Source organism: Anas platyrhynchos, chromosome 10 (genome assembly GCF_047663525.1).
Source record: "Anas platyrhynchos isolate ZD024472 breed Pekin duck chromosome 10, IASCAAS_PekinDuck_T2T, whole genome shotgun sequence".
In the NCBI taxonomy this organism is placed as follows: Eukaryota; Metazoa; Chordata; class Aves; order Anseriformes; family Anatidae; genus Anas; species Anas platyrhynchos.
This window is the reverse complement of record NC_092596.1, coordinates 12896774-13018669: the sequence shown is the minus strand read 5'-3', so window position 1 is coordinate 13018669 and position 121896 is coordinate 12896774. Positions and strand designations below refer to the sequence as shown.

General features: G+C 37.2%; 1 protein-coding gene and 2 long non-coding RNA genes across 6 annotated transcripts; 2 read left to right on the top strand and 1 right to left on the bottom strand.

The window, feature by feature from the left end:
• The first annotated feature begins 12823 nt into the window (after positions 1 to 12823).
• LOC140003294 (uncharacterized) lies at positions 12824 to 61893 on the top strand. The gene is made up of 3 exons (XR_011811671.1): positions 12824 to 13338; positions 48660 to 48744; positions 61772 to 61893. It is a non-coding gene; the product is annotated as an uncharacterized lncRNA (long non-coding RNA).
• SLITRK4 (SLIT and NTRK like family member 4) lies at positions 58189 to 67625 on the bottom strand. Of its 4 annotated transcripts, none has more exons than XM_027465201.3 (2): positions 67492 to 67625; positions 58189 to 64802 (listed from the first exon to the last, which is right to left on the bottom strand). In XM_027465201.3, the coding sequence occupies exon 2, from the start codon at positions 64750 to 64752 to the stop codon at positions 62239 to 62241; it is 2514 nt and encodes an 837-aa protein (XP_027321002.1). In that variant the 5' UTR covers positions 64753 to 64802; positions 67492 to 67625; the 3' UTR covers positions 58189 to 62238. The 4 variants fall into 4 exon arrangements, with proteins under 4 accessions (XP_027321002.1, XP_071899028.1, XP_027321001.1 ...); XM_072042927.1 differs by lacking the exon at positions 67492 to 67625 and adding an exon at positions 67403 to 67481; XM_027465200.3 differs by lacking the exon at positions 67492 to 67625 and adding an exon at positions 67064 to 67223.
• On the top strand, positions 66343 to 77983 carry LOC113844732 (uncharacterized). Its single transcript, XR_003499516.3, has 3 exons — positions 66343 to 66619; positions 71646 to 71743; positions 72012 to 77983. It is a non-coding gene; the product is annotated as an uncharacterized lncRNA (long non-coding RNA).
• Positions 77984 to 121896: the final 43913 nt, after the last annotated feature.

The window sequence follows — 121896 nt, the reverse complement described above, 5'->3', positions numbered from 1 at the left end:
ATGTTTTGTGCACTTATTTTGTCTCTACTTATCTTGGTCCCAGTCAGATCCAGAAGAATAAAAGGTAAAAAAATGTAATTGAATTTAAATTCAGTTAGAACTTAGTTGTCTAAAGATTGGTTTATGTTTTACTTTAACATATTTGCTTACAGACTATTTATAATGTCCTTCAAAAAAACAAATAAAACAGTCTATCACAGCATTATGTTACTTAGAACTTCACATATACAGCCACCTTCTAGAGGAGAAGCATCCATTCACACTGCCACACTCTCCTTCATACACCGAGAAGTACATTAAAATTTTCTGTCTTTCATATTCTTCATTAGTGATCTGTAAAGCAGAGAGACATTAGGTTAGATTGACAACAGGAGCTGCCTTGGATATATGTACCAGGAGAGACTTATCCTGTCTTCCCTTTGAAGTAAATTTAAGGGTTATTGTAAAGAAGATTGAGAAGATCAGCAAATGAGATCTTCTATGCACCAGCACAGCTGTGTTCATAAATGACCTTTCTAGGCTGTGCAACCTCTGGAAAGGCTATGTCAATGCTAAGAGTTTACAGGTTAAATTTCTCACCTGAGATGTGGAAAATGTTGATTAGATGGTTGTTATCCTGCTGATAAAGAGCAAGGGTTTAAATTCAGGATTCCCAGCTTTTAGAGGATGTCTGAACATGACATTATGGGATTTTAAGGGATGGAGTTATCCGTCTTTCCTGTAAAAATTGCTGTTCTGCTTTGAATACAATGCATAAATATTCACCGGATGAGAGAGAATAAAAATAATTCTTTGGCCTCCTGTTTTGGTAGACTAAAATTTTAAGTCCTAAAACAAAGAATGTACTATTTTATGCTGAAAGGCCAATTTCAACAGGAGAGAAATTGAGAAATATCCATCCCAGGAAATTTAATAGCTGAAGATTTAGGGCATTATTTTGATAGCTGAAGGAAGGAGAAGGACGCAACATTGCCCTGGCCCACACCAAGTGTATAGGTGCTCAGACTACTGGACCAGAAAACTTACAGGAAAAACACGTGCCTCTTCTTGAAGAAACGTGTTTGAACCTGGAGTTAAGCATGAAACAAATCAGGGGTCCGGACCTATAGAAAACACTAGAGGGGGAAGTAATTATATTGTGCTTCCCACTGGTGCTTACAAGTAAGGTAGAATGAAAACTTTCCAGCATCATTAGGGTTTAAAAAAATCCAGACTTTTGCAATTGCTGAAATGTAGACCCTATGGGATTTTACAGAGTAAGCCACAGGTGCCAGAAGAGTAGGAGTAACAAAGAAGGACCCACATGGGAGTCAAGAAGGATATGTGGATCTTCTAAGTGGAGGAGACTTGTTTTTTTCAAGGAGAGGGCTGTCTAGAAGGGAGTATGGATATGAGGTTAGGAGATGTGGAAAAATGAGCAGGCATGGCTGAAAACAGAGCAAATAAAAAAAAAAAAAAAAAAAAAAAAGGTGGGACAGTAATGAATTGTTTAACCAAAAAGGATCAAGATAAGGTGATTAATGATCAGTCTCCTTTCAGCCTGCCTATGGTGCCAAGACCACATTAAATCTTTAACAGTACTATTCAAGGTTTAATGTTGTACATCACCATTACGGGATTTTCCAAATGCCACCCAAGTCTAGCAAGTGCATGAGTCTCTCCTCTAGTCTACAAGCAACAAATCACTTGAACCTTTGTGTTTCTATTTATGCTCTTTGACCCCAGGGTCTTTGCCAATAGGCCCTAGCTTAGTACAGCATTCCAGCAAATGCTTATCTCTGATCAAAATCAATTTGATGTAATTTGCTACATTTCTTATTACTGTTTTAGCACTAGACTCAACCTTACTTCCAGCTAGATATATGTACTAATGAGCATGGGGTTGGAGTCAGTGACATTCCTTGCAGCATCTCTGGAAGTTTTTCACATTTCCTAGCTTCCCTGTAAGTACTGTATATAATGCTCCCAGCTTGCCTTGCTCTGGGAACATGTTCTGCTGACTATTGCAGAATAGCAAGATGTTTAAGAAGGTAGCCATGTGGACAGATCTGATAACTCTTTCTTCATAATTAACTGATTTATTCTTTAGCCATAATAGCAACTCATTTCAAGCACTTTCCGTTCATTGAGAAAGCTACATCACTCATGTGTGGTGCATAGATTTTAAATTTTCTCCTATAAGTGCTATATGACGCTTGTCAATTATCACTTTGGACTAAAGCTTTAGGAATTAGATCAGCCACATTAGTTAAAATAGAGCAAAGTAATTTCAAAGTAAACTCTGAAAACTATGTGCTGAGCAACTAAAAACGATATGATAATCTAGAATAGCTGTTTTCATACTGATAGAGTCAGACAGGCTTTGTTTCCTTGAAAAGTTATGTAATGAAATTCCATTCAGATTTTTATAGACATAACCACTACACTTGAGAGTAAGAGCGAACTGGCACTTGCAGCTGTTACAGGTAGCAGAGTGTTTCACTTCAGAGTCTGACCTTGACATGTGCCTCTAGCTTTGCATTCCAGCTCCCAAATATTCCTACATTTGACAGTACGTACGGCTTGATCTCTTTTTTAATGCCGCATATTACTGGGCATATGTGAAAGCCCATGGGGGCAAAAAGAACTTTATTTTAAATGTGAATAGTGTTAGAGTTATATTATAATGGTTTGCTGAATGAAGATGGATTTAACTGTTGCTTAAATATTTTCCTGAGTCAGTGATTTGGTTTGGTCCATTACAATATAAGGCCATCTGTGAGTTTTAGATGTAAATCTGAAGTCTGGGAGCCTTTGGAACAGAAGAACTGTGTGTTGTGGTTTTTAAGATTCAATGTGAAAACTTTAGAATAATGTTGTTAACATTGTTTGCAAAATAACTTGAGTAGCTATATATTCTGTCTAGTCCAGATGGATAAAATCTCCAAGGGACATTTGTGTTTATGGCCTCTAGCTTATTATTTTAACGCCTAACTTTTATGAGGCAAACTCTCATTATTTTTAGCAGTCTTTTACTGTCTCTTAAATGCAGTGAAAGGCAAAAGAGGACCACAAATCTGTTATATGTAAAGCTACTGTACTAAATTTCAACAGTTGCTAGACTATATTTCTTAAATAAAATAAAAATGAGGGTAACAGTCTGTTGACCAACATTTTTTTCCCTCTCAGAATAAAATGCAGTCATTGTATCAAGGATTTGCCTGTACTATTGACTCAATGCTGTTTGATGATAACATTCTATCAGGCTGTGTTGAAGTCAGTGTAATTTGGCTTAGTGTTCAGCTCAATACATGTGATGTATAATAAGTAGTCTGTATTTTAGAGTTGTAAAAAAAATAAGAAAAATCTGGTGAAGGGCACATATCCACAAGAATAGGAATGACCTCAAGAGGTCACTGATTTCCTTTAGATTCAGCTTTATCTAAATAATATTTAACAGCCATTTTTCTAACCTGTTTTGAAAATACCCTGAATGATGTAGAATCCCCAGCTTCTCTGAATAGTTGTGTTTTAGCACTTAACTGTCTTGCCATTCAGCATTATGTTAAATCTCCACTGTGGGAACTTAAATTCATTACTTGTCCTGGAGAATACATAAATACTTTCCTCTCTTTGCCAGCATTTTGTTGATGTCAGCTATCATTTGAAGTCTGGAGTCATTTTTCCTTTCTCCTCTTGGTCTTTTCTCATCTAAATAAAGCCAGTACTTTTCAGCTTTCATCACAGGTTTTGCTGGAAATATCTTAGTGCTTCTTGCTCTTTTCTGGACTTTCTTCAGTTGATCCAGCTTTAATGTTGTGGCCAAATCTAATGTAGTAGTCCATCTGAGTCACACCAATTTTACAGAGTCTTCAGGTGTCTGTAGGCACCTACACACAAGTTGCAGTACTTTAAAGCACTGTGGATGTGTGCTTCATGTTTGGTCCATTAACTCTGCAATCATTGTCAGGAGAATCATTTCTATTATTGTCCTTCTCTGTCTTGTAGCTATGCGTCACTTTGTATTTAACACCACTGAATTAGTTATTATTTTGCTGATTTCTCCACATCACTTCAAATTTCATTCTTGTCCTTTAAAGTAGCTGTCATCCCTCCTGTCTTGTTATCATCTTCAAATTAAAAGTGCTTTCCATTCTGTCATCTAAATCATCAATAATGAATCTAACGGCTAAAGTACAGGACATACACGTAGATTTGGGATGGCAGTGTTCTGTTAATGGCATACTTGAACAAGTTCTCCTTGGCATCCAGTTTCCTTCCAAAATGATTTGCTCATTCTACTTTTACCTTTATCATTTATTTGTGGAGTAGCAGTGCTCACAGTTCTGAGAACTGGCACTCTCATGCCACATGGGAAGAGAAGAAGGAATCATTTTGAGCTGACTGGAGTTTAAAGATTACTATTTATAATTAGTGCTATTTTTTAATTAAAGACCAATACTGAGTGAAGAAATAGATACTACTGAACAAAAGTGACATGGTTTCTTTTTTCTTTTAATGTTAGATAGACATGCAAATCATTTGTGAACAAATTCTGTTGTGGCTTAAACCAATCCACAGCTCCACTTGCAGGGTGCCTCCTTACACATGCTACTCAGACATTATTTCATATGTTCTTAGTGCTTTTAAAAACATATTTGTAATCCTTTCACATTTTTTATTTCACATCTTGGTACCATGACCCTAAGCACAAGTGTAACCCTACAGGAATTCTTGGGTAACTGAATGATTTTTTTGTTTGTTTGTTTGTTTAATGAGTAATGTACATAATTTCACTAAAATGTAGTTTCAAAAACAAATTCATAGCACTTTGGGCTAAAAATTATCAAGAAGCTTTTGTGTGTGTGTGTGTAATTTTTAAAAATTTGTCCCCAAAGAATTTCATTTTCATTTTGACCAAAATTTAAAATATAGGCTTTGGGGGATTTGAATCTTATTGTCTAAATCAAATTTCTCACGTTTGCCTGCCATAAAAATATTCCTGTTAGTGTGTAATAAAAATGAAAAACAACCATGTTTAATCAGATTTTATCTGCTAAAGGGAATGATAATATTCACATTTTTTTATACGACTATTTATTTTATTAGCCTTTTATAGCAAAAGAGTGAAAGACTACATATGCATGTATTTTATACTCTTACGGAAATTATACAAGCCAGGACTTTTACAGCCTTCTAAATTGTCTAGACTATCATAATATCACCAAAGAACACAGAAAATATTTATGTTTCTGTAAACCTCTAGAACAGTAATGTTCCTGACAAAGTTTTATTGAAACTGAGAGGAGTCCTTTAATCATTTCCTCACAAAGGTTCACTACTAAGTACTGAGCACTACTGAACTACTGAACATGTATCAACATTTTTTATTTATTTTTATTTTTTTTGTAAAACAGCATTACATGTGAAAGCAAGGCCAACATAAACCTATGAAATCCTCCTATGGAAATTTTGAGTGGCAAAAAAAATATTTTTGATAAATGTACTTTATTATTCCAAACAAATTGCCTGGTTTTACATCATGTGTAGTCCAATATAATTAGATCCTGAGTAATGTGTAACCGATTCTATCTGAAGAGCAAACAGACCCCAACTGTGATACTGTAGATCAGAATATTGATGAGTTCAGATGAAAAAACAGATTAGAGACACTGATGGCATAAACGACCATGCTGACACAACACCTTTCTGAAGCTCTGCAACGCACTAGGGTTATAACCCTAGGCTTTGTAACTGCTAAAAGGTGACCAATATGTGACACTAGGTTTCTGTTAATTATTGGAAGGTACAAAGGCACCCATAAAGCAGACAGCCCATAGCCTATGTAGATACCAGGAAAAAAAAAAAAAAAGCAAAAACATTAGCTTTTTCATTCCTTGATGTCAGCACTGCGCTTGCTCTTTCCTGAGGAAAGCACTGTGCAGAGATGCTACTGTTGATTCCATAGCAGTTCTGAGCCATTTAATGCTTAATCTCTGGGTTAACAAATTCTGTCATAAATTCTCAAAATGCAGAATAAATGTCAGGTTTTACATTTGCATTGTTGTGAAAATGTGTTCTCTGTGTACTAATCTTAGATGTTGACATGAAATGTTCCTTAACACACATCCAGACTGAATCCTCTTGACAGCTGGATCATAAAAGAAATAAAATCTAGATGCTTTGTTATGTAAACATGCTGATGGACTTTTGCTGATCGGTCTCAGATTAATTTTGTATACCAGCCCACCTCTGTGTACTGTGCTGGACAAGTCCCTTGTAAAAAAATGTAACAATGAAAAGGAAGGATTTTTCAGACAACATTTGCAGGTTCATTTTTATTTTCAGTGTTACTGAATAAAGTGCAACCAATTAACAACATGAATGTATTAAAGAACATCTGTGATCATATTTACTTAAGTAGGTATCACTCACTGGTCTGATGCATTGTGAATTTGTAAGGCTGTTAAAGAAGAGGTTAAAGATGCAATGGATTTTTATTTTAGGAAGAGATAAAGGAAATAAATACAGTGTAAATTTAATTATGTGAACAGGATGATGCATTTTAAAAATGGTTTTGGCGAAGTGCAGAGGAATGGGAAATTAACTGAGTTATGTAAGCACAAAATTGATGGGCCTGTTCTGAGATTATATTAAGAAGGTGTCCTTTGGAGGCATATTTAGTTCTTCAGGGAATGAAAAAGACAATTAGAAAATATTTGAAGATGTAGAGTGGGATAGGCATGGTGATCATTTAGGCTCATTGAGACATACTTAGAATGAACTTTTTGTAAAGTATAAAAGGTTAGTTATCAGTAGCAGTTATTTAACTGTAAGATTGGACAGCTTTCCCAAAGGATCATTTTCACAAACATGATCCTCAAATCTATTTTATAAAACCATAGAGGAAGCTACCTTTTGGGACTTGGGGCTTAAAATCCAAAAAAAGAAATTCAAGTGAAGATAAATACATAAGGAGATATAATTACTTATTGGAGTTATTGGCATTTGTATCACTAGCTGAATTCTCTATCACATACTGTCTTCCATCCACTCCACCTACCATTCTAGGGGAAGGCTACAGTTCAATCTGAGATTCCAAACCTGGTTTGTACAATAGGGAAGATAAACTGATTTTGTATTCAGGCTCTATTCTTGTATTTAAGATCTCTCTAAAAACATTTTTTTAACTACTTCTATTAAAAAGATAGCAGAGAGACACTAATCTAATCATTTATCTTTTTTGTTGTCTGTACAGTAACAACACTATAGATGGCATAATTCAGGGTCAAACAACAACAGAAAACCAGCTATGAGCACTTGACCTTATATTATGCCATATTAAAATATATATGTGATAATACTTAATTGTATGTCATTCTCTTGCCTTTCCAATGAGTACTCATTGAAGAGCTGGTTCATGCATACAGAATCTTAAGATTATTAATCTTAAGGGTATTTTGGAAAAACAGTCTGTGCCCTGTTGGACCGAAATTCTCTGATGGAGCTCCAGAAATGGGTCTGTCCCATTTTCTGGGAATTGTAAAATCACACTCAACCTGGAAGTTGAATTTATTTTTCATATATCTTTTATCTCCAAGTTGACCAAAGTGTCAGACCAACACTCAGAGAAAAAAAAAAAAGATACAGTCCCAGTTTAAAAATTATTACTCATAAACCTTCTCTTTGAAGACACAATTTAAAGTTTAGATATGAAGGCATCTCTGTAAGAGCACACAATTTCAATTGAAAACGTGGATTCAAAAATGCTGCTCAGCCTTACTGTAAGTAATTGCATAGCAAGTATTTTACAGCAGTCTGTGTGATAAATTAATTCCAGCTGCTGTATTTTATTTATTATTTTATTTTATTTTATTTTATTTTATTTTATTTTATTTTATTTTATATTTTATTTTATTTTATTATTCTTTTTTTTCCTTGTGGAAGGCAGTGAAGAGAAGTGCATCCCCTTTTTATAGAGATGGGTGATACAAGGAACAATACACAAGTACATCTCACCTAATAATTGTTTAAAGGGGCTTTAAGTTCTCTTCACACAAGCAGGATGGGTTTATGTGTACACCAATATGTGCTGTGACATGTGGGGGAGAAAAAAAAAACACATGAAAATTGTTGGGAGTAAAACAGAGCACAATATGAATGCAAATGAGGGAAAAGGTGAAACTTGCTCAGATTTGCCTGGTGGCATTTCATTTTTCAGAATGCTTTGAGGCTATAGAAAATGCCTGGCTATTGATCTGTTCATTAGCTGGCCTTAAGCAGGTTATATATCAATTACTTAGTAATTCCTACTTTCTTTTGTATTTCTAGGACTATGTATCTGGAAGAAAAGCTTGGTCTCCATTTCTATAATGAAGTGATAAGTAATTGAGAGTATTTTGGGGAATGGAATTATTCTGGAATAACTTAATTTAAGCAAATTGCATCCTTATATCCTTAATTTCTTTCTTCCGACAGAACAAAAAAAAAAGCTGAAATAACTGTCTAGAAAGGCTGCTAGGAAAGGTAACAGACTACAAAATGGGGGGTGTTTAAGAAAAGATTAAGTATCTTACTTAGGGATGTGGTTTAGTGGGTAATATTGGTTGGGGGGGGGGAGGGGAGGGACAGTTGAACCAGGTAATCTTGGAAGTCTTTTCCAACCTTAATGATTCTAAAACCTAGCCCACATTATGCCAAACTATACGGATAACTAGACCTGCGTGAATCCATTGTGGCCTTAGGAAAAATACAATCTGCTTTTTTAGCAGAATTTTTCTGTGAATACTTAAGAAGTACAAAAGGCTTTGATGAACAGTCAAAGACAAATTATTATGTACAAATCACCGGTAGAAACAATATCTTTGTTTTATAGAAACACAATTGCAAACCTGGTTGGCTATATTTACCACCACTCTGTTTTAGAATTAAAGCCTCATCTGTAGCCACAATGACTTCAGTGCCCATCACCAAGTTTAACTTTAAAAATATACAAAAAGCTTCTTCTAAGATATACTCAAGGAAACCAGGATAACTCATGTGCAGCTACCTCTAATCTCTTCCATTCTCTACTATGGAAATGTGGCCATTTAGTTGTGAAATTTAGTAAGTTCTGTTTCCTCAGGCAAACATGCTAATGCTATTAGGGACAACGGTCCTTCCATATCTGCAGATACATTTCTGAAATCTATCTACACCGGTTCTTCACTGTTTCTCAACATTACTGTTTCTCCTCTGAATCCCATTATGATGTTTATACCAGGTTTTCCCAAGTGAAAAATGCTTTAGAATCAGAAGTAATATATTACACAGCAAGCTTCCATGTTAGCTGAGATTTGGGGTCTTAACTGGTATATTGTTTGCTTGCTGGTTTAATGGTTTTTCGATTTTTTTTTCTTCCTGCCAATTCAAAGTTGCTCAATTTTAAGCCCATTAAAAAAAAAAAAAAATCAGGTTTGAAACTCATACCAAGTATTTGCTTTTTAGTTTTTTTTTCTCCCCCAAAAGGAGAAAGAAAGAGAGAAAGAGAGAAAGAAAGAGAGAAAGAGAGAGAGAGAGAGAGAAAGGAAGAAAGAAAGAAAGAAAGGAAAAAGAAAGAAAGAAAGAAAATGTGTGGGATTTTTGTGTGAATTTCATTCTTTTGGGGGTGGGGGTATTTTTTATTTTTCATTTTTAATTAAATACTTTTCATATTTTATTTTATTTTATTTTATTTTATTTTATTTTATTTTATTTTATTTTATTTTATTTTATTTTATTCTCCAACAGGTCTAAAAGTTGTGTGTACATAATATTGTTCATGTTAGACTGGAGTATCTAGTGGTCCAATCTGGCCTTAATCTTTGTGAATGTAGCAAAGACAACTCTCTTTCTTTTACACTGCTTGGAGAGAAGGATGTGCATCTTTGCCTTGAGGGCTGAAAGCAGCAAGCCTAGCCTAAATAAAGAGATGCGACCATGGGAAGGTTATTCTCCGGTTATATTTTCCTGGCCTTTATGAAGGTAATCTTTATAAGGAGAATAATAGCAGTAGTAGTTATTGAGTATTAGTTGAATGCTATGCTAATAGTTATGTTAACATAACCTATTGGAACAATAGTGAATTCCACAGTGGTAGACTTTATACAAATATGTAAAGTTTTACACAAACAAAAACAGCATAAGTATAAAGTAGAACTAAAAGTGTTTTTTCACTCAGAAAGGATTTAAAATGAAAAATACAGATGAGTACAGAGGGACTGATGGAGCAAGACAAGAACCAATAAGGTGATACCAGTCTTCGTGCTCAATAGTATTTCTGTGTGCCAGCAGCATACCCACAATCAGGTTTGTTTACACATCATGTTCAAGCATGTTTCTGAGAAAACTTCTGAAAGAAAGCAATAAGTTAGTTGTACAGGTATCTGTAATGTTTTTCTCCCAAGCAAGAAGGAAAACACAGGAGCAAGCAGAGTTTCTATCAGAAATGTTAAAATGGAGTTAGCTATTGTTAGTTATTGTATGTAAGTTCATGCAATCCAACAACTTCAAAGAGTTTAGCTTAAAAATGAATCTTTTTGCATACGCAAAGCATTTATTCTTCAAGCTAGCTCATTCCTGAAGTAGATAAGATAAAATAAAGCAAAGTTTATCCTAAACTGCAGGAGAATTATTCTCATGGAGAGGTATTTCCTGGTGCAGGAAATTTCTACAATCCATAATTTTGGCAATGATCTTATATGAGTTATTTTTCACCTGTTCTTCATCAGTGCTGTAATTTCTTGGAGCTTTTTTGAACTCTGTGTGTTGCACAGAACTTCTAAAGTTAAGGTGTCCTCAGAGTAAATTGTTGGAAGCCAGTTCAAAGAATAGCATGTAGGGTGGCATTTCCTGTGTTGCATCTCATTTAATGAATGCCTGCAAGAGCAGTCAGAAAGACAGCTGAAATTAAATTTCATAATTGGGCCCAGAACCTGAAATCAACTTACTTCCACAGAAACCAACAATTCTGTAACCACAGTAGTACAGAGCCTGGGAGTGGGTGAAAATGTGTAGGCAGAAACAGAACATAATTTTATTCTGCTTTCTTGGTGCTGGTAATGTCATAAACATCCTGCCATTCTGATATTATTGTGTTAATGTTAAAATATTTGGTTGATGCAAATAGGAGTCGAGATGTAGTATTCTTTATATGGCACTGCCCGGAGCAAAGTAAGAAAACCATGACAACAAGTAGCCTGCAAGCTGTCATGTTATTTGTGTTCAACTTGCAGAACAGCTTATAAAAAGGCATCAGCTGACAGGCATCCTGAACATCAATAGTAATTGAGAAAGAATAGAAGAACAGCAAATGGTGAACATGAAAAAAAAAAAAAAAAAGGTACAATAATACACCCTAGGAACAATGCTTTTCCAAACACTTTAAGATTTCTTAAATGGCAGTCATTTATTAAAAAAACTACAATTTCTCAAATAAAACCCTTGAATGTAACCACTTTAGCCTTCAGACATCGCCATCCCCCCATAGAGAACTTTACTAATCAAAGGTGACAGCACACAAGACACACTTCTAAATTATTCTGCTGAACAAAACTATCAAGCAATTATAAAATTGACAAGTCTACAGGAGCCTGAAGAAATTTCTTTTAAAAATATAAGCGGTATATATGTTACAGAGAATAATATAGCCAAAGAAAAACAAACTATGTGAACGCTAATGCCATGTTTAAGACTATTGGCCATACAGTTTATATACCTCTTAAGATTAAGCACCACAGCAGTTATTCATGTATATTTTTTTATACTAAAATCATCACTCATTGTTTAGGATTTTGGACTGGTTTATTACTGTATTGCCACATACAGAAGTACTAAATGACTATGAAGCAATGCACCTTTTGTATCAGTGAACATGATCACACAGATCACTGCTCTGCAGAAATTCAGTTCTAGGAAACAAACATCAAGCAAGAGACCAGATATTTCTCAACTGGCATATTTTCAATTGGAATATTTGTGAGAGGATCTGATACTTTAACTATTATTTCTTTTGATTTTCAAAGGATATGAGGAATTACGTAGCTGAATATGTTTTAAAATCTGAGTTTTTACATATAGCATCCCACCAAGCCGCCAAGTCACTAGAACTTTATGTTGTCCCCCAACAAATAGACTATTCTAGATTGTGTGTTTGTGTGTGTGGGGGTGGCGGGGGGAGACTTTATGTAAATCTAAAAACAATTACTGATTGGCTCCTGGGTTTTTCTGTATCTCTTGACATCTAACATTGGCATATGTCAGGAAATACAGAGATGCACTACTACTCTTGGAGTTGCAAAGCAGCATTTTAGAACTTATTCACCTGTGGAAAAATAAAATTTGTCAGAAATAATGCAAAGAACCATTAACATACGCTACTGGAGAAGGATGATTTTTTCGATGTCACAGATTCAGCATAACTGGTTTCCATGAATGACACATGGGATCTAATAAATTACTCTTATAGTATACAGCTCCACTTATATAATACCAGGGAGCTGAAATCGCAAGCTTGTATTTGGCTTCATTAATGGTGTACCCTCCTAGAAGTATGAACAATTCGGATGACAGACCATCTGTTTGCTGTCAGCTAGGAATGGATGGCGTGGCCCTCAACTACATCATCTGCAGAGGAACTTCTTGAAGAATTCAGTGAGCAATCCCTAGAAAGTAAACTGCTTAATTGTGCTTGTCTTAGCTGCCACTGTAAGAAATTAACATCTCCATTTTTCTCTGGATGTTAAGAGAAAGGGAAAAAAACACATGAAATTTAAAGATACATTATTCATGCCAGGGAAAGAGAGAGGCAGTGATGGAGAAAGTAAGCAAACAGACTGTAAAGGATAAGTTTGAGGGGTTTGGACCTAATAAATATACTTCTGAAGTTCACAGTGCTACTTCTTCCAAAATACAAATTGTCGATCATCTTAGGAAGCACTGCTTTGAAATCGTGAGACTATTGATGCAATTACAATTCACCAAGTAAAAGTAAAGTTGTATTACTTCAGTACATATTTTTTTGTCATGAGTGTAAAAGAGGTTTAACAGAAGTTAATGACCAGATTTTCTTTGGTATCAAGGGATTTTAAAATAATGTACATTATGTTTAAAAAGAGGTAGAAGCGGGTCCCATGTTGCAGGGTTTCAGATAATTGCTCTAACCTTCAGGTTAGACATATAGAGGTTACTGTCCTGTCATGAAGTTTGTTCTTGATTTTAGAAAGAAGACAAGGCTTCTCTTCCAAGATGATGTTCTAACTGCAGTACTCTGTGGGTGATCATTTACTGAGACTCCAAGTGACTTCTCACACCAGAAGAGTAGCAAAAACCCTTATTATCTGGGTAAGTCAGTCTACTTCTTTAGATCTGTTTTGAGGTGACAATAATTTTGTCGTATAGGTACTGCTTCCACCCTACCCCAGTAATTAGATTACACTACAAAACCCAGATAACTTCAGTTGGGTGTGGTAGCATTCCTGTCCCTATTTGGATTCACAGCCCTGATGAGCTATGCAGTGCCGGTAACAGACCAAGGGCCAGAAATGGGGACTTCATCATCCTGGGTGAGAATTCTAAGCACTGAGCCATTATACATGTATTGCAGCACTGAGCTTATCCACACCACAGCCATAAACTGAAACTGTCATTGCATGTCTGGCCAACTCACAACATGACAGAGGAAATGTCATTTGGGCCAGCAGCACTGGGATCTCTAACTTCTGTGAAAGACAGCAGATTTCTTTCTGCTATCACCCTAAAATCTCACCTGAAATAAAATTAGTTTATTAGAATATAATTTATGTGCTTCAGAACCATAAACAGCTGAGTCAAACCTGCTGGCATTTCCAGCAGGAATGTTGATCCAATTATTGAAATTGTCAGCTGCTAGCACCTAGCTGTAATAATAAAATAACATCGATTTACCCAGGGCTTTTTGAGAGCACCTTTCATTCCAAGCCATCCCCAAATGTGCTGTGAACTCATGCACAAGCTATATATAGGAAGAACTTCACCCACCCGTGACAGGCAGCCACCTACGGGATGAATCACTGAGCCTTCTCACGGCTCTCATCATCAGGACGCAGCAGAATGGAACGCGGAGCAAACATGGATGGTACAGGGCTGATCCTCAGCTCCCTCACACTTGTTTTTCTGCACAGTTATTCAGGCCCTCCACTAACGGAAAGCAAAGCAGTTTGTAACATTTTTTTGTTTCATTATGTAACGACCAGACTAGTATGTGTTCATTTATTATTAAAACCCCTCTTCTTGCAAATAAAAAAAAACAAATAGAACATCCCTTGATCATACTTGGTCACATTGTAAAGTTAAAATTGCCCTAAAATTGCAAATGTGATCTATTCACGTATATTAACATATACCTCAATATATCTCATAGCTATTAACGTTTTGTTATTATATTTATATAGAAGAAATATTTTCCAACACAGACAAAAAAAAAAAAAAACAAACACCTGAAACAAAAACCAACACTCAAAACCAACAACAAAACAACAAAAAGGCACCTTTCTTTTAGCAGCACTATCTCCAGAACTGTTCCATCGATTTCTCCCATCTCACTCCACTTAGCCTGTGAAATGTTAACACTGACACACTGTGGGGTTTGTCAGCCCTGAGAAGGTACTTCTCCATTGCCATTACACTTGTTTCTCAAAGAAATAATGTAAACATCCAAGCCACCATCAGCTGTAAGAATCAAGAAAAGCTCTGCTCACACTGTGCTGCTACTGGCTTGGTACTGAAGTGATACTGTTGAGTCTGCTGAGCCCCAGCACATCCCCAATACCTCCTGATTGTCTTCACTCAGCAGGAACCAGAGACACATAGCTTTCCATCCTGCACTAACCATGAAGGAGTCCTACTAAAAGCCAGAGGCATCACCGTCAAGAGATTTATATTTTTCTAAACCTGAAACAAGAATATATTTCTTGTGGGACCTGCGAAAGCCTAGTGGAAGCAGCATAGCCTTAATTTTCAAAATCTAATGTTTTACCAAAGAAATCTTTTAAACCTTGCAGAATATGATTTTTACAAGCTAATGCATATTTTTTTGGCTTTTAAGCACCGAGAAAGAGTCTCTTACATTTTTTAATAGTGAAAGAAACTGAGAGCAGGCTGAAAGTATATGCCGAACTCTGAAAACAGCTGAAATTCAACCCATTTTTTGGCATATGCTAACTCAAAGAAAGCTCATAATTTTCAAACTGTTTTCTCAGAGGAAACAGTGTTGCTGTTTGATTCAAAAGACAGTGTTATTCAAAATTTATTTGTTTGGGGATCTTTCACTCATTCTGAAATTCAGCCTAATTTTCTCTCACTGAAAATGCCACATTGGGAAAAAAAAAAAAAAAAAAAAGATGCAGATCAGATGCTGAACACTTTCTATTCCTTTCATCTAGCACTGTCACATCTTGCAAACTATTCTTATGTCATTATTTGCATTCAATTAGTAGTCTGACTGAGTCAAGGAAGCACAGCGTGTGCTGTGTCTGCTAGATTATCAACACTCAGGGTTAGAGTTTTAGACTCAGGTTTTATTTGGGCACCTTCAGAGTGCAGGATTTTAGATGTGCAAACTTCATCATTTTGCTGAAGCACCAATAAGAGTCCATATAGAAAACCTGATAGGTCTTTTGGTCACAAGATGTTGGTTGTAAAAATTTCTTGCCCATCCTATAAAAAGGAGGAACACAAAGTTTGCATGCTTCCATGATGAATATAATTCATGAATTTACTTTAACTGGTGATTTTCCTACATGGATTATTATTTTGAAGAAACAGCACAACTTACTCCTCATTGAGATTCATGAACCTAGGGACCTGTACTGAGAAAATGTTGCCTTATGTAGTGAGTCCCATGCCAACCCTTGCTCACAGTAACATCTATGAGAAAGCTGAGGCACACCCAGAAAAATGACAGCTGATGTTGTATAGGGTGCCTCAGTTGGAAAACCATGATAAAATTTCAGATTTAACGTGACAGGGTGTAAAATAACAGGGCATGGCTTAATGGCTCACTTCTGCCAGCTTTTTTGGGTGTGTTCAGATTCAATTTCTTCTGTGGTTTGCAGTAAAATATTGCAGTTTGTTTTAGGTAAGATCATTCCTAAATTAGCAATCACTGCACCAATCAAATAAGACAGCATAAATTCTTATAAAAATAACCTTAATGATTTGGAATAAGGTAGAGTTTTTTTTCCACGATTTCATGATTACTAAAACATTTTTATGATGCTGTACAATAACTTTATTCTTTTTTTTGTTTGTTTTTGTACAGACATTTTCAAAGTGCTGTTAATACACGATGGAATAGGAGACTCATTCTGAGTTTAATATTCTATCAACAGTTATATTCAGATTTAATCAAATTCTGTGATTTCTGGTTAATGCTTGTTCACCACCTATATTTTAATACCTGCTTTGGGGCTCTGCTAGAAATATAGAGAAACAAATGTGCATTTTGTATTATATATCCTTAATAGAGTATAAATATTTCGTAGAGTTATACAACAATATGATAAGCCATAATGATTTCTCAGAAAACTAAAAAAAAAACCAATCACAAACAAACAAACAAACAAACAAAAAACCACATTAAACTACACCTTTACAGAGCTTAAGTATGCATTTATTATTCTTGTCATAGCAAGTACTATTTAATTATAATGTTTAGCAAATGTATTTATGTTGCATTTTGGTATTCTAAACCAAGAAAAACTAGTAGACAGGATGCCTTTTGACAAGAAGTAGTATATATTCTGCATTCATAGACAAATACCATTAAGCTGCTGATTCAACTACAACTTTCATTTTGAGCTTTTGGACAGATAAATATGTGGTCTACTACAAGTGTAGCTAAGACTAAAATATTGATCTTCAAACATGCTGCTTGTCATCTCACTCTGGAGCCATATAATTTCTCCATGCACAAGACAGTCCTAAAAGTGCATCTAACCCACTCGGTTGCAAAGTCACTCTCTCTCTTAGGCCCTATGATCAAATGATTATTTTAGTGATTTACAGAAAGTGGAACAACTTTGGAAGTGAGTGAGGAGAAGTGTATTGAAGATACCTCCTACCTCAATGTACTGGCACAATCAATCAGGACTACTTTCCTAAATTTTCTGTTTGAAGATATGGAGCTAAGTAAGTTTCCTGACTTGAAAATAAAAGCATTTTTATGTGAATCCTGAATGGAGGGATGCATCATCCTCCAGTACAAATTACAGGCTTTTCTTCTCAAGTAGTTTGCCATAATTTCCTGATTGTACTCAGCCCCTGACTTTCCAAGGCTAAGTGTTGCAAAGATGAATTTACATCTTGGCAAAGTCTTCTCTTTTTGTCTCCGTTTTAAAAATGAGAAGACTGCTTCTTTGTTTTATGGCAAATAAACATAGCATTGGGAGGACATTCTCAGATGTAGGCCCACAGGACTGCACTTATAGGAGGGTCTTAGTTGTCTAGGCCCATTGTAATGAGGCACTGCTCCTCAAAGCACTGGTAAACCATGTTTATGACTTTGTCTCCAGCACCTTAACTCACTGTACCTCATGAAATTCATGGGAATTTCCTTGGTTGTTCTGAAACTCCTGGAAACTCTGGGAAACTGGTACTCATGCAGTATTGATTTGTTTCCATCTGACCAAATTCTGTTCTGTTTCTCAAATATGACTAATGTAAAAAATTGTTGTTGTTGATTTTGCTTCCATGGGAAGTTTAGACAACTCTACTTTCATCTCCATACTGAAATAAAAACTTGGTCAAAATATCCTAAATTCCCATGAAGCAAAACTGAATTTCAGCCAGCTTTGATCTAAGCAGTAAAGCCTTATCCAGCATTAGAGTCTAATTTAATCTTTTAAGGAGCTATTAAAATACTGAAGCCTTGTTGTGATAAATCTCAGCCTGTAGAGGGAATTTTAGTGAAAAAATTATAATCTCATGAAAATGCCGTCAAGGTCATAATAATACTACTATAAAAAGAAATGTGAACAGTTCACCTCAGTTTTCACTTGTTTCAGGATACCTATGGGCTCTTGTGCCAAGCAGCCTCATAGTAACTAATGCTTGATTTTGTGAAATTACTTTAAAATCAAGGCAAAATGGAATGACTTCAAACACTCATGAACTGATATAAGGCACAGTATACGTCTGCATAGTATGGATATCTTATTCCTGATTACAATGCCTCACTTCATTTATAATAAAAAAGAACACTGAAGGTAAGTTAATAAAATACATATTTCTATTTACAACCTTGACCATGGAGGTTGACTTGGCCATTCTAAAGACTCCCTTTCTCCTTCTAACAGCCATTTGATCTGGAGTTATTAGACCTACTCGGATTACCTATTCCTTCAGGATATAATCCAGAAGAGTACTTAGGCACCTAAATTGTAATGTATGTAGGGAGGGTATGTTAAAAGAGAGAAAGAATTTTACTTGTACTGAAAAGGTGAAAACTTCCTCTGATTCTCAGTGTTATACTGCTGTGCATTTCTGTAAGTGCTGCCTTGGTACTCAGTTTCCACATGTGGTCACTTGGAAGGAAACATCATATAATAGGTATCCCTCTGACTACAGATACTCAGTCTTAAGTAGGGGTCAAAGCAAACCATGCTTACATTAATTTGTCTTCTAAGCTTTCTCCCCAGGTGTAAAGTGAGAACTACTTAAAGTCCGTGCCTTAGGACTGTGGCTTTACTCATATCCAAAAACAGTTAAAGAAATAAACAAAGCCTCTAGGCTGGGGTATGGATAAGGGACAAATAAAAATAAATGACAAAATATATTCTCTGTTTTCAGAACAACTACCCTAAACCCAGCAGGAAACTCAAATCTTTCTTTGGATGTGGTTGGGTGGTGGGATTCAGAACACTGACCAGCTTTGCTATCAAAGATACCTGCTGGGAGAAAGACAATGGGCTGAAATCATCTGGAGGCTGTGAAGCACTTAATTGTGCAACAGAAATGAATACTCAGAGACCCCTTAGCGAAACAATTACTAATGTGCATTTCAGAAGAAAATGGTATAACCTTCATGCTCTTTCGTGTTTCTATTCCTCGTGTATCCTTAAGTTGCACTTTTTTTTTTCCACTCCTCTAACAAGGAGATGATAAATTAATGCCTGAGCATTTTCCAGTCTTCTTCAAAATGCCTTCTGGTTCTCTTTGTCCACCCATGTGTGTAAGAAATGAATCTGGCTCTTTGTGCCTCTGTCAAATTTGCACTAAGTAAATAAAAACTGAGTTCATAATTTAGAGCTGGTGGCAATAGGAACTGAGTCAAAAATCAAAACTAAATTATATCAGGCAGATATAATAACAGAAAGTACTTGGCAAGTATCTCAGGCAAAGGAAGTCCAACAGCTTCCTCTTGACATGTATAATATGCTCCATGCAAGACCTGCAATATTTCTTCTGTGCAGGATATCTCCGTGATTGCTCAATGTGGAAAGAAAGTATCAGTGTAAAAAGAGAGGCAACTGCAACTCAACAGGGGATGTCATGAATATTTTTAATATAGTGTGTGGGGGAAGGAGGTTCCATTTAATTGCCTCTTATGGAACAGGAGATAATATTCAGTAGATTTTTTTCTTTACTTTTTAAAGTATGGAGGTGGGTGTAGATCCTCCATGGGGCTGATATGGTAGGAATCACTGTGATATTGGGAACTATAAACTTCTAAGGCTCTGTTTGAAGAAATCTAATCTTAGAGGGTGGGTGCTTCATCAAAACCTTGTTTGTAACTAATTGTTTAGCTGTGTAGGTTGGCAGTATAAGCACAGCACTGAACTGATATCTTTGGGAAGAGGGATATTTACATGGACATAGTGCAAAGATATTCGTCCTTTCCCACTTGGAAAATGAATGGACTTTGAAACTTAAAGGTCATTGCATAAACTTGTCTGGTAGTTCAAAGCTATTGCTAATATTTAAAACAATGCCTTGAAGGATGTGCAGAAAAGAATTTTTGGTGTATGTGCCCAACTGCATATTTGTGTATGCACCCTGTTTCTAGTATTGCAGACTGTTATATTGAATATGTCATAATGCCCTACGTAGACTTCTGTGCCAATTGTCACTGTTCCCTGGTGGCATAAATGCATATATTTAAGGATATTTAACTTCTGAAATTTATCCCATTAATTTCTTTATTTTTATTTATTTACATTGGATCTGAATGTGTATATAAATAATTATCCTTTTAATTATGGCAGCTTTGTAAGGCACTACGTATTAAACAGTTGTTCAGTCAAAAGGCAAGGGAGACATTCTGGGTTTACATTGTATGTAGAGCCTTCTGGCCCTGAGTATTAAATTCCAGTATAATGAGGACCTTGTGCTTGCTGTATACTAGACGGGGATTCAGCTTATACTGCCAAAGATCTGGCACCGATGAAAGACAGAGCAGCAACTGCCAAAAATTACTCGATATTGTGTAAGCCCTTGTGCTATACAGTCTGATAGTTGAAAGGGTTCATGTGCAAAAGCAGAATCTGCAGATGAAATGTATACAGTAAAGCAACATTTGTAATAACCATCTGTTATGTATCCCCTCCTCTTCTTTTATGCACACACACATATACACACAAATTGCATAGCTATAAAACACTATGTGGCCATATTAGCGCTTTGGGATAAATAATATGGTGAAAAAATTCAGTATTTCCCTACACAATCTTTTTGTTTGTGGAGAGGAAGAAAAGTTATTTGAGCCTCAAGGAAGTGGAAGCTGAGATTAAGCCCTGCAAAAATGATAAATTTACAGTGGAACATCTCTGTTAAATTTTTTTAAGTTTGCAAAGTGGACCTCAAAGTTTTGAGAGCAAAAGTAGGTTTGGGGAAGCCAGGAGAAAGGAGTGGTTTAAATTTTAGAATACAATCAATTTCCTTTCTAGAATAAAAGTAATGAAAGAGCTTTGGCAAATTACACCAAAGATCATCCAAATATTCTTGAACCGGTGAAAAATTTCCATTAATTTTTAAGCCAAAAAATACTGAAAACTTCTCCTATGTAACTCCTGCTGTCTTAAGTGGTTCTAATTAGCTGCTCTTAGAGAAGTACTTGACAAAATTAGTACTTGTGTACCCTGCTTATTTATCCAACCTTTCTCCAGAAACTGAGGCATAGATCATTTTAACGTAGCTGTATAATATTATGATTTTAACCTCTTTGCAGTGTACACTATGAGATCCTGGAATTTTTTGAACACAGAAGCACAATCTTGATTTATTCTGTATTTACATTTCAACATAGTTAGCCTGATTACAGGAAAGCCTAAAAAAAAAAAAAAAAAAAAAAAAAAAAAGATAGCCTTTTAAAATTAAGTTTAAATAATTCTTTCACCCTGACAGTTCTTCTGTCCTTGGAGCATCTCAAAGAGGATGAGATGGAGGGTGACAGTATTGAAGGAAATTAAACAGATGAAGACTATTTGTAGACAAATTGCAGACATACTAATCTTGGTAATTTACATTAAAGCCTAACACTTATCCAGACCTCTGTCATGTCAAAAAGAAACAAAAGAGAAAATTTCTAATTTCTCTAGTGCACTTCAGTTTAAATTATGTTCTGCTACATCCACTGAGGAATCATATTAATATATGTTTGTAATTGCAATCCTGAAGTCAATTTTGGATATATATATATATATATATATATATTTTATTTTTTTTTTCTGGTGATATTAGATCATTGTTTTAGTGTGTTTGCTTCCTCTTCTTCCCATTCTCTGCCAATTGCTTTCTTTTTCCCAAATGTTACCGATATGATAATCACCATCATTATACAAATTATGCAGAAGGACTCTGTGCTTGTATAATCTTATTCCTACCATACTCTGTCACATTAGAGGAAAATGATATAGTCAAAACAACTTTGACTCATTGTTGTCTGATAAGTACATACAATCTAAACTAATTCTTGTAAGCCATGCTGGTGACAAGAATTTGCATGTCATTTGTATAGAATGTATCTCACCTAACTTTGGCTATCCAAAATTAAATATCTTGTCATATTTCATCATCTGGACTCCGTGTAAATCGAACAGTCTAGAACCTACAGAATATGGTTCTTCTCAGTGATTCTGGATATCTGCATTAGGTTGAGATTTACCAGCCACACGTCCTGGGTTCACAGGAAGCCCAAACACAGATGTTTCAGCCATTTCAAAGTTAGGCATCTAGTCGAAGTTAGGAAAGATTAAATCTCACACTTAGAATTACTGGTTGGTGAAGGTGGTGGAAAAACAAGTTTCCCAGCCTGATCTTCTTTCTTGGAGCCACAATGGCACACATTTTGTGTGATTTTGAAGGTCTAATCCAAGCTCTTGGTGTTGCATACATAAGAATGAATGAATTAGCATTTGGTCTACCAGCCTACTCACACCAACAAGGGTCCATTTTGTTAGGATCCAGACACGGCAGTTGGGTGAACTTAGAGAGATCTGGGACTCCCTAGGGGACCCCCCAGGGCTGCGACACAGGACATTCTTTTAATGTAATCAGTGTACAAACTGTAGCACAGGTTGCTACAAAGAAAAGTTAGGCATCCCCATTCAGTGACTGCATATTTTTCATGTGTTTCTATTTACTAAGGACAGCAGATGTACATTTTTAGCCTTTAGTAAATGCAGAAAAATTATATACTACCTGACTGATCCATTAAGATAGTTTCTCCAATACCAAACAAAGGTCAAACCAAGATAAATGTTTCCCGCTTACTTATGGAGGTAGTACAGAGCTGCAGTAAAATTTTTGGCATTGGTAATTCCCAAACACTTATCATACAGTGTCTAAGGAAAAAAGATTTGTCATTTTCTTTTAATGAACATTCTGAGTTTTTGCTAGCTACCGGTAGAATTACTTTAACAGGCTGATGGAACAGAGGGGGAGAAATGGACTGCAATTCTGTAGGAAATCATTAATTGTTCAGACCACATCTTTCTGTAGATTTCTACAGGTAATATGAAACTATTTTTAAGCAGTGACTTGGAATAAGTATCACTGTGAAGAAAAGAACTGTTTTACACAATTTCCTACATCATCTGAAGTACAGTTACAGCATTTTAGAAGAATGACAAATGAATAAACATATATTTGAATCACTATGAATTGGTGAAGTGGATTAACATTAAGTAAATTTGAAATGAAGACTAACAAATATAAACCTCCTTAAAGCCAGAACAGAAATGTAATGTAGCCATTCTCAAATAAGTCTGAGGATTAAATGATGAAATATTTGTCAGAAGCTAATGAGCCATCATCACAAGCAATAGGGTATTAAAATGGAAAAAGGGAGTTGCTATGAAACACATTTTTTCTGATTAATTTTTAGATTTTTCTAAGCACATTTTTTCCCACATGCATATGAATTCCAAATTGCAGCTTTCTTGCCAATTTGGAGTTGAAACTAATGGCTTGTGACCGTATAATGAGTTGTAATATTTAACTTGGATTCTGTGATCCCAAATGTACTTGAAAGTTTTGATATTTTTGTTCTACATGTGGCAGTGCAGGGAAAATGTCTTCCTAGTCATCTGGAGTTACACAAACATTCATTATTATGAGATACAAAATTTATACCTTCATCCTTTCTCTTCTCCTACCCTAGCAATGAGAAAACAGAGACTGCATTCACAGACTTCTCACAAGCACTGTGGTTTCAGTTCTCAGCAGGTGAATGAAACATCTTAAAACTTCCCCACAAAGGCAATGTGGAGTGGTTGTTGGAAAAGGTGACTCAAGTGACCTGCCTGTTTCAGCTTATGTCTTACCATGACATGTTGGCTGAAGTCACTTAGGAAAAGCTTTTCAAAGTCCACCAGCCTTGATTTCTCTCTCCTGCTGCTGAGGTCAATGAGAGAGTTGGTGTTCTCTTGGTTCTCACTCATAAATATCGATGTGAAAACTCTCATGAACTTCAGCAGAAGTGAGGACAGCAATGTTAGATGCTTTTGAAAATCTCATCTGCTGTGCTGCTGTTTAATGCTCCATAAAAAGGAGCAATGACTGTACTGAATTATGTGCAATGAAGGTTCAAGTACTGGTATTTGAAAGAGCATTGAATTAGTTGAGATAGGTAATAGGTAAGTACCAATTATTATTAAAATTTCATCCCCTGTAAAAACATATGTGATTTTTTTTCTCAACTGGCAGGTGTAAAGCATACATGCAGTGGCCTTGTTTGGATATAATTGTTTTTCATTTGAAGAGAAGTCAGAAGACAATGGGTAAATAATTGCTACAATAATTTTGAACCACAAACTTCCTTCTATCAAAGTTATCTATGTCATTCCCTTATTTTGAAATAAGTTCCTGATAACAGGTCATAGCATCTAAAAATGATTATTATCAGAAAATCAACTTTCAGATTGTTACACTGCAAAAGAATAACCTTTCTACCACGTTTTTTTTTTGCCTATGGTTGGAAACCGTTTTCAGTAGTGTCCTTGATACAGCACACAGCTAGCAGCTAGCACAGTTGTTGTTGCATTGTGAAAAGGCAGACTATTTCTTTGCCTGATTTTTTATCACTTCAAGACAGTTTTTCTTGTCTTTGTTTGTTCCTAAAACCTGGCAGTCTCACCCTTGGAATGTTGTATTCTCTAAAGAAGTCATTCTCCTCTCAGGCTAAGTGATCTCACACCTCTTACTTCCACCATCATGTCATCGTGGTTACACCAAACCTCTCTGAATGTGTAGTGCTTAAAAAATCTGAGATCTGTCTTTCTGCACCCAACTGAAGTTCATTCTCTCTAGGCCTCCAGGCATGGTTACTGTCCTAGATATTTAGTTTTAATGCTTCTAACTCCTAAGACGCTAGTTTGTGTGCAGCCTAAGAACTGAAAATACTCTTGTTGGGCTAAAGATTCATAGTCTTAGTGTAAAACTGCTGCTTATGGAATATTTGGTCTTGTTTACAGTATCAACAAACACATCAGTGCTTGGATTACTATATATCTAAAATGTTCCCTTTAAGATGTAGTCAAAAAAACAGTGCTAGACTGTACTGTGATATAATGTGGGAAAATCTCAGCCACACGTGGTAGTGCTGAAGACATTTACCCAGGTCTAATCCACCAAGCCTCCTGAGGACTGCATTCATTTTTTAAAAGATTGCAACAATCAATAGAAAATTAAAGAACACATCTATAAATTATTCATGACAATAAATCTCAATAATTGAAGTATGCCACATGATGCACAGCATTAAAAATTTGCATTGCTTGTCATTTCCAGATCAATATTAAAGGGATTGTTGAATTGAAATCAAGGGAAAACAGCAAACATGGAAAAAAATCAAAAGTGAACCACAATGTAAAATCCATAAATCACTCAGTCATAAATAATTAAGAACAACCCTTTTTTTTTTTTTTTTTCCCTCCCTCTCTCTCCAATATACAACACAGGGATCAGCACTTCTTTTGGTGACATTTCAAACTGTACACTATGCAACTCTCTTGGTTTTACTTTATGTTTGTTAGCAGCATTAGTTGTCCATTCATTGCTATTTAAACGAAAACTGAGAACCACATTTTTAGCTGATTTAACCTTATTTAACTCTATTAAAGCTGCTGCAATTCTTACCCAGAATTTGATGTATTATACTACCCTAAAATTTAGCTAGTACATTTGGTTAGACTTTAAGAAGTAAACACTTAAATGATATTCAGACCTACCCCCCAATCTGCTGAAACTGATGAAAAGCCTTCCACTGGTTTTGGACAAGGCCTGTTATTATCATTTAATTCTCAGATCTAGCAGTTCTGTGATCATTCATCTACTAGTAAGGATAGAGAACAATATGTCATGAACTTTCCTCTCCCTGCCCTTAAAATATTTGACGTGATAGGCCAGATGAATTATCACGGGACTTCTTTAACTGGTGTGGTGTTTATGGTGTTCTATATCCCCAAATAATGGCATCTAATTGCTCCTCAATGTTACCTTCATGCCTTCAGTCACTGATATCCTGGACATACTTTGGCAATAACAGGTCCAGATTCTTCCAGAAAGGCATGAAAAATGCAACTGTAGCTGTGACACATGCAGATCTGTTTATATGTCTTCCTTCTCATAGCTGAGGTAGTTCCATGTCCTCTCACATTACATCCTGAGATACAAGTGCTGGGTTGGGTCACATCACCAAGCAGAGGCTATGATGCTATGCTGAGGCTGACGTGCATCAGATGGTATCAACGGTCAGCTACAATTCTCTAGATGATCACAGTTGGGTAAAAAAGCAAGATACTGCATAACATCACCCTGGGAAAAAGCTCTTGAAGAGCCAGTATACCAAAAGCACTTGTTTAACAAAAAAATAATAATAATAATAAAAAAAGCTTGACCTAAGTATTGTCACATGGTATTCACTTCTAGAGAAGCAAAAAGAGATTATTTGCAGATAAAGAATTCTGCCTATGAAATTACTCTAGAATTTAGAATTAGAGCCAAGGTAAAAGTATGTTTGTAAATATAATACACACTGGATTTGAATTAAGCAATAGATAACATTTTCTAGCATAGCAAGTACTGAGAATTCACATTGTATTTTCTGCAACAACCTCTGAACTGACAGAAATGGACACCTAATTCCTTCTGAAATGAATGAACATGTGGTCTGCAGCACCCAGAGGCAGACTTTGAGAATCTTAGCCTTGATCATTTTTGATTCAGTGGCTTCTGTTCTAGTCACGAGTACTAAAAGCTGAATGGAAAGTTGTGTTTCTCTTGCTTTCTGAGAACCATGTTTAAACTATTTCTGTCAATGCAGAGTGACCAAATGTACCAGTCTTTTCCAGTACATACTGTTTCCTTTTTCCACTTTTGTCCAACCTGGTCTAGCTTCTGGTTAAATACACAGCTTAATAATAGACTGCATTACATGTTAAAAAAAAAAAAAAAAAAAGCATTCACACGTGTGACGTACTAATACTATTTTCTAATGTGGTACAAGCCTCAGATGTATTATAACAAGCATCTCTGTACTACTTAATGTACACAACTATTTTCTAATCTCAGCTTCAGGACAGAAAAAGTAAATTTTTCAGCAGTGTACTATAAAGATACCCAAGGGAAATACTTTCAAAGGAAAGCCTTTTTGGTTCTGGTTATAAATACCAAAACCTTTGGTTGCACATGAAGCTCTACTTGAATTTCTTTGACGACATTGTGTATTTGGGGTTTCTGTTTAGAAGAGGGTCTTTCCTGTTTGTTCCATTTATTTCATCTGTTTTTTTACATGCTAATCGGTGACACCATAACAGATAAAAGCAGACTGTGACCAAGCCAATGGCTTATGCCTTTCAGTAGACTCTCCAACTGGAACATTTCCAGATTCATTTTACAAACAACATGTGTTGCTTTAAATGAAAGTATGCGAGCATCATATAAGCATGTTTTTTTACACTAGCACACAAACTGACTAGTGTAACACCCAGTGCCATCAGCAGAGACTTGACTATTTATGCCATGGACAAACTCAGATTCTTCTCCTTTCTACTCAAAGTCTCACGCTTTTTGTGTTTAGTTGAGTGAGGTTTCAAAGCACTCAAGAAATTCTCAGAACCAGAATGAGCCCATTATCATCAAGGATCTGCAGAAAACAAACTGCAGGCTGGAGCTGCACAAAAGATTTTAATGAAGTCAAAGTCTGCAGCAAATGTAGTATACAAGGCAGCTTACAAATGTTAGATTATGAAATGTTTGATTATGAAATAGTAAGGTGGGTTGTACTATGTTGTGCTTAGGAAACTTCCCTTGAGAAAAGGGGAAAATATTGAATGAGATAGGGAACTTCCATAAACATCATCATCAACATTATGACCACATCTGCAAAGCAGGCATTTGTTTAGCTTTTTGTTTGTTTGCTTGCTTGTTTTATTAGCATCATTTCCCTCTATTCTTTCTGTTGGCAGAGCCATACCTTCCAAACGTATAATCTTAGTGGGGATTTCAGACAGCAATGGTGACAAAGAGCTCCTTGTGAGGTGTGGATCCATCAGGAAGCGGAAAGCTATCTCTTCAAGGAAGATGGCTGATGACAAGGAGCAGTAACACAGATGTCAAAAAAGAAAATTGTTCTCAGACTTTCTGATGAATATGGAAGACATTCCATTTGTGAAGAATACAGGGGGAGCAATGTGTTGCCTGTTCCAAGCAATGTGCTTTGCTAACAGATGATGGATTGCCAAATGCATGGGCCACTTCAGCTGGCAGAAAGCCCTGGTTAAATCATAATTTGGCAGCAGTGAATTTCTAATGAACTGCTTTCCTAATTTCATAGAGAATGGCCAGTGTGCCGCAATGGGAATATTGCAGAAACGATGGTGTCAAAAACACACCTAGAGCATGAAAAAGCAACACTGATGTATGTGGCTTTTTAGGATCAATATCGTTGTCCCAAGTGTTGACCTTCAGCAAGACCACAAAGGAGAAACTGGTTAAGTTAATCATCCCCTCTGCTATTTTGGACTCTGGCAGACTTCTCAGCATTGCCATTCAGCAATGAAACAGCGATACTTTCAGTTTTGACCCTTGTATAGCTACCTTGTATAGGTAGCTTTCTCCCTTATATACAAAGGAAAATGGCAAGTGATGGTGGGCAATCTATGAGGTTTATTGCACAGTGTGTGGGCTGAGCAAGCCTAGATGATTCAAAAGCAAGGACAGTCGGGCCTGGTGGCTACCTCTATAAAGTCAGGTCTGGGAATTTGTATTCACTATGTGAGAGTACAGACCATACTGCTTGTGGCAGTTTCTCTTTGCTGTGGTGTAGTTTATTATGACAGAAACCAGGGTTAGTGTTATCTTGCCCAGCTGTTGAGACAATGATTATGTGCTTTTCCTTGATACAGTGCTGTCTCTCCCTTTAAGAGAATTGGTGTTTGCAGGGTTTCTTTGTTTCTGTAGGAATTTTGCCAGCATCTGGCAGATAAGCCCTGCAATATGCACCTCTGCAGCAAGAATAAAGCCAGCCACAGAACCAACCTGGGGCAACCAGAAAGATCACAGGTGAGACCAGTCCTTCTTTTCCTGGAAAAAAATACCATGTCCCCTGCTAGAAACAGTAATATAAAACCAAACCAAGACAAAAAAAAACAAAACAAAACAAAAACAAAACTGTACTATTTCAGAACTAACACAAGAGAGAATGAATCTTTGAGAGGGTTATCCCTTCCCTTGTTTCTGCCTTGTTGATGCAGGATAATAAAGTTCTGGTAAATCATCGTTTTGTCCCCTCCTGTCCAGGTAAGAGAGGTGATAGGAGAGAGGCACAGACCAGAGGCACAGAGAGTGCTAGTGAGTAGCCTCTGCTCCTGGATCTCATGTAGCTCAGTGCTTGTTCTTTCTACCTGTTATTCAGTTATGCAGCCTTATCAATCACAGTCTTACTGTGAGTGAAATATCATGACGTGATTCTAGCGAGATATATAGAATCTGAATGGAAGGTTGGTTCATTCTTTATTTACTTTTACATAAAGATTCTTGTCATTTTACTAAAATTAACCTTACTAAGAAACACACCACAGTTCTCTTAAAGCTACAGCTTCTGTGCAAACAGAATTCATTATGCCCCCAGCCAACCATGCACAGAAAAACAAGCTCTGCTTTTCTCTTTCTTCACTGTTTCTGGAGATTAACGAACAAGTTGAAACCCAAAGCACGAATGGAGCACTGTCCCAGTGATGCGACAATGTTACAATAAGAAACTGAGAAATGAATGTGAACTTCAGATTTCCAGGAAAATAAAGAGGCAAGTCTACACTAAGACAGCTCAGGGAATTTAAGTAAAGAACACATTCTAAGAGAGTTTTCTATTACTGTCAACTAAATTGCCTTATGAGTTCCTAAAAATTCTAATTTAAGATTTTGATCTTTATTTGCAAATATTTAGTGACATAAATGCATGCAAGTTTACTTTTTAAAAGAAATTAAGATGTATAATGGTTACATATTGGAGGAAGACAAAGAACATCTGTGGCATCACAGTGCTTTTTACACATAAGAAGATTGTTTGGGGGATTGGTTGCTTACAGACACCTGCTTAGCAATGATGCCAAAGCCAGCCTGCTTCATTAGCTCTGACAGATGACTGATACCACCTAATAGCCTTGATTCTGACAGACAGATCAGTTGCTTTAGCCATATAAAATCTATATAAATAATTGATAAAAATTGACATATTAAAAAAATAAATAAATTGAAACAGGCTTTTGAATATTGAAACTTCAAAAAAATTTTATATTATTAAATTTGGCATGGAACAATGATCAAAATTTAGACTTGTACAAAATAAATCCCCTGGCTTACTCTGCTGTTCTTTGGGCATAATCAGATAATCTTTTGCATTATAGTTGGAATGGCTGAAATAATGACCACCTAGGTATTTCTTATTGCCTCAGTGCTGAAAAAAGAAGGAATCCCAATATGTAGGCATCTTTGTGTAATTTGTTGGAGTTGCTTAATTTTGTCATTACTTTTTGTTTTTGTCTTGTAAATATGAAGTATATATTTATCAAGAAGCAACTATGTTTAATTTGATTTCTCTTCACATTAAAAGGTCATCCTTAAAATATATTATTGAAAAACATTTATAAATGTTTCTGCTACATCCGAATAATGCACTGTTCCCCAGAAATAAAAGTATCATGGAACTATGAATTACAATTAATTGTGGTTAGACTGCTTTTTTATTTCTCCCTTTCTAAAATACTTCTGCACTAGTGCCCATGTTTTATTCAAAGGTGTGAATTCTCTTTTGCTGGTGCATTTACATATTTTTCTTCATGTTTAATGATTTAATCTTTTTTTTTTTTTTTTTCACTTTAAGTGAGTAACTGAAGTTTGTTCAATATTTACATTTCATTGCTGTAGACCTCAAATCATTTTACTGGTATTCAGTTTAATGATGTAATGTTATGGAAGTTCCTCACTTTCATGAATATTAATAGAAATGGAAAATGCATCAAATTATTTACCAGTTTTCAAAAATTAAATATTTGGAGAAAAAAACTCATAATGAAGGCTGTATTTGCCTTGAAGTGCCTGCTTTTGGGAAGAAATTGATATTACTGCCAAAAGTAGATGCCAAGCGTGAAACTACACTTTGAATTATACCCATCAACTAAGTACACATCAGGTTCACAAAGCTAATTCTTAGTATTGCTTCTACAACTTTATATTCAATTTGTAATGTCTGTTTTTCCTCTGCCGTAGGGTAACCATGCAAGCCACAACCTCAGCTGCTGTAAATCAGTGTAGGTTCACTGACATCTGTAAATGTAATAGTTTCCAACAGTGAATGACCAAACCCAGTTTTCTAGAGGATGCTGTGGTGTATCAACATCTACTTTAACTATACAGCCCTAGGCACTATCTTACACAAACCCAAGAAATCTATGTCTTGTATGCGCTACTAAAGTTTTCTAACAATCCTGTTGTAGTCACGGGCACTGAATGTTCCTGCCAAACTGATGAACTCCACCAGCACTGCTAAAGAGTGAAAAGATTAGCAGAAGTAGACTTCCCACCTCCCAGGTTTTGCTTTGGAGGTGGCCTAAGCTGATCTAAAAGTTGTGGTCATCTGAAAGATGTTTCATCTGAAAAGAAGTGCTAGCTGCAAATCAGGCATTACTTTAACTATTTATCCTCTCCCATGGCCTTTGTGTAGCTACCTTTCTAACCATTAAAAAAATTCACCACATACTACGATTGTATTCACAGTTTTGAGATGAGCACTGTAAGCACAAAGGATGGACAGGTCTAGAGGACAAGCATTCTTCTCATTCCCAAAACAATCTTATTACAAAACCCAGAGTACAGCAAACCTCTTTAGATACATAAAAAATGAAGAATCAGTCCCCTTAATTCCAATGGCTCTAGTCTCATGTGTAAAAGCAGGCAGATGCCTGGGGTTTTACCACATTATGGACGTGACAGGGATAGGGAGTGCTCCCAACACAGCAATGCTAGCGCTGCTGCTAATGTAGCACTTTTCCGGTGAATAAATTGAAGATTCTGCTCTTAGGGAAGGTTAATCTAGCACCTTTCATGGGCATGGTACTCATTAATATGTATCTTGAATTTCTAAAACCCTGGCTTCAGCTAAAAAAAACCCTCTTACGCACAGTTATTCATATTGCCTTCTCATAACTTCCTGGGGTCTTAACCATGAAGAAAATTACTGCATTGCATTAGTACATTCATAAATGGCAACGAGCCTTTTTAAATGTAAACACCACTGTGGATTTACATATCCTTTGAGAGCAAATAAGATGGGAGAACTTTGGAACCCAGCGTATTTTTATATTGGTTTGTATAAACTTACCATTTAGTTTTAATACTCTGTTCTTGTCATTATGGTAATTTGGATCCCAGTCCAACAAGGTGCTGAAGCTCAGGCCTAACTTTAAACCTGTGTCTAATCCTGCTGCCTTCACTGGGACTTGGCAAGAACCTAGGCAGTGCACAGAATTGGAGTCTGAAGGATGAGGAAAGCTTAGGAATTGCATATAAAGAACTTGCAGTGGCATCTGTCTTAAGCAAGATACCTGGAGGTCAGCATAAATCATGTTGCTACAGAAACTGGTCTCAGATATAAGGCAAACAAATCTGCACTGAGTACATTTGATATTTTAAAGTTAACTCATAGGATGGAGGTTTGCCTATTAGGGATTGCTGTTATTGCAGATTTTACAGCTGAAACCTACGTTTAGTATATGAAGACTTTTGCATTAGTATAGCAGTTCTTGATCTCAGGTAGAGAAGCAGGAAAGGGAGGGTTGTCTCCCACCATCTTCGTGTTAACATTCCTGACGACTGCACTAAAGACACTGGAAAAGCACCATACTGCTAATGCTGCCATCTGAGCAATAAAACATGCCAAATTCTAAAAAACACCTCCCTGAGGGGAGCAACTGAATGATGTATATAATAGACCAGAAATTCCTGTCTGAGATTTATCAATGACTGTCACAGGTGAGAAGTGTTTACTAACAAAGCCAGAACAAGTGACAAAGAAGGTGATGATTCCTTCAAGATGCTCAGTCTTTGGTATAACTCATCTTTAGCAAGCCTTAGTAAGTCCCTAACTGGAGCTTTCAGCAGGCCAGCTTGTGCACAACAAAAGCACTACCCTCCCTGGGCAGATTTAATCTAGCCAAACTGTAACTGCGGCTGTCCTGAGGCAGCAGGGAAAATGGATCAAAGTAGACCTAATTCTTACCTCAATGAATGTACTGCATAGCTTCATTTCCCTACATTTGATTAGCTTGAAATCTTGGCTGATGGTCAGACCTTCAGACAGATATTAATCTTAGCAACTGAGTACTGTACACACATCCTTAGCTGAGGCAGGGGAAGTTTAGGCTTGACATCAGGAGGGGGTTCTTCACAGAGAGAGTGGTTGCACACTGGAACAGGCTCCCCAGGGAAGTGGTCACTGCACCGAGCCTGACTGAATTTAAGAAGAGATTGGACTGTGCACTTAGTCACATAGTCTGAACTTTTGGGTAGACCTGTGCGGTGTCAAGAGTTGGACTTGATGATCCTTAAGGGTCCCTTCCAACTCAGGATATTCTATGATTCTATGATTCTATGATCCTTTTTTCTCCCATGTATTTTTATAATTTCTTTAGCAGTATGAATCGCATGTATCTGGAGAGAAAGGAGGCTGAGCTCAACAGTTTCAGAAGCAAAGGTTACTGTCCTGAACTATTGCTCTAACACACATAGCCCCAAGTTACTATCATTCTTGGACAATGCATCAGGGACTTGCTCACAAGATCAGTAGCTTCATCCATATTTTTCTTGTCTATATATATGCCAAATTCACAGAATCATAGAATCATTAAAGTTGGAAAATACCTCCAGGAGCAGCTGGTCCAACAATCACCCTACCACCACTATCACCCATTAGACCATGTCCCTCAGCACCGTGTCCAACCTTTCTTTAAACACCCCCAGGGACAGTGATACCACCACCTCCCTGGGCAACCAGTTCCAATGCCTGACTGCTCTTCCTGAGAAGAAATGTCTCCTCATATCCAAAGTAAACCTCCCCTCATACAACTTGATGCCATTCCCTTTAGTCCTATTGCTGGTTATCTGTGAGAAGAGGCTGACCCCCAGCTCCCCTCACCTTCCTTTCAGGTAGCTGTAGAGAGCAATAAGGTCTCCCCTGAGCTTCCTCTTCTCCAGACCAAACAACCCCATCTGGGCACACTGCCAGCTCATGTTCAGCATCAATCAGCACCCCCGGATGCTTTTCCTCTGCACAACTTTTGAGCCATTCTCCCTCAAGCCTGTAGCACTGCATGGGGTTGTGGCCAAAGTGTAGGACCTGGCACTTGGCCCTATCAAACTTCATCCCATTGGCCTCTGTCCATCAACCCATCCTGTCCTGCAGGGCCTTCCTACCCTCCAGCAGATCAGTGCTTCCCCCCAGCTTGGTGTCATCTGAGAACTTACTGAGGGGTGCTCTCAATTCCCTCATCCAAATCATCAATAAAGATACTAAAGAGGATTAGCCCCAACACTGAACTGTGGGGAGCACCACTGGTGTCTGGTTGCCAGCTGCCTTTCACTCCGTTCACCACCACTCTCTGGGCCTGGCCATGCAGCCAGTTTTTAACCCAGCAAAGAGTGTACCTCTCCAAGCCATGGGCTGCCAGCTTCTCCGGAAGAATTCTATGGTAGAACATGTCAAAGGCCTTGATGAAGTCTAGGCAGACTATGCCAACAGCTTTTCCCTCCTCCACCAGGTGGGTCACCCAGTCAAAGAAAGAGATGAGGTTGGTCAGGCAGGAAAGAAATCTAAAAAAATAAAATAATAATAATATAAAAAAAAAAACTACAGCAACATGCAGTCACACACTCAGGGCAACTAAATCAATGTTTTTGGATAATTTTCCGTATTCCAAAGTTTCACCTTCACATAAGCGTATGCAAAGGTCATTGGATAAGAACTAGCTTTGATTCAGAAAGAACAGAGATCAGACAGCAAAGATGCCCCCTTGACCAAATATAGTGAGGTGAGGAGAGGGAAAATAGATAGCAGCAAGCATACAGTAACTTAGCCCATCCATAAGAAGTAGTTCTTAGGCTAACAGAGCATTAGGAAATTCTTGGAAACTGCTTTCAATAACTGCATGAGGAAAATGGAAGCTTTGCCTAGCTGAGGACTGACCATGTACTGTGTCAACTGTATCAGAATAAACTGAAATATTGTCCTATTCTGCTCTCAAAGTTCATACATGTGTATTGAACTCTAGGAACTCAGAGGAAGTTGCAGCTGGCAACTAAAAAAGAAAAGTGGGGAGTTCCTGAAAGAAGCCAGGACTTTTTTGTTAGATAGCTCATTTATGTTAAATTTTGATTGTTCAAGCAGCTGCTCTTTAAAAAGAAAATAAATAGAACTTTAATTCCAGGTTTTCTGCAGTGCCTCACAAATTTTTGAGCTTCCAGACACTGCTTCTTTCAACTTTAGAAAGCGTCTTTCAAGCCTTGACAACTATCTTCCAGGAAACTTGACTTCAAGTGCACTTTTCTCTTCTCAAATAAAACACCAACTGCCATTTACAAGCAGATTCCTTTAGAGAAGACCAAAACCAGCAAACAAGCGTGCATTGCCACGCAGATCTCAGCCCTTCACTTCTTTAGGAGTCCAGTTGCAAGTAACCCATGCCATTTGTATAAGACCTATCACATATTTGCCTCATTCTCAATACAATATAATCTTGCTTCCTCACCACACAAACACACACTGCTTGTTACAGTCATTAAAACGAGGGGAAGAGCACTACACAAGGATGTATATCTTTGCTGTTCTGTGGCCCATATTAAGTTTTCCTATTAAATGCCTGTTATAAAATAAATATTTTTCAACATTAGTTGAAAGGAAAATAATACAAGGAAAATAGAATGTGACTAATACAAAAGGTGCTTCTAAAGAAACTGTATTTCTTCATATACTTTTTTTATTATTATTTTTTTAATTCTTGAGATCATCATTAAGCTTCTGCTTCTAGTGGAGCTTCCCTGGTGACCTAGACTGCAGAGCCTTAGCAAATGCTGCTAAAAACCCATCCTTTTTCCCAGAATGACTCCCCTGTTTTGATTGGAAACTCTTTGGGAAACAGATGACCTTTACTGCATAGCTTTAGAATGAAACAAAATTGAGCTCTAATCTTGGTTGCTGTTTATGTGCTGTATCTTATGTAGTGCTAGATGAATAAAAGTTACCCATGTTTTTACATCAGTATCTTTACAGTGTAGTTATACAGAAGTTGCCCAGCAACACGTGCATTTAGAAGCTTAAAACAAAGTTCCGTTGGAACTCCTCTAGGTATCTTGAGGTTACAATACACTCTGATAACCAGCAGTTTGCAAATGGTAGCCTGCAGCCATAACAAAAAGCTTGCTTGATTTCTCTATTCAAGAGATGGAAGAGTAAAGCAATAAATATGCATTGCGCTTTTCTCTGTAAAAAAAAAAAACAAACAACCAAACAAACAAAAACAAACAAACAGGAACAGACAACACCATGTGGAAAAAATGCTACTAAAATAGAGATATGTTGCAGCCTTAGGGCACTAACCTGTTTTCCCTTCTACTGTGTAGAAATGTTGCCTACAGGATTCCCATTCTGCTGAACTATTTAGCATCCATTGATCAATGGATGGACCACATCACACCAGATGAACCTTTACACTTTCTTTCATCTTATCATCATCTCCCTGCACCATAAATGAAACCAATTTCCATTACTTGGCCTGGATAAAGTTACCATTTCATCCACAAACTGCTTGTGCTGACCTACATTCTAGGTGTTTTTTTGTTGTTGTGTTGTGGTTTTTTTTTTCTTTTTATTTATTTATTTCCTTTGCTTGCTTTCCTTCTTTCCTTCTTTCTTTCCTTCATCTTAGGTTTTGAAGAGTTTTAAAAGGGAAGAGGGAAAGGAATAAAGACATCTAAAATAGCCATAATGAAATGGAGTGACAGCTATTAAAAAAAAAAAAAAGCAGTTGCATGAATTAGGCAAGATTCATGGCTACTGAAACAGAATATGACTTCACTGACATCAACAACCTAAGAAATGCATACATATATATGTTTCCCTTATTGCTATATATAGCATCAGCATTACCAAAGGAATCCCGTTGACTTTCCACTAACACTATTCCTCTCATACTACCAAATACATTTATATCTAAATCACATAATTTATTACTTTATATTTCACTTTCTGACACACATTCATGGCTGATTCTCAGGGTTACTTCTTCTCTAAGCAAAAAAACTACGCATATCCCCCCAAGTGAATATCTAGAGAATTTATTGTAAGAGGAAATGGCTGGACAAATACAAACCTCACAGCAATTTAATCTATGTATCAAAACAGTTGCCATACTGAATAAATTGAAAATGGAAAGCCTGATGCAGATCTCAATTTGAAGTAGAACCAAAGAAAGTCACTGAAGTAGTTCTGCTCTCCCAAATTGAAGTACATTTGATTTCTAAATTCAAAGCTATGAAAAATTCCTTTCCTGTGGGCACTGCAGATAAGTATGTTTTTTGTTTCTTTTTAATGACAATGGACAGCATGAGCCTGGACTTCTATAAAACCAGATTATTTTTTTTGTCTTTTTGTTATTTTTTTTCAACTAAATTACAAATTGTATGCACTATAGGGAAGATGATATGTTATAGCTTCAGTGAAGCAGCAGGATATATTCTAAAATCTTACTTCAGAAGTGGAATGAAGTATTGATATCAACAACCCTAAAACAATATATAGAATCATAGAATCATAGAATATCCTGAGTTGGAAGGGACCCTTAAGGATCATCAAGTCCAACTCTTGACACCGCACAGGTCTACCCAAAAGTTCAGACCATGTGACTAAGTGCACAGTCCAATCTCTTCTTAAACTCAGTCAGGCTCGGTGCAGTGACCACTTCCCTGGGGAGCCTGTTCCAGTGTGCAACCACTCTCTCTGTGAAGAACCCCCTCCTGATGTCAAGCCTAAACTTCCCCTGCCTCAGCTTAACCCCGTTCCCGCGGGTCCTGCCGCTGGTGTTAATGGAGAAAAGGTCTCCTGCCTCTCGACACCCCCTTACGAGGAAGTTGTAGACTGCGATGAGGTCTCCCCTCAGCCTCTTCTTCTCCAGGCTGAACAGGCCCAGTGCCCTTAGAGGAATATTTATTTCAGAAATGCTTAAAATTTCCAGTCTATTACAGAATCTAAAGTATAATCTGGCAAGATTGAGTTTAGTATATAAATGAGGAAAAATACATTAATACAAGGTTTTCAACTTTAAGTATTTGTAGCTGTAGGTGTTTTCTATATATAAAAACAAATGGCAAAACAACACAAGCACAAGGCAGCTGAATGGTTGTATGTTGCTACTTTCAGAGAGACTTCTTTTGCTCCACTAACAGCAGCTTTTTTTTTTTTTCTTTTTTTTTTTTTTTCCTAATGAATTAGAAATTGTCTTTCCTATAGCCTGAGGCAGCGTTTACTGCTCTGCTGGGTCATACAACAGTGTTATCAGTAGATACTTCAGCACCCAAATGCCATGTCATCTAGTAGAGGAGAGATCAGGACTGTGGAGCTTGCCTTTATTTTTAATTTTACAAATTAGTTTATTTTGCGCATATGCACATCCTGAACCAGGGAGTCTTACAGCAGGCAAGTAATTCAGTCTCGCAGAAATCCCAGCTCAGCACAAAAACCTGGTAACAGTGGAGTTAGTCCACCTCACACCCATGCTTTAATCAGTGACTAAGAGAAAAAGCAACTTCTCCTGCTGTTTGCACAGCTTTGTCCCCATTGCTGCGGCTCAGAACCTGAACCATTAAAATACCTCAGTTGCAGCATCAGCACACAGCACCTAGGGACAGAGATGCCTAGTGGCGGCTGCAACATAAGGCAGGCTGCAGCAATGGTGCTTGGGAACTACAGACTTACAAGAGCCTACAGTACAGACCTGTCCATTTAAGAGAAAACCGATATCCATGGCTTCTAGATGTTATAAAAGAGCAAATTAATGTTAACTGTAAGGATTAGATAATGTTGCCCTATTTTCAAAAGTGTGCTGGCCATGATCTTTAAATATAGCTGCTTGGTAGTTGCAAGTACTTAAAGCACTTTGACGGTTTGAGACTTGCTGTAAATACATGCAGCTTATTTGAAAAATGTTCAAACTGTCACTGTGCTCTCTGGATGCCCAATGAGACACGAATTCTTTCAAAAATCTGATCCCAGCTGAAAAACTAGTTTTGCCTGTAAGAAAACTCTATTAGCAAGCAAAAGAAAAAATGTAAAAGGTACAAGCGAAGTACAAGCACATCCTCTTGTCTGTCTCCCTAGTCACTTTAAGAAAGCCTGAGCAATTTGGGATGACCAGATTTCTGCATGTTTTGAGGTAGCACAGTCTTGTCTCAATTCAGGATTGTGAACACAACAGAGATATGCATTCTGGCCATATACTAGTACAGTACTTTCTGGTTTTTAGCTTGTGAAGAAACTGTTCAACCATAAACTGAAAGCAGCAGTTGATTGCATGTTGTCCTTTTTTTTTTTCAGGATACAGCATATTTGCAAAACATCTTGAATTCTTAAGAGGTTTGTCCCCTTCCACTAGAGCCTTATGGCTTGATTTTGATTTGATTTTGATCGTTATTGTGTGTTTCTTTTTTATTTTTTTAATTTTTTTTTTTATTATTTTTAATTGATAGAAGTACAAAAAAAAATGATGGCTACAATCCATATTCTATTACTCTTACATCGATTCTTCAGCTTTTACATCCTTATACATCTGAATTGTTAGATGGGTATGAGTGTTTTTACTGATGACAACAGTATTCGACATTTGGCTTATAGTGAAACATTTTTTGATGAAGAGTTTCCCATACAGTAACAGCACATATTTCGTAGTGCTGCTGAACCTGTGTAATGTTGGCAGAATCTATTGTGGCACTGCCCCTGCTGAGGATACTTGGGCAAGTTGAGAAGGGCTGTATCTGAGGGTGCAGCAGTACATACTATGGACTAAATACCAGGTGATTTATGCTGCTACTTACAAGCAAGAATCTAGTGAACTCTCATTACTATGAAATCATATTATAGCCTGAACACTTGAGCTATCCTCAAACACAGCATCCAATCTCCAATTGTTTTATTCCCTATGATTTTTAATGTTTCCACATCTGCATATGCTTGTGTGTCAAGGAGATACGTTGTTCTAGAAAGGTGCTATATAAGCCAGACTCACTATTGATACTCTTAAAAAGTGTAAGCTGTAATTTCTTTCCTGAGGGGACTTTAACGTACAAGAAAAGTACAATTTTCCTGTATGTGGCTTGACAATTTATAAGGACCGACAAGCTTTAGTCCATGTATCCTTACATTTACAACAATGTGATCCGTTGCTCAGTACGATTAGCACGTACCAGATCTACAGCCCTGACAGGGCTTCTTTGTTCATTTCTTAAAGGACACAAACCATCACTAACATGTGACTTATCATTCTTTATCTGAGTCCATTTCTGTGAAGTTGGACTAATAGTTATCCTGTATAAGATGCATCTAGATATACATATACACAGGCTTTTAAAGTCTCCTATGGTGCTTCATCTGACAATCTAGAGGATGAAGAAAAATAAAAAACAAAATATTGATCTATTTCTGTCCTTACTTTTATACAACCCTGGGGGAGAAGGGGAGGTATTGGTTATTTCTTGGGAATATTTAAACCAGAATCATTACTTTTGTATGCAGAGTTGTTAGTAGTCATAACTCAAATGAGAAAGCAAAATCCACTCCCATTTCATTTAATAGATGATAAAATTGTATTGAATTATGTCAATTCCTCTCCTCTGCCTTTATTTCAAATAACAGGTTCTATTTTAACAGGACCAAAAATGGTCAAACAGACACAATTAGTACCCACTGCTAGGCCAATAGAGAGCAACTCTGTATGCATGGTTAACTCTGTGGGGAAGAGTGGGGTAGAGGTTTCAGCAGTTGTCCTACTTCTCAGCAATTATATAAACAGGCTTTTGAGCATGCTTGTACTGGAAGGTGGCTGTTCTTTATGGGAATATAAACCTGCCAAAGAAAATACAAATGTGTAAATAAAAACATGCAAATTCCCCAGTTATGCACGGAGCACACCCAAAAAGTATGCATTCCTAGCAACAGTCATACTAAAAAGGTCCTACTTACCTAGTTTAAGTTCAGAAAAAATGCCATCTGATGATAAAGCACATTACTGTCCATCAGCTAGAAGGGTAGAATTCATTCTCACACTTTCTCAGTTAACAACCATGACTAAGAAATAGATCTGCAGAAAATCAAAGTCTGTACAGATGGGGTTCAGAGCCAATTTTATTAGTAAGAGTAGTTATAAGTTAATTCATTATGTTCAGCAATCTACAAAAAAGCATTAGCTTTTTTTTTCTTTTTTTTTTTTCTTTTTTTCCCAACCACATTATTCAGCATATCTCCTAAGTCTTGCAATAAAAATCTCACCTTAGTGTGTAAGAACTTTTTGCTCATGGCTGTACTTTTTGACCAGCAATCAAGAAGGTTGAGCTACACTACAAATAAAGCCTCTAGGTTATGGATTTTTAATTACTCTCAATTAGTGATTCTTTTCTTTGATCCCTTCCTGCTTGTTTTTGCCAAACAGGATCCCAGTTCAACAGCCATTCAAGTCAGTGGGAGTCATCCATTAATGATGTTTTGATCTGTACAGCTTTTTTCAGTTGCCTTACAGATGCCCAGGATCAAATCATAGCCAAACGATGTGGTAAAACAATTTATCTCAATAGCAGCAGAAATGAAAAAGTCTGGCTTCCAGATAACTCCTGCCCTATTACTCCCCCACAAATATGTCTTTCCACAGCTCTACCACAGTGGCTCTGCCCTGCAGATTTCCAGACCCGTACTATAACTGTCCTCTCCGACAGCAGCTCCTTCATCCCCAGGGCCTTCCCCTGCTATAACCTATCCCAAGCTCTGCCTTGTGCTACACTAGCAGCAGTTGGCTGAAGGCTGACTGGTTGCATGGCTGCTCTAAACTGAACCAAGAGCAATGGAGTTTTCACCGTTTTTCTCTCACTAAAGGCTCTTTCCCATGTACCCAGCTTCCAATTTTAACAGAATGTGTAGGAACTTAACATCTTACAGATCTCTCTGTGCTATCAGATTAGTTGATATTTGCAATTCTGGTTGCAGTTTGCCAAGAAAATCAAATGCTAGCAAGTAACTGACTCAGATAGATGGACAACGTCATCACATAAGTTGTGTTTCCTTAGCAAGCCAGACAAAAATGTTCCCAGAAGAAGGTTCCAGTCTTATAAAATCAGAGACCAGATATGAATTATAGTTTGCTGGCAGCCAAATAATTCATTTTCGAAAATGGGGTCATAAAAGAAGAGTTAATTTGCTCATGAGAAATAATTCTAATGCACATTTGCAGGAGAGTGCATAAAGCTCTCAAGGTTACTCAATGTGCTGTGGGGAAGGCTTGTTTCCAGCTCTCCGACTGCAGGTCATTGCAAACCCAAGCCAGTAATCACAGTTAAATAGCTAATCCTGTTTATTCTAGAGTTTAGCTTGAAATAGAACAGAAAATCTCAACTCCCTTGGATTTTGTATCTGGAAACTGAGCTGAACATTAGCTTGTAGGTTTACGTCTTTGCAAGACTGAATTGCATTCTGAAATCTGAGGCACTCAGTTTTAGGGGAATTCTTTTCATTTTATTTCATCATCTCCAAAGTCTACTTCCCACTTGTGCTTTTTTACAAGGAGAAGAAAGTAAGCTTTGCTTATCAAGAGAGCTCATGCAGAATGTCAAACTGTTGTCCTCCAGCTATACATTCAACAGATGTTTACATCTGCAAGTTCCACTGGAAAAATAAACACACTGAGCACAATATTGCCATCAGTTCACAAGACAGACCGTGCATAGCTAAATATCAAAATATGTTCCCAGTACTCTTATTACTATGATATGACCAAATAGTCTTCACATTTTAATGATGTTAGCTTCTAGACTGATGATGATAATTTCATCTGCTTCAGTGGAGACAATAAAACAGCTTGTACTTTTACACATCTCCCTGCTGTCAATACTGGAATTTTTCCACATTTTTCCTTATTCTATTCTAAAATGATCTGACTTTTTTTATAAGACCAAGTCACCACCTTACTAAATACAAATAGTAACTAGTGAGCTGAGATAACCCCAACTAAAAATGATTATTTTAAGATCCCTGCATCTCTCTTCCCTGTCCTTCAAACAGAAATAACTCTTAAAAGTTAACAAAGTGAATTCTCTCTTGGACATACACAGAAACGCCAAACAATGCTTGAAACAGTGCCCACATCTGTGAAACTATATCTAATCAAATTCACGCCTGCTTCGGTTGCCTGGGTAACAATCAGACAGTCGCTCATACAAACAAACTGCAAATAGCAGAAGAAAATGTGCATTAAGTGGAAGCATCTACTTCTCAGAGCTTAAGCCTTTTTAATTTAAGAAATAATCGTATAATAGTATCTTATTCTCCCTCTATTCATCCATTACCTTGTGTATATTATATACTGATTGGCTCATTCACAAGGATAAGAAGGACATGGGAAAGGTTGCGAGCAACTGAATTTAAAAGCCCAGTTCCATTTTTATTATTCTTTCCTTTTCTTCTCCCTAAGAAGCACAGCATGGCATTTGGATGTAACTATATGTCACTGCATAAAAGGGTGATTCATTACTTTCTTTTAAGCACACAATTTAAGTTACTGTCTATGTCTTCCCCTCATAGCACAGAAGCTTAATTGATCAGCTTCGTTTTAGACGTCTCCTAATGACATACAGAAGAGATGGCTCTTCTGAACGTATAGAGATGCAGGAGGCTCTGCAGACAAAGGCCCTTGTTTCCACAGCAACGGGGACCATGCGGAAGCTCTGAGTCAAACTTCATCTTCACCCCATCCCTCCCCCCTTACTCCTGACCACACAGGTTTCCTTCTTCACACTTATCGCAGATGCTTCCGGCTACATTTGGATGGGTGAACGTCCCTCGTACACTTAAATGTAGGACTTGGATAGACCAGCATCGCCTTCCAGGCTTACATGACTTTCAAACCATTCTAGGCTGTTAACCTCAAGCATTTGAAAATTAGGTTTTAAAAATTATTTACTTTTTAAAAGTCTTCAGACACGAATAATGAATTTCTCCACACGCAATTTAATTTGGCTTCTGGGTTATGAGACTTACAAGCCTCTTTCCACCCTGAGGTTGGCTTGAAAGCTAGAGGGGTGCTTGCTGGTGTTGTTGCTTTAAAATAATAAAATGTAAGCTTCTTACAAAACAAGCTAGAACCAGGACATGGAGGATATAATATAAACAATCATTATCATAGTATTTTTAGTAACATGCTGTAAAACGGCAAATTGCAGTTCTGCTGCAACATTGGTTTAAAAGGAAAAAAAAAAAAAAAAAAAAAAGCATGTTCAAAGGGATGCTCCTTATCGAAGCCTGAATCACTTGCCTGCTAAAAGTAAGCCCTGCAGAGCACACGTTTTTTGCTGCAGCTTCTCCACACAGCTACGTACAGTGTAAAGCCCTTAAACACTGCCTTGCATCATGGGTTTTCAGGCTGGTGGGCGTAACTGTAAAAATGAAATCATCAGTGAAAATCAAATATAATAATGCTGTTTAGAAGCTAAGCTGACATCCTAGTCAAGGTAGCAGAGCTAACAGTTGCACTGAAAAACAAAACTAATGTGGGAAAGCTACATCAGCAGTATGGTTCCTCACTGCGTCTTTGAACAAGCCAGTTGCACTAGCAAGGATCAAATGCTGACTTTTCTTTACGGTCAGTTCTCCCACTAAGTTCATAAATCTGTATATTTTGGGGAAGTTGCTTTGCTCTGAAGGAAGCAGTAGCAACACTACATTACATCCATAATGCAGTGTTTATATGGCACAGACCAACAAAAGCCAACTGAGAAGTAAATACTTTCTTCACAAACCTTTGCACTTATCATGTTTGTATGGTAAAGAGAAGATTTTGTAAAACCAGCAAACAAACAAAAAAAAACACAATAACAACAATATAAGAAAAGCTTCACCTCTGTGCATGGGTTTGCACAGACATTGCCACTTCCTACTGGCTACAATAAGGGCCCAAATTGCCTTAGACCCTGCTGCAATTCCAAGTCAAAGAGAGTTCTTGATCATATGATGTTTAAGTTTAACCCTTGTTGAAAACAGAGGGGCTTTTGGAAAGGCCAGTAAAGCTAAGGGAAATCTTTTTTTTTCTCCATCAAGACCTCTGTATCCAGACTCTGGCTGTGTTATGGGGGAAGAGGGGAATTTCAACCTCCTGGTGCTTTAGGATAAAATATTTCAAAGTAGTTGTCTTTTGTGGCTGCTAGTTCATGTGCTTTTACATGTTGAATTAAATACAGAGTATTTAATACAGGGTATGGCAAAGTTGTGAACATGAACAAGCAAATAAGGAATATGTCACAAATACAAGAATAGGCCTGAAGTTATTAAAGTTAGGGCTTCTACCATATGTCTCTGCTGATCTTACCTGGACAATCACGCAAGGTGGGATGAGAAAACTATTATCTGTACTCACTGAAACCAATGACATACAGAAGTTTGTTGGAATTTATCAGGATTACTTCTTTTTTTCTTCAAACTCTGGAAAGATCTGGAAAATCTTCCATTTCAAAAATAAATAAATAAATGAAAAATCCCAATAGGCTTTAGCATCAACCTCAATCAGATTACATTATTTTCAGCAATGAAAGATGAGATTTTTTTCAGTGGCTTAGCAATTAACACTTTAAAAAAAAAAAAAGATTTTGTTGCAAAGCAGCACATTTTAAGTGTTTTTTTTTGTTTGTTTGTTTTTTTCCCCTGAGCTTTTTTTTTTTTTTTTTTTTTTTTTTTTTAATCACCTCTATGTTCCCCTGCTATGATTTGTTAAGCTACACTGAAAAACAACAGGTCATGCTGATACTGATGAATGGCTGGGAAAGCATCAGAAGAAAGAAAGGGTCTGTTTCTTTGGGTGACTTTATCCTGAAAGGTTTGGGTTCTTTTGTTTGTGTATGAGTTGCTAGAGCCATTTATAGACTTAGCTGGGCATCCTTTCTAAGTCTAGCATAAAACTAGAATGACTAAATTGCATGAATGAATGAATGAATGAAGAAGACATTAACCTGGGAAGTAGAAACTGAAGCAACAGGATGTTGTACTATGAAGTAGTGCAGAAAGAAACAGATGGCAATTGTTGATCCTAGAACAATTCATTTTGTCTAAGGAAAAGAAAAAAAAAACTCTCAAAAAATAGATTAAAAAATAAATGAAAGATGCCCTTAGTAGACTGCCTTATGTGGGGATTTATGTTAAAACATAACAGGCATAAGGAGAGAAAACATAATGCAAACATAACAGGCATGATGTGTATGCACTTACATTTTGTTTTAGAAATCGTATTTTTGTAGGACAGTATGACTTATTTGCACTTGAAATGAGGAATCCTGGGGAATTTATATTTCAGAGCTGTTTTTTAACCAATGAACTGTAGTTGCTTGATGCAATAGCCTCTACAAAGTTACCTCTTTGTCAGCAATTTGCTGCCCCCCCACCTAACATTAAATATGAAATTGAGCCATCAAAGTCTACCTTGCCATCACAATCTGCTGTAGTCAGAGAACAACTGAAAGTAGAACACACAACGGAACATTCTTTCATAAGCACAAAAGAATAGCATTATTTTTCCTTTTCATCTCCGGCACATATGTCCCAGGGAGAACTCACAATCTGTGCTTCCCATTTCTGGAAATAATTCACTAAACTTTGTAAACACTAGTCTTTTGCACCATTTAGGTATCCGTGGTTACACAGTTGTAAAGAACTTATGAATTACATCCTGCTCCTTTGCTAGTTTCTCTGCCAGCAAGAGTTGCTGCAGCAGCAAATACCATGGGTCTGAACTAGAGTCCACCATCGTTGACAAGGAGGTAACATTAAATTACAAAACTGATTATCTGAATAAATTAGGCACCTGGTCTCTGTTTATCTGCAGAGTAAGCAAGAAAAGCAGAGAGGAACAAGCTTTAGTTAGTATAAGTCATTTTCTCGGCCCCCATCTTACCATGGTATCCGCTGGAAAAAATAGCGGTTGTTCTTCCACACATTACCCTTCCAGGAGCACTGCTGTGACACTGCTGAGCCTATAGCAGTAGCTAACAGTCATCCTTGGGTCACTGGAGCCCTCCTGGCTGACTCCAGCAGATACAGGGGATGCCACACCAAACGGTTTCCATCCTCCCTGCTACAGAGGGTCAAGCCTACCTTTTCCATGCTCAGAGTGAAGGCAAGGCTGAGAACATCCTCAGCTCTTTGGCAGTGAGCAGTGGGCTCCTGGGTGACATGGCTGCCTGGAGGCTGTCCTGCAGGTTGTAAGATACAAGCACACTTACTACCAACATCAGCAAGGAGCAGGCCTGCTTGCCCCAAGCACCTGGTTCTGTAAGATTAACACAGATAGTACGGCTCTCTGTCCCTTCCACTTAAATGTCTGTATGAACTCAAGGCAAAAAATTCTTTCTTGGATATATTCTGTACCTTCCACTAGACATTTCAGACTAGATTTTCCTAAGAAGCCAAACTCAGCATTTCCTAAGCTCAACAAATTGACTAAAAAGTGATTCTTTTTTCCTGTTGCACCCCTTCCCTTCCCAAGTACATATCTACTGACATTAAGAAACACATCCACTGATGCCCTCTAAGTGGTTACAAAAATTAGGGTAGGTGAGTAGGAAGTCCATATACACCCTTTGCTTCTCACTGTATTAAACCAAGAGACTTCACTATTCACATATCAGAGTTAATTATCAAAGAAAAGAAAGTGCTGTGAGTGAGGCTGAAATTCACTGCTTTTGCAGAGGCTAAAATATGCAGTGGCTCATTCCAGCCTATGGTGTACTGAAAACGAAGGTGATTTCTGTTCTGCCGCCCAATTCTGCAAATTGCTGTTTAGTCTTGGATCAGAGAAGAGCTTGACAACACCTTGCTGTAAAAATAAAATGATAGATTTGGGTCTGCATTTTACAGTCCCACAATACAAGTCTTTGATATTTCTTAAGAAAACTTTCTGTTTGAGGTTTGGAGGTGGTTTTATTGTTTTTTCTTTCTTAGCAAAGATTTATTGCTCATATCCAACCTCTGAAATCTCTTGCGCACTCCCTGTAATGCTTTCTTTTTGTTTGTTTGATTTTTGTTTTTAAAGAGCATTTGATCTTGCAGAATAAATAGTGTAAATAATTCAGGAGAAAGACATTTTAAAGACCGATACCACCCTTCATTTCTTCCTGTACTTTTTTATTTGGCATTAAAACTATTATAAAAACGCACATTTTGGTAACAAGTAGACTCCTGTGAATAGTAGGAGGGCCATTGGTTACAGGAACCAAACCGTACCCACAAAACAGTCTTACATAAAACATTAGAACAATAAGGAATGCCAATGTAGTATTGATTTAGGCTGTTCTTGAATTATGTTACGACTTTTAATTCCGTGCTCACTTTTGCTTTTCCTTAGGACTGTATTTCGTTATCATATACCTTCTTGAGACCTCATACTACAGCGAGGGCATCTGAAAACAAAACACCAGCAACCTTTTCAGGTTTGTGAATAACATTATTCACTTCTTCTAAACACAGGGCTCCACTAATCTGTCCTTATAAGCTAACAAGAGTTTTTGTTGTTGTTGTTTTGTAATGTTACACAGCACATTATTTAATAGTTATTTAAAGTACATGACATATTTCAAAAGATTAAATTTATCTCATTGTTTCTTGAATGGTGGGCACTTGTCAATATTCTATACAAGTTCCAATGTATTAACATCAGCCTCCAAAATCTTTCAATCCCAAAGCACGGCAAATTATATTAGCTGCTCCTTAGTAAAAGGGAGCAGCTTTAAGAACCCATCAAGAATTTGTTCTACTTCCAGACCATTACAATTGTCATTAAAAGAGGAGCAAGATTCATTTTCAAACATGCTACAACAGAGGCTGGATGAAACAGCAGAATGAAAAGTCCTGCCCACTGTGTTCAGCCCAGCCATGGCTGTTTCTTGGTGACAAACAGGGGAAGACTGCTGTTCCCTGGCTCTGTTCCTTGTAGATACTAGGGAGCCTCACAGGCTGGATGACACTTGCTTGCAGAGAAGGTGACATTCTTCCCTGGAAGAGGAGCAATAAGGAGGGCGAGCATGATCCCCAAATCTGTAGCTTCCCAGGGAACTCAGAACCATCTCACGGCCTGGAATTGCTCAGCTCTGCCTCTCCCTTGCTTTGGAGTACACCTTTCATCAAGACTGCTGCTCTTACAGCTCTCCTGAAGGCTCACAGAACATCAGGGTAAATTAGCCCATCTGTTTTCATTTGGCAGGGATTCAGCAAAACACAGTTTAGCAAAGTACTTAAACAAATGCTTAACCTTAAGCTTGCTATTAAAGACCTAAGAAAGCTCTTTGCTGGATTAAGAGCAAAAACTACTGGAAGAGGAAGAGGGAGGAGTTTACGGTCTGCCACACATCAGGAGGCTTGAAAAGCTGGGAGGGAGACTGCTTTCAAGATATGCCAGGATTTGTGCGTGGGACGTAGGGGGTGAAGATGGTGGCCATGTGTGACCACAAAACAGGAGACAGAATGTGGCCAGATCTTACACATGACATTGTCATAAAAAAGGAAGGGAAAGAGGTTGCACAACACTACGTGTTGATAATGTTTCATCTCTACTGTCTTGGGCTGCTAGGTAATAGTAGCCCGTCCCAAGAGCATGGGCACCATAGCAGCAAAGGCCTCAGTTCCCAAGGGTTCACAGACTTAACTGCACTGCCGTTGGTCTGGGAGCACAAGCATGAAGAAACTGTGTAGCTTCTGTGTCTTCCTTGCACTAGGGCCTGAGCTAGTATCTTAAGTCCTCACAAAATCACTGCTCTGTCAACTGTGGGAAGCAGAGGCAATCACTCTAACCTTCGAGTGATGATGAGGATGGTGGAGATTGAGGTGGCAGTTTCACTACAGTTTCATAATGACTACCCCTTTGCTATACAAATACTGCTGGTGCTGACCCCTGTATCTGTTTCTAAACAGATACAACACATTTGCACATGACTAATCACTTTTTAATACATTTTACCATCTGCAAATTGGACATAAATAAAATTATTTTTCAAAGGAAGTAGAGATCTGCCAGATCTTTATATACAGATTCTTGTAGACAACACAATCCATCACCTTTCCATTAAAGAACTATACAAAATGAAATATTTAATAAGTGATAAATTAAACATTAATGGCCAATGCATCATAGAGATCTCTGAAAGTTTACATGAGTATATAAGTTGGAGTGCACATTTCTATAGCAGCTCAGCCTTCTTCCACATAATTCACTGATTTGCTTGCTAAGTGCTTCACAAGCGACTAAGCAATCCCATGGTCCCAAAGTCACCTCTAGCAAAAATTCCAGCACTGGATCTCCAAAACAAGGAGGAAATGCTTCATTTCCTCCCTCAGTGCCTCTCAAATATCTCCTTACCTTACCATGAACTTCTTGCCTCATTTGTGTCTGTATCCGTCATCTGCATTTTACTTTAGTGCATTTGGAGGCTGTGGCAGAAGGATGCTGGCACAAAGAGAAAAGATTAACCCCTGATTATCATTCAAACCTGAGCAAAACCAGTTCTCAATCCTCTTATGCAGAGGGAATTGCCAAGTTCTTGTAGGAAGCATTGAGCAGGCAGAGAAAGGAAATGTAAAGAAGATTCAGAGCAAAGGCAGTTGGAGAATGCCATGTGCAAAGGGGAGCTCCCTGCCGGGATAATTAAAGAGCTACTACCAGATTTATTCGAAGATCAAGGCCCTCAACATATTTAGTTATTTAACTCCCAGACCTTTGAAGAGCTGCACACAAAGGACATCTGAAATGCCTGTTGTGTAGGAGAAAGAAAAAAAAAGACTTAAAGCCCTGGCTCCAACAGAACTTGCTGCTGAGCTCCTGAGCCCTGTACCTAAGGTGATGCTGAAGAGCTGAGGCTCAGCAGCTCAGCTTTCAGCCAGGGCCCAAGGATGGTCCCAATGCTGGTTTCCACTGTCGTGCTGACTTGTAACACAGCCAGATTCACTTTGCCAGCCACACATTTTTGTGTCTACTTCGTTGTGACTCCACTAGAAATGCTTCACGTAACACCTCTCCCCATGCCCCACATGACTGTCATCCTTCCCACCGCAGAACACAAGCTAAGGCTGTCTGAGGAGGCAAACACTGCTTGTTAATCGATCAGAGGAATCTGTGCCAAGCAAAGTAAATGTTGTTTTCCCTCCCTCCCAGCATACCAGGCCTAAGGCTGCTGCTTCTCAGAAAATAAATAAATAAATAAATAAATAAAAATCCCTGATGGAAGAAGGAGCAAGCATGCCAGCCTGATCAAATAGACCAAAGAAAGGGAAGCTCCACGGCTGTGGGGCCAGGCCCTTCAACTAGAAATGACACCTCAGTCTTTTGCACAGGTTTCCCTGAAGTCACGCAATATCTGGCTGGTTTTGCATCACCTTGACACAGAAACAAGTCAAGCACCCCTCAAAGAGCCTAAACCCTTCTCTTTCTGCAGCCCAGTATGTAAGTACATAACATGGGGGGTTTGAAACCCTCACCTCCTCCCATTATGGCTTGCTGACAGAGAGTATTAGATCATTTGGGACATCAGCTGTCTATTATGGAAATCAGTGGGTTTTTAAATCCTGCAATTTTTCTCAACACCAGGGGGAAAAAAAAGGAAGAAAAAAAAAAAGCACTGTAGTGGCAGTTCACACAAACAGTTCCACCGATTTCAAATCCTAAGAAGGATACAAGTTTTCCAATTTTAATCCCCTCCAAAATTTCTTAGGCATACATGATGGAAGTAGCTGTGAGAAATAATTGCTGCACAGGGGCCCAATTACTCACACACTTCAAAACAAACCAAAACTCCCACCTGACATGAGTGAAAGGTTTAAAAGGTATGGATAAAGAAATGGATAAAGAGATTATTTTAGACCTATAGAACTGTCAGTTTAAATCTCTTTGTTTTTCTTTATTCTTGCTACAAATTGACTCTTACCTATCACTGTCATTCTTTGTATGTGTGCACTTTTTATTTATTTATTTATTTTAAACTGGAAGGTGGTATTTCACATGCATAAAATCTTCCAAAATCTACAGGAAACTGAATTTTGGAAAGTTTATATAATAAAACCACTAACCATGAGGCCCTGCCCTGTGACCTACTATGTCTTTAGAGACTTGCTTAGAGACTTTATGATTTAATGTAGTCCTTAAAAGTTACGGATAAGGAAAAGTGGAAGGGATATCCTTTGTTATCTTTTCTGTTTCTCCTTAATTAAACAAACAAACAAAAACTTTCAACAATGATCAACTATAAACTATTCCATGTAGTTTGGGATGGGTTGGAATCTCCTTGCAGATAAGTCCAAGTAATTGAAACATTTCTGCAGCCTTAATTACAGTAGCAGTGTCAGGTGGTGCTGCATGAAAACGGACCTTTTGCCTCATGTTAGGTGAGCTAAATAAATAAAAAATCATAAATTCCTAGCAACAAACACAAACATATCTTATCATTCACTGTGTGAAGTTGTTACTACAGTGCCATCTTCAGTGCATTACATAAAGTGGAGTTTCCCTGTAGAGGATTTTTCATTGTTCCTTATGGGTTGGAAACGGACTAAAGGAATTTCAGCTGCACAGAGGGATGAGGAAACAAGGAGAAAACCTTTGTTAACAAGAAACAGTGTTGTGATAATCATTTATTCATTTTTTGAATATTTATAGGGCACAAGACTCAGAGTCTGGCCACTGGTCTGGTTTTGGGGTTGAAAAAAAGAAAAAAAAGATTGTGTCTACTGTCAGTGTTACTTAGCAATAATGAATGGAAATGACAATTTTGTATGTGGACATGCATTATGGCTGGTACATTACAGAATCATTGAGCATTATTAATGCAAGTTTGACTGTACACTATATACATAGAGGGGAAAAATACATCTACAAATTTGACACAGGTTCTGGTTTAGCTGTATTGTGGAGGACAAGTATGGTCAGTCAAGCTTTTCCATACTGGTACCGAACTTTAGATTTAGAACTTTAGATTGGACCCAGAAAGGAAGACTGTTTTTCCTGGTGTAAAACAGGGACCCACACATTTATTGTAGTAGCAGGCAAAAAATCTTATACAGAGCTGGTCTGCTATTCTTCTCCTGTTCCTTTGCTTCCCTGCAATGTCAGAACAAAGGAGTTACAGAGCCCTGCTACAACTCTGTTGCCTGTCCCATGCCCAGGACATTCTGGGCCATGCCAAAGAATTTTCCTTCAGAGGGTATAGAAGAAAACACTTCAGCAAAACGCATCCCCATGCTTTTGTTGCCCCTGGATGCATCTTGTTTGAGAAGCCCATGGAAAATACCTGCATTACTTTCACTACATTCATTACCAATGAATACACATTGGTTCATTTGACCCCATATGACCCTAAGTGACACTAGGAAAACTAACCTCATGCATATATAATGTCAAAGGAAACATTTGTGTGGGTAAAGGAAGTAGGAACTGACTCCAATTCCACATCTCAGTCCCATAACTAGCCAGCATAAGCTGGAATTACCACAGGTCCCAGTCTTGTAATCTTGAAAAAAAAAAAAAAAAGTTATTTTATTTTTATACTGAAGATATTCTCTTTGGAGGGAACTTATTTGCTTATCTTTTTTTGGCTTATAAATTTTCTCGTGTATGGTTGAAAGCTGTATTGCTCTGTATAGAGAAAATGGGTCTATTCAATGGTTGAAGGAGAAAAGTAAACAGAAAGGAAAACCCAGCTTATTCATTTTCAGTGATATTTTTCAACCTGAACAATAGAACACTATGAACACTACAATGGTATTCCCCTTTTGAAATGGGTTGTATGCTGATAATACTCATGGTTTGCATACTGCTTTCATTTTGAAAGCACATTACAAATGTAAGGAAATCCTTACCAACATGCTTTAAAATATGTAATCCTTACTATTTTTTCTGTTGAATACTGAAGTGGTGGAAACGTTATACTTTACATGACAAAACTACAGAGAGAGTGTATAACATTGCTGTTCTTGTTGGCTATTGCTTCTAGTTGCTGACCATGCATGTTATCATTTGCAACAAAATCACATTCATGGCACTGCTCCAATACCTAAAATAAAAGTTCAAATTCTACTTAAAAGATAAAACCACTTAGTTAAGGAGAAAAAATTTTCCATTGAACAAAAAGAAATCTTAAATATGGGTTATTCATGATGCTGTTGTTCTTTATTTACATCTTGGAAAAAAACGTGCGAATTATTTATTTTTTTTTGCTGGACACTTAGACACCATCTATTGATCACATCTGGAAACCTGCTGATTTATTGAATCAATCCCAAAAGTAAAGATCTTCACTAGGATCTGTGCAACTGCATGGCAGAATTTAAGAAACTATAAAAATACCAGTTATTTCAAAGCATTAACCCCATCCAACGACATCAACCCTTGTATGACATTTGCACTACTGTTGCCAACTTCAAATTATAGAGACACCTCTAGCTGCAAGAGAGGAGTTTGAAGACCAGTCCTGAAGAGCAATGACTGATCTAACTCCTTTTAAAGCAGAGAGGGGAACGTTCCATAGCTTACATTTTATTTCTACCACACAACAAGCAGCAAGACAGTTAAGATAACTCATGCCCTGAGCTGCACATGTGAGTTCCTTGTCTTTCAAGGCATATACTAACCCAATAGTGGAACACGTTGAAAAGCTGCATGCCAAAAATATGAAACCAACTACATGCTTTCTGTCCTCTTTACTAAAATACTTTATGAATACAGAAATATTATCCAACAATGTGACCAATCTTTAAAATTGGTCAATCTTTAAAATCGGTATTTTTATTTTTCTATCCTGGAGAAAAAAAAAAAAAAAAAAAAAAAAAAAGATTCACCCCCCACTCTTCTCCTCAAAATTTATTTTTGGGTATAAGCAAACACAGACTGCACATATACCAGACTGGTGATCTGGTATCTTATTTGTAGTGTGTAGACAAGAAGAATACCCTGCTGAGAAGGACTCACAGAGCCTCTGAAATCCTGCCGGGGAGCAAGAGAATCTGCTGTATGGTACATTGTTTCCTGCAGTTTCTTGCAGTGAAGAGCTCAAAATCTGTCAAAACATTCTGCCCTTTGTGACTTTGCTCATTGAGATGTACTTACTGTGCAGTGGCTCATATTCAGATGTGAGCACTAATGTATCTCATGAAGAAAGTCTCTACCCAAAAAATTGTTCAACAAATACTAGATATGCAGAGTACTCCCTACTGAAACAGCAAACAATGTACACACAAATGTCTCCATATCCCACTTAAAAGCCTCACTATTTTAGTCTAAGTAATTTGCCCAAGACTCCAGTGAATGGTAACACCAAAACCTACCTCTGGTAAATGGGTGCAGATGTCTGCATGATTTAACCTGCAGTCAGGATTCAATTAACTGAATGACATTTCCTTTACGCTCTACACCTTACAGTCATGAAAAGCCATGATTGTCTAACTTCAAAAGCCCAGAATGAATCTTCCTAACAGAAGCTTAAACCATTTCTTATTCCTCTCTGTTCTGGATCACATACATCATCTGACATGACTCAGAAACCATCCGTTGCATTTTTTATTATTTTTTAAATAAATTGAAAAATCCTGTTCATCTGCCTCTTTAGAAACAGCTATTAACCACTGCTGCCTAAACAAACATTCTGCTGTAAAAGACTTGGCACACTGAAGATGAAGTGACAGCATGAAGTCCAGTCATAGTGCATGGTGCACACACTTCAGGAAATGGTATGAAATGAAATCAAGAAATGAAATGCTTGTGGATGAGGGAAACTGACTGAGGACAACTTCTTTGGTATTGTACATACGCCAAATGGCTATAAAACCATATAGAGATCACCTTTTTGTTTCTGATGAGACAAAGACCAAAGCGACAATAATGTAACACTCATAGACCCATTTTATGTCTTTGCACATACACATATAGATGCATATTTATACATTCATATACACACATACATAAAATTCAGATTTATTACTGATTAGTTTTTGTTGTTGTTTGTTTGTTTTTATCCAGATTGTTACTTGTGGCTTTAAGAAATTATTTAGTGTGAAATGACTACAAAACTTCCTAGCAAGAGAATGAAAAATCAATATAATAGAGCATCAGTCTGTGACTAATGACTGATATTTTGGAAATAACAGACTGCTCAAAATGTTTTCCAGCAATGAATAAATTATATGAAGTATTACTAATAACCATGAATAAAATTAAAAGTAAAATAAATATACTTGCAATAATGTCCCTATTTGATGAGTAATAGGAGCAGGGGGTGTTCCACTAAAGGGAGAAAATAACATGTATTATTACGATAGCATTTTTTTTTTATCTGATATATATTCCAAGTCTAAGTATTAAAATAACAAATTTAAATAGTTTTGCATCTATACTAAATCAACAGGATGCCCACAGCTCTTGAATCAGAATAGATTTCCACTAATATCAAACAGGCATAGGACTATACCTCTTTATATTCTGTCCTGCTGTTATTTGAAATTAAGAACAGCTCTACAACACATATTAATAGAGCAAAAAGCAAAATTACATTTTCTTTCAAGTTAAAAAAAGAAGAGAGATAAAAAAGTTTATTTCTGATTCCACTGACAGAAAGATCAGATAAGATCCTCACATAACAGGGTAAATTTCTGTTTTTGTGTTCACCATGGTAAAGATGATTTTATTCCATTGAAGTCTGATGAATTACTCTGGATTTACGTTAGTATGTATACATAGGTATATTCAGCATATACTAATATACAAACTAATGTATATCTACATAGTATGTTATTGAGAGGAGTTTGTTTATGAGAATTAACATTCCTACTTTTATTTTTCAACACAGCACCAGTCAGCATACATAAGGATGAATGAGTTGTAATAGAATTAAAGACAAAATAATGGAGAAAATATACTAAAGGAAACTGCCACGTTCTTCTGCACTCAGGAAAATGATGCATACACAGTATTTTCAAACCAAAACAAAAAGAAAAACCTTACTCATACTCCTAAAGTTTTTGTTTAGAAAGAACTCCTATGGAATATATACATAGGCCTTCACTATTCTGATTAATGTGATGGGTTTGCTCCTAACATTATATTGATAGCAGAAAAGCATCAATAGATGCAGAAAGCTGATAGCAGGAAAAAAATCTACACGAAGTCCTGATCTGCTAGTCTGTCCCATATTCTGATTCTCCTTCATCACCATATAATGCATGTTAAACCTTGCACAGCGGGGACATAATCTGCACAATCTAGACATAATTTTGTTCTTGATCTTCTGTCTTCCAATGAAGTTTATTATTAGGATTTGCAACTTTTTTTTTTAAAAAAAAAAAACAAAAACTTTTTCTTTTTAAGAAAAGGGGGAAAGATTGAGAAAAATCCCAGTCTTATGGGATTGTCTCTCTAACCTTTCCTGTGTTTAAGATCTCAGAACCCAAATAAAAATTAAATTCTGCTCATGTTATTAATACAAAAAAAACCACTGATTTCTGAGGGACAATTTGTACAACAAAGGCAACCAGGAGTTTGTTAGATAACAGAAAATATGGTAAGCTATCATAAAAAAATATAAACTGCCTAAAGTGATTAAAAAACATTAATGTTTAACTACATTATAGATTCTCTTTGTCCTCTATAAAACTGTTCTGAAAGAGAATATTACAGGCGTTTAACAAAGTCTAGTTTCAGAAATATTATTGTACCAAACAATTTTATTTATACTTCATACAAACTTTAAGTCAACACTGGCTAATATTTTGACGTTGCCAAAGGTAAACAGATGTCATAAACAATAGTTTTCTATCATTTTACATTGGATTGGACTTTATAAATAACTTCTTTAATTATAAACTAATCTAGAATAGTAATGATTGAAGCAGGGTAAAACCAATACACTTTGTCTTCTTTATTTCAAAATAGAGTGATTATAAATACATTCTTCTTGTATTTCCTGCCTAACTCTTTGGATGCAACCAAAAAGAAAACAAACACAAACCAAACCCCCCCAAAAACAGCCACAAAAAAAAAAAAAAAGCAAACAAACAAAAAAAAATCCAAACCTCTCAGTGTGCTCATTTCATACATCAATGTACAAAACATGCAAAAGATATAATATATATTATACTATCATCAAGTTCTGGATGTCTTTTGTTGATTCAGAAACATTTGTTAACATTTTTCACTAGGCTATACCTTTTATAATTTATAATGTCATTATGGCTTTTTTCAAATAAAAATTATTTTTTAAAAGATGTTTTTATATTACATTTCTATATCGTTGTCAATCTTGAACACTAAATGCAAAATGTAGCTCATTTAATGGCCTTGCGTTCTTGTACCACAGTAGTTGCTTTCTGATAAAATTACACAATTGTGTTTTTTTTTTTTTATTTTTTCAAGGAAATGATTACACTTTATTAATTGCATTTAAAAATGGAAACTTCTTCATAATACAGTGAACACAACAGGTTATGTTAACACCATCGTTGATTTAGTTTATGTCTATGGGTCTTAACAGCCATTTTGCAACCATGCCCACTCAAACCAATATAACAAACAGACAGATCCGTAAAGCCACATCCAAAGAGTCACTTTCCCAGACAGACTGACTGTAGATTTGAATGGACATTACACTAAAACTGCTGTACAGACACATGCTGTTTTCAAAACATGGAGGAAATAAACTGACATTAAGGTTGCCATTCAAAGTAACAATATCACAGAAATATAGTGTTTTGCCAACTTTGCAATCTTTACTCACACTATTATGCCTATATAATGCACCATGTATGTAAAATACTCAGGAACAATTTCTACAGGAAGGTCCAGACTGTGCAATTTTTATTGATGCTGGTGAACCTACACTCAACTGCATAATCCCAAAAGAGCTACTGGACAACTCATGGGAGAAAAGCAACCAAAAGTTCATGGTTAGACAACTGGGCTCCATGTATTACACACAATACTTCTGTGCCTGCTCTTTTGGAAGTCAACAACAAAAATCCATCTAAGCCTCATTCTTGAGCAGGTATTTCATTATTAGATCAATAATAATAACTCCATACATGATTTAAGTTAAATTTAAATGCTTTACTGAATTGGGACCTCCATGAGGAGGAAAATCTGCCCCAGTGTAATGGTACAGTATAATAGCTCAGTTCTTCCTGTCTTAATTGGAAAAGCAAATACCGCAGACCAAGAAAAAAAAAAAAAAAAAAGGAAAAAAATAGAAAGAAACTAACTTAATTTATTTAGCTGGGGAATTTGGAATATGTTGAGTTAATTTGTCATTAACTCGGGGCAACACTTGCCATGAACATATAATTTTTTTTAACATCACTTAAATCTATTAGCTTATTTGCTATTTTTTCACATTTTAACACATTCCTCTAAGCAGAAAAGTATGGGACATGACAGTCTCTGACAGTGCACTGAAGCGTCAGAAGCCTTATGCTTTGGCAAATCCCTGTGAACCTTGACATATCCTCAAAGCCATGCAGGACTGTGCAGAGCAGTCACAGCGACCCATTATTCTCAGCCTGCTGATGGAACCATTAAGGTCTATCATGTCAATGCATCTTTAACACTCCTTAATCCATAGACTCTTGACACAATGAGCTCAAATATTTTCTTTCAGGTCTTGGCCATGTATTGTGTTACTGGCCAACTAAGAACATTTTATGTCAGAAATGCATATGTGCATAGTATCCATCTCCTGAATATCCCTGTGACAGCTTGAATGAAGTAAATTATTGTGCATAGATAGCAGCAGCTTTTTGAAAGAAATTCAGCCATTATATTAATAATTTTATTATCTGAAGTAATTTATATACTTCAGATTACAGAGAAAATAATAAAACAACCCTCTTTCTAAGTTACAAGAGCATAAACAAATGTCTGAAGGTAGAAAAATCTCTTTGTTTTCCTTTCTCTGGAATAAAGAAGCAGTGTGGGTTTTTTCTTTTATTTCTTTTAATCTTTGTAAAAATATACTGCAGGCTGTTTGCCAAGTATTGTTCCAGAATAAAAATTTTACAGCAGTGTCATAAAGCACTGAAATTAGCAGTTTATAATGGAAATAGCTGACACAGGCTTTTCCATAGTAGTATTGTTGGGTCTTGCTGTAATATTCACTAGTTCTGAATTCATGACAAAGATTAGTATTTACATCCTACTAATCTTGATTGATTTATGTATTGATTATAAAAGGTGAATGAGGGGAAAAAAGGGCTTTGGAAGCAAAGGAGTTAGAGGGTCTTATCCAAAGGTCAGTGAAGTGCATGGAAAAATTCCTGTTCATGTCAAGAAACTTTTGTTAATCTCATAGTATAGATTTTCTGTACGATGCTTTACCAACATATCTCCATTCTCATCTCAAGGTACTAGTGAGATAACGTGGGGATTTTCCATTCTCCTGACTACTTTCTTTTTTTCCTAGCTATTCAGATTCAGCTTTCATAAAAGCAAGTTTTTACTCTAGATAGGAAATACACAGTACTCTGAACTGAGACCACTATATTCATTTTACACTGTTGGTTTAAACAGAAGTCATTTGCCATATTGTTTTCTGTTCTGATCAGTTTTTCTGACTGACAGCAGACAGACGGATAATAAGAACAGAAAACTTATGCATATACAATTAAAATATTACCCTTACCATGAATTCCTGTAAATACATGTAGTGAAAAATATATAGATTAAGCTATAGAACCCTGAAAAGCAAGACAACTGATGGCAAATAATTGCCTGAGACACGATACTAAAAAACTAATGAATCTATTTCAAAATGCACCATTGGTAACAAATCTGAAATAAGATAGTATGCTAATTTCACAAGAATAGTACAGAACAATTTTATTATTATTATACCTGATCACTTAATTCTGGATAATTCTATACACCACATCCCCCGGCTTCTGTTTGGTATATTGTTCTGGTTTTATTTATATTGAATGATTAATGCATTGCGATCAGGAAAACAAGTCAGGCATATTAAATACATATTAAGGAGTATATATTTTCCTATTTAGTATACAAAGTATTTCATAAATATGAATTATATTACAAAAATAATTTCTGCTACGCTCACACAGTAAGCACTTTGACAATTTCGGACAACCCGTTAGAGTTGCAAGTGTTTCACATAACTGAGAAGGAACTCGAGTTTTAATTGGAGATGAGTCTTACAGCAGATTCTGCATAAACATCAAATATTTTCTTCAGATGCCACAAATACTGCAGAAGTCAGGTTGAACTGTTTTCTTACCTTTTTTTTTTTTTTAATTTTATGTATAGACATGTATGTTTCAAGTGGTCAAATTTATTTCATATGTATGTAATTCATGGTATATTTTAAACAAATATTTTCACAATTTAACATTATAATTCCAGTGGTTTCAAGATGCAGGCCATAAATGTAACCAATTTACACATACTATCGAATGTTCTCTCTTTGCATGCTTGTTACTTTTCAGATAATCTTTAAACAGTGCCATTACAACACCACAAAAGGATTACTCCAGTTCCACCAACTTAAATCCACGTGCAGGATGAAGGACCCAGCTGAGGTATGAACACCAGTACCAGGTTTCTTGTGTTTGCTCTAACAAATCACAAGGAGACGATGGTTTTGCATTTAAGGTACAAAACGTATATGCCTCTTGAGGTTAAATTCAGTGTAATGTGTATAAAGCATCCCTTTGGCAATAGAGTTTGCAGTATCCCTATAGGATTCCACAGGGTATGAGCTTTATGTAGTAAAATCTATTAAGGAGATTCTCCTCTACTTCACAAGTCATATGCAGCTACAGTTAATCAGACAACCCTGGATACACCTGCCTCTATGCCTATCAATATAATATAGTATTTGGAAGTTAAAAGTCAACAAAAGGCACTTTCATCATTAAATAAATGTCCTCTGTAGGCAATAAGATTGCATGATCTATATTTTATTCAAAGCTGTTTGTTCTTCAAGGACTTGAAGGTAGTCAGGTGAACCTTGAAGTTTAGCTTTTAGTTCAAAATATTCACTTTTCCTTTGTTCTACTACAATTTTACTATGATTACCACCTATTAGAGATTTCTTGTTTTTTTTGTCTTGTTGTTTCTCTGGGTAACGTATTTCAAAGCCACTGACCCCTATGCTGTTGTATTCTTTTTTACTTTCAAGGAAATTTTGAATAAATACATTGGAATCCCTCCCAGGGAATAACTCGTCCAGTTCATCGATTGTGCTAAGTCTTTTTCTTGTGTCCACATGCAATAAATCCTTCTCCTTGTCATTAATATTTCTCAGAATGACTTTTTGCCCTGGTGGATCAGCAAACGTGAAGCCCGTTTCAGACTCCTTTAAGCCACAAGTATGGCTTTTACTCATCTGCTCAATGGTTTGAGGAATGAAGGCCTCTGCGCCTAGTCCGTCTTTTTTGTTTGACTTGTGATCATGCTTTCTTAGCTGCAGTTGCATAGAACTGCATTCTTGATTTCCAATCCCTTCATGCTTTACAGTTGGTTTTTTGTTGCGACGAAGCACAAAAACAAGAAGACAAAAAGCAACAAACACTGTTAAAATAAGCACAACTAATATGCTTAAGATTAGGATGGACAATGGAACTGGGCCACCAGGAGGACTCCGAACCGGTCCCAGTGGTGTAGTAAAAGAGACAGCGGGCATGGGACTAGTGAACAGAGCAGATGGCTTGTTTAAAAGTTTAGGACAGAGGATCTCATTTTTCAGAGACTTAAGTTCAATGTTAGCAAACTGTACAGGTGTTTCACATTTTAATTCCTTCACCACAATACCTTCATTTAGTTTTTCAAGCCACAGTTTTAAAGCAACTAAATCACAAGTGCAGTCCCACGGATTACCTTCCAAATCAATTTGTGTAAGAGATTTTAGCTGATCAAGAACACCACTTACAGGTAAGTACATGAAATGATTGTTCCTCAGATTCAGCCTGGCAAGCGGTGCCCCAGCAAAAATGTATGCTGGCAAGCTGCGCAGAAGATTGTTGTTCAGGTAGAGCAACTGCAAATTTGGCATCAAGTCAAAGGTGCCTGCTAAGATTTCTTTGATGACATTGTATTCCAAATACAGATACTGCAAGTTGTGGAGGCCAGCAAACATTTCTGGGCTCAGACGCTCAATCTGATTGCCATTGAGATACAATCTCCGTAAATTTGTAAGGTTGCGGAAAACTTCTCCTTTGATCGCTGAAATCCGATTGCTGCCTAGATGTAGTAAATCCAGCCCCTCAAATTCAATGAAATCTGTAGTGTCCACATCCTTAATATAGTTGCCATTTACATGCAATTTCTTGGCATTTAAAGGTTTTGGTAGGAGTTCAGCCATTGACTCTATATTTCTTTCTTGGCAATTTACACTTAATCCCAAGTCTGAAGGATGTGTTTTGCAAATGCAGGGGACTGGGCAAGGAGTTAAAGGAGGCACCCTGGTCTGATAAGATACAATTTGACTGAGATTACGATTAGACAGTGCTTTGCCTGCTACTATCCCCGAGATCTTTGAAGGATTTGTAGTCTTCGGCGGCTTTGTGACTAATCTGTGCACTGATGTTTGAGTGGTGTGGCCATTTGGTGTGCTGTAACCAGGCTCCAGCTGCGAGGGAGGTAGAACACGCACATCAAAATCACTCCCTGTCCCCATGGAGCACAGCTCTTGCTTGTTGGTTTCTTTCAGCAACCTTCCATACAAGTCACTGGGAGTTTCACAGATAGCTTCTCCAATGTAGATATTATAGGGCATGTTCTCCAGCCATGCTTTCAAGGGCAACAAATCACAAGTACAATTCCAGGGGTTGTCTTCCAGCTGTAATTCGACAATTCGCCCAATGTGTTCCAGGACTCCAATGTATGGAAGCTTCTGTATTCGATTCCCTCGTATATCCAGATGGGTTAGAGAAGCAAATCGAAAAATATTATCGGGAAGGAATGAAATCAGATTGTCATTAAGGATAAGGACTTTCAGCTTGTGAAGCTTATTAAAGGCTCCCCGTTCAATAAACTTGATTAAATTGTAGTCAGCTTGGAGATACTCCAAGTTCTCTATGCCCAGGAAAGTGTCAGCTCGGAGAATCTTTAATTCATTGTTGTTCAAGTGCAACTGTTTTAATGCACTAAGACCCATAAAGGCCCCTCCCTCAATGTTCTGTAACTTATTATTACCCAATTGCAAGGACACTGCATGTGTGAAATTAAGAAAGGTATTTGGATATAGAATAATAAGCAGGTTGTTTTGAAAATTTAGGTGGTAAAAATTAGACCATGGTGGTTTAAGCTGATTTGGTCTGTAGACTGCAACCTTCTCACAGTTGACATAAAGTACATTCTCAACTGACACACAGGAGCAAACATTGCAAATTTCCACAGATATATCAGCATCTGCAGTTGTAGAAGAAACTGGAGATGACAGAACCAGAAAGAGCCACAGAAACATCTTCTTGTGATCAGCAAGCAACCTTAGGCTCCTGAACAAAGATAAAGAATCTAAAGAAGAAAGAAGGAAAGAAAAAAGAAAACGTTTTTCAGTTGTCATTGTTCCAAAAAGTCATTTGGGTTAAAAATTGTATTCCACTGAGCTACTGTACCTGCCAAGGATTATAGATAAACTACAAGCATTGAATTTAAAATAACATGAAAGATTTTAACAACCAAACAAATACACAGGAGCTAGAATTTCAAATACAGAATGTAAATCTCTGTAAACAAACACAAATAACTTTAAGGTCTGTCAAATATATTTCTATCTGTTGTACATGACAAACATGCATAGCTAACAAAGTAAAATAACCAAAGGAGATTCCAATTTTATGCATATTTACTCTCCTCAGCCCTGCACTGCTCATATGTTGCTGTGCGTTTCAGGGATATTAAACATAAATGCTGATGTTATGCATGCCCAAGCATCTAGGTTGGGAAAGCACCATATAGAAAGGATGAAGATGCAGGCACAGAAGAGAATGTCAATACTGAATGTAGGTATCTATAGCGTTGACGCATACAGGTTATCACTACAGTAAGAGTGAAATTCACTCAAGGGATACACAGGCATGCACAAATATAGTTTCTGTCTCTTGTTATACCCAGTTTAAAAGAATTGGTGGTACATTGATCACAGAAATACAATGAGTTATCCACAAAATGAGATCAGCTCCGGGTGACCAATGCAAGCACACAGATATGGAAGAAGCATGCACAGGCATACAGCCCCATCCCCCGGAATAACAATACCCTGACTTGCAGGGTATTCAGCCACAGTTTGCCAGTTTGACACTACTGAAACCTGCCTGAGAGGAACTTTTTTTTTTTAAAAAAAAAAACACAAACAAACAAACAAACAAAAAAACTTATGCAATTTGCTCTGATCCCTGCACTGATACAGCAGTGGCTTTCAAGAACCCTCCACATATTGTCAGGCCAGCTGAGCTGCCATTTTTCACGCAGAACTGGAGCCACAGCATTTCCTCTGAGTTAGAAGCTGGATTTCCCCCCCGTCCCCCTTTTAAAAAAATCAGTCAATAATCGATGCATTACTCCCCCTCTCATCCCACTCCCCCATCCCTCCCCCACCCCCAGCTTTCCCATTGCCCCATTTCCCAACTTGTTGTCCCTCTCAATTCCCGCTGTGGGAAGCCACCGAGTTGAAAGGAGGGAGCCAGGATGGAAGTGGAAAAAGCAGGAGCCAGCTGGAGGGAGGAGAATCGGGCTGGAGGGAGCCGCAGGGAGGAGAGGATGCGCCGGGGGACCTGGAAGGAAGGGAGGACAGAAGGACACGAGGGAGGGGGAAAGCGGAGGGAGCAAGGAAGGGAAAGGGAAAGGGATGGCTGAAGGGGTCAGGGAGGCCCCGGAGAGGGGCCAGAGGGAGCAGAGGGTGCGGAGCAGCAGCTGCTGATCCCCGCGGGCTGCCGGCCCTGCCCGCGGCGAGAGTGCCCGGGGGCAGCCCCGCGCCCCCTGCCCCAGCTCCCCCCGCCGTATCCCTGCCTCGCCCACGCTCGGGTCCCCTCCTCTTCCTCAGCCCCGGGGCCCCGGCCGGTGCCGAGCGGGGACGCGGCGCGGCGCTGGGGCGGCGAGCCCGGCCAGGAGCGCAGGCACTACCGCAATTTTTTGCCGCAACACGGTGGCCGGAGCCGGCTTGCCTGGTGCCGGCTCCCCCGTGCCGTGGGCGCCCCGTCGCCCTCTGCCTCCCGGCGAGGGAAAGCAGGCGGGGCGCGGGCGCACACGCTCCGCGCACACCCGGCGGCTGGGAGCGGGCACAGCGCGGCGATGCAGCCCGGCATCCATCCCTTCCACCCCTCCGCAACAAGGTACAGCCGTGTGCCCCCCCCGCTCCCCCCCCTCCGCCTCTTCCCGCACCTTTGCAAAGTCCAGCCCGCAGGGCATCCATCCTCACGCCCTCTCCCCCAGCCCCGCCGCACGGATCCTGCCCTCCCGTCCCTCCCGCGGCTCATGCAGCCCCGCCGGGGCTCCGGGAGGCGGCCGGCTGCCGGGGAGAGGCGAGCGCGATGGAGAGGGCTCCGGCAGGAAGCCACCGTCTCCTCAGCTTTGCACACCCCCCCCATCCCCCTTTTAAAACAGCAATAATCATTACAGTAGTAGCAACAAAACCTTCGGAATAATTCCGAGCAATTAAAACGCCACCGCAAACGCCGCGGCCCCCTCCCCGCCCGCACTCGCACGCCCGGCGGGGCGGCCGGCCGCCCCCGGGGACTGGGGGGGATGCTCGGCGGCCGGCTCGGCACCCTCCCTACCTCGGCGGCCGGGGGTCGTCGCGGCCCCGCCGCGCTCCGCTGCTCTCCCCTCGAAGTCTCCCCGCCGGCAGCTCCGCGGAGCCCCCCTCCCCCGGGGCTAGCACCCCCCGGCGGCGCCGGGTGCGGAGCGGAGGCGCTGCCCGGCGCTGCGGTAGCCCGGCGAGCTCCGCCGCATGCAGCAAGCGCCCCGCCGAGCCCTGCCCCGCCACCGCGGTCCTCCGCACACATGCGGGGAGAGGATCCCTCTGCACACGGGCGCCCGCTCCCATCGCACTGCTCTCGCCCACCCCTTGCACGCAGCAGAGAGCCCCCTCCCCTTCGCCTCGCACACAGACGCACACACGCTCGGAGAGGGAAGGAGACGCCGCTCCGGGGAGGCAAGCCCAGCACATCGCAGCCTCCAAAGCCTCTCCCGCACACGCCGTTACCTTTCCCGGAGAGATGCCGGGCTGCGCCCCCGGGGAGCTCGGGCGGCTGCGGCGGGGCGGGCGGCGCCCCCCGGGGCGGTGAGAGCGGCGGGGCCCCGCTGCTGCTGCCATGGGCGGCCGCAGCCACAAGTGCAGCCCGCGGCACAGCCGGGACGGGGCCAGCCCGCCCCCGGCCGCCCAGCACCGCGGTGCTGGGAAAGGCAGAGAGGGGGAAGGAGAGGAAAGAAAGGACCCCCCCTCCTCTCCTCGGGTTTTCTGACAATTCCCCCCTCCCCCGCCTTGAAACAAAAGTAGAGGTGGAAACTGAGTGGGCAGGACGGTAACATTTGCTGCATTCAATGTGAATCGCAATTATGGAACAAAATCACTGTGAGGAGACGTAACCAACCCGTTCTTAAGACAACGCGGCTATTTGTGCATCTTATTCTTTGTGGTTAGGTGAAATTCCTCCTCTGCTTAGGTAACAGCTGCAGTCTGATGAAAAAAAAATCCTCCAATGTTAGGCACTTGTGCAAAACAGATTCTGCTAATTTAGAACTCCTATTTACTCTCCATTTCATAATATGAGTTTAAAAGGTAACGAGTACCCCTGAACAAGGTGACATCTCTTTCCCAGGCAGAAGAGTCAGTTAACCAAATGAAATCTTGCAAGGGGAGTTCAACTGTTTGTCCTTTACTGTGAACGCTAACATAATTTCACACAGAAAACTGGTCATGTATTGCACCCATACCAGTGGTAGTTTGGGGTAGTAAACATCAAGGAATGGAAAAACAGCAACTGCTTTCTTCATTTACAGATATGAAATAAATAGCTTGCTCTGAAAGCTGTCTGCATCTAATTGAAATAATTGCAGAATGTTATTTTGCATTATGCGGATAGACTGATACCTGAAAACAAATGCAGCTGAGACATCAATAATTTGCATATCACAACAGAACTGAAAGTGATCTATGATTAATATTCAGCCAATTAAAAACTGAAGTCTTTAAAATGTAAACTCCCTTAATTATTGAACCATTAACAAAGTACTATTCACATAAAAGGGAATGCATGTATAAAAAGGGCCCTGTTTAGAAGGATTTGCTTATAGTTTAAGCTGTTTTTCTCTATTGCTTTATTTAAATAAACTTCTAGAATAGAGAGAATAGGTTTATAATAAAATTAATTTAGAAAAATATCTGGCTTATAAGTATATTTTAACAGGCACAGAAATGCAGGTGTACAGATGAAGGTGCCAGTTTTGTTTAACCAGCTATATTAAGCCGGATGTTAAAAACTTCCTTGCTCATTTAGTAGGTGAAACACCATAAAGATGATATCAAAGACAGATCCCTACTCCCACCACCATTCCTTGCTTAGAGACTGAATCAAAAGTCAACCAAGGAGCATAACAAAAGATCATATTTTGACCAAGTAAACCAAGAAATGAAGAAGCATTGAAGAGAACTGCAATTGCGCTATAACTAAATAATTCTTGATGTTTGTATTACAAGTGGCTATTGACAATGACATATGTTCATGATGCTGTAGAACTTATCTGACAATGAAACTTAGTTATGCAACACAATTTAATTGTTCAGATTTTAGTATGCTGTATAGTTTTTTTTTATTATTTCTGATTTGCAGTCATGAAAAATAACTCCTCCTCCAAATCTTATTTAAGTGGTTCTAAGCCACTTGTCCTAACCCACAACATGTCAGACTCACTAAGATTTAGGCTGATACATCAGGACAACAAACCAAACCAAACTGAGGATAAAGTATAATATAAGCATGAGCTTAAAGTCAAGATTGTGATCTAAGATGATTGCATGCTTAAGGAATAATTCAGTTTAAGGGGTTACATCCTAGAATCCTAGGGGTTGTACCCCCTTGAGATCTAGACTAAACTTCTGTCATCAACAGTAGAAATTTTCTAGGTAGCCTGGTGGTAGATAGTAACTGGAAGACAGAAGAGACAGAAAGGGCAAGTCAGACTATCTAGTCTGGTTTCCTGAAGTTTCCAAGATTACTTCAGGCTACACACCATGCCCATTATTGACATCTCTCACCTTTTCTTAAATGTCTAGTTGTGATGGAACCTCATTTATTCCTCTTGATATTTTTTTTTCTCTGGCCTGTCTGTTGTTTGCTACAGGAACATGTATTTTTCTTCAGTTTAGAAAAAGGAGAGCAAAAACTATCAAGCAGATAGATTAGTAACATGGTATTTTGCAAAGAGACGTATCAGGAAGAAGTGGAAAGGTGAGATACACCACTCCCCACTGAAGGAGACATGCACGAGTGGCATTCAGTAATAGTACAGTTAGCTTATAAATCATGTCATTACTGCATCTAAGAGAAGTTAATGGCAGAGCAAGGTAATTTTTACTTTTGGCTACTGAAATTCATCATGTAATCTGCTCAGAAACTATATTTAAACTTATTTATATTTTGCTGCCTTTCACATTTCTGTGAGAGCTTCTATATAACATTTTCCTTCTAAATACACAGACATGCTTGGTCACCTACCTCTCCCAAGTTACTTCTGGGCTGTTGCAAGAACCTTAAACTAAAACTGCATTTGATGTCTGTCAGGAGAAAAATCTTCAGCAACACAATCATCAAAATGCAGAGGCCAGTTGAAATGCTGAATGTCCTGCCCACAGCCCAAAACTTTGGAGAGCATTTTCCGTAAGCTGCTAATTACACAGGAACATAGGATTTCAGCTTAAGTTAAGGGAAGTACTTTTCAATGAATTACTTTTTTATTTTGACCACAGTAATTTTATGAAAAATGAACTGACAGGAAATGAGAGCTAAAAATCCTAAGCATTCTTTGGGAGATTTACCTGCACATTTTAAGTTTGCAGATGACACCAAGTTAGGTGCATGTGTCAATCTGCTTGAAGGTAGGAAGGCTCTGCAGGAGGCTCTGGATAGCCTGGACTGATGGGCTGAGGCTAACTGCATGAAGATTATTATCTGAACTGAGGCTGCATTTGTACATATGTGTGGGGTTGTTTAACACAATTGCTTACGTCTCATAAATGCTTATGTCCTGCTTATGGCTGCAAGAGCATCCTAAATGATTGTTCCCCATGTACTGAATTGCATGTTTCTGCTCTCTCCCCAGTTTGTCTGTTGCAATCCTGAAATTTAAAAAAGGGTTAGTACCCTCTAGTTTGAACTAACAAGAGATACTGATTGCCCACACACCTGTGGTTCTTGAAATCTGAAGACAAAGACTAGAAATTGCAATTACCATGACCAGCTGGGGAGCAGGCCTTAGTTGTTCATGCATTGACTTATGTGCTGGCCAGCTGTGAGCAAGCCTGGTGTACCCTGCTGCCAAAATCATACCTGGGAGAGAAGCAGTGTGCACACAGTTATGTTTGGGTTGCTCTGTTTGAAAAGGTTCATGCCAGAAGACGAAACTCTCATAAAAGTCACCACAAATTACAGGGAATTACTATGAATTGGACTCTAATTTATAATTATTATGTTAACACCACACATTATGCCTTCCTTCTCAAAAAGAATGATAAAGACAGACCAACAGTTAATGTTGTGATACTTTGCACAGGGCCCAGGTAGCAAAGAAACTATTTCATTTAAACACATGGGAAGCTGGTTAACAATGCTTTGAATAAAAAGTAAAGGCTCATGTGGGCTTTGTCTGCTTCTGGAGTTTCCATGGTTAAACAATTTCTGTTTAACAAGTCTACAGCATGTTTCTGCTCACAGATAAATCAGTAACAACTGCCATACTCAGCAAACAACAACCAACACAGCAAAATACAACAATGACTACAGAGAAGCATCTTATAATAGGGCTTCAACTGATAGGACATAGCCTTTTGAGGAGGAAAAAAAAAAAAAAAGGCAATAACTCTACTCATTGTCCTCGTCTCCTGTGTATTTAGCCAGACTGTCTGTCAGAAAAGGGGGAGGGAGAGCATCCTTGAAAACTCTGTATGTACTGGAGTGAGTCTCTGCATGTGCATCCTTTTAAAGGTACAGTGTGATAGGAAACAGTGTGAGTCTGAAATACACTGAAGGCAGAACCACTGTGAAAGAGTACTGTGCTAAATAAGGTGGAAGAAATGCTGTCAAATACACGTCTCTGCATGGCTCCATATTATTTCTACCTAACTTACTCCATTTTATCTAGGAGCCCTCTTCAATGTGCAACAAATAACCTATCACCTGCTCCAGGAAAACATCACCCAAGAAAACACTGACATATATGCATCCCTTCAACGAGGATTGGTAGGGGTTTTTCATTCCATTTTTTCCCAGTCATTTGCAATGAGTCAATTTCTTGAAAGTTTGATAAAGTAGGCATGCTGCTGGTATTGGGTCTGCTGACTTTGTAAACTCAGCCTGGGCGGATGTGCAGCCCCATAACAGTACTCTTGCCAGATATAATGGTCAGGGCACAGTGGGCAGGCATTTAAATTCATTAAATTGCAATATGCCAGTGCAGTGCCATCAGTACATGTTTACTTACTTTCTTTCTCTATGCTTGTTTACCCAGGGATTGTTTAATCTCTAGCTCACTGTTAGAAGCTCAAGCCAAGCTTGGCCTATCCTGCTGTCCACTGAGACAACGAAGAGTGTGAAATAAGAAGACAAAGAAAAACAACAACAACAACAAAGCAAACAAATAAACAAACCAAACAAAAACTAGTGGATGCAGAACTTATCTGAAATATTGCTAAGTAAGACTGCATGATCTAAGGTCAAATGTGAAACATAGAAGCAACTGCTGTTATCCTGCCTAACACTCTTGTAAACTGATTTCTTAGGAAAAGGCATATATTTACAGTAAGGATTCCATGCCACAAAACTCTGATATTATCAAATATTTCTGAATTAGGAAATAATACTATATCCTCCCTGAGTGAATGGCCTATGAAAATAATATAACAATGGTGATGTATTGCAGAGGAATACCAAGTTTAAGAAAATTTGACCCAGGTTGGAAATGATGGAGGACAGAAAGAGGTGCTCTATGAAGGAGAAAAAAATTATCATATGACAAGGCTTGTTTCTTTGGTTGCTTCTAGTAACATATCTTGTCTACTACAATGGAGCAGTTGTAGCTCTCTTTCATGGCATGAATGCCACAGCTGTTAGGCTTCAACCTGGTCAGGTTTGATAGGTTGAGGTCACATAACATTAACAGAATGTGAATAACTTATTTAGAATACTCTAATATAAATTCTCACTGCCTCAAGTTTTTCTCACATGTGAGACTATCCCTTATCACCTTCCAGAACTCCAGAAATAAACTTGTTACATGGATGAAGATGGAAGGTATAACCCTCTTATCAAGCTACCTGGAAGCAGAAAAGTCTCTTACTTTATTTCTTAGACAGTTCACGAATAAAGCTTCATGACAAAAGAGAATAAAGTGATTTTCATCCAGACTAAGTGTGGAAAAAAAAAACACACCTTGCTTTCATAAAAGCTTAAGCTGGTTCTGGATCTTGGATGAAGAGCCTCAAGCTGTGACTTTATGGAACAGGGAATGAGTACAGAGCAACTTGTTAGCTAACTACTGTGTCTCCCAGTATGCTGGGAGGGCCACCTCCCAAATACTGACATTCCTTTGCTCATCAGCTGAAAGATAATTGTGGCAGAATGAACAGACATCTACAGAAGAAGCCAGGTGCATTACATTTGGTGCTTGGTTTAGGGAATGACTTACATGAGGGAGGAAATATCTAAACCAAAATTAAGATATTGCATGAGTTTGCTTGCTGCTCTACTTTAATCTTCTTTTGCTTCTGGGGTTTCTTTTGTAGCTGCCCTAATTTCCTCTAAGTTTACATGTCCTATTAATTTCAGTGAAGACCTCCATGAAGCCTGAAGGCTCATAAACTGACAGACTTTCCATTACTGTTTTTAAAAAATAAGGCATACTCTAGCTTTCCTATTACCTGTAGCTTTTCACAAAGGAAGGTTGGACCACGGTCTTTCAAGAGAGCAGAAATCACAGCTACTTCATTAACTGAGTGGTGACATGTTCTTAAACCTAATGATTATAGACCACTGCTTATCTGATATAAACAGGCTTCAGGGAACAAATGCTGAAAAAGTAATCAAAGAAGAGATGTTTGCTTTGAACAACAAATATTTTGATGCCAAATCAGAATGTTCAAGGAAGAAACTGAGATTTATATGGACATCTCATCTTTTTCAAGAATGTCAGCCCTGCCTGGGTGGAAGGGGTTTTCTCATTAGCTGGCCGCTTCATATAGCTCTCTCCAAGGCCTAAACAACCAACTCAGAAAGTTACAATCCAGGTAAAATGAAATCTTAACAAAGGTTTAAGCACAGTAATATGTAGAGACAGCTCTGCTGTGTTCTCCACTGGATAGATGCACCAGGGAAAGGAAGCTGAATGATGAAAAAGAAGACGGAAAAACACAGAAATATCTGTAAAAAATTAAAGGTAGGTTTTGAGGTGAGTAAAGTGATTACTTGGGGCAGTGAAGACTTTCAAATGACTTGAGAAGACTTTTTTTTTTTTTTTTTTTCCTTTCTTTAACTCCCTACAGCTTACAAACTACTTCAAAAGAAAGAGAATTCTGATGATATAATAGTGCCTTGTAGTGCCTTGTAGTCATGGCACTGCTAAGGGTGTCCTAGCTTTTGACAACATGGTATGTCTGGCATCTACAGATAAAAGTGAGACAGGTGCCTAGAAAAAAATGACAGAAAAGTAGGTGTGTCAGTAGGAAAGGTCAAGCTCCATTCATGTTTCTATTTACAGGGCAGTTTCATGAAAGAGGCAAGATACCACAGACTGTCCTCACTATTCCTCCTTTTCATGTCCCTACCAGCCAAAGGGGCTAGTCATAGTCCTCCCTTGTGCCATCTCTGTCATTTACTAGAGACTCCTTGAACCACTCATTAACCTCAAAATATTTTTATTTTTTCCTTCTCATGGTTAGGTTAGTTTTCAGCCAGATTAGGGAATGGGATTGGTTTATAATGAGGTCCAGTAGGTGTCAAAGCCTAGCTCCTTACAAGGTGGGAGAGACATGGAAGGATGAACTGAACTGAACACTAGCAACAACACATATTATATCATTTTTACAATGTCCTTTGCAACTTCACAGTCATATAAATACAGGGGAATTCAATTTTAATCAAAGTTTATATAAAAAACAAAAGAAGGAAAGTAAACTCTAGAAGAGTTTGTTCCACTAGAACAAGGTCCAGATTTTCTCACCCTTGGGCCCTTTAACATTTAAAAAGGGAAGATACCTTTTCTCCCCACGTGTCCATGATATCTAATTTTCAGAAGAAACATTTATGCATATTAACAAAATAGTGAAAGATCAAGAGAGATTTATGTGAAAAGTCTAAATCAATGCCTGCATGATGGAAACATCACGGTATAAAGGAGAATTCTAACCTTATTTGAATCCTCTTATGATGAGAGGAGGATATGCCTGTAGAAACATTCTGTATAAGCAAAGAAATCAAATACAATGTCTTTGCTTAATCTCAAGATCTGTGACCTGAATGCTCTTCTGACATACAACATTTCAGGTCTTTTCAAAGATGTGAAGTTATAACCTGCCAGACAAATCGAAAGCCAGCAAGCTCTGAACATAAGGGGAGATGTATTTAATGAAACAAATGATAAAATGCATTAGCACATGTTGCCGACGGAAGGAAGACCCAGCACATCAATATGAGTGAACAGTGAACTTCAACTTTAATGGATAGCTCAGTCGCCTTTTATCTAGTTTGAACATAATGAACTCATACATATTGCAGAAACTAAGCTCAGGATTGGTTAACACTTCCCGGGCTTTTTCGTCTGGTCCTCCTTCTTTTGGCTACCTGTCCCACCTTAGGGACTTTCCCGATGGCCCAAGGGCATCGTGTCCTTGAGCCTGATTGGCCCTCAGCCAGCTGCATACGTGCCAAGGCTCATGTGAGTTGAGTACGGTGCTTCACCAGCCCATTGTCTCCCAACTGCTCAACATTCACATGTCCTGCCTCACTTAACGATTCCTCCACAAGCACATCCATAAAATAAGTAAGAAGCATTGCAAAAGGATTAAGAAGAAAAAAACCTTGACGTATCTTAACAAGAAGACCCTAGCAGGGATCACATAAAACAACTGAAGAACAGACGAGCAGCTGGAAAGAGCAGCAGAGGGGAAAGTTTTAAGAAGCGTGTACAGAATTTAGGAGGTTGGCTAGGAGTGTATGAATAATATTCAGATAGACCTTTATCCACTAATGGAACTGACGGCAGCTGACAATTATAACAACAGTAATGAACCTATCTTATCCATTTTAAGACACCTTGTATGAGGAATTCAGACAGGGGAAAAAAAAAAAAAAAGATTATTCTTTGGTTAGTTAAAATATCATAACTTCAAGGGATTCCCCTTCTGTTCACTCTAAATGGAAAATATACAAAAGCATGATAATTGCAGAACATTTAAATAGGTCATTTAAAATAGATTCTACAGAGTGAGAAGGGAAAAAAAAGCCCTCCCTACTTTAAAGTCATTTTTGAACAAAAAAGGAAGAGGATTACTTTCTATTATCTTCCATGCTTTAGAAGACCAAGAAAGCCTGTAGGTTTACTTTAGAAAGCCTGTAGATTACTTTATATGGCTGCTTTGCCTTAAGATTAGCTGAAATGTGATGTCTTCTTGATGTTTACAGATGCCAAGAGATCTAAGACATCTAATTTTCCCCCTGTTCAGTTTGTTCTGAATACATACTGTCTTGACTTCATGCCTTTTTCTTACCCTATTTTGTGCCATTTTCTCTATCCCAAGACTGTTGTCATTCCGGTGTTTACTGAAAGAAGCTTTCATTGATGTTGCAATGGATATCACTAGATTATAACTTCCCTTGTCAGCATTCCCATTAATAACTGTAGCTTTCATGGGGGTCCTTGAAGTAATTTTTGGACAAAGTCAAGGTGTAATGCATCTTTCACTGAAGCCAATGAAGTCACGTTTCATTTCGTTTAAAATGAGGGTTTCTGATGTTTTCTTATTTTAGTTAAAAGATACACGGCGTAATGTCTGTTTGAAAATAAACTTCCATTTCCTATGCAAATCAGGATTTGTTCGTACTGTAAGTATATAAATTGGTAAACTAATAGCATAAAATTCTGTTCAAATATTGCTTACATCCTCAAGTCTCAGCTTGTTAGTTCTGACTGGTGCACAATATCATAAAACATTCTGAAAAGGTTTGTATCTCCATCTCTTTGGACCTTTAAATCTGCTGTATAGATGGAAGGTCAATATGGATACATGCATACAGTGGTCCAAGTTTCAGCTGAGGTCACTGGTGAGTGGGGGTGAAGCTGTCCTTTAAGTTTCAACTTGGCATCTGATTTTTTGAGACCAGCATTTAGTAACATTTCTCCACCTGCACCCACATCTAACCGGGCATTGAAAAGTGCAATTTAGGAGCCAGAGTACAAAACAATGAAGTCAGATAAACTCAGAATGCTCAGTCAGACTGTTATCCAATTTTTGGAAGTAGTTATCTATCCTGCATTATTGTTCTGTTTAGTTCAGGCCTAATATCTCACTAACATCTTATCTTGTTTTTATTCATGTATTTGTTTTCTAAATCATGGAAGAAGACTATCTCAATTCCAGAGATTTACTGAATGGTTGTTAGAATATAGATATTTTTTAGTCTACCAAAGCCATGGTATTTGAGAATCAGTATTTCCTAAATGCATCATAGAGCCTAAGAGCTGAATTTTATGGCCTTTGTTCTGTCAACAATCACCTTTGGATTTATTTCAGATGATGTGACATCTCTATCATACGAAAAATCCCTACCCAACATTTAATCATTTTGTTGTATTTCCCTTATGAGTTATACTGTAATTAATTAGGTATATTAAAAGGAAATATTTTCAATAAAAACTAATTTTCAGCAGTACTTAATACTAAGCAGAACTGGTATCCCTGAGGTAGAGATGTCAGATACAAAGTACAGGAGATCAGAGTGGGGAAACCTACTCCAGAACATTTATCCTGGGACTCTTACGTGGCATCACTACACAGTTCTTTCACAAAGTGTCATTAGGTTCTGAGCTCCTTTCCCCAGATGAAAGAAGTACAGAGCTAACATGTATGTTGGCTTTGTATATTTTACAAACTTTCTGCATCTGAAAAGAATTCAGGAAGAAAATAAACAAACATTTGGAACAAGCAAGCAAAACAGATCAGAAAACACACTGACAGTTCAGTTCAAATCACTTGAAACTTTACCAATGTTTATAGCTAAAATTTAAAATTTAGAAAACATTTTCATTTTCTCTGACAATAAATATTACAAACTATAATATTCATCTCAGCTGATAATGTTCTTTACGGCACATTTTATAAATCAACACAGTTCTCTGTTTTTAACTCCTTATCACTGAGTCTCAGAGGAGAATGAGAAGAACAGGGCTTGAGCCCATTTTTTTAAAACCAGGTGTAAGAAAACTCTTGATGCAATGGCAGGCTTTTGATGCAGGCTTTAGAACAGATTCCGATCTGCAAGTGTCTCTAGTTGCCTAAGTCACCTAACTCTTATTCAGATGTGTAATTTCATTAAAATTTATGAGAATTAGGTATGTTTTTTTGTCTTACTTGCCTTTTGGGGGAGGGGAGAGAGGGGAAGACAAACATTGGGTATGGTGGTATAATCTGATCAAGGATTTCAGTTTTCAAATTCCCTACTATTAATTCTTTGTTCAAGTCACAGTTTCCTCAGCAGGGCTGCACACATCTGCCTTTATGCTGGTCTGTCTGACTAGAAAATCACATCACTTTTCTTTGTGAACTACTTTGAAGGTTTCAAGTGACAAATAACAGGGACTTTAATCCTCTCTTTTTCCAAACAATTTGTAAATCAGAACCATCCAAACACATGTGCAGTGAGAGAGTACGGCCTGTGGTTTGAAGAACGTTATGGTTCACTGCATCTCTCTGAAGTACTTTGAGCTCACATTTCTTAGATTTCATTTCAACAACTCTCTTGTATTCTCTCCAGCCTGCTTTTCTGAAGAGTGGAGCAGCAAACACAGATACACAGAACAACACTTGATAAGACCATTTGTTAAGTAAAATTCTCATCATTACATTCTTGCAGCTTCCTATGATTATGTATAGGTTAATCAAAGACAATTACAGAGCCCTAGTGAAGCTGCCAAAAATCTATTTGGACACACAGAGGAAGACCATATTAATATATACAAAGGCAAGTGTTACATTCTTTGAAATCATTATTTTCACTGCAATGAACAGTAACAAAACTAGGTTTTGAGAAAGGGCAAGCAGTGATTTCTTTGGTGAGTTACTGTTCATTTAATGGCTCCTTAAAAATGATAAGTTTTTCACACTACAGAAAATTGCCTTCCCTTGTATCTGTGAGATAGCATTCTAGCAGTCTGGAAAATGCCCTGGGGGATTGCATTTGTGTTGAAAACACAGTGGGTATCTGCATATCACCGCACCAGGGTGGCCCTGAGACTCTCCCTGTGACCCAAATTAGGTAATAAGCAGACAGCAAGTGGATGTGCTGAGGCATTCATTGTCAGTGTATGGAGCTGGCATGTGCATGATATACAGCCCATGTGCAAGGCACCCAGGTGGGTAGGAGGTGATGGTGAGAGCAAGAATGTTTTGCTCCTGGTATAGGCAGAACTGCTCCAGTTTTGCATCTGCTACCTCATTCCTTAACCTGACACTTGAGTGCCACAAGAGAAGAACCTAACCTGCACTCTTAGTTCTGAGAAAACAAAAGCTCTACCTGTGCTTCTAGATAGCAGATTTTGCTCCCCATTGTGGTACAGGATCAATCAATGTAGATTCACGGCCCAAAATTGTACCTTACTGTGACTTAAGCTCCTCTTGATGTCAAGAGGTGCTTAATATTGGCAACCCATTTCCCACCCACCTTCTAGCCCCACTTTGAATCATTATCATTACGTGGTGTTTTTTATTTTTATTTTTTTTTTTTTTTTTGTCGGTTTGTTTAAAGGGTAGAAGAGGTAAACTATATGTACAACAGCAAATCTAAGATGAAAAAAGCTCTTAGATAAAATTGGACTGCCAAAGTCAGGGGAAGGAAATTATCTGCAAGTACTTTACCCTGTCACCTCTGCGAAATGGAGGAATTGTGCTGGGAGTCAGCTGAAGCAACTGAAAGTATCTTGCATTTCCAGCTGAAGGGAAAGAACTGGAAAGGACAGATATTCCAGACCTGCTCCAGATTTGCTTATTAACCTAGTGCCACCATTTCATGTCTTCCAGAGAAACTGGAGTTGGAGGCCTGGAAAATCTCTGGCAGTGAAGTTGTGCATTTGGGTCACTGAAAAGATTGGAGTCAGTAGCTGAGCACACTGCTGTCACATTTGATGTGACTGAATCTGCCAACATTCCTGTTTAGGAATCTAGGCCTAGGCCCTTCTATAGTAGCAGACAATCCACACTTCCTGCAGGGCCATTTTTCTCACCTTGAGCAGTAGGGCAAGACTCATAGGCCATTGGACTCAAACTCTGAGCAAGTCAGAGACCATAGCTCATAAAGCCTTGTTTGGAGTCTAAGAACAGGCTAATCTGCCTGAGTAGATATATGAAAACTATTGAAAGGCATTAACAATCTCTAAACCAAAACTCTTTGGTGAGACTTTAACTCCTAAAAGTATCTGTTTTGGAAGTGTAACTTTAATGCTTTGGGGAATGTTACTGTCTCTCCAACTTGTGTGTTAATGCCTATGAATGTCTACTACACTATCTACCATTGCCAGACCCTGTGCAGTGGCACCCCCTGTCCCCACCCAACTCCCCCCATTTTTATTGTTCAGCATGCTGTCATACAGTATGGGTCTTCCCCTTGGCCAGTCTGGGACAGATGTCCTGGCTCTCTCCCCTCCTAGGTTCTTGTGCAACCCCAAACTCCTCCCTGGCAAGGCAGCATGAGAAGCTGAAAAGTCTTTGGCTTAGTGTAAGCACTGCTCAGCAACAACTACATCAGCATTATTCACATCCTAAATCCAAAACAGCACCATACCAGCTACTAGGAAGAAAATTAACTCTATCCCAGCTGAAAACAGGACAATTATCAAAACAAATGACTGCTAAGATAGCTAGCATGACTTCTAAGCTGTTCCATGGGGTAAAAAATGAAGAACTTTTCAAATAGCAATCATTGTTAATTATATAGGAACTTGTAAAAAGGCAGCAATGAAATTAAAATAGGAACTCGATTTAATATACTTGAAAGTCCAGGCATTAATATCTAATTGGGAGGAGCTTTGAATTACACAGAAGCAAGTTCCAGAACTGGTTTCTTATTATTCAGCAAGCAACTTATTTGCAATATTTAACAAATCAGGCATTTGATGAATAATTGTTGACAGATCTTGTCTGCTTCACTGCTTTTCACAGAACTGCAACAAGAAAGCTAGACACAGCATATGTCTAGGAGGTCCCACAAACTTTCTTATGTTTTTTTACACTTGATTTTTGAAATCCACCAAGGAACTATTAATATCGTCACTTATACAGAATTGCCTGTTAATAGCTCTAGAAACTAGAAACCTGCTAAACAGTTCTCTGGTACTGTTGCAAGGAACTGTTTGAAGGGCTCTGTGTCCTATAGGACTATATGTTGACCCAAATCCTGCCTTCAGTTAACACATTAATATACAACATCTGTACACAACTTGCCACCCACATTATGTAAATGAAAGTAGAGTTTTCCCCCTAATAATAAGAAGGTAGAAAAGCTACTCTTTGCAACTTACACTATTTGTAATGTTTCATTCATGAACAAAATTATTCACAGTATATTTTTTAAGTGTTCAGCCCTTAGATAATATTTAGTATTTGGTAACTTCTTGTGGTTTCATCTGATAAGAATCTACTTCAATTTGCTCAGATCTTGCAGAGTGTCCTCAGTCAAGATTTGGGCTCTGAAGAATAAGGAGAATAACATCATGCTGTCACTGAGTGGTGGCCCTGCAGCTAGTCTACTATGAATTGCAGAGACCTACAGAGCTGAAAGGTGACTAGGCATGGGGAGGAGGATGAAGGACCACCTATCAAACTAGTTACAAACCAAACAGCATCTGGGGGCTGGCCACAAACAACAGGGGAAAAAAAACTTCACTGAAGTCAGTTTTTAATCAGTAGTCAGCTAGTTCTGCGTGCCTAAACCAAGCTTCCTCTAGCTGTACAAGAGCTTGTTGTGATCTAGAAACTCACCCTTGAAAGATCTTTGAGACCTGGCACAGGGATTTTATTTTGTATGTTCTCCTCTATGGAAGAGGAGAACATAAAAATTATTCCACTCTCCCTATAAGAACAGAAACAAAACTCCCCAAGACCAGGCAGCCAAGGCTACCCTTGGCACTAGAAGAGAAGAGCTGGCCTGAGTGAATACAACATTTCATTACTCAGTGAATCAGCTGAATGTTTTGCAGAAAGTCATGGAAAATGCATAAAACATCAAGCTGCATGGTACCTTTCCATTTTTCACTTGATATCTCTATATTAGGAGCAAAACATCTGGATCATTTTAGTAAGCTAACCTACTCGACTTTGTTTACACTGCATTTCGTACTGTACCCACATGAATTTGTTAAAGGTTTCAGAAAGAACCTGAAAATTTCAGTGGGCTGAACTGCCGTGCCATTATTTCTGACAAGCCAGTCTGTTCATCCCTTACTCAACAACAGTTTAAGTCAAAAGAAGCCTAGATGACTTCAGTGTGCCTACTGGGCATCTCAGAGTGCAGTTAGACAACATTTCTGGGCCAGCAGATCTCAAAATGAGCAATTTCCTTACCCTCCCCACTCCAGGTTGGAGTGTGTGTTCGTGTGCATGCATGCATGCACAAACACACACACAAACCCAGGCACACACAGAACAATCAAGATGTTTAGCAGCTTGGTTTACTACGCAAGAACAGACAACTGACAGAGGTGCAAAAGGACAGAAGTGAGTGATGAGCAAATGTGATGCTTAAAACAGGTCCCAGAGGATGTGTTTGTGAAATGGCAAATTAAGATGCTTCCTGGGCCATGGTCTGACAGTACATCCTCCCAGCTTCCAGTACCAGATCAAAAACAGTGCAGTCACAGGATGCAAAGTGCTGTTCCCACTTAGTAAAGCATTAAGCTCACTTTGGTGGTTCAAGTTAGTTCAGGACATTTCTGTTAGACTAAATCTCATGCTGACTGTTCAGGCACTAACCACTTTAGCTTTGTGTTTTATCAGATGTGGCTTGTCTTCTCACAGCCAGTAGGAACCCAGAATGAAAACTCAGAGCTGTCACAAACCCTTTATCATACACTGTAATTTAACAGGAACTCATACAAGTTTATGTGTGCACCTAATTTGCAGTGTTTTTGTACCGTTTGGTAATCTGACAGGGAACCAATACAATACTAATAATGCTATAATGACAAACAAAAGCTAAGCAGAGGATCTGAGTTTATTTTATAGTTATTTATTGGAGACAGCTGAGATTCAGAGTGAACAGAGAAATAACAGAAATTTGTGTGTATGATTCTACAGATAGAGTGTGCTGGATGGTATGATGCGGCAAGTCATCTTTATTTATTTATTTATTTATTTATTTTTACTAATTTATGGACAGATTGCACAGAACATGCAATTTGTTAAAATTTGTTATTGGCTATTAATAGATAAGCATTACTGACTTTGTCTCTATTCCAAAACTGGATTGAAACATAAGCTGAGGGAATGTTCTTAATCATTTAGACTCTCTAAATATAAGTTGTGAATGATCTTTACTGGCATCCAAAATATTAAAATTAACATACTGTGATAAAAATGGTACATTTTCCACTACAGGAAACCATTCCCTACTAAGAAACCATCCAAGTTAATATCTGCTACATGTTATCCCCTGTAATATTCAAAATAATATGCTCCAGGGAAATGCATGTTTGGATTCTACCTGCCTTCTGATACACTCCCAGTAAGGTTGTTGCTGTTTATCGGAGGGGAAGGAGTATCAAAGTGCCTGCAGCTTATAGTACTAGGTCATTTTTATGCACTGGTAGTGATTCCACTCAAACAGGTGGAGAAAAGCTAAATCTGTATTATTGTAAGTACAGGTCGTCTTTGTCCACGAGATGGCACCCTGTTTGCCAATTCTGTGCTAGACAGGACTGATTACAGGTGAAGTATAGCAGGCAGAAATGAATCCAGCCATACTATGCAGAAAAATAATGCTTATCTTCATTCTTAATTTATTCAGAGAAAAAGGAAATCCTCATAATTTTTATAGCTGGATATTTCAGCTGTATCAAACTCACCTTATCAAGGAATAAATGGACGTTTTTCTTCAATGTCAATGTAGATATTTCTTTTTTTTTTTGCCCACAGCTGTGCATGCATTCACATTCATTGTTGATTGGGAACAATTTCCACATAAACACACAAATGTTACAGGCTGACTTAGAAGTTGCTGAACATTCACAAGCCTTTTAGCATATTAAACTGGCAACGTGCACAGTTTAATAACAATGATTTCATTATATATTTTTTATTTTAGGGTTTTTTTAAAATATAAAATATTAAAAAAGCCTTCAAAGGAAACACAGCAAAGGAAATGTCATAAAATGACTCAAAGACCCTGGTGGCATCATGCCCCAGTTGAACTAAATACAACACAAGACAAACTTACAGGCATCTCTATCACATTCATCTTTAAAGCAATAGCACAATCTCTGATAGATCACATTAATTGATAATCTCCATGTAAACCTAATGGTTGCAACAAGGAAAGAAATAGCCTTGTTAAAGAGTAGCTAATGTTGTTCACGTTATTATGTATAAAATAAAGTATTGTATGCTGCACTTGGGACAATTAACACAAAAGACCACCTACCACAGAATTGATATCACACTCGTAATACACCATTAAAAATGGTGAGTTCTAAGCAAGGGGGTTTGTTCTTGCCAGAGTACAGCGACCCACTGTGACTACAGAGCAGGCATTGCATGGAGATCAGCAGTGGTGCCAGGTACTGCAGGGACAGTTCTGCATGCAACATGCAGAGGAGAGAGGTTTATATAACAGATGTTCCCAAAGGGAATATATGGGGAATGATAATGCTGAGGTAAAGTGTCACACAATTACTTTTATTGAGGAAGGTACCTCACATACAGTCATTCACAGCATAGCCTGCACCCTTTGAAAAGTGAGCCCAGAGCCCCAGCAGCATGTCCATGGCAGAGCAGCTCAGCTGGGTAAACTTAGCTGAATATTGTCAGCCTGGTGATGAGGGTCTGATGGCTGCTGCCGCAGGATGGGGTTGATGGTCTGGGTGGGTTTCTGAAGTGGGAGTTCCAGAACCATTTCTGGAACCACCACATACAGCCATCCCCTGGCACGTCCAGACCCTTCCTTTCTGCTGCTGACAGCAGCAGCTACCAAGGCATCTTTCCAAGCTCTAACATAGCCAAGAAGTATAAGCTAATTGATAGATATCTTGCACCCTCTGTGCATGCCTGAGTCCTGGTATCCTTGCTACCACAGCTAACCATTTCTAGAGCCGCGATGCAGTAGTGATGGGGCCCAAGTTTTCCTGTACCTGTGGTCTCTGTGGCAGAGAACAATCAAAGAGAAGGGTCCCTTTCCTTGACCATATAGAAGAGTAGGGAGCATGTATAGGATGTGCAATATGCCCTGAATATCAGAGTTCCAAAAGGGTCTTCTTCCTTTTAGCAGAGCCATGCTAGAGCTATATCAGTATCTGTGGTATGATATGGAGGAGACAGTCACTCATTGCAATGCTAAATATCCATGGAAGTTTTCTCAATCTTCTTGTACTTATTTTAACCTTTAATGTATTTTTGGTGTCTGTGTGTTTGGAGGTTACACAGAATGCTTAAACACAAAGAGGGCAGGGAGATGTTAGAAGCCTGTGTAAAGACAATGAAGAAAGAAGTATTCTTAGTTTTGGGGGAATCAAACTATGTATTTCTTCTCAATTGTTTCTGTATCTATTTAACTGACTACTGATACACATGAAATTCTTCAGCAGATGGAAAGAGGATGGTTACAGCTGAAGAGGAGGATACGGGAGCAAGCAGAGAAGTAATGTGGAGGGGCAGACACAGGTGTGGGATACTGAAGCAAGAGCTGCCAAGCCTCAAATCAAAGCACTATACAAAGGCATGAGACAGGTGCATAAATGCAATAGTTTTTTGGGGTAGGGGTTGTTCTTTCTTTTCTTATTCTTTTTTTTCTTTTCTTGAGCTGCTCTTAAGAGGTGCTTTAACCGTTGGCAAACTCCTGCCAAATAGTGGTAATATAGCACAGTAGATACAAAGCAGGATGATTTCTCACACTGGTATTGAGCAGTGGGAACTGGGGAGAAAATCACTCTGTGTTTATGTACTTCTGAAGTCATCTGAGTTACAGTTGAGTTTGAGTACAAGGTAAATTCTGACAAAGAAGAACAAGCAGTTTTCTCCCCATAGTGACAGAGAGGCCCTGTCTGCTCATACAGGTACCATACAGGAGCTACTGTGCTCATGCAAAGCTCTGTGCAACCAATTAATCCAGTCAATGAGAACTGCAGCATCAATATAAACTAGGTTATGGAGCTTGCATAAACTAAGTACACAACAACTTTCAGAACTATGCTGGTGTAATTCGTTTTTGATATGATTGCTGTGTAGGCAGGAAACCCACACATTTAACATCTTCTGTTGTACCCTAACCTCCCCCTGCATTGCTCCCCTTATGTTCTGAAGAAAAGCCCTGACTCGTCTAATTTTGCTGAGTAACAATTTTCTCATCTACAGACCAGATCTATTTGGACTCTAAACTTTTTAGCTTACGTGTGCAGTTTATTTATTTATTTTTTTTTCAGTAAAAAGCTGTTTTCTTTCAAGAATTGCTTTGACATATGGTTTAACCAAATCCCACCAATCAAACATTTAAATGTCTGAAAGTAGGCACAAATAGCAGTTTACTTTTATGGAGGTTCCAATCCCTCTTTTTTATTTTTTTTTAACATTTTTTTCCCTCCTCCTTCCCCCCCTAATTTTGACTTCTGCATCTAAACTCATACTGGGCTCTGTTTTTTTTGCTTGTTGCAAGGGATATTTTTGTATTTTTTTTTCTCCTTTTCCTTCTAAAAGAAATCCAATACAAGGACCATTACAAGAAAGAGTATGACCAGATGACTTTGGCTGTCTGTGGAAACTTGAAATCACTCAACATGCTTGTTATATTTTTTTCTACCTTTTTTTTTTTTTTTTCTCCATCCTAGTCTTCATAGGAACCAATAGAGTATCCTGTAAGAGCTCCTGTAATCCCAAGCCTACCTATTCTTCCAAAAGGATAAAAAAGATAAATTATTCTCTTTGTATACAGTAACTTACATTCTGCTCCTTCCCTGGAGTTACTGTTGAAGTTTGCACTGAAGTGCAATATTTTGCATCTATGTTTTTCTCCATATATTTCTGCTCTGCTTCCAATACAATTGGTATGAGAAAATTTCTCTAAAATTGTTGATCAAAAATATTCAGTGTCTTGAACTCTGACTTTGCTCTATGATGAAAACAGAACATTTGTTTTTGTTTTCTTCTTGCTCTACAGAATTACTGCTGCAATTCTAGTGGACTGGTTGTCAGAAGCTTATACATCGTTTGATATTTTAATTCTAATGAGGGTCTCAAAATTAGAACAAGCCCTTTATAGTGACAGTGAATGATGACTCACCATATAAAAGAGTCTCCTAGACAGATAATTATTTAGGCATGTATTTCAGGGGATCATCCATTAGGTGTCTCAGAGGAAGAGATTATTTTTTTATCAACAGGGAAGACAAGACAGTGAGTTAAATTACCTTGAAGGCAATTCTGACTCATGAGGAGTAATAGGAAGTGATTTGAGAGATACAAATATGTCCTGGCTAAATCTGGCTTTTATTGTTTGGTATGTGGCACTCAAAGCTTGCTAATTGTCAAGACTTTCTTACGCATATATCTATTTGAGACAATCCACTAGGTCTGGCTTAGGATTTGTTGCTAAAGAGATGAATAGTCTTAGTAGTGATTGCAGTTTGACACTGTCACCCCAGGCCCAGCCCTGGGAAGAATTATGGTTACAAGCTCTACATGGGATAACATGGTCCAAGCTTCTTTCAGTGATGATTTCTATGGTTAGAAGCTGTGGTTACAAACTGTGCTAGCAGAGCAGCCAAAATAGCCATTGGTTGTATGTATGTTCAGTTTCATTCATCCTGAAAGAAATCATCACAGGCTGAAGGAAATTCATGACACTTTTGAGGTGTTTGAAGATGGACTTCAAACAGTTGGCTGGAGAATTGTTGTCTGAATGATTTGACCATCATGGTGACCTTATTACATTTAGGTGAATTCATTATAATACTAACAGGGGACTTCGTATGGAATCAAGCTTTATCTTCTGTAGTAGCTCTGGTACTCACTGCAGTTGTACTCAGGGGTGTTTAGCCTGGAGGAATTGTGGAGGCTGCCTAGGCTGCCTATTTACAATATTTTGAGCTGGCCTGGCAGGGTATACTGGAAAGTGCAAGGAAGTGAAAATGGATGCAACATAGTGATTTCTGATATGAGGCAAACATTATGCATTTTTCAAATCCCTAATGAATATTTCCTCTTTCTGTATGATGTGGATGAATATAAGGTATTTTTTCCAATGAATCTTGTATCCATATGATCTTACTTTTGTAGCTTTTTCCAACATTAATCTTACTACAGCAATGTGTAGGTCAGCTATCATATCACAACTTAACTTTCAAATATTTACAATTACTGCTGCATCAAGTTGCCATCAAGTTACTTCCCCTTGCCCCTGAAATTGTGCTCTTTCACTCTTTTGCATTTCCCTAGTGACCAGTCTCATATAAATACTCTTTTAGAACAGCCATAGGATGCAGCAGGGGGGAAAAAGTGCTTTTTTTTAAACAAACAAACAAACAAAACAAACAAAAAAATAACCTTGGTACTGATTAGCTACACTGAAGAACAATTGTGGTTGTTGTGACATGAAGGCAATGGGTGGCCTTTGGGTTATGACTTTCTATAGCATTCTGGGCAAATTAGAACTTTAGGGCTGAAAAATCCCTATATATCCTCAAAACACCTCATCCCTGGAGCTTCTTAGTTCATTTCAATCTTTATATTAACAAAGGTAAGAACACTCTTAATGTAAAAATATAAACATAAGACAAGGCTCTTCGTATTTTGATAAATAAGTCTACACTTAAAAAAAAAAAAAGAAAAGAAAAGAAAAGAAAAGAAAGGAGAACTTTTTACAAAAGTGAAAGTTAATGTCATTCTTTTATGCAGTCTTTGATAGTGACTCACTTTGGGTTAATTTGTCTTAATTTTAAGTGCTTGCATGGTTCCATATTTTCACTTTCTTTATCTACTCACTGTTCAAGCATTTTCTCCACATTTTTTTTTCTTTTAAAGCAAGAAATCTTGCTTATGCTAGAGTAGCTTCATAAAATAGCTCACACTTGAAAATAAAAACATATTTCTTTTCAAAGAACATGCCAATAATTGCAACAATAATGTAACGGACAATGCTGGCATTTGTAGGCAGCTATCACAGATCAAATTCAGGAGCTTCACTGCAGAATAATCACTTGCTCTGTGAGACAGAAGCAACCCATATTGGCATTAGAAATGGAATGGAAAGAGAGGAAAGAACAAAGCTGTATGTACCAGTGAAGTTCCTAAATATAGTCACTAAGTACAAATCTGTGATACTGTTTTGTGTACACAGAAATGCAGTTTATATATTAGATCCAAGTATATTTAGTATTAAACTGATGGATAAAACCTTGCATTATAATCTGATACTACTACTTCTACTGGAGCTCTAAAAGAACGCTCTAAAGTAGGCTGAACAGGTCCCACCTCAACATGTTTATTTGGCTGTCACCGTTGAGATAACCTGAACTGAAGTGCTGCTAAAATCATTACCAATACCAAACACAACCATTGCCAGCCATTCTAAGCAAATAACTATTTTCCTGTCTTTCCTGTCCAGCCCTTTCTATGCTATAATGTGCTACTTCTCTCACATGAATTGAGAGCTACCTAGCTATGTACATGCTTGATTAAAACAAAACTGTTTTCATGGAAACCGCCCTCTTCAATTACTTTAAAAAATATGATATTACTTTTGTTGTTGTTACTGTATTTATTGTGAAATTTCAATACTTATTTCTATCAATCCCTTCTCATTGCACATATTCTGGATTTAATTTCTGTTGAAAGTAGTTTCCATTTTCCTTCATTTATGCAATCAGTAGTTTTAGTCAATGTGCACAGCCATGAAACTGTGGTAGCTATGATTAAAACCAGCAAAGCACATTAGCATTTTCCCATCTTTGTGTTGGGGAAATAAATGTAAACAGTCCTTTCCCCTACAGAATTAAGCAATCAAAAAGTTGCTATTCAAAATAAATAGCAATCAAAAGAATTGCTATTAAAACATATCCAGAATGAAAGTAGCAGCAATAAATAGTATTTTCCAAATGTAATGATTTCCATACCCCCTTCAAAAGTGCTTGAAAACCCATAGAGTTTGTCCATGTATAGATGATATGTGATATAGTTTTAGTGCTTGATCCAGACTGCTGACTGTTTGTCACTCATGCTTCAGAAAGGAAAGACACCATGATCTGCTTGCCTAAAATGAGATCCATAATTTGGATGTTCCAAATTTTAGCACACCTAAAGAAAAAAACCCTGAAAAGAATCTGCAAAGTCAATTAAGAGAGAGAAATAGATTATGCAGAGTAAAAACACCACAAAATACAAAACCAAAATATTTTTACCAAAAGCAAAAGCTGAAATAAAAAATGGCTAGTCTACATTTTCCAGATTCTGAAATTTGGAAATACAGAAACTGAATTTTCATGAGTGAATAAAAAATGGAATTGCTGTTCTCTTTATCATCTTTTCTAGATTAATCTTGAGTTAGTGGATAGTTATAAATTTGACAATTTTTCATCAAAAGTAGAGAGCAGAATATTCATAAATTAAAAAAAAAAAAAAAAGATAATAAATCCAGCTAGAAAACGGTCATCACAAAAATCTTAAAACCATAATGAATTTTGTTTAACCCTGATGAAATAAACAATACTACAGAAAATCATGAATCAAGAGGAGAAGCAATCTGAAACATATCTAATGGCAATGGCTTTTGGACTGAGCAATGATTAGGAAAGAGAAACTATGAGCCTGAAACTATGTGTATCTCACTGAATGTGTTTAGAAGTAGGGCATATACTCTATGGATTAAAACCATATCAGCACCTTATAAAACTATATTTCTTGGCATCTCTGTATTACAGGGAAACTAAAATATACATTTGAAATAGCAATCTATCTACATCCACATAACCACAAACAAATGAAATTAATCACCAAAGAGAAGACAAATAATAAATGTGAAAACTTTCTGGTCTATAACCACCGTGGAATAGTATGATTTGTTTGGGTTTGTACACAATAATTATAAAAAATGCAAATAAGTTGTAGGCACACACCAGACAATCAAGAAAAACTTGAGAGCTGTTAGACTGTGGAATTAGGGAACATATTATTGGCTGTAATAAATCTTTAATTCAACCAAAGAAAAATCACAGGTAAATATTATAACTCAACAATAGAACTGAATCTAACAGATCATTTAAACTTGGCAAGAGAATTTATTGTAATAGATTCTTCAAACTCATTTCTATATCTTGTTTGTGTCTTGTATTTATGATGTAGGTTACTGTACAGGGAATGCAAAACTGCTGGAAAATTAGAAAAAGAAGATAAAAATAATTCAGTATGGCACCTGAAAAACCGCTAGAGTTGTTTGCATCATTTTAATTCAGCTATTCTGTAATATTCCTGACAACATTTGCATCTTAATACTTAACTGGATGACCGCAAAGCCAAAGCTGAACAATTCATTAACTTGTATTTCTTTCCATTTAACTTCATTGAAACTTCACTTATCCTTGCAAAAACATACACTGAAACACTGCCAGAAATGGAATAGGAAAATGCCAAAGTAATCAGCCACCAGAAAGGCATTTGAATGCAGTGAGAAAATGTCCTTGAGCCTGAATAGAAGGCAAACACATAAATAAGTGTGCGTATAACAACAGATACAGAAGCTGGTGAATACTGTACTACCTGCCTTTTAAGATAGATAGCCAAAGGGGGGAAAAAAAAAAAAAGAAAGAAAAAAAAAAAAAAAAAAAAAGAGGGAATACCAAGAAAGACATATTACACGTTTCAAGAAATCAAGAAATATCAACCATTATTTGTGATCTTTATTATGCTACCAGGTACTGTGAAGGCATCTTTGCTGAAATACTTATAAGTAATCAAAATGCTGTGGGAGGGGCATATGTCCTGTCAGAACCACAAAACATTTCACAGAAATTCAAATTGGGAACGAAGGAAGTTTAAATCTCACAGTAGTTCTTAGGCACATGAAACAATACTCTGTGAGATTCAACTGTCTGTTCTAACACATCAAGGCCTTGCTCCTACTGCCTGGGAAGTCATTCAAATCAAGTCCAGTGAAATCCAGGCTCAGAGTCCTCATATATATAAGGAAACAGATACTGAATTTGATAAACATCTCCTTGCTGGAAACTTCACATATACAGTTCTCATGTGTTCACTCAGACTTTGATTTAACATTCTGGTAGTGAATTGTTTTGTACTAATCTGATGATAATTTTAATAGAATGCAATATATAATTTCATAAATGAGAAAAAAGTCTTCAGCAATCCCATAAAACTCATAAAAATTCCACTCCGATTTGTTTTGTTGATAGCCCTGTATATTAATGCACGTTACAAGGAAATGCACTACTAGTGCAAGAATGAAAAAATAAAAACTAACACAATGACTGTCCTATTTTATCAATGTTCCTTGTATACAGTAATGCAGCTTTGTGTAATAATGCTGATTTCGGGAAAATGTATTTTCAAAAAGCCATATCCTAAAATGTTGTGCAAATTTTCTATAAATTCCCAGATGAGCTCTTATCTGTACATCTGGTGAAACTTGTTTAATAAAAAATAATAATAAAAAAAACAACCAACCAAACAACAACAACAAAAAAAAACAACCTTTGATTTATGGGAAAACATCAGTAATGTTTTTAAACAACTGGAGGGAAATGTTTTTATATGGTAACACTATCTTGTAAATGTATGACTAAAGAAAAAAAAAAACTATTAGTTAGTTCAACTGGTTCCTAGTTGAACTGGGATTTCCAGTAGTGGTTCCTAAAGAAGCCTGTCCATGCCCTCACACCAGTCAACATTTCATTAATGACTTTGATGATAGGATAAGCAATATTTAGAGACTGTGTCAAGTACTTACTAATTTCTCCTCATTTTCAGCAAAAATGGTTTATGTTTTATATACAGAAAAAAACCTCCATCAGATGATTAGTGAACCACTGAAAGAGGTTATCAAGGTACTTTATCAAATCTATTAGACTACAGCTTTTAAAATAAACCTTAGACAAATAGCATGAGTGTACTTATACCTCATGCCAGGGAGATGGATGAGATGACATCTGACAAGATAGTATCTCTCAGCACTTCAATTCTGTGAGGCCTCCTAGGACTCCTATTCCTCACATCAAAAGTACACAGAACATGGTGTGTTTCTAAAATACAACTGAATTTTTTGGATATTTTGGATATGAAGTAGTGCTGAAGATTTGATGCAATAAAGTGGGGAAAATCAATAGGATGATTTTAAAAGACAGTGTATTGGCAAAATAATGTGGAACATATTTAAAAAATTTACTACCGAGCACAGTTTGTGCAATTTGCACAAATCCATAAATTTTAATATGGTTCTTAGTTTGGAGATTTTAGTGAAATTTATGTTAAAATGAACAACGTACATTAATTATTGTTAATTTTGGGGTTTGAACAGTTTTTAATTACTGTTGTTTTATACTCCAGAACTACCTTTAACTTAGCAAGATTTGTTTCTTTAGTGAGTTGGTCTGAAGCAGTAGAAATAAGACAGATCTCATAATGACTGGCATTCTTTTGGCATCCTAAGGAAGATAAAATTTTTGACATGATACTAGAGTAGACAGAAGTCACTATCATCTTGAGTAGCATATACTTGTTTTCTTGCACTTGGAATGAACCATGAATCTGGAAGCCTAACTGAAATTGTGGGGTACAGAGAGGGCATCAGACAAATCGTGTCTTGGGGTCTGCACAAGGCAGAAATAACAGAAAAATGCAGTTACTGAACTCTGTGCATTCATGAGAGAAGTAGAGTTATTCACAGCACATGAGTAAGTGAAATAAAATATCATTTGCTGTGACAACATATCTTATTGTGTATAAAACATGACATTCTGTATACCAAGAGTAACAGTGTTTACAAGACTGAATTTATAATCTTTCTCTCTGATTTTCAAAATAATTGAAAAAGCTTCAATTTCATGATAGATTTTCAGAGATCCATCATAGATTTTTTATTAATTTTTCTTTTTAAAGATTGAAACAATGAATGAAATTGAAATGGTTGGGACACTCTCCAAAACCAGCCTGATGCATCTTTGCATTAAACAAGTCTTTTTAGTGAATGACAGATTTTCTCTGTAGAAAGTTATGACAGTTGCTAGATTCTGAAAAATAATTTCAACTAGCATGAGCAAAAAGACCTAATAAAAAGCACTGGTTTGATCTGATTAATAAATATTTCCAGTGCTGCGGCTTCCTTTGTATTGAGTCTCAACTTCAAAGTAAACACAGGGGATGTAAAATCTTTTCAAATGAAATTAAATGAGTTTCAACCCTCCTCAGACAAATATTGCCAAAATGTGGAGAGATGCTTGTATTTGTTTCTCATTCAAGCTCTTTGGGGAGGTCTGTTCTCTAGAACGAGAAATCAGATTAAGTTTTCATCCACATAACGTAAGACAAAATCCTTCTTTGGTATAAATTATTTTCAGATCATAAAATATTAGTGTGGACTCTATTCAAATAAGTCATATATTTATAGTTATCAACAATTTCATGCTTTTTCAATGGCTTTTTTTTGTTTGTTTTTATTTTCAGTTGATACATTTAGTATTGCAATTTATCTCATTAGATAGAATTATTAATAATGTACAACTTAATGCAAACTGACACCGAGTAAGCATCCTTTCATGTGGGTGAATCTTTGTTACTCCCATTAACTTCAGCTATCAAATTTCCTGCTTTATCTCATTGTGTCTTAATTAGTGGCATACAGCTGCTCAGTGACTAAATCATAGATTCATGGAACGGAGATTAAAAGAAGTTTAAATGAAGATTCCAACAGTAAAATTAAACAAATTTAACCTGTAGGATGGCTCAACAGGGCCTGTCAGAACTTGGCTGAAGTGATAATATGCCTGACATTTTTGCACAGAAACTTGCAAAAAAAAAAAAAAAAAAAATTTAATCATTGCAACAGTAACAAAGAATAGGCTGTGTGATTTCTTTTTTTTTTTTTTCCTTTAGTGTATGACAGAGTTTAAAAGGCAAATATGGACTGCTGTTGTGGATCTGTATTTAATGAAATATACACAGTGTGTCCTGTTCAGCTTTCTTAATTCTAAAATGATTGCAAGATGAGAAAGAAAGAACTTGTTAACTCAACATATAGAGACTTCATATATGTATAAGGTTGTTGACTGCCACCTGCATTAAAGAGAGAAAATATTTCAAATGTGCAGCCTTCAGAGTCACAGAAATTCCAGTGATCACCTAGGGTTAACCAAACAAAACTTCTTGGTTTTGGAGAATAGTTTTTGAAACCTGATTGGAGAGGTTCCTTTTCCTATGACTTTCCTGCAATTCCATGTCTACACCACACTTCTATGGAGAATCAGAAGTCTGATTCTTGTTTTTAAAGACAGTCAAAGCCTGAGGACATTTTAAGAACTGTTTCCTAAGCAAGTAAGGTTCACACTTGCAAGATGTCCATTTGCACACCAGTCTGTCAGTCCCTTCACTGGAAGCTGGAAGATCGCTGCTTTATAACGATAAGGGAAAGTGGAAGACTGTTTATGTGAACCAGTAAGAAATCAAATTTCATTAATATTCTGAGCAGCTTGCCTACTTCCATAAACTGATTTACTCTATGAAGCTCACTGTGAACTTCAACAACAGTGAGAGACATGTATGTATCTCATAGGAAAATGCATGTATTGAACCTCTTGGAATTTTCACGCCACTCTAAACCTTGAGTAAATGTATCAGTAGAAATGCATGAATCAGACCCCATCTCTCACAGGTTTCAGGGTTTGCTCCGGCACAGGCCTTTTTTATTCCTTATCTGAGTGTATGACCACTAGCTTCACATACTTCACAGACCAAAGTCATGACATCTCTTCTTTGCATAGTGTCCTACCACAGGTTGTTAGAGAATCTGGAATCTGTTTGTCTGTTCTCTATTTCTCCCTTTCTTCAACCTCATGTAATGAAACTGGTAGTTCATCAGTGTTTGGGGACTCTATAGCATCTGAAACTAGGAAGATTTCTCCTTAAATAAGTGTATTTGGAGCATTCAGTTACTCTACTTACTAGCTATTCAAATTACCTGTGGGAACCTAAGGTATTTCAAACAACTTCTCATCTGCTACACCATAGATTCAGACACTGCTGAACTGCTGTTATGCCTAATTCTTTCAGCGTTGTGCTGAGGAATTTGCTTGCATTGATAATGTAATCATTAGCCTATGGGGATTTCTGGATTTTTTAAAAATAATTTGTATATTTAATAATCAACCACAGTGAAAAATGCTTGATATTATTGTACAAACATAAAATAAGACCTCAAATTTGCATTTCACTTCTGTGATCTCTTATCTTTAAAGGAGGATTAAAAGCTAAGCCTCTTTACTGAAATCACTGAACATATTCATTATACACAATATAAATAATTTAATTGCATACAGAGAACAGACTTTTCAAAAGTTTCATACATACTTCTCTTTATATCATGGAAATTACTGTGAAACTAAAGCAAAATTTCTCTTAATACTTTCCATGCTGAAAATCTCCCCTGCTTAACTGTTCAGTTGTAATATGATAATACATAACAAAAATTGCTAATGCTCTCAACGTGTAGTAACAGGAAAGTCCATTAAAGACCCAGAATAGCAAGGAGGTTATAACACTCATTTGCCTCTTGATGATACATAAGGTCAGACGTTCAGCTGTTTAACTCTGTCTGACTCTACTGAAGTCAGTGAAGCCTCACCCATATACCAGAACTGAGACTTTTTTCCAGTTTTAGTGGAGTCACCGTGAAACCCTTCACAAGAAAAACTTAGCATAGTGACTTGCCCCCTGTAACTCTTGCTGTGCACCCATTTAGAACTCAAAAATAGAGTAACTACCAGCATATCCCCATTCTCTGGATAAATGCATCAAACATATCAGAGTGAGTAGGAGATGGAGAAAACATTATGACCTTAATGCTTTAAAGTGATAATGTATCTAGTGTAAACAGTAGCCTTCAGTTCCCCTTAAATCACATGGAAATGATTGTACTCATCAGCTGTTTTATAGAAATATGATATTTGCCAAAGTAAGCTGCTCAGAATTACTCTTCTTAAACTATACATTTTACATAAATGATTATAACTTCATCATGTTTTTATTCTCTCACGTCTAACTTCTGATTTTAACCTTTAAAAAAGTAATTTGCTAGAGCCAGTTTGCTTGTATTCTCTGTCAGAACATGATTTCTGATTTTTATTTTTGCAGATTAGAATCAGTTCAATTTGAAAGATAAGTTCTCCAACAGTTCTTCTGAATATTCCTTTAAAATTGTAAAAACTAAGAATACTGTATCAAACTCCTTTTATGAACATGCTGGTTTTGTTGCTGAAAAAGTACTAAAGACACCAAAAGGCATATTATTCTGTGGTGTTCCCGTTGACAATAATGGGCAACCTCCATAGAAACAGAAGAGAAACATATCAGTGCACATTCATGTAAGTAAATTAATAAAAAGACTGTATTCCATTGTTGTAGCTGTATGTCATCTTGACTGAGACATACAGACACAGTTTGACCCTTTTGATGCCACAAAACAATTTTCTGAGTTTTTAATGAACTGAAGTTAGAATTCTGCTGTCCATATTCAGTCTCATATTTTCATATTTTGATCAACTAAACACATTTGTCAGATCCAGTGAAAGCATTTATTTCCTGCCCATAGTACAATAACATTGCTGTGTAGTATTGAACAGCTGTTGAGCTTTATAAAAAAATGGATGATAGCTGTGTATCTAAATACGTCTCTTTCTTTCACTGTTTGCTGAAAAAACAAAGAAAGTGGGATATAAACATGAGATGTGGTTTACTGAAAACATAATTTCCCAATTTTTATTATTCCATTCTTTCCTGTGCCCCTGTCATGAATGTGGAAATCACCAAGCCTTTTCCCCAAGCTCAACACAAAATTATAATAAAAAAGAACTTTTCCTCAGAGCAGAGTTGCTAAAAATCATTTGAACATTTTCATATGATCACCAGAAAAATGAGGTGCTCAAAATGCAAAGATAATAAACCTTTCCATTTACAAGACGTTTGTAAAGGATGTATTCCTATTGTCATTTTTACAAGTATAACTATCAGTCTCTTCAAGGTTCTCCAATGATCATACAATTATTTTCCTTCATGTTATTTTGAATGATTTCCTATCTGGTTTATTGTTAATGCCTTCCCAGAAGTATGAAGTATAGACTTATGATTTTTCTCTATAAAAATGTAATAGATTCTCTCTTTAGTAACAATTCTCTCCAGTAAATGGCTTAGTGTAGCTGCTGTTTTACTAGAAGACTTTACAGTCTTAAAGCCAAACATACTTGATTTTGAATGATAATGTTTTTCTAGATGGATGAATTAATAAACATAAGTCTGATCATTATACAATATAATCAGACAGGATGTAACCCAAATCAAGAAACTTCAGAAGGCATGAGATCAAAGTTCTTATCTTACTCCTTCAGACACTTTATGCAGTTTCTTACTAGGTACATATGAATTAAAAAGCTATTTCCTTCATAGTAAGCAGAGTATCTATCAAGTCAAACAACACCCTATAATTCTAAATAGCTTTGTGGGTAGCATTTATTTTTCTAACTCATCCTTTGCAAAAATGATATAATTCTAGTTTTTGTATCACTGTGATTTTAAAGAATGATTTGAAAATTATGTTGCCCATTTACTGGTGAGTCATTTTACTAATATTAGTGTCATGTGCCTATAGCACTTTGTAGAATAAATAAAAGGACAGGGTTATGCACTGTATGGATTTTATGATCTGGCATTTCTAATATTTTGTGCTACAGAGCAAAGAAAGATTAAAAAAAAAAAAAGTTACACTGGATAAGACCTGTTTTCCATCTGACAATGGTATCCCATCTCTGAGTGAGACTGTTTTCCAGGATACATTGGATTCAGTTTATACACTTTCATGCTTCTTGAATTGGTAGAGAGTATGGCTTTCTATCTGAGCAATCCTACCATAAACTTTGTAACACCTCTGTGAGGGAACTGGACCTGGGTCACCTGTTATAAATCAGAGCAAAAAAATCCCTCTGCTAACACAAGAAGAATAGTTTCTATTCATGGCCTTCATAACTTGTTTAACCAGATCATCAGGAACAAGTATATGGGTAGGAAAACAATATAAGGATAAATGATGCTGAACATATAACAAAATATTATTTTCTAGTTATGATTGTATACACATTTAGAAGGAACTTATGTACTTGAGATCCATCTCATCCTTACATAAGGAGAAGGAGTTACCAGAAAATGAAATACTTTTTCTTTCAGCTAAAAAGGGGAAAATATACTGAAGTTTAAAAAAGAATGAAAAGCATGACTCTACAGACTCTGCAGCACTTTATAAAGTCATTTATACTCATGTAGATGGAACCATTAAGACTGCAACTTTTTGGAAGTTTTCTAAAACTAGTTTGATCTTATGTATGCAATACCTCAAGGCAAGATAAAAAGAAAGGTGTAGCATGCACATTAACCATGAAACAATCCTTATCTATACCACCTGTGCCTGAAATGAAGAACCACTCTATTTGCAACCATACAATGGTTAAAAGCAGTATTGATAAAGTCAAAGGATGTCTTCTTTAATCTTTAGATTTGAGCAAAGTACTTGGAAATGTTGAGGTACAGGTTTTGAAAGTTTGAGTTTAATGGAAAAAACAAAATCCTACATAGTATCCTGCATCCTTTTCTCCATTAACACCAGTGACAGGACCTGCGGGAACAGGGTTAAGCTGAGGCAGGGGAAATTTAGGCTTGACATCAGGAGGGGGTTCTTCACAGAGAGAGTGGTTGCACACTGGAACAGGCTCCCCAGGGAAGTGGTCACTGCACCGAGCCTGTCTGAATTTAAGAAGAGATTGGACTGTGCACTTAGTCACATGGTCTGAACTTTTGGGTAGACCTGTGCAGTGTCAAGAGTTGGACTTGATGATCCTTAAGGGTCCCTTCCAACTCAGGATATTCTATGATTCTATGATAATATCGCTTTCCTAACAAAAATGCTCCCTAAATTCTTCCCTGTTGTTTCTCCTAAAATCTTAACTTCTGCTCATCAAAATGATTCCCTCTCGTTCTAATAAGCATAAGCTCATTTGGGCAAAGGCTGCTGATTTGTATGATCTTATGAAATAATGCACCTATGTAACTACACTCAACTTCTAAGTAACGTTGCTATTTCTGCAAGTAACTCTGTGGGTGCATTTAATTAATACTATTTAATACTAGATGAGAAAATAATTTTGATTGCAAGCTCCGAGCTGTGACTCACAAAAATTTTACTCATTATAATGGTCCTGTTGACTTCAGTGACCAAATAATAGTTACAGAAATGCTCCTTTGAAGAATCAATAGTCTTAACACTTTAAGCACTCATCTCACTGCACTGCACTGTATGATCATTTACTTTAAGAGAGCACTTTTTTCCATATTATTTATTGGAGTCTCCCTACCATATCCAACCAAAATCGATAAGCCTTTTGATTGGAAGTGAAAAAATTGAAAGGGGGAATGTGATAAAAGGCCAAATTCTAACAATATGCCTGGAGCTATATAAATTACCCCTTTTAGGTGAGATGTAATCACCACGTCACAGCTCTGTATTCACTTTTAATGCTAGGAGAGAAATCATACATTCAGTCACCCCCAATGAACTATACTTGTTAGTTCTGTTATGTCATTTTTTTTTTCTCTTCTGTATAAGAGAAGATGCCCTCAAATACACTTCGGCTGCAATTATTTGAGTAAACTGAATCCAATGCTGATCTCAATGTATTTTTGAAGTACAGCCAATTTAAAGTTAGAATTTTTATTATTGTTTCTGCTTCATAAATCTCATTCCTACTCCTGCTTAGATATAGGCATAAGATATTGTTAGCTACAACTCAGTGAAATTTTCCAGGATACAATAATACTGAACTGTCTCATTCAATAACTGCATTCAGTTTCTTCTTGGAGAATGAAAACGTCTTTTATGTTTCATTACAACTTTCCTTTGTTCTTTATATGATACCAAAACATTAGATGGAAATTATCTGAAACTACTGCCTGCCAGCAAGTTGGCAATAACAGAGAAAAAGCAAGAAGGCAAGAAAATCTGATGTGTAGTCTGTATGGTAGGTCTCTGTAGCTGTTCTTGTATGAGAACTCTGGCAGAACTCTGATCATTGAAATGCAAAATAACTAATGTTTATAATAAGCATTGAATTTAGGGGTGTGAGACATGAACACTAAGATTTGTTGAAATCTCCCTGATTTTTAGATTAGGCTTCAGTTCAGGATCCTCATGGACAGAAAAGTAAAGGAGTGATTGCACTGAATTAAAGAAAAACACAGGAGTTCAACACATCCATATAGATCTGTTGAGTCATGGCTGTTAACTTTGTGCTAGTAAAACCGGTGATTTTCTACTTAAGTATTTTTTTAGTGAAAAGGACACTTCCTAAAAATGTTTCTTTCACAAGATGATAAAATATTCTAAATAACAAATCAATTCAAAATTGATTGTAAAACATGCCTTGAGAGGGTTATAATGACTTAAGATGAAATGTTCAATTTTCTCAAACTAGACCCCCTAAATCCAAATCTGTTTAGTCTTAAACTGTGTCAGCTCATGGTGCTGCAGTGTATATATGTTGTAATCTGAGTTAACGCCTCTACTTCTCTGAAGGGCCAAGACTCTTTCAAGCCAATGGACAACATGCTTTCCTGTTTTCTACTTCAAAGGAATGTACCTTTGATCTTATTTGAGACAAACAGCTCCAGGGATCATATATACAGTTATTTGGGGACAGCTCTGTTAATGTCAGTGAGTTTGAGGTGCAATGCAGCTTAACATGCTTTCTAGAAAAGACAGGTCACTGTCAGACTTGAGTCAAAGGATAAATATGAATAGCCACAAAGAATTTGAAGATAAATAGTTTTCTTAAGGCAGAATACATCAAATTCCATTTGGAGTACTGATTAAGAGCACTGTTAAGAGTATTTAAAAAGCTGTCAAACATGAGTAAGTTTTTTCTGCTATGCTTTGTGGTTTGTTGCTTTTAAAACCTGATTTATTTTTTTTAAATGAATCTGAACAAAACATGAGGTGGTTCTCATCATTCCAGCAAGAAACAAATAAGTGTGTTGTGGATGAAGAGACTGAAATCAGTAACGGAAATCAATTTTATTTCAATGGAGTCAGAATTTCAATTTTATTTTTTTTATTGCCTTTTTTCTAACCACAGTGTCGAAGAATATGGTAAATAATTGTCATAGCTGCCAGGAAGAGAAACTAGAGTGAGCAACGAACATAAGAGCACATTTATTCTCCAGAACGGTCCTTGCACATAAAAATGTCTAATAAAATCTCCTGGCATTGTTCAACAGTGAAAATGATTCTTGATTCATTTTTCATAAATAATGAGTATCAGGGAAGAAGAGAACTCAAGCTTTAAGTTTAAACCAATACAAGAGGCTTTACAAAAGGGGTAAAGTCTTCTAGTAGCTCTATCCAAACATTTATTTGGAACCTGATCTTTCATTCTTTACGCACAAAAAATCCCCACTCACTGATCTCAGCAGGAACTTGGCAGCTGGGTGTGCAAGGAATGCAAGATTGTTCTCCAGAGTGGTTAGCCTAAAATACTAGAGCCTTACGTTCAAATTTAGCCCCAAATTCTCAGGTGCCCAACGGTAAATGCCAGCATAAAGACCCCCCCAAAAAGATTAATTTTGCCATTTAGAAATCCAGAATTTTTCCTCGTATTTAAACTCTCCATGGCTACTTCCAAAAGAAAGCATTAGGCGTTACATTTATATTTCCCTAGCAATAAAGACTCCAAAGTCATTCTTCATCCTGACTGATGTATTCAGTAAGGAGCACTTGCATCTTTTTTCTTGTTACTTTTTTGATTTGAGACCAATTGTATCTTGGGCCAATTCCTTACATAATCTGGAAGATAATATGAAAGGTATATAAATAGTCTGGAGATAATAAATGTTCAGCATGTCTCCTTGAGTACATCTAACCTGTTATGTCACGTGACTAATGTAAAAAAACACCTAATTGCCAGGTTACAACGATGAGAAATTTAAATCAGAGTTTCATTTTGCTTTATTTGACAAATGTTTTCTTTTGTGACTATTAAATAAATGACAGACGTAAGACTATGTGATGTGTATAGATTGTGAGCTGTATCTTATATATGCACATAAAAGTAAATTGTACATAACATAGATAGGCGAGCTCAATTCAATTCTACTGCCAAATTCAACTTAACGTGCATCATTTTAAAGAAAATATCTTACATTCTGATACAACATCTAGTGACTATTGAACCTTTAGGATCACAGGAAAGCAGTGTGTCATTGTTCTAGTTACAAATTGGAGTAAATAAAAAAAACCAACCAACCAACCAACCAAAAAAAAAAAAACAAACCACTTACCTCTAAGCCACCATAAACCTCATAAAATAAATGTAATTGATTTTCTCATAATAAAACATTTCCTTCCAAGAACATAGAAGTCTATACCCTCTGCCTATTTTTTGGGTAATAGATGCATACTACTACCATCTCACTGATTCTCCTGAGAGTTTGATTGATCAATGTGTTTCATGACAGAATGATTTGTCTTCTTTATCTGAAAGATTTTAGTACTGCCTGAAGTCATACTCTTTCAAAAACCTCTGCAGCTGTTCCTAAAGCTTATCTTACCTCTCAAATTCTTCTCCAAAAATCAATGTCTGTTTGTGGGGTAAAATACTATTCATCATAAGTTAAGTAGATCTTCATCAAAAGATCCAACATTATTCAAAAAGCAGTATATTAGATTGAGTATATATCAGAATTTATTCAAGTGTCATTCTGGTGCTTTTCTCCCCCATGTCTATACCTTATAACACAAAAAAAAACAACAAAACACATAGATGTTTCTAAGATAAAACTGTTTCAAACATTCTCACCAAAGATGTAATTTTTTTTTGCAAGTTTATTTCATGAACTGTTCTTTTGGAGGGAATGGTGCAGCTGTATAAAAATAATAGACTGACCAGCTAGGCTACCAAACAGATTTTACAAAAAGTCTTCTTCCTGCTTCAGGCTTTCAGTATTCCATTCTAATATTAGATATAGTAACAGGAAACCATGCCAAAATGGATCAAAAATCATAAATGATGACAGTGAAATGCCTGCCTTGAGAACCCAGTGTCCATAAAAGAGTTTTCCTCTACTCTCAGAAGAAAAGAGCCAAAGGCTGTTACACGCATGAATAATGTCAGATAAATAAGTAAATGCTGCCACTTAGGAGTATTGACGAGTTCAAAAGAGGGGCTTTGATAATTTCTCCTTAGATGGAAAATTCCTTTTTTACTAAAGATTGGCAGAATCTACTTCTCTGAAACACTGCTATGAAACAGGAGTCTAAAACACACAGTGGGTATGGCACTTTACTTTGTACAAGGAAATAAGTATAGATGGGGAAACAAGAGGTATTAAATCACCCATCTCCAAAACTGCACAACCTCAGTTCATATTCTGTGCAGCACTTCATTGCAGTTGGAAATGCAATTAGTAGGATAAGGATTTTTTTTATTACAAGGTGACCATTTAAGATCAAGTCCAACTTGGCAGACCATGACCCCAAACCACTCTGATCTAAGTGTTTGATATGAAATAATTTAGCAATTTCAATCTAAGACCTAATAGGTATTCATATATAAAACTTTTCTAATCGACATCAACTAAATTCCTGCTATAGTAATGCAGCAGCACAGATTGAAGCATGTTAAAAATTGTTCCTGATGATGATCTTACTGGAGAAGTATATGGCATTTCAGCCACAGGTTTTCAGATGACCTGGAAAGGCTGAAGTAACACAGATCATCAGACATTATTCAAAAGGAAGAACTCTCACTAATTTGGGAGAGAAAGTGAAAAAGTATCTTTGAGATATTTTTAAAAATCAAACTTCTGTGAATCTTTACAAAAAAACCCTACACCATAAGAAATGATGAGCCTCAGGCTTTTCTGCAATGATTTCGCTTACGGTGTCTTTTATATTCATAGCATTCTGCTTTCACATCAGTGGTACAGGAGCAAGCAATGTACCATGTTTTATTGTGTCTTATTGTGCCAGCATCACAAAATATATGGAAGCTGAATGAAAGGCATTATTGAACATATTTTTGTGTTACAAATCTATACATTCGACACAATATTACAGTCTGCAAGACTTAAACAGCTACTTCTAGCAAATGGAGTTTTAATTAAAAGAGAGGCTGAAAATGATGCCCATAGGTAACTGTTTCAATGGGGCACTTATTAATAACTTAAATCTTGATAAGGACCATGTTTCTTCACCTTGAGGATCCTTTTGCCTCCTGAGAGTATCATCTGTGAGGTTGCCTGCAAGGCAGAAGGTCAGCATAATTTCCTTGATACGCTGTTCTTGTTTCCCCCAAAAAAGCATACTGAAGGATTTAGCACCACAGGAGTTACCTGACTTTTTACACTGTGGGGCAATCAACCACATCTAAGCCCTTTAGGAAGCCTTCTAATTGGGCTTCCTACCTGCAAGGCTCTAACTCCAGAACATAACTTGCTATCAAAGTCATGGAGCATGGAATGCTAGCTACAGAGAATCAAGCTTATCAAGCCTTATAAGGCTCTGAATAATTGTTTTGAAACCAAACCAAAAGATTGGGATTCACTTTAAAGACAACCAACCCCCCCCCCCAAAAAAAAAAAAAAAAAAAGTAAGAAAGTTGCATTAAGGTATAACCTGTAATAGGTAATAAGAACATCCTGGTTATTATCCAAGGAGTTCAACTTTTTTTCAGTCCTATGTTCTACTTATGCAATGACACAAGTATAGCATTGATTACAACCCTCATGAATATTCATTAATAGCCTCTGATTAATTTCTACCCCTCCCCAATCAATTGGGCTTCACAGCTCTGGGTTGGGAAGGTGCTCTATGCAACTGTATGGTAGATGTATGCAACATTTATTAGAGAGAAGTATATCACTAATTGATCCTCTGAATCTTTTTGGTGGAAAAAAAGATTATAAGGATTATAAACATTTTTCAAATTAAGCCACTTTTTATTTTTCTCACATGACTTAAGTAAAAGAAAAAAGATGTTTGAAAGCAGTAGAAAAATGGGTTACTTAGAAGAAACATTCTGAATAGAGTAGAAAAGGCCTAAAAGATACAGTGTAAGATAAAGAAACCATTAAATAATGACAGATGGAGTTGATCACTCTCTTGTACAGATAGTGGTATAGGCAATGGTCATACTGTAGGAAAAAATTCACAGAAGTGAGTACTTTAGATAGAGTGGCCATCTTTCTTACAAGTGTAGATACACATGCAGTAAAAACATATTCGTTCACTATATGTCAGTGGTAGACTGCATTTACTAGTTTCTGCTGGTGTTTCTCCCTTCCTCTCTTTGATCCTGTTTCATACTCATTGGGGATTTGATTTTTATTTTGCCAATTCACTGCTCCATTCCTCACCCTTTAGGGGCAACAGTCAGTGAAAACAATTTAGAAGTAAATCTGAAACCATTGTACTCCTTTCCTTTTCCAAATTAAAATACTCAAATTTGCACTAATCAGGTGGATTGTCAAGTCTGTCTATCCCATTTGTGACACTGGAAAGATGCCTGGATATCCTGCCGAGCCAGGGACATGCAAGCTCAGAGCCAGAGCAGCCACAGGGAAAGACAGGGAGATTAGCAGATCCTGCAATTCATAGAAGACCTGAAGTACTGGTTAAATGGAGGAGAAGTTTAACTGTAGAAAGCATGGTAACACTGAAATAAAAGTCAGAAAAAAAAAAATCTCTCTCTCTCTCTCTATATATATATGTACACTCATTGGGCTACAACTTTCAAGAGACCCAATAAACACTCAGAGTTATTACATACAGCTTGGGAAGAACATAGCTGTAACACGTTGTGGGACTAGCAGGATAGGAAACATTTTGATTTGAGTGTAATATAAGCAGCTGACTTTTTCTTGGTTGACAAAAAGCAAACTGATTATGTATATATCTGAAAGACAGAAAATGGTGTAGCTGTAAGATACCCAAGTTAATGTTATGTGAGCTAGTCTAGGTAATGAGAACTGCATAGTCATGACAAAAGAAAGATGGGGAAGGTTAATTTACCTTGATCTCAGCAAGGTCTCCTACTATCCAACATAGCTCATTTAAACCTCAGGTGTGGCTACAGTATACTTTAGTCTGCAATGTAGACAGTTTTCTGATTTTACTTTGATAAAGGATAGACAATAAGGATAGCTACTAAACTTACAAGATATAGTTAATTATGCAGTAGCTTATTCCCCATCTTGCATAAATTGCAGTTTAGATTTAGACAAGGCTAAATCTTACACATTTATCCATATCTTGAATTTTTTTAAAAAAATCCATGTCTATGTTAGGAAGCTTGTTCTTACCAACTACTGCCAGATACCACAACAACTCCCTGTTGCTCATCATATTTTTTTCCACCCCATCTAAAACAACACTCTAGTGTACTCATCAGAAAGCACCGATTTGCTCTCTCAGACCAGGAACATGTGACTAGAGTTTAAAAAAAAAAAAAAAAAAAAAAAAGAATTACTTTTCAGCTGATGGTACCTATTCTGAAAATCAGAGCTATTGTAAGAATGAGAGCTCAAATACATGAAAGAGCCTGAGTACTGAGCTTCAATAACACTCCTCGCAAATCCTGCTGAATTTACAATGATCTGTGCACCTGAAGTTTTCTTCTATTTAGCTTCCCAGTGGGGTTTGATCCACCAGGCAGACTCCAAATCTATCTGATGGGCATTTATGAGCATGAACTTCATTTGACGCAAAGTAACCATTCAAAAAAAAAAAAAAAAAACACCATAGGAAAAAGCTGGTATACATGTACAAACACATATACATGCATGTGTGCATATCTGTACACATACATAAACGTGCACTTATCGGTAGAATGACCACCAATTTCTCCAGAAAGTGGGATGAAACTTTTAATTATCTTTATATAACCAACCCACCAAACAAACAAGCAAAAACACAAAAAACATGTCTCAGAATACATGAGACATGTATTCTACACTTTTCAGTGTAGAATACATGTCTCATCTCCTAGTCAGCTCTAGAATATCCCCTTCACTTTCCCTAGCCAATAAGTCCTAAGACTATTTCTTGGCATACAGAAGAGCTTCAAGGCTGAGTAGGGCATAAAACCCAAATCTTATCTCTTTGTGGGCATCTGTGCTAATCCCAAAGACATTTTACAAAGGCAGCCACCACATTCCGGTTCCAGCTGTGATATTAAAAAGGCAGTGAGTTTAGCTAAGCCTTTAAAAGAGCTGATGTTCAAATTCAGAAAGAGGTCTTCAATGTACCTTCAAACGTACGCACTGAAGGGGATGCTTAAGTGACTCACTCAGAGCTGTGGATCTCATTCCAGAAACAACACATATAAAAGGCATTGCAACACCCTAAGCAGTAGTACTTGATTTCCATAGCAGACCCAACTGTCTTTTTGGAGGGAAGAAAGGAGGCAAAGAGGGAGGGAGGATTACTTATTTCAGGTCTTTTCAAGCAATGACGCTTTGGGACTTAGGGTATCACTGAGCAAAGAATGCAATAATAGAAATTCCAACAACATAAATATTCGCTCAGACTAATTAATTAGGCATCACAATTGCATGGTGTTGGTGTCAAATACTTTCTGTCATCACATTTCAAAAGGACTTTTATCTTGTTTCTGTACAGGAATAAGAAAATGCAGCAGTGTAAATATTTTAAACTGCTTATAATTAAAACTTCATGTGTTTGGCATGAAACTACTCTAGCAAAGAAGGCCAACTGTGTACTGGTTATACTGCCAGTGTGTCCTCTTTCATGTTAACAGCTGGGCTGTAAATGTTGCGTGGCACTGCTTTGTCATTAAAAAAAAAAGAAAAAAAAAAGGTATTCTTAGCATGCTTGTATTACTAATGAAATCTTGTCATCATTCATTAATATCAAAGAAAAATAGAAAAATAATCAAATGTTCATCAAAGGCCCCCCTCTGAACACACACCCCCCCCCCCCCCCCCCCCCCCAAATCAAACATACATTTGGCAATAGCCAATTTCTGTGAAGGAAGCAGTAAAATGCCCGACCTGACTGATGTTGTCAGAGTGATACTCTGCATGAGAAAAGGACTAAAGGACTAAAGGGCTGAAATTACAGATGGTATTAAATGTTATTTTAATGAAGATGCACTGTAATATGAAAGAGTCAGCCTGATGGAGCTCTCATTTAATTTGAGCAGCACAGGACAAATTCTGCTCTCAGTTACACCAATACAGTACTAATTAAATTAATAGAAGAAAGTAGAATTTGACTATCCCTTCTGGAAGAAAGAATAGCAATCAGAGATGGAAAAGGAAAGAAGCAAAAACCATGCAGCATACTTTTTTTTTTTCTTTTCGTTGAGTAATAGATTTAAAAATCTAAATCTCAAGTTGCCTTGGGGGACTGTGCCACTTAAATGACAATTTCTGCAGTACCTTTTCTGAGTCTTGGAGCTGCTGGTTTAACAGTTCTGGAATAAGAAGAACTGCATACCCTTCACCCTTCACCTAAGTGACCATCAAATACACATACCCACAACCCATTCCACTGCTCAGCAGCATCAATTGCAAATGTGCTATTTACCCAAAATGGGGACTGGAATATTTGCATTAACCTCAGCAAAGGCATCCTTCCAGTCTCTCTCTCTCTCTCTCTCTCTTTCCCCCCCCCCCCCCCCCCCCCCAACAGTGCTTGGGTCAAATTTCTGTCACAGTCACATAAGCAAGTCTCACTAGCTCCATTTTCTTAATTGTAGTAATAGTTAGGGATTCCTTAGTTACTGATCTCATTTGGATTACAAAAATCCTCATTCTAAGGCCACTTTCTATCTCCACTCTGACATCCCTTTCTTTTGTTCTAGCCTTTAAAACCATTCTCAATATTTATAACTAGCTGCTAATACAGTTGCATCCATTCATTCTTGCTTAAAGGCAGCCAGTGCTAGTATTTTTTTTTCTGTCCCCGTTTACTGTTAATTACAAAATTCCATTTCTATAGGCTAAATCATTCATAATAGCAGTGAGCCAAGGTCCATTCAATTTGTAGAGCTGCACGCAGCCATTTTATTATTTTTACTAGTGCAATTATTTTCTTTCATCTACACAGTGAACCAAGGTTAAAGTCAATGATATACAATTTGCTTCTACTCCAGTTTAATAAGGTCAAATGCATGATGATTCTGTGGTATATTATCATAAATTAATTTTCCAGAAGAAAGTTAAACTGATTGGGATAATGCAGTATACAAGTTTTGCACACTGATTCATATCTAAAATCAGTCTTTCCGGTCAAGTTTAGTCTGTATTGTTTGTTGTGTTCATATCTACCACATACTCTCAGAGAGTGAATATAGGAGTCAGTTAGTTATTACAAAGTATTTTAAGAGCATGATCAGAACTCACCTCAAAAATACAGTGTTACCGTACAAAATCAACAGAATTAAGCAAATCACGGTAAAAATGCTATCTCATTTCAATGTAATTGCACATGGTAATACCTTTGTAACTAAAAGAATCATGATGTTTCTTTGTGGAATATAGCTTTTTAAAGAATGTATAGATTTTCTTTAACATTTATTATGGAGTATAACATGGAAATCACTTCTAGCAACATAGAACATAAAACATAGCAATCACTTCTTTCTGGGAAACTGAAACTTAGCAGTTTCAGCAATTAAAATAAAATCAGTGCCAGCACTCTACAGTTAGAAAAGCAGTACTTAACAGTATCTTCTTTTAGTCTGAACACAATATCCTAGACATGGAAATATACTGTATTATGAATTTGCGTGCACACAATAGCATACACTGTCACAGGAGTTGTCATGGTGAGTGCAATGAATGCATATGAACAAATATTAGACACCTAAGGCCATTCACTGCTATTACCCATGATGAAGTACCCATTGATGCTAAAATAATGAAATCATTACATTGGCTGAATATTCTTAACCCTTTAATTTCGCAAAACAGAAGACGGCTTTGTGTTTTCATACTAAGTACTCTTTGATTGTATTAATTTGTTTCTTGGACTCTTCTCTTGTCCATGACAGATCTTCATCAATATCAGTGTTGGATCCACAATTAACCATAATATTTAAACTATGTTAATAGAAAAACAAAATCGACTAAATCTGCTATTTTGATAAGGGAATAAGCTACCAATAATACCAATAACATTGCCTTCATATCTGTTTCCTAACACCTCCAAAAAAACCTCTTGGATTTTTAGAAAGATGCGTATTTGAGCTGAATAAATACAGATTTCATAGATAAATGAGATTTAATATATTATCTTAAAATGTAGTAGTTACTTTACATTACCTCAGCATTTTAGTATTAATTTTTAAGACATTAAAATACTAAACACTGTGGGCTTCTTGTGAAAAGTTAAATTGTTTCATTAGGAAAATAAAGCAAGCTGTTTTTTTTTTTGTTTGTTTGTTTTTGTTGTTTTTTTTTTTTTTGTTGTTTTTTTTTTGTTTGTTTGTTTTGGTAAGAAGGAAGATTCCAAACTGACAACCAGGCAAAACAAACCAGAATGAATGAACATAATATATATTTTCCATCTTACTATATCATAGCAATATTTTCCCAAGAAATCTTCACACAACATTATTTTATTTTGAGTCTTGAGGGCTTACAAAGCTTGTTTATTTATTTTTTCATTTGAAATTCTTCTAAAATATCAGATCACATGAAAGAATATTCCCCACCCCAATTCCAAGGCAACCTGCAGGCTTTCAGTATATCTAGTGCAACTTTACAGAAAAAAGGAAAAAAAAAAAAAAAAAGAAAAAAAAAAGACTAAAGTATATTCTGCTTGAGTAGCTATGCAATAGAAACAGGACAATGTTGCAGACCATTTATATGAGTATACGGTAATTTCTCAGAAATCTATGTTTTTTCAGAGCAGATTTGCAGCATTCTCTTTAGAAAATTTCTGCAAGAAATTCTTATATACCTGTGAGAAACAAAGAATTGGAGTTGCTGATATAGCTAAAGAATGTTCTATATATTTAGATTCAGCTTGCTCTTTTAGGCTTCCTTAGCCAGAATGTTCAAGTGACTAAGAAGGAGGTAATGAATGTTTTCCCGCTCGCTGTAAATACTAAAGCTGAGGAACTAGAAAGACTTCAAACAGTGGAAAATCCCTATGATATGTGCAAAATAAGTACAAACCAAAGTGACTAACCTTTGTTTCTTTTTTCCTATTTCAAGCAAAATACCTGGACTTGGAAGAGCCTTTTCTTTTAAAATTATGCTATAATTCACCAAACTCCTTTCACACTGATTCATCAGCATATGGCATCACTGCACTACTTGTCTTTACAGACCATAGTTTAGACAGGAAATGTGTGTTTCCAGGGTGAGGAAAGAGGCAGTAATCATCACAAGAATCTGAATCAGCAGAAGATATCCAAGGTTATCTGGGCTACAGAAGCCCAGAAGGAGTCTTAAGCCAACCCTGCTGTAGATAATCTTTCCTTTCGTACGTCTTGGAACTTCTAATACACAGCAATGACAAGTATGTTCAGGTAGGATTCCAAATACAGAGACAGTATAGCATAACGATTCTTTAAAAAAATCTAATCATATCATTTCATTTAAATTCAAAGTTCTGATGACAAGGTTCCATAATAACAAACAAGTCGTTCTGACAGACGGACCCCAACTTCAGCTAGTGGCTAGCTTTCTGCCTCATATCAAACAGCCCCCTATGTTCTGCTTACTGATACATAACTAGCCCTAATTCTGAAGAATTCTCTAGCTGCATGATAAATTATAACACTCTTCAAATGGAAATGCATAAGCAGACAGCACCATAATAGATAGAAATATGACAGGGACACAGTGTAATTTTCTCAAGACATCACACCATCTTAAATCAGATCTTCTATTCTCCTTTCCCAGAAGGCTCTTAAACAATTTGGTAATTATTTTCTTCCCAGAAGCATATGGTAATACTGGCTGCTAATATAGCTATGGTCATATTTGTGGGGAATTAACATACTAATTACAAGAATTTTCTTAGAGAAACAATACATGGTTTTAATTGTTATGGTTGTGTTTCTTCTGCTTTTATTGAAACCATAAACAAACAGTAAATAAATTGCACAGAAAACATGGCATTGAATGCAAAGTGTATTAAAGGTAACCTCGGAAAATTAGAGCTAATCAAGTACAGAAGTGGCGTTCTTAACACACATCATGTTGCAAGGTCTCATACTGATGCCAGAAGGTACATGACCAAGAGCAGATCAAGTTGCTGAATTTTATAATGAGGTGAAAAAAGGGAGAGAGGCACTGAAAACTTGCTGCAAAGCATTTTTAACCAGGTAGCGTGCAGCAAGATAGCCACAGACGACTAGGTGGCAAACAGTCTGCTGGAAGGTAGCTGTGGTCTTTGTAGGAAGACTACCTGCAGGAGCAAATCACAGCAGGGAGCATTTGCAGCCACAGATGTATGGTAGAGCAGAGCAAACTGCAGATCACAAAGTTCAGGAGCCCTGTTGAGCTTTTCATCTAAACATGATAATGTTCCCCTGCAAAAGTATACCTTTCTACAAGTAGGTCTTCTTTGCCAGGGGTACACTGTGGCCAGCAAAAGAGCTCTTTCAACTGAGCTACTGCAAAGCTGCGTCAGTGTAACTGAGCACTGTTGTGTTTTCCTTCCCTTTCCTCCCCGTCTTTGATTATTGCCCAGTAGGGGCCATTTAGATTTTTCCTGGTACTAATGACATTTGAGAAAGCACTGCAGTTAGTAGATGTGTAGAATTTCAGAGGAATTTATCATATTTCATATGAGAAATTACTGTAGTATGACACAGAGAGGAGGTCCCCCCTGAGCTGAGGATGCCATGCACAGCACTGCACTTCACTGGCAGTTCACATGCTGGAGGAATGCTTATGCAGGACTGCCTTCTAGGTGTTATACAAAACAAGGACAGGAGGCTACCAGTCAGTCAATTTTAGCATACTGAAAGCATACAGATATAAGATCTCTGCACATCACTCCTTCACAGGAAAAAGAACATTTTTCCTGTGAAGGAAAAACATTTTGTTCGATGTGAAATTCTAAGATTTTTCTTGGATTATACTATAAAGAAAACTACCTTTAAGGAAAATTATGTCTATTCCCTCTGAGCAAACATGACTCAAGGCAAACTCTGGCCTTGCACAAAAGTCACTGACGTCACTGACATTAAAGCTATGAGTAAAGCATGTAGGATTGGGACTACTGTCAATTGGAGTTAAGTGCCATCCACTAAAGGGATTTATATTTTTGTACCAATTTTTAATGCAAGATGATGAGTACTCTAATTAAAAGATATTTTTTACATTTGATTTTATGTACACTGTCATAAAACTTGGCAGACACAAATGGAAGAAAGCACTGCCAATAACATATTTTACAAAAGATCACTGTTCTTTGCTGTTGCAATAGGGGATTGACTTTTTTTTTTTTTTTTATAAGAAAAAAAAGTTCCTCACCTCTCACATTTAATTTTTTACCTATTCTAGAATAGGATATATGAATACTGAATTTCATATGAATGGAATGCCCTAATCTTATTTTCCCATATGTTCCTGACTTCCAATTATCTTTGTGTATGTTGTGGCAAAATTAATTGATGCCTATGGATTTTAGCTGATTGAGTTTCATCATAGATAACTTAACTTATCTTTATACTAATTACTTATTGCTAGTATATGATAAACCTACAGTACAAGATAAAAAAAGAAAAATAATGGAGTGCAATACAGGCACACTGGTTATGGATTGGTTATTAGAAACAGCAGTGCATTTGTGGCCTGGTGTTCAACAGCCATTAAGTCCTTTTTGGCTAGGCAATTCCGCACAGTTTGCAGCATTGCTAGGCATCTACACTCAGTTTGTGGGCCAATTACTTTCAGCTCAGATATTACTACAAAACCTGCAATCTCAAACTTCCTATACTTTCTGGCTCAATGCAAAACAATTTGGTGGTGCTTAGCGGTTACCTATAATTAGACCATGAACTTGGTGCTCTCCATCAGGAATTAAGTGCATACATATGATTGAGGAATGAAACTTTTCCTGCATGTAGGAAAGATACATTTTTAATTTCAAATAATCTGTCATAATCAAAGTGGTTATGGAAATAACCTGAAATGCATTTAAACTGCAACAAAACTGCATTTTCTAAAAGAAAAAAAAATCCTATTAAAAAAGAAAATATAGATTAAATGTGAAAATAATATGCATATTCCAACAGGCATAGCTCCTACATAACATTAAGTAGCTCCTACATGAATAACATTGCTTGTGGGGTCAGTTAACAGAGTAAATGAAGTCAGATGATAGCTCAAAATAAGACCTGGGCCTTATGTCATCTTCTAAAAGTCATTAGGTGTAATTTAACAATCAGTAGTAAAAACAGTCTCCATTTAAAACTTCTCTAGAAGAAATAAAACAGTAAAAAACAAACAAACAAACAAACAAAAAAAACAGATGCAACTTTTATAGGTCTGCTATTTGCTGTAGAACTTCTGATTAGAGCTGAGTAAATCCATAGGGTGAAGGAGCCTCCTTTTCTAAATAGCATCAACTATATTTTACATGCCTATGGAGAACCTGGTCAACCTTAAATAAAGCAACAGGCATGTGTCACTTAAGGAGAGAGAGCAGCAGCTGCACACATACAGCTGTTCCTCAGTGCCAAACAGGTGTTTCCACTTTCATTTGCTGCTTGACATTTGCTTCTCTGCTTTCACTCTCTTCCTCACTTTCAGATCACTACCCCTGCAGTACAAGTTTGATAGGCCACAGGGGAACTATCTGACAAAGAAAAAGGTTTATGTTTGGTGGAGGGGGGAATGTTGGCCAGCATGTATGCTGCAGATTGTAGCAGGAAAGACTGCAGTATCCTAGTTTACACTTACAAGTTGATACTTCAGGTGGAGGTGGTGAGACACTGGAGACCAGCTGTAAATTGAGGGAGTAGCCCCATGAATCTGCAGGAGCAGTGCCTCTGACAGACACCAACAGCTCTCCTCCCTATCTGGACATCCTGTCCAGAGACTCGTTGCTAAGAGCTTGCCAAGTGATGTGGAAAGTGAAAACAGTCATATGAACCTGAAACTCAAAATCAAGGAATATACTCCCCTTCTTAGACACATGGGAAATGCCATAATATGTTACCTGAACCCATCACATGCTTGCACATGGAGGAAAAATATCTGGATTTATTTGTAAGTTAAAGAGCCACCTCACTAAGAAGAGAGGATCTTCCTAATTCTGCTACATAAAATGTAGCACAATAACAATGCTAAATCAAACAACTACTAGCTCAGAGAAAAGTGTTGAATGAAGACATGACCTATCAGCAGGCTATATGCTTTTTTATGTCTCCAAAAAATACTCAGACTATAAATAATGTTAACTGTTGAATTCAGTAGGATGGAATGTGTTTTGTTATTAGGAAATACAACCTCTCCTATACTGCACTTATGCTCTGAATACTTCTTTCCAGGCAGATATGCCCTGCAGTTTCAAAAATCTCACCATCATTTATCTTAGCGTCCTTGCTTTACTTTCTGCCCCACAGCTCTGTGCATGGTAGGCAGCCAAATGTGTGTTTCTAACTTGAGATCCCATTATTTTTCCCCCATACAGATTGAGTTTTTGGCAAGACTTCATACTAATCTTATTATTCAGGGTCAAATAGAAAGAAGGCAGCTGATGTGGGGCCTTGTCATTGTGCTTGTTCTTAATCTAATGTGTAAGTATATAACGTTCAAGCCTTGTATGGCCATCTTCTCCTCAGATAGTCTCAAAAGCTCACTGAAGCATTCCTTGCTTTTTCTGGGACCTTGTGTCCTGCCTTTAATTAGTCAATGCTTTTCCAAATGTTACTCTCTTATTTTCACAGTGTTTGTACAAGCCTGAGCAACATTGTACATGGGTTTTTAGCTAGGTTTCAAAATTAACGAGTACAATTTTTTATACTCAAAAATGTCAATAACAAATAATTACTTTATGCTATGTTCTAAGGTCAACAGTCCAAACATCAACATGTGACTATTGCTGATTATTTTCTATGTTTCAGGGACTCAGAAACAACGAGGACTATTGCTAAGCAGTTCCAACTCCTCCCCTCTCTTAGAATTCCTTTGATGCAAGGAGGAATCTGCATTTTTTTAGCTAAGACATTTGTAAAATATTACCACATTTTCTACATAGCAAGTGACATACCCCAGCCTGAATAACCTTACTGGGCAAACTGTTAGAGACATTAAAAACAACAACAAAAAACAGTACTATGCCCAGCATCACTGCCAGAGAAAAAGCATGAGTTGAGAGACATTGCAGCTGGAAGATATTCCCAATTCTGAAGTGAAGCGACAACAACTGCACAAAAATATGCTAGTTCATGGTGTGTTCCCACGTTCTCTCTCATTTTCATAAGCTTTTGTGTTTTAAATGGAATAGAAATTAATTTGATAAGTTTTGGACTTTCCCCTAGTCTTTACACTACCACATGTGCTTTCATTCTAAAATGAGAGAAATATTACCATTAGATGTGCCTGGAGAAAAATAACTCTGGATAAAACAAACAAACAAACAAAAAACAACCCTGTTTTAGACTTTGATCCATTTCCAGATATGGAGCATGACATCCCATTGCATCCTATAAGCTAGGCTTCTCGGTTAGAGCATATTTTTTATGATACACCTAGAGCAATTCCTCATTTCTGTCTAAAACACCAGATAAAGGGCCCTCAATTACAACCCCCATAATGCATAAGCTGAGAAAATGCAGCTTACATTTGTTTTGAATCAATTAAAAAGTGTTTTATGCCATTTTGCTGTAATGAATCATTCCAATTTAGGCTGAATCACTGCAGAACACTTTGCTAACACTGACATTTTCCAGGAAAAAGCTTTTTCTTTTAACTAGACATAGTTACCTAACAAGCACAACGCAGTAACATATTCTTCTGCAGGTAAAGAACAGAGCCATCTGGATTCATGCACATAATAAAATCAATACCAAAGCTTTTGAATAGAAGTAAATTTACACTTTGGCCTTTCTATTCACAGGTTGTGATTTTCTGGCATTTTTAAAAATATGAAATAGAACAAAAACGAAAACAAAGAGAAGAGAAATATTATTTTGTAGGTGATCACATAAATGTCCTTTTAATCAAATAATTATATGCATATTAGAAATGGGCTTGACATACTGTTCTTTGTTAACACCACAATAAGAATTCAATAGAATTTATTTATATAAGATGTAAACTGGTCTCTCGCTATATATTTATTAAATTCCCTTCTCATAGAGAAAAGCAAAAATACTAAATCAGATCACTACTGAAATGGGTAGACTACACAAAATGCAAGTTCTTAATTTCTTATGGTATAGCTGTGAAAAATAAAGCCATCCTGCAGAAATTGGGCAAGTAGAACAATTTTAAATTAAACTTTGATTAAAATAAAAAAAAAGCCAGGTGGATGGCCTTATGCCCTTCACCAGGGACCTAAATAAGGTTTTTAAAAACCAAAATTATAGGAACTTACAGTTTTCTCAGGTTCCAATCAAATTGGAGAAACCTTAACATCTTGGTTTGCTAAGATTCTTATTTAAGTTCCTTAAACACATATTAACACATATAAACACATATTAAACTCTATTTTACATCTGAACACCTAACTTACATATTTTTCCTTTTTAATTTTGTAGGTTCTGATACTTCTACACGGCGGCTTAATGGGTTCAACAGCACAAGATACTTTTGCCTGCTAGCTTAAAGGTCATAACCCCTCTAATGTGACTAATAAACAGATGCAATCACCTTCTACAGACATGAAACTTGGAAGTATGCAACATCAGCTTCTGTTATTGCACAATGAGTAAGATGACTCCTTTGACTTCAGTGCATGAACAACTACAACCTATCATGCTAGTAGAATAGGTACAGCAGACAAAGAATGGTCTGCAATATAGCTGTAATAAGTAGTAGTTGAGAAGTAGCACTTCTGAACCCATGGTAAGGAATACTTAAGTAATATCATTACCAGAAAGAAGATTGAATTTCTCAGTCAACTACATACACATCATGATGATCTTCCCATGAAGGAATTTGCATTCTTAACATAAAGATTACTGTTTGGGACAACCATGAAACAAACAAAGCTTACAAGTGCCTATGAGTTTTTCTAGTAACACAGACATCTGCAAAAGTGATGCTGAATGAGTGATGTTTCAAGAGACCTTGAAAGATCCTCTGGCTGAGGCCTTTGTTCCCCAGGCAGAATCAACTGTAAACATAATTTCTAAGAGATACTGATTAAAAGACCACTGGTGGAGATTCCAGACTATTATTCCAGACCTAATCATCAGAAACCTTTCCTTACTAACACAAAATCCCTTGTTGCAGCTGCTCTTCAGCTCTCTTCCTACCTCAGTAGACACAAAGAGCAGTTTTATCATCTAGCTCCTATAGATTATTGCATAAAAATTTCATGTCTTCCCTAAGTTCTTTATTATATCAAACCAATGCTTCACCATAGTTCAGACCATGAACTATTTAACTTCTTCTAGATTATGAACCATCTGGATACATCTTTCTTGAAGTGGATAATGTTTGACAGTGCAGAAACATTGCCTTAGCCAAGATGCTCCTGGTATTGGAAAATATGTATTTCCTGCAAATCTCCATATGCATCAAGATATGTATGATACATTTGGAGATATGTATCTTATGACATTGGTTCATGAGTTTGATTTTTTTTTTTATCTTTTTTTTTTTTTCCAACACTATATCTGGACTGAACTTTGATAGTATTCTTTAGAATGCCATTCGGTAGTTAAACACTGTTCACTATTATCAACATGGTTTCCAGGACTTGCCTTGTAAAACTGTTGGGATAGTAATGCATATCATCCTTTTTACACCTTTAAAATTCTGACCTCCATTCATTGACATATTCAAGATATCTAGTTAGTGCAAGAGTACAAGATCAGGTAATAGTATGGGGAAACTGCAATTTTTTATTTAACTTCCAACATCTCATTTTACTTTGAGAAGACAAGTTATGCAGAGGTGCTGAAGAAAACCAAATAAGGATTGCAAATATAGGGTTGAAAGATAACATGAGGAAGGTACTCAAAAAGCTGGAGGAGGAAAATGAAGCAATGAATGAACACAATCCCAAGCAAATAGAACAGTGAAGGTTATAAACCTCTGTATTCCCACCACATAAAATAAACTAGGTCAGAATTTGAATTAAGTTAACTTCAGATAATAAATTAATCTCTATCCAGGTCTGCTGCACACTATAGTTTGCTTGTGCTGTGTTTTTTTTTTTTTTTCTCCGATTTGCTACAGCTGGAGTTCCAAAGATGGCTCAAAATATATAAGCTTATTTTAAAAATTTCAAGATACTAGAGTTCAAATGCATGAATTTATGGGCTTAAAATCAACATAAATATAGATGAATTGTCTTTTGGGTCACAAACATTGTAAATTTGAAGCTGTTTGGAAGATTCTCTGGAGTTGTCAACAGTCATTTTAAGATTATTTGAATTAACATCAATCATTCAACTGGCATCAGAAGGCAGAAAAATTCAGAGACTATCCACCTTGTTTTAAACAGTATGGTATGGGGCCATCAGTATCCTACACTCTGTTCTGAACAGCTAGCTAACAGAACAGAATCCTTCTTCTTACAACTGTAAACCTCATTCCTATCTCAAAAATCCTTCCTTACCATTTGCGACAATTATCATAGCAACCAGAAGTATTTTTACCTTATAATTCTGGAGGTGCAAACAAGCCCTTCACATTTTGTGCTTATTTTAACAATGTCACCAGTAACCTTCAATAAAGGATTGAACTTATATTGTATGGTACACGTTATTCCTGTTCGTTCAGTCGTAAACCTTTTGGTTCTGGCTTGTCCTTGGAAATCAAACAAAGAACGTAGAATCTCAGAGCCCAAGTGTTTTTGCTGGAACTAGAGTAACTCAATTAAAAAAGTTCTTCTACTAAGATGAATCACCAAAAAGTGAATAATAAGGGTATGATGACTCATTAAAGTGAGTTCTTTGATCTAAGTTAATAACCAGTATATAGTCCAGTATTTACAGAGTGACACTACATTTAATAGAAACTCTGTAGGTTATACTGAGGTAATTTTTACTTTAAAATTATATGTAAATTGCTTGTACAAAGTTCAAAACAGATAAATAAAACTAGAAGATTATTATAAATTCAGTCATTGTGAAAGAAATAGCAAGTATTTCCCACCCCAAAACACAGAATCAAACATTTTAATACTTCGGCCAATGGAAGGTGTGTTAGCTTGACTCTAAAACAAATGGATGGTAACTTTTTTCCCTGGCTTCCTTTAACATCTGTGGCATGGTGCTTCCATACAACTACACAACAGTTCATAAACATTGGTGTACAACTGTTAGTAAGAAATATCATAAGAAATGTCAAGGAGACATTTTCTTTGCAAAGATACAACTGAAAAAATAGGATATTTCTACACAACTGCTGTCATTGGATAACTGCCAATTCTTAGGAGAAGATCCATGGGTTTTGGTACTTTATGTACTCTTCCATACTGCCTACTACAAGACATACCCACGTTCAAAGCCC

Bases quoted from the DNA above. Each gene is read 5' to 3' on its own strand.
- SLITRK4 (XM_027465201.3), bottom strand. From the start codon at position 64,752: ATGTTTCTGTGGCTCTTTCTGGTTCTGTCATCTCCAGTTTCTTCTACA.